The sequence below is a fragment of the Anabrus simplex genome, chromosome X (genome assembly GCF_040414725.1).
Source record: "Anabrus simplex isolate iqAnaSimp1 chromosome X, ASM4041472v1, whole genome shotgun sequence".
NCBI lineage: Eukaryota > Metazoa > Arthropoda > Insecta > Orthoptera > Tettigoniidae > Anabrus > Anabrus simplex.
In genome coordinates, this window is record NC_090279.1 from 150,251,565 (window position 1) to 150,373,383 (window position 121,819).

Below are 121,819 nucleotides of genomic sequence, written 5' to 3' on the forward strand. Positions count from 1 at the left end.
TTGCGGGTTAGTTCCTGTGCCAGGATGAACTATTTTACCCTACTTGACAGCTTCCGGTTCTAAACGCACGTCTGTGAGTAGATTTTATGTGCTTGCAACATAGGTAATTAATCTAATGACATCAGGTTGTTTGTATATGACAATGCCACACTGACCTTAGCATGATCATAGCACCATCACAAGTCCGAGCGCAGGTCTGGTAGTCGTACGACAGTGATCTATGATGAATTTCAAACACAAATGCTCATACTGGAATAGAGATTTATTAACGAATCACAGATGGACAGATGGAAGAAATAAGAATTCTGTTCAACTTATAAAAGCAAGAAAACACTTTGAAGAGCGTCTGTTCAGAAGGTGCTATATCCACTTCATTTTATTTTATACTAGCAATTACCCACAGCTTTCCTCGCGCGGATTTCGTAATTTAATCAAAGTAATCATTCCTCGGCATTGTACTAAGACATTAACTGAAAATTCATAAAGTATAAAAACTCACCCAAATATTGAGTTCCATTAACCCCAGAAATTCTTTGTAAACCATGTTTGTGGTATTATCTTTTGGAACTAAGACGACCATGAGACATAGAACTGTACATGTGAGAAACAGTCTTCCCTCAAGCCGAAATGTAAATACATGTTTCTTTATTTTTAAAGGAGATTAAAAATACCAATTCCCACGTCTGTAACATCTTCAGTGTTTGAGATATACGTAAGTATCCCCATAAAAACACTTCAAACCCTTCATCGGTCCTTCCCCACCCCTACCCCCATTTATGTGTATTTCCCGAAAACAAAAATACATGTTTCTTTATTTTTAAAGGAGATTACAAATACCAGTTTTTAAGTCTGTAACATCTTCATTTTTTAAAGATAAGAGTATCCTCATAAAAAGTAATTCAACTACTTTTCACTTCTTTTCAGGTACATGTTCCTGTTTTTTTAAAGGACTTTTCAAATACTAAGTTTCTTGTCTCTAACATGTTAAGTTCTCGACATATAATGTAGATATACCGGTACTCATTTTAAAAAATTCACCCGGTTTTCCAATTCCTTTCAGTCCCTTAACTGTATTTCCCGAAAATAAAAAAATACGTGTTTAATTATTTTTAAAAGAGATTCCAAATACCAGTTTTTATGTCTGTAATTCTGTAACACCTTCAGTTTTGAGATAAATGTACACTCATAAAAATAATTCAACTTTTTCTTCTTCACTTCTTTCCACCCCTCTCCCGCCTTAAGCGGACTTTCCAAAAACAAAAACATACAGTTTTCTTTATTTTGAAAGGAAATTCAAAATGTCAACTTTCACGTCTGTAACAGCTTCAGTCTTTATCTTTATCTAAAGTATCCTCGTAAACATACTTCAACTCCCTATTTACTTATTTTCAACCCCATACCCCTGAAGTCGATTTTCCGAAAAAGGAAATGCGTGTTTCTTTCTTTTTAAAGGAGATTCCAAATACTAATTTTCATGTCTGTAACATCTTCAGTTTTCGAGATGCAAGTATCCTCGTAAAAGTAACTGAACCCTTTTTTCACCCCGTCTTCCTACCCGTTAAGTTGATCCCCGTCCTCAAAAGTGCGTGTTTCTTTATTTCTCAAGGAGAATCCAAATACCAATTTTCACGTCTATAAACTTCAGTTTTGAGATATAAGTTTCTCCAGAAAAAAAGAATTCACTTTTTTTCTACTTCCTTTCACACTCCCCACTTAAGTAAATTTTCCAAAAATGAACAGTATCCGTTTCATTAAAGAGCTTCCAAACATGAATTATCACGAATGTAACATCCTCAGTTTTTGAGATATATGTGTCCTCGTAAAAGGAATTCATCTCCGTTTTCTTCCCGCCCTACCAATTTCACTCCTCCATCCAAAATGCGTGTTTACTTTTATATATATATATTGTCATACAAATAATTCAACCAAGTTTTCAATTCCCTCACCCCTCGCCCCCCCCGGTTAACGGTTTTTACCGAAAACCAACGATTATGCTTTCCTTATTTTTAAAGGTGATTCCAAATACCAATTTTTCACGTGTGCAGCATGTTAAGTTTTTTAGATATACTGTCGATACGCCCATTTTAAAAATTCACCCCTTTTTCAGTTCCCCTTGAGTCCATTTTCCGAAAAATATATTTCTTTATATTTACAGGAAATTCCAAATACCAGTTTTTGAATCTGTAATATGTTACGTGTCTGAGATAATTTGTAGATATGGTCGTTTTAAAAATTCACCCCTTTTGTCACTCCTGTTCGCTCCCTATTCATCGGGTTATTCAAAAACACAAAAATACGTGTTTCTTTATTTTGAAAAGAGATTCCAAATTTCAATTTTTATGTCCGTAACATCTTCAGTTTTTTAGATATAAGTCTCCTCATAAAAGGTGTTCAACTACTTTTCCCCCTTTTTCACCCCCTTAATGGGATTTTCCAAAAACAAAAAATACGTGTTTCTTTGTTTTTAAGGGAGATTTTAAATACCAATTTTTACGTCTGTAAACTTTTAAGTTTTTGAGATATAGATATCCTTATTTTGAAAATTCACCACCTTAGTGACGGAATATCCAAAAATCCTCCCTTAGCAAGCACCTACATGTTAATATGAATGTATCTCCAAAATTTCATTTCTTTATGTCCTGTAGTTTTGACCCTGTGATGATGAATCAGTCAGTCAGTCAGTCAGTCAGTCAGTCAGTCAGTCAGTCAGTCAGTCAGTCAGTCAGTCAGTCAGTCAGTCAGTCCAGTCAGTCAGTTAGTCAGTCAGTTAGTCTGTCAGTTAGTCAGTCAGTCAGTCAGTCAGTTAGTCAGTCAGTCAGTCAGTCAGTCAGTCAATCAGGACAAATTATTTTCTTTTATTTTATATTAGTAAATGTACCCGTGCTTCGCTACGGTATTCTACATTGTATACGGATTTCTCCGTAAGCTACTGTAAAGGTAGTGTGTAAAATTACATAAAATTGCAGATGTCTTAGCACTATCCGAGAAACAAAACCGGGAGGACACCATACGTTGTTTCCGATGTAAGGTATGCATTGGGGAAGTTTTGTTGATAATAGGAGGCCTCATTTCCTACTGCCAATCACAATCGAGTTCGGGAGTTTCTACTATAACAGCAGACTCACTTGGCAAGCGCCATTCAGAGTAGAGATAGGGAGTTTTCATTAAAAAGACAGGCTCATTTTCCTAATGCCAGTCACAATCGAGTTGGAGATATTTGATTGTAATAGAGAAAGGCAGTGCTATCTAACGTAAAAACAATCGAAACCGGACAATAAGTCATACGACTTACCGTTTAGCCACCAATTAATCCCAAACGAAGGTCTGCACTTTCATTAAAATTGCATCCATATTTCGATACATTCTGGGGCTAAAAAGTTTAAGAGCGTGGAGTTTTTTTCTCAAAAAGAGTGTCCAGGTTTCTGGATTATCACTCGCTTTCATACGGAGTAATTAAGCAGAAAAGCAATACACTTTAGAAAATTGAAACTAATAGAAAATAAGATTATAACTGAGGACAGTCGGATAGGAAGAATATCTACATACCGAGTGGATGTATTGGAAAATAAAATGTCCCTCAATAAATTGTGATGGTATGAGTTACGGATTTGAGTAGGCGGTAATAGAGGAGAAATTTAGGTGCAGGGTTTCTTAGGTAAACAGATAACAAGATGACTTACGGTGGTATTACTTAAACCTAAAGAGGCAAGGCAGAGGTAAGAAATTAAAGCGGAAAACAGAAATAGAATAGAAATACAGTAAAAATTATAGCAAATGCCAGAAATCATATTACGGTGTGAAATAATGGGCTACACACCGCGGTACTGTTCATATATTTCAACCTCCAACGGTATTCTGCCAATATCCCGCAGAATGGCCAATTGACGTTTCTCTTGACTTCTACCCAAGGAACCACGAGTTTACAGGAATGATGAAGAAAATGGCAATACGTCACTTCCCTGGCACCGGGCGAGTTGGCCGTGCGTGTAGAGGCGCGCGGCTGTGAGCTTGCATCCGGGAGATAGTAGGTTCGAATCCCACTATCGGCAGCCCTGAAAATGGTTTTCCGTGGTTTCCCATTTTCACACCAGGCAAATGCTGGGGCTGGGGCTGTACCTTAATTAAGGCCACGGCCGCTTCCTTCCAACTCCTAGGCCTTTCCTATCCCTTCGTCGCCATAAGACCTATCTGTGTCGGTGCGACGTAAAGCCCCTAGCAAAAAAAAAAAAAAAAAAAAAAAAAAAAAACTTCCCTGGCAAGCAGTCAGAGACGTTGCCATGGTAACCTGTAGGTTCGTTGTCGGTCTATCGGGCACTCAAAGCAGAGCATGAGACCCGCAGAAAATAGTACTTTTCTCCGTCATTTGAAGAGTAAGCGAAATTATGTACATAAAACAAGTTATTAATGAAGGACGCCTCTGTGGTGTAGTGGTTAGCGTGATTAGCTGCCACCCCCGGAGGTCCGGGTTCGATTCCCGGCTCTGCCACGAAATTTGAAAAGTGGTACGAGGGCTGGAACGGGGTCCACTCAGCCTCGGGAGGTCAACTGAGTAGAGGCGATTTCGATTCCCACCTCAGCCATCCTCGAAGTGGTTTTCCGTGGTTTCCCACTTCACCTCCAGGCAAATGCCGGGATGGTACCTATCTTAAGGCCACGGCCGCTTCCTTCCCTCATCCTTGCCTATCCCTTCCAATCTTCCCATCCCCCTACTAGGCCCCTGTTCACTATAGCAGGTGAGGCCGCCTGGGCGAGGTACTGGTCATACTCCCCAGTTGTATCCCCCGACCAAGAGTCTGAAGCTCCAGGACACTGCCCTTGAGGCGGTAGAGGTGGGATCCCTCGCTCAGTCCGAGGGAAAAGCCGAACCTGGAGGATAAACAGATGATGATGATGATGATTAATGAAGGAACTTTTCACATGTAATCAAATAATTTTACAGAAAATGAATGATAGAAGTCCGCCTCTGTGGTGTAGTGGTTAGCGTGATTAGCTGCCACCCCCGGAGGTCCGGGTTCGATTCCCGGCTCTGCCACGAAATTTGAAAAGTGGTACCAGGGCTGGAACGGGGTCCACTCAGCCTCGGGAGGTCAACTGAGTAGAGGCGGGTTCGATTCCCACCTCAGCCATCCTGGAAGTGGTTTTCCGTGGTTTCCCACTTTTCCTTCAGGCGAATGCCGGGATGGTACCTAACTTACGGCCACGGCCGCTTCCTTCCCTCTTCCTTGTCTATCCCTTCCAATCTTTCCATCCCTCCACAAGGCCCCTGTTCAGCATAGCAGGTGAGGCCGCCTGGGCGAGGTACTGGTCATACTCCCCAGTTGTATCCCCGACAAAGAGTCTGAATCTCCAGGACACTGCCCTTGAGGCGGTAGAGGTGGATCCCCCGCTAAGTCCGAGGGAAAAACCGAACCTGGAGGGTAAACAGATGATGATGATGATGATGATCAATGATAGAAGAGAAAATTAAAGAAAACTGTTCTGGTTTTCCTATATTTTCTATTCAGAGCTGTTGAAGTTATATGCATATCAAAACCTTTCCCTTGATGAAACTTGGTCGAGATCTATATAGCCGATTCGCCGTGATGGTAGAACAAGCAGATAAACAGACACGAAAAATGAAACCACTGATACGGTCTTGAATTGACCTAAAACGGATAAATATCTGAAAAATTGTAAAAAGAAACGAAATTACAGACAGCAGACTCCTTCAACGTTATACAGGGTGAAGCGTAATTCGCGCACTCGGGCGTCGCAGCGCGACTCCTCACATACCAGCAATAAAAAAATGTCTGTCACAAAACTTCGTCCTGCGAGTATATCTGGCAGAAAAAAGACGTTGAAGTGTGGCAATCTGGCAACACTGTAACCACATGTAGAGCAACTACCTCTGTCAGCACATATTAGTCGTGCTGTACAGTTAGTGCAGTGGGTAGAGTTTTTGGTTGGCATGCAGGAGGTCGATGGTTCGATCCTGGGTTGAGGCGCATTTTTTATTTGCTAATTTCCGTCTGACATTACCTACTGTAATACAGTAAGACACCGTTTCTGAGGTCATATGTATCCTACATTTACAACAACATAATAATAGTAACAATAATAATAATAATAATAATAATAATAATAATAATAATAATAATAATAATAATGCATTGAGATACGTACTAAACAGCATGCGGTTACCAGACGCAATGTTGAAAGGCAGAATTATCGGGACCGTGGTGATAACACATACAAACTGTAACCGAGTTTGGACATTATTCGCAGAGCACGTTGCTAGGCCTACTGGTTATGTAAGGCCCTAACGAAATGTAATGGACCTGAACGAGGCAAGAATATTTTTTTTGCCAGGGGCTTTACGTCGCACCGACACAGATAGGTCTTATGGCGACGATGAGACAGGAAAGGCCTAGGAGTTGGAAGGAAGCGGCCGTGGTGTGAAAATGGGAAACCACGGAAAACCATTTTCAGGGCTGCCGATAGTAGGATTCGAACCTACTATCTCCCGGATGCAATCTCACAGCCGCGCGCCTCTACGCGCACGGCCAACTCGAGGCAAGAATAATAGTTGGTACTAATCTATGGGATCATTGGAGGAGGGTACAAAGAAAACAGGTTTCACATCTAGTAGATGAAGTGGTGCGAATAAATTCACGCCCACGACGTGGAAAGGGCGCCTTTCAAAGCTGACCAATGAAAACGATTGTTCATCCATTTCTAGGATCGTAGTATGTAAGTGCAAATGGTTTCTAGAGGACCCACTGCAATCGCTGTTGACGATTAGGATGCCAGGTATCATACCACCTGGACTACATTTACGAAATAAAAAACATACGTAGCGTGATTAGCTGCCACCCCCGGAGGCCCGGGTTCGATTCCCGGCTCTGCCACGAAATTTGAAAAGTGGTACGAGGGCTGGAACGGGGTCCACTCAGCCTCGGGAGGTCAACTGAGTAGAGGTGGGTTCGATTCCCACCTCAGCCATCCTGGAAGTGGTTTTCCGTGGTTTCCCACTTCTTCTCCAGGCGAATGCCGGGATGGTCCCTAACTTAAGGCCACGGCCGCTTCCTTCCCTCTTCCTTGCCTATCCCTTCCAATCTTCCCATCCCTCCACAAGGCCCCTGTTCAGCATAGCAGGTGAGGCCGCCTGGGCGAGGTACTGGTCATACTCCCCAGTTGTATCCCCAGACCAAGAGTCTGAAGCTCCAGGACACTGCCCTTGAGGCGGTAGAGGTGGGATCCCTCGCTAAGTCCGAGGGAAAAACCGAACCTGGAGGGTAAACAGATGATGATGATGATGATGAAAAACATACGCCTCAAACCAGGATCGAACACTCGACCTCCTGCATGCTAACACAAAACTCTATCCACTGCACCAACTGTACAGTACGACTAACTTTTGCTGACAGAGGTAGTTACCCTAGATGTGGTTACAGTGTTGCCAGATTGTTACTTTTCAACGTCGTTTTTCTGCCGGATATACTCGCAAGACGAAAATTTGTAAGAGACATTTTTATTTATTGCTGTCATGTGAGGAGTCGCGCTGCGACGCCCGAGTACGCGAATTACGCTTTACCCTGTATATACACTAATGTCCAAAAGTTAAGCATAAGTTACGAGTAAGCAGGACAACAGGAAATAGACCGCAAATCGCACGACATATGCACCTACCAACCTTATGTGTTCGCTCTGTATAGGAAAGGAGTGTTCCCTGCTTTGACTAGCGGCGTAACCGCAGCTAAACACAGCCAGTGCCTGCGCCGCATATACCCTCAGTCGTGTTTGCCCTGTTATAGTGTGCGGAGTGTAGCCTCGTGGTGAACGTGACAACATAATTGCACAACGACGCCATTCGTACCCCGTTTTGCAGGGTAGAATACTCGGCCGCCTGGAAGCAGGCCAAACACAGACCGAAGTCGCCGTATCCTTGAATGTCCCACAAAGTGTCATTTCCAGGCTTTGGAGACGATTTCGTGACACAGGAGATGTTAGTCGTAGGCCAGTACCGGATCGATCAAGGGTAACCACCCTACAGCAGGACCAATCTGGGCATGACAGCCCGACGAAGTCGGAGGGCACCTGCAAGACAATTGTCGCAGAGCTTGCAGCCGTCTCAGGGGTTGCCGTTTCCCGGCAAACTGTGTACCGGAGGCTCAAAAGAGCAGGGCTGTTTGCCCGACGTCCAGCGATGTGCGTCCCGCTTACTGCAGCACAGAGATGGATCCGTTTACTATAGAGCCGTCAACATCGAAACTGGACCATGAATGAATGGAGGCATGTGCTCTTCACAAATGAATCCCGCTTCTGTTTTCAGAACGATTACCGTCGCACATTAATCTGGAGAGAACCGGGTAGCCGATACAAAGATGCGAACATAGGGGAACGGGACCAGTATGGTGGTGGTGGCGTCAGTGTGTGGTGCGGCATCATGTTGAATGGCCGTACGAACCTGCACATCTTCATCGGTGATTCGAGGAACACTGTTAACGCTCGGAGATACAGGGATGAGGTACTGAGACTACATGTTCGACTCTACAGATGTGCGCTTGGTCCAGACTTCCTCTTAATGGACGATAATGACCAACCGCACGCGGTGCACTGGTGGATGAATTTCTGGCTGGGGGAGACATTCAACGCATGGACTGGCCAGCGAGATCTGAGGATCTGAATTCTATAGAACATGCCTGGGATGCATTGGGGAGGCAAATTGCACCTCGCCAGCCTCCACCAAGGACCCTCCAAGACCTTTGCATTGCAAATTCGGAGAAATGGGATCGACTGCCACAAGAACTCTGCGAAGCATGTGTGGCCATTAGGGGTAACCATACGCCCTATTAACAGCATACCGGTGTTTTTTTTTCTAGAAGACATTGCCAAGTTTTGTTAGTTGTTGTCAAAGTTGTACCTTAGCTATCAGAACGGTTCTGACACTCTTTTTTGGACAAGTTGTGTGACACATGGTGTGTGATTCAACTTCCGTTTGTTCAGCAATCCGTCTGACATTCCTATGAGGCGGTATGGCCTCGTTTAGTGATTATGCTTAACTTTTGGACACTAATGTATATTTGTCTTAATAAATAAACGATCTCCAGTGACTGAACATCCTCATTGTCTAGTTTAATGTTGAAAGCTCCTTTTGCGTGTAACTTGGTATGTTTGGACTTGAAGTTTTCACACGAGTGTATTTTTTACCGTTTTGAAGTTTACTGTGGAATATGAAACATGTCCAAGTCGGATGATGCAACACTCTGGGGATGTGGTAAAACATTCTATACTATCTCGAGCAGTTTTCTGCAGATTAGCACAGAAACAAATTTCTCTGTTGTTTTCTTTTTGCTAGTGGTTTTATGACGACCGACACATTTACGTCTTATGGCGACAATGGGATAGGAAAGGGCTAGGAGTTGGAAAGAAGCGGCCGTGGCCTTAATCAAGGTACAGCCCCAGCATCTGCCTGGTGTGAAAATGGGAAACCACGGAAAACCAACTTCAGGGCTGCCGACAGTGGGATTAGAACCCACTATCTCCCGGACGCAAGCTCACAGCTGCGCGCTCCTAACCGCACGGTCAACTCGCCCTATAACAAATTTCCTATCTCTAAAGAAAATCTTAAATCTCACCAAACGCATAGCACCTTAAAACCTTGGCTCATCAACAAAAATTTCCGCACACACTTCACAAATATTTTGAGACGTCACTGTAGCCAGTTTTGTGCAAGTCTTTTATAGATCACTGTCATGCGACTATCAGTACCTGTGCTGGGGCATGCGATGGTGCTATGATCATGCTGATGTATTAACAACTATACACACGACCTGATCTTGAGGTATATTCCTCTAATATGGGAACATTACTCCTTTAAAAATAACTACCACCACTGTCACCAGTATCGAATATGAGAAATTTTACGCTTAATACCCTTGTTACAGGCTGGATATCCCTGCAGACCACAAGCATTGAACTTCATCAACACACCGTCATTTTTCGAAAGTCTGCTTTCTTTGATGCGATCTCTTCTGAAGGAGAAGTTAAAGGAAAGGGTAAGTAACGTATAAAAAAAGAGGAAGTTATACAACTGCTGTACATAGCTCGAATAATCTGTTTTCTATTGCTTCATTTAAAGCAGCAAGTAAGTTTGCATCGTCTTACCAAAAAACAAGGGTTTCTTGTCGAGTCAGAGGGCTTCTGGTAACACTCGCCAGGCGTACAATGAATGTTAGGGTGATAGTCATACGGGTTTGATTTTTCATCGTGCGCAAGAATTAAACCGCCAGTGCTTGAAAATGAGTACTGTATACTTTTCTGTGACATAAGTATTATCACGGAGAACACCGGACATTGTAGTAATAATAATAAGTAGGGACATGTTCATCACCAGAAACTTTCTGTAAAATGTGGGTTTCTTCAGTCATCAGCTGCTTATTGGACATACACACCGCCATCCCTTCTCGAAAACTCTTCATACAAGCTTCTATGGGACCGAAATGTCATAGGCGACGTCACGCTAAGCAACAATAAGCCACATATTCTTCTCATGGATACATGAAAAAGATCTGCATCATCTATAGAAATTTCTCGTCCAAACAACTCCAGTCTGCAAACAATAGTCACGAAGATATTAAAATACACAGAATTGGCAACAGAAATACAACGCCTGCGGAAGCTAGATTCAGTCATCACAGTTCCAATAGTGATATCATGCACTGGTGATGTTCCGAAGAGCTTGCACAGCTCTCTGGTCGCATTAAACCTGCATCAGCACACGCACGTTCAACTGTAGAAAGACATCCTCCTGAGAACCTGCCACATTATGAGAAAGTTTCAAGAAACGACTTTTCCTCTGAGTTTCACTAAACTGCATGAAGATCCAGGTCGCAGTTTCGGTGATCTGAAGGACAGATTCCCAAAAAGGGTAGGAAAAAAGGTGTTTAGGGACATAATTTGATGAATGAATGAATGAATGAATGAATGACTTTCTTTTCCTCCGATCTACAGCATTGAAGCCTTATTGATCTACTAAGGAGAAAAATAATAATGTGTGTGTATGTTGTAATTATTTATGTTGTAAACATTTGTAGATATCTGTATAGTTTCATAATCAAGAGGGTGACTCCTTGCGTAGACCGAATCAGCCCATTGTGTTATAATACACACAAGCCGAGCCTTCCTAAATGAATATAATAATAATAATAATAATAATAATAATAATAATAATAATAATAATAATAATAATAATCGCATGGCCTAATCTATCGTGTACAGACATTTGAATTTGAAGCCATCTGGCTGTCCGTTCGTCAATGCATTGATCAAACATGGACATTTCGCGCGGCGCCGAATCAAAATTATTTATAAATAAATTCAATAACTTTAGATTACGTAAATTCACTATCATATGAAATAGAATATTGTACGCAACAGCTACTGAAGTGATAAGTTTACGTCACTCGTTTTAAAATTCCGTAAACATCTGACTTAGAGACCTGTTAATGTCTCATGATTCACCGGCAGCTAATTCCGGAGAGAATTGAACAGATATGAAACAAAGCGGTACAGTAGAAAGGACGGATGGATTTGCCAAAGCTGTTTTTAGTCAAATATTTTAATATAAAGAAGATTACAAAGCCGCACCAAGATGTAGATCGTCCTTGATGGACAGATTGTTGCTAGGAGGCAACGACGTACTCTGTATCATGATAGTTCGGTAAGAAATGGAGTTTATAGGAGGATGGGAACACGCCGCCATGTTTTATGACGTACCTTCCTTGCTAGGAGGTGCATGACCGCGGCTGTATTAAAGGAGGATTGGAACACGCCGCCATGTTTCATGAAGTACCTTTCCGTCGAATCCATACTTTTCGGGGTCGCTAAGATGAAATGTGACACTCTAGATGCCCTGTAAGTCAAGCTCAGCTCCAATTGAAATGGTGATTAGAAGGGGTGAAAGAGAAAATATCCAGAATGACCGAAATTACGGATGAATGTGTCTATTTTCCAGCACAGATCTCAACCAAACTTGGTACACACATAACTTACTATCTGATAACAAATACTGTGGGGTAAGACACGACTAGCACTCCTAGAGGACGGGTTGATATGTAACAATAAACGAAATCGACCGATATTAGTGTATAATCCGTGGCTTTCGGAGTCGCTGGGATGAAATATGACACTCTGAATGCCGTTTATTTAAATTCAAGTTCAACCTCTTTGGCACTGGGTTTAAGAAGAGATGAACAAAAATATGTCCAAAATGACAGATAATTGTGCTGAGTCCAGTCTCTAGCCTGATTGGTGGCAATCCCAGTGACAAGTGAAGTGCTCTCCGTCATGTCTATTGCGCGAGGCGTAAATATTATTTTACATTATAAGTTACTTCATTCACTTTCGCCCACCTTTCAGAAATATTCTACCACCGCCAGGACCGAACCTGGAACCACGGGATCCTGAGTCACACGTTCTGCCTGCGATTCATTGAAAAAATCGGAATGTTGGTGAAACACAACATAAAGCCTAGTTGAAAATTATTGTAATGTTCTTAGTATTCTTCAATGTACTGTAAGCCCCCTTCAGGCCATATAATTTACTGACTGTTTTAGATATTTTCCGTCACTTTCTCCCTACATCCTGGAGGGTTCGTAGGTGTGAATTACGGTGCAATTTGAATATTGTTCAGTTTTACAGCCGGATACCCTTCCTGACGCCAATCCTACGCAGAGGGACGTATTCAGTGCGGGGTCCTTCTAGGTGGTTAGTAATGTGATGTGTATAAATGAAGGATTTTGGGATGAAGACAAACACCCAGTCCCCGAGCTAAGGGAATTAACGAGACGCCGCTAAAATTCATCATCCACCCATGAATCGAAGACGGGTCATACTGATAAATAATTATTGAAAAAATCCATATCCCTCGCCATTATCATTTATGAGCTACTGAAGTTAGTCATTGAGATCGCTTTGCGAGGTTGTTATGCCAAATCTGCACGTGGCTTGGTCGGCTAGAGAGGAGACTCAAAGTGAAAATTTTGCCAGGGAAGGGATTCGAACATGGCCCTCCGAGCTGACTGAATCCCGTCATGACAAGTGCGCTGTGGGGACACCGTCTGAATCCCACGGTGTTTTTGTGTTTTATGCTGTTTTCCTTGCATCGGCATCCGTCGTTAAGCAGCCATTTGGCATGGGTACAGTGGATTTGATTCGCATTGTAACGCAAGCCTTCTTCGAATAGTTTTCTCAAGCCGGTATTAAGCCTCGTACAGATTTAGCAACATCGCGTCGTAAAACCCACCTGAATACTCCCGCTAAGCGATCTGATTGGCTAACATCAGCAGTTGTTAAAATGACAAAGCTGCGAGATCTTTTTTAAATCCGTTTAGCCACGAGGGTTGGTCTCCCCTCCCCCCCCCCCCCGAACTCGGCGAGGGATCCCACCTGAAATCAGTCTGACATTTTGAGTCGGGATGATACAACTGGGGAGGAGGACCAGTACCTCACTCAGGTGGCCTCACCTGCTAAGCTTAAAAGGGGCCTTGTGGGGGATAGGAAGATTGGAAGGGATTGACAAGGAAGAGGGAAGGAAACGGCCGTGGCCTTAAGTTAGGTACCATCCCCGCATTTGACTAGAGGAGAAGTGGGAAACAACGAAAATCCACCTCCAGGATGGCTGAGGTGGGAATCGAACTCCCCTCTACTCAGTTGACCTCCATAGGCTGAGTAGACTCCGTTCCAGCCCTCGTACCACATTTCAAATTTTGTGGTAGAACCGGGAATCGAACCCGGGTCCCTGGGGTGGCAGCTAATCACACTAACCACTACACCATAGAGGTGGCCCCTCAATTGTTTACCTAGCCTTTTCTTAAATATTTTCAAAGACCATACAAATGTACGAAATATTTCCCTTGATGAATTATTCCAATCTCTTACCCCTCGTCCTATAAATTAAGCTCTGCTCAAGCTTATTCGTCTACCAACGCCATTCCACACCATCTCTCCACTGACAGTTCGAAACATACCGCTTATTCGAGTAGCTCGTTTCCTTACTCTCAAGTTTGCTTCCTATGGATCAGTGGTAGATCACAAGCAGACAGAGGTTTTCAGAAGTGTGGAAGACAGTCCATTCAACACACCATGTCGTATGTCCGGCTCGATGGCTAAATGGTTAGCGTGCTGACTTTTGGTCGCAGGGGTCCTAGGATCGATTTTAAGCATAATTTGTTAATTGTGCTGGCACAGGGGCTGGGTGTATGTTTCGTCTTCATCACGACGCGCACATCGCGTACGGGCGTCGATTCAAAAGACCTGTACCTGGCAGGCACTAGAAGCCATAGGCAATTTAATTTTTTCGCAATGTAGTAGAGGCTATAATACATCTCCCTGCCTTACACCAGTATTGATTTTTCTTCTTATTATTCTTCTTTTTTCTTCTTTTTCTTCTTCTTCTATAAACAGAACTCTTGAAACAGGTTCATAGGGTCTCAGTAATATTTTGAAGCTTTTGTAGTTTAATTCCGAGGCATTTATGAAAGAGTTAGTGAGAGATTTTAAGTAACAACTCATTATTCTGTTACAGTTCTTCCTGCACCCTAACATCGAAGCTCTACAAACTGATAAACTGAAGAGTATACTTCCCACCGAGTATGGAGGAGATGCTGGCTCAATGAAGTCTATCGGAGGTACGATCATTTCTTCCTTATCCAATCACTAGATATCACCTGGTGATCTGCAGTACCACATGCACGTCAGTGGCAAGACTGGCGCTTCACCTGACTGTGTGGCACTGCATTTGCTTCCCAACACTGTCCATCTTCTGAATCAACAGAGAAATGCTACATTTAAATAAAAAAATTAGCACAGCGTTGTTTTAAGGTGTTAGCTCTATCATATTTATTTGCAATGCCCATTTTACATCATTTCAGCGGCGTGGAAAGCGAAGATCGAGAGTTACAGGGATTACTTCCTACAGGACGAGAAATACGGTGTGGACGAATCGAAAAGGCCCGGGAAACCCAAGACGGTGGAGGAAATGTTCGGCGCTGAAGGCTCCTTCAGATCCTTGCAAGTAGACTGAAACTTGTACCATGCAATTTGTAACGGATTACACAATGACTGAAATTTGTACCATGCAATTTGTAACGGATTACGCAACGACTGAAATTTGTACCATGCAATTTGTAACGGATTACGCAATGACTGAAATTTGTACCATGCAATTTGTAACGGATTACACAATGACTGAAATTTGTACCATGCAATTTGTAACGGATTACGCAATGACTGAAATTTGTACCATGTAATTTGTAGCGGATTACACAATAACTGAAATTTATACCATGTAATTTGTAACGGATTACACAATGACTGAAATTTGTATCATGTAATTTCTAACAGATTACACAATGACTGAAATTTGTACCATGTAATTTGTGATGAATTACACAATGACTAATATTTGTACCATGTAATTTCTAACGGATTACACATTGACTGAAATTTGTACCATGTTATTTCTAACGGATTACACAATGACTGAAATTTGTACCATGTAATTTGTAACGGATTGCACAATGACTGAAATTTGTACCATGTAATTTGTAACAGATTGCACAATGACTGAAATTTGTACTATGTAATTTGTAACGGATTGCACAATGACTGAAATTTGTACCATGTAATTTGTGATGAATTACGCAATGACTAATATTTGTACCATGTAATTTGTAACGGATTACACAATGACTGAAATTTGTACCATGTAATTTGTAACGGATTGCACAATGACTGAAATTTGTACCATGTAATTTGTAACGGATTGCACAATGACTGAAATTTGTAGCATATAATTTGTGATGAATTGCACAATGACTAATATTTGTACCATGTAATTTGTAACGGATTGCACAATGACTAATATTTGTATCATGTAATTGTAACCGATTGCACAATGACTGAAATTTGTACCATGTAATTTGTAACGGATTGCACAATGACTGAAATTTGTACCATGTAATTTGTGATGAATTGCACAATGACAAATATTTGTACCATGTAATTTGTAACGGATTGCACAATGACTAATATTTGTACCATGTAATTTGTAACGGATTACACAATGACTGAAATTTGTCCCATGTAATTTGTGATGAATTACACAATGACTAATATTTGTTCCATGTAATTTGTGATGAATTACACAACGTCTAATATTTGTACCCTGTAATTTGTGATGAATTACACAATGGCTAATATTTGTACCATGGGGCGATGAATTGCACAATGACAAATATTTGTACCATGTAATTTGTAACGGATTGCACAATGACTAATATTTGTACAATGTAATTTGTAACGGATTACACAATGACTGAAATTTGTACCATGTAATTTGTGATGAATTACACAATGACTAATATTTGTAGCATGTAATTTGTGATGAATTACACAATGTCTAATATTTGTACCATGTAATTTGTGATGAATTACACAATGGCTAATATATGTACCATGTAATTTCTAACGGATTACACAATGACTGAAATTTGTACCATGTAATTTGTAACGGATTACACAATGACTGAAATTTGTACCATGCTTTTTTTAACGGATTACACAATGGCTGAAATTTGTACCATGTAATTTGTAACGGATTGCACAATGACTGAAATTTGTACCATGTAATTTGTAACAGATTGCACAATGACTGAAATTTGTACTATGAAATTTGTAACGGATTGCACAATGACTGAAATTTGTACCATGTAATTTGTAACGGATTGCATAATGACTGAAATTTGTACCATGTAATTTGTAACGGAGTGCACAATGACTGAATGCCGTGTAATTTGTAACGGATTGCACAATGACTGAAATTTGTAGCATGTAATTTGTAACGGATAGCACAATGACTGAAATTTGTACCATGTAATTTGTAACGGATTGCACAATGACTGAAATTTGTACCATGTAATTTGTAACGGATTGCACAATGACTGAAATTTGCACCATCTAATTTGTAACGGATTGCACAATGACTGAAATTTGTACCATGTTATTTCTAACGGATTACACAATGACTGAAATTTATACCATGTAATTTGTAACAGATTGCACAATGACTGAATTTTGTACCATGTAATTTGTAACGGATTGCACAATGACTGAAATTTGTACCATGTAATTTGTAACGGATTGCACAATGACTGAAATTTGTACCATGTAATTTGTAACGGATTGCACAATGACTGAAATTTGCACCATGTAATTTGTAACGGATTGCACAATGACTGAAATTTGTACCGTGTAATTTGTAACGGATTACACAATGACTGAATGCCATGTAATTTGTAACGGATTGCACAATGACTGAAATTTGCACCATGTAATTTGTAACGGATTGCACAATGACTGAAATTTGTACCACGGAATGCACAATGACTGAAATTTGCACCATGTAATTTGTAACGGATTGCACAATGACTGTAATTTGTACCATGTAATTTCTAACGGATTACACAATGACTGAAATTGTACCACGTAATTTGTAACGGATTGCACAATGACTGAATTTTTTACCATGTAATTTGTAACGGATTGCACAATGACTGATATTTGTACCATGTAATTTGTAACGGATTGCACAATGACTGAAATTTGTTACACGGATTGCACAATGACTGAAATTTATACCATGTAATTTGTAACGGATTGCACAATGACTGAATTTTGCACCATGTAATTTGTAACGGATTGCACAATGACTGAAATTTGTACCATGTAATTTGTAACGGATTGCACAATGACTGAAATTTGTACCATGAAATTTATAAGGGATCACACAATGACTGATATTTGTACCATGCAGTTTGTGATGAATTACACAATGACTAACATTTGTACCATGTAATTTGTAACGGATTACACAATGCACGTGTCTTGATTATATCATGAGTTAAGTAATCTGAATGTGTGAATAATATGTACTGATGAATCCCGATCTTTCCTGACTTACATATCTCCGGAATTACACCTTTGGGGACACGTAAACTCTGTGAAGACGACGGAAGAACTGTACTTAGGCAGGAGAAGGTCTAAGGTATTTGAACACTTCATTTGATGTAATTTTAATCCATAACTGGAATATATATTATGTAACACTTGCGGAACATGTTGGTCGTCGGAACCCATACTAGGAGACCTCCGTGTAATTTGGACCTGCGTGTAATTTGAACCTATAATATTTTTGGTATTTGTAAATTTGGTCACCTCCTGTCTGAGGCAAGGTCAGCAAGACAGCCGAGTGTAACTTTCTTCTTGGAAGTTAGAGATTTCACGTTGAAGGGTGAAAAGGAAAACAGTCTTAATACTCGCATTCCCTGTAAGTGTACTGTAAAGTAGGTATTTCAGCCAAGAAGATGTTTAGCTTTTTCAAGTACTGGTGAAATATCTAGGTAATTTTAACGTATTTCAATTAATAAATTTTAAATACTTTGCATTTTTTTAAATTAAGTCTTTGTATGTCGTGTAATTTGTTCTGTCCGAGAGTGTATATTTTGAACCATTGAAACAATTGTGATAATTATGTTTCTTCGTAGCGATTCTAAAATAAGATGTTTTGTCATTTGAGTGCAGCCCCGTGGTGTATAAGTAGCGTGACTGCCTCTTACCCGGAGGTCTCAGGTTCTATTCCCGTACTGGTCAGGGATTTTAACCAGGATTTGAGGGCTGGTTCGAGGTCCACTCGGACTATAAGATTACAATTTAGGAGCTACCAGATGGTGAGATAGCGGCCCCGGTCTAGAAAGCCAAGTGTAACGCCTCGTGACGTGCGCCCCTTTGGTCTGACCAGCGGCCGCTTGTTAGACCATGGCCGAGCGACCGACACAGACGTGAACATCACCCAAGAGATGTTCACTACAGATAAAAGAAAAATCAAAAAAACAGTTTGCAATGTATTCGACAATCATTATGACGATGATTGGATCCAGCGCGATAGTAATTAAAAATTGGGGTTCATGAAAACCGCTTCAAAATTCAGGATGAATTGGTTTAACATTGTGCTACATGCCATAAGTGGCGACCTCACTTCATAGTGTCGTATTTCATTGCCTAGTGTTTCATATTAAATTGATTAAATAACTTCTTCTTCTTCTTCTTTATCTCATTACTCTCCAAGGTCGGTTTTCCTCTCGGACTCAGTGAGGGATCCCACCTCTATCGCCTCGAGAGCAGTGTCCTGGAGCTTCAGGCGCTGGGTCAGGGGATACAACTGGGGAGGTTACCAGTACCTCGCCCAAGCAGCCTCATGTGGTACGGTAAACAGGGGCCTTGCGGGGGTTGGAATATTGGAAGGGATAGACAAGGAAGAGGAAGGAAGCGGCCGTGGCCGTAAGTTAGGTACCATTCCGGCATTTGCCTGGAGAAGAAGTGGAAAACCACGGAAAACCACTTCCAGGATGGCTGTGCTGGGAATCGAATCCACCTCTATTCAGTTGACCACCCGAGGCTGAGTGGACCCCGTTCCAGCCCTCATACCACTTTTCAAATTTTGTGCAGTGCCTGGAATCGAACCCGGGCCTCCGGGGGTGGCAGCTAATCACACTAAACACTACACCACAGAGGCGGACTTTCTCAGGCTCACTGGAATTTTCTATTGAAAACGTGTCATGATAACTTATTTCAAGGTTACTAGTATCACTAATGGCATCACAATCACGGACAGGTAGGTCCAGCAGTGCACAAATAGTGTCCTCGTCATCTGTGATTCTGGAAGTAGCCATCGATAATAACTCAATCTGTGACACTAATTGAACCTGCCATGTGTGTTTATACACTAAGGGTACAATCTTACTTTTTCTCCCCAGTTAATACTGAAAATAGCGATTTTTATAGTCATTTTCTAGCTGTTGTGTTCGATTCAGTGTAGCAAACCATATAGTTTAGGGACCCTTCTTGACGATACGACGTCTTACAGTTACTGTTGATCCTGCACGTTGGCACTATGTAGTCATGGTTTATTTTGTGACTTGCGCGATTTACGCACTGTCACTGCCGTATTGTGAAAATCACTTGTGTTACATTTGCGGGTATAAGTAAAACATATTTTACTTTCTGTAGGATTGTAAATCTATTTGGATAATACCAGGTACTGTAAGCAGAATTGTAACATCTTCGAATAATGCATTTAATAATGCAGTTTTGACGCTAAATGACGAAGGGGGCATTTCATTAATTTAGTCTTATTTCGTCCAGTTCGTATGTATAGAATTCAACCCGGTTGTATGAGAAGCAAGAAGAATCTGCAAGAACGCCGAAAAGGAACGCAACATTACCTACTCTATAAAGAACAGTTCAGTTGAAATAGGAGGACATTTCGTTATCAACCTAACCTAACCTAACCTAAACTAACCTAACCTAAACTAACCTAACCTAAGCTAACCTAACCTAAACTAAACTAACCTAACCTAAACTAACCTAACCTAAGCTAACCTAACCTAAACTAAACTAACCTAACCTAAACTAACTTAACCTTACCTAAACTAACCTAACCTAACCTAACCTAAAATAAACTAACCTAACCTTACCTCAACCAACCTAACCTAACCTACCCTAACCTAACCTAACCTAAACTAAACTAACCTAACCTAACTTCACCTAAACTAACCTAACCTAACCTAAAATAAACTAACCTAACCTTACATAAACCAACCTAACCTAACCTAACCTAACCTTAATTTAACTAACCTAACCTAACCTTACCTAAACTAACCTAACATAACCTTACCTAAACTAACCTAACCTAACCTAACGTAACCTAAAATAAACTAACCTTACCTAAACTAAACTAACCTAACCTAACCTAACCGAACCTAACCTAAAATAAACTAACCTTACCTAAACTAACCTAACCTAACCTAACGTAACCTAATATAAACTAACCTTACCTAAACTAACCTAACCTAACCTAACGTAACCTAAAATAAACTAACCTTACCTAACCTAACCTAACCTAACCTAACGTAACCTAAAATAAACTAACCTTACCTAAACTAACCTAACCTAACCTAACGTAACCTAAAATAAACTAACCTTACCTAAACTAACCTAACCTAACCTAACGTAACCTCAAATAAACTAACCTTACCTAAACTAACCTAACCTAACCTAACGTAACCTAAAATAAACTAACCTTACCTAAACTAACCTAACCTAACCTAACCTAACCTAACGTAACCTAAAATAAACTAACCTAACCTTACCTAAACCAACCTAACCTAACCTAAACTAACGTAACCTAACCTTACCTTTAACTAACCTAACCTAACCTAACCTTACCTAAACTAACCTAACCTAAACTAACCTAACCTAACCTAAATTTACCTAAACTAACCTAACCTAACCTAACCTAACCTAACCTAAAATAAACTAAACCTTACATAAACCAACCTAACCTAACCTAACCTAAACTAACCTAACCTAACCTAACCTTACCTTTAACTAACCTAACCTAACCTAAACTAACCTAACCTAACCTTACCGTTAACTAACCTAACCTAAACTAACCTAACATAACCTAACCTAACCTAACGTTATCTTGTCACCACCTTGGTACGGTATGCAGAATTAATCTTTTTGCATTCTTATTGTCTCACGGCTTATAAACATGCAATATATTTGCTTGTGTGTGTCCGACTTTTTGGCTGCATGGTCGGCGTTGAGGCCTTCAGTTCAGAGTGTTCCGGGTTCGTTTCGCGGCCGGGTCGGGGATTTTAATCGCGTCTAATTAATTCTTCTGGTTCGGGGACTGGGTGTTTGTGTTTGTCTCAACACTTTCCTCTTCATATTCATACAACATACCACACACTACAAACCACCACGGAAACACGCAACAGTGATTACATCCCTCCATATCGGGTTGACGTCATCAAGGGCATCCGGCCGTAAACAGGGCCAAACCCTCATGTGCGACACAGTTTGCACCCGTGACCCCACAAGTGTGGGAAAAGTGGCAGAAAAAGAAGTTATTTGTTTGTGTGTGTTATTACAGCGTGGCTTCACTTCAGTCCCACAAATAACAATTTTCAAGAAAAGAGCTGAATCATTTACACAAGGCAAACACTAAATAATACTATCATAGTAATGCGTATATGAAAATAGAGGCAGAAAGTAGAAGGAGGAAAGACCATAATATGGAAGATAAAGTAAAGGAATTAAAGAGGAAAAATTGGGGCAGATATTCATTTATAGGAAGGCGAGAGTGGGAGGGAGTGACCGTGTTTAGCTGAGTGGCCTAGCTGCTGGCCTCCCACCCAGAAGGCCGAGGATCGAATCCCTATCGATCCTGGGTCGAGATTTTCATCTCGAGAAACACGTTGCGACAGGAAGGGCATCCGGTCCCAAACCTCCGGTCGAAATCAAAATGAGCCTGGAAGGTTCCAGCGATCCCAGAAATAATTGGGATAAGCTGAAGAATTTTTTATTAACTTATAAGTCAAGGATTAAGGGATTAAAAAAGTAGAAAACATTACATTTTAATTCCATTTTAGCCGGCTTAAACTAGGAATTATAGGAGTTATTAAACAAAGCAATTTGTACTAATCTTGTTCTCTTATCAGCTAGTTCTTTCCATATTCTTTCCTTTATTTTTTTCTAGTGGCTTTACATCGCACCGACACAGATACGTCTTATGGCGACGATGGGTAGGAAAAGCCTAGGAGGTGGAAGGAAGTGGCCGCGGCCTTAATTAAGGTACAGCCCCAGTATTTGTCTGGTGTGAAAATGGGAAACCACGGGAAACCATATTCAGGCCTGCCAACAGTGGGGTTAGAACCCACTATCTCCCGGATGCAAGCTCACAGCTGGTCGCCCCAGACCGCATGGCCAACTCACCCGGGTTTATTTAATTTAATTTGTTAACAATATTATTAGCGGAAATACCCAAAAAGTGTCGTTCGTTACGCCTAACTTATTTGTATAGCGCCACAGCAAGTAGTGGAGACTTTGTATGTGCTATGAGAAAGGGGTCGGAGGTATATATATACTTTTTTTGCGAAGGTTATGGGCACTGGGGTATGATTAACCCGCTTGGCCCGCGCCTTGCCGAGGAGGTAGGAGAAGAAAAAGAGTTGACCGAGAGAGGTCAGATAGGAAAATTGAAACCGAGGAGCCTGTCACAAGTATGTGAAAGCAACGCCAGACTAAGGTCGCCAACCCACGCTGCCAAGTTGAAGGTCCGTGGTCTCACTTATAGTCCCCTCATACTACAGGCAGGGAAAACCACCCCCAGCCGCAGGGCTTACGTGTTCGAGAATCGAGCCGGAATAAACACGTGATGGTGAACAGGTTAAGGCATTTCCACTCCCCTATTTGAATAAGTTACTCTGAAAACTCGAAAGTGACATTCTAATTTCGCTCGGGAACTATCATTTTGAATATCTGTTCAGTCTCAAGTAACGATGACAACCACTTAATGTCTCTATGCTGAAAAAGCACAAATTGGAGTATTGTATTCCCCTTGAAATCTTTGGTTTCATTCCAGCTCCATCTCGAAACTCGTTTTCTGTGAAGTAATTGTAATTTTACTGATGTCCGCCTCGGTTGTGTAGTGATTAGTGTGATTAGCTACTATCCCTGGAGGCCCACGTTCGATTCCCACCTGAGCCATCCTCGAAGTGGTTTTCCTTGGTTTCCCACTTCTCCTCCAGGCAAATAGTGTGATGGTACCTGACTTACCGCCACGGCCTTGCATCTCTATCATTTTTTTTTTTTTTTTTTTTTTTACCCAAGCCTTCTTCTTATCTTATAGTCAGAGGGCATACAAGGCAAGTTTTAGATTGAAAGAAATCACTGATCTCTATACATGGATGGCTGGTAGCTTGGGTAGCAGTAAGCCGAATTGAAGGTGACTGGCAGCGAGCACACGGTGCAGTAGACCAAGGACCAAGGACCAAGGGGGATGTTTTCATTCCCCTTCCCGAAGGGAAGGGGCGGGCCACCTAGAAGGTAACGCCTTCTCTCTAGCCAGGAGATTTGGCAGGGTTTGGGGATTTAATGGGTTTGATGAAAAGAGGGGGTGCTTTCTAATTTAGTGATGTGGGGGATTGGCCTCTTGGCTAAGAGTGCAGTATCTGCTCTTGTGTTTTTTATTGGTTCTTGTTACATAGGTTGGTTATTACAATTGGTTTACAAGTTTTAGTTGATTACAATACAGTTTTAATTACAAGATACAAAGATTTTAATAACTAGTGGGGTTGTTGGATAGGAGAAGGTGGATGGTTTGTTGATAGAAGGAGGTGATATTGACGAGGGAGGTGAATAGTAGGAGGAGAAGGTTGGAGTTATTAGGTGGGGCGGGTTGATGGGGGAGGCGGGGAGGGTTCCGTGATGGGTTAGGGTTAGGGCGGATGGGTGGTTGAGGATTGGAGCGAGATGGTTCCACCCGGTGTTGTTTTCCGAAGAGCTGGATCCCCTGCTGTATGAGCCATTGTGCTTCTTCGGGTTGGTGGAGAAGGAGCCGCACCATGTAGGTGGGCCCGGCTGCGTTGTGGATCCTAGCTGCTTTCTTTAGGTTGAGTCCTGATCGTCGTAATTCCTGGGTGATGATTTCCGAGGGGATGGCCGGGTTGATTCCTCTGATTACGCAGCTGGCGTTGGGCTGAGGCGCTGCTGCTGGTGGTGGCGGTGGAGTTGCTTCGTTGGACTCGGGAACTGGTGGTGGTGTCTCTCTTCTTGTTTCCATGGTAATGCTGGTGGCGTCTTCTTCTTCGGTCTGAGGGTTTACTGGACTAGGCTGTGTGGAGTGTTGAGGGGACATCATTATTGGTGAGGAGTGTGTCATTACTGTGGTGGTTATGGGAATGTTGATGGAGGGGTGAGTGGGGGTGGTGATGGTGGTAGTGGTAGTAGTGTGTGGATAGGTCAGCGGATGACGCGGGGGGGTATATGGAGGTGGGGGTCGTGGTGATGGCGGCTGGATTTGTTGGGGTGGATTGACTCCCGGGTTCAGTTCGAAGTAATTTTCCATGGAAGATGGGCATGGCTCTGCGTAGTGAGGTTTTCCGTTGATGTAGATGCCCCATCTTATGGCTTTCTGGACGGCTTCTTCTGTGGCGAGTTGGATCAGGACTCGGTCGGTGGGTGCGAAATCCACCAGTATTCTACTTAGGTTTGTTACTGGAACGCCTTTGTTTTTGAGATATCCGAATACGGCAGCGTCAGTGAAGGAGCGATCTACGCCTGGAAGTACACAGTTGGGCATGGTGGAGGGAGTTTGGTGTCTGGCCTGATTGTGTTTTATTGGCACGGCTATGTTCCCTAGCCGTAGTAAAAACAGCGTAGATAGACCAAGAGGAGCGCGCTTGCTTCGTTTATGCTTAGTTCAGTGACGCCAGACCTCCTGATTGTAGTTCCATGGGTGTTCTGTGCTGTGTTATTGCAATACCTCACACATTTACAAAGGAATTAAGATGAAATACATCAATGAAAAATCACTAGTTTAGATATTTCACTCGCTGAATTGAAACCATATGTTACTTCTGCATGTTAGTAAAATATAAACAAACAAGGGAGCCATGCTTGTACTACTACGATTAACACAAATACGAATTTCTAGGGGCCGATTTCTAAATGTAAATAATACAAATACATAATGTATTTCAACTATCACAGTATACATGTGTGGCAGATATAAATTGAGTACTATTTGGAAGAGGTACTACATTCTCTCCGTCAGTTCAAATTACAATATTTCCTAACATAACGTAATTGTATTGATTACGTAGTAAACAAGTGACTGTCAGCATGCCGAGGTGTGCTTCTACGAAAAATACGCCGCGAAATACTTGAATATCCAGCAAAAAACACACAGTAAACTATCATTATGCCGTTACAGGAGAAGTGGGTGTGGTTCTGGGCTTTTTAATGTCCTGCGGGCTCATCTTAAATGGCTTCTACAAACTTTAAACAAGCCGGAATTACTACAATAAAACATTTCCTGAAAGAGGTAGAATAGGGCTGTTTTTGTATGAATAAAAAGAAAAACCGAGTTTTTGGCCCAAAATACGAAACATTCAGTCATACCTCCCCATAAGAATGCATAATTACGTGGCATACATGTATAAAATTTACAGCAATGTTTCCAGAAACTGTTTTTCACTTGTATTTTATTACCGAACGCTAACTGCAAGTATTCGGCACGTAAGTTAATATTTGTCGGCCGTTATTATACACTCATTTTTATTGCTATCCCGGAGATTTACTGACCTCGGAATGACCATGTCTGTGTTCCCAATGTCATTATGCTTTGAGTGAACATGCCCCTATATTTTTAATTATTCCAATACGCCATTAATTGCGATTTAAAATTGATTATATAATCATTGCTTTCCCATAAGGAGAGCTCGGGTCGGTACACCAACATGGATATCTTGGATTCTGGAGGTCAAATGGACTGTATCGCGATTGACCTGTCTAAATCATTTGATAGGGTGGATCATGGGAGACTACTGGCAAAAATGAGTGCAATTGGACTAGACAAAAGAGTGACTGAATGGGTTGCTATATTTCTAGAAAAGAGATCTCAGAGAATTAGAGTAGGTGAAGCTTTATCTGACCCTATAATAATAAAGAGGGGAATTCCTCAAGGCAATATTATCGGACCTTTATGTTTTCTTATATATATAAACGATATGAGTAAAGGAGTGGAATCGGAGGTAAGGCTTTTTGCGGATGATGTTATTCTCTATAGAGTGATAAATAAGTTACAAGATTGTGAGCAACTGCAACGTGACCTCGAAAATGTTGTGAGGTGGACAGCAGGCAATGGTATGTTGATAAACGGGGATAAAAGTCAGGTTGTGAGTTTCACAAATAGGAAAAGTCCTCTGAGTTTTAATTACTGCGTTGATGGGGTGAAAGTTCCTTTTGGGGATCATTGTAAGTATAAGGAAAAATCTTCATTGGGGTAATCACATAAATATGGTTGTAAATAAAGGGTACAGATCTCTGCACATGGTTATGAGGGTGTTTCGGGGTTGTAGTAAGGATGTAAAGGACAAACCATATAAGTCTCTGGTAAAACCCCAACTAGAGTATGGTTCCAGTGTATGGGACCCTCGCCAGGATAACGTGATTCAAGAACTGGACAAAATCCAAAGAAAAGCAGCTCGATTTGTTCTGAGTGATTTCCGACAAAAGAGTAGCGTTACAAAAATGTTGCAAAGTTTGGGCTGGGAAGACTTGAGAGAAAGGAGACGAGCTGCTCGACTAAGTGGTATGCTCCGAGCTGTCAGCGGAGAGATGGCGTGGAATGACATTTATAGACGAATAAGTTTGAATGGAGTTTATAAAAGTAGGAAAGATCACAATATGAAGATAAAGTTGGAATTCAAGAGGTAGCAAATCACAATTACACGTGGTGCCATCTGTCTCATCGGGAATAATAAGAAGAAGACGTCAAGTTAGAGAACATTTGCCATTTTCAATTAACTGACTTATGACATCAATATCAGAGAATAAAATATGAAGACAGGTGTGGGTGTGGCACAGACAGGATCCTTTTCCGACCAGAATTCCGACGTCTTGTTTCGTGCTTGTAGACACGTTGAACAGTCCGCTGCTGAACACCCAAGATAGGTACGAAACTCCGACAAACCTAGCACCTTCATGCACCGTATGACCATGGGCGCGACCGAACATGATTGCACCTTCTTGTCACTCTGTCACATGCTTACATCTACCCACGCTGACTGTACACTTTCCGCTTGGAACATCAATGTCTGACTGACCGCTACTGCCTGATGCTAACGTAGAGGCAATGCTCGTGCGGTTGAGCACGGGACTCATTCGCTGCGCCATCTATATAAGTAGTATAATTGGATGGTTCTGCCGCCGCCTCCACCTCCGGGCTCCCAGGGGCCCCTCCACCTCCCGCGGATAATTTGTATTTTGGCGAGAAATTTGAATTTTGGCGCGAGCTTTGAATTTGTAAACAAAGCGACGTGCTTTTTGACAGTTGTCATCGATAACAACGCATCGCTAACCTCACTGCTGCCATCTTGACGGGCCTAAACCTCAGTGGTACCAACTTAACCTCACAAGCGCGAGATTTGAATCGGTAAACAAAGCCACGTGTTTTTTTGACGGCCACGTGCTTTTTGACAGACAACAACGCATCGCTAACCTCAGTACTGCCATCTTGACGGGCCTAAACCTCAGTGGTACCAACTTAACCTCACAAGCGCGAGATTTGAATCTATAAACAAAGCCACGTGTTTTTTGACAGCCACGTGCTTTTTGACACACAACAACGCATCGCTAACCTCAGTACTGCCATCTTGACGGGCCTAAACCTCAGTAGTACCAACTTAACCTAACTAGCGCGAGATAAACAAATCCACGTGTTTTTTTGACAGCCACGTGCTTTTTGACAGCTGTCATCCGCCATCTTTAAATTACAGAGCACCGTGCTGCCCTTTTTATCGCAGTAGTTGCAAATTCGTCACCTGTCATCGGCAGTGCTGCCATCTTGGTGGGCCTAAACCTTAGTGCTACCAACTTAACCTCACTAGCGCGAGGTTTGAATCGGTAAACAAATCCACGTGCTTTTTTGACAGCTGCCATCCGCCATCTTTAATCCATAGATCACAGTGCTGCCCTCTTTAGCTACTTACCTTTGAAATGTGGTGGCGGATAATTTGAAAAATGCTTTTTTTTGACAGCAGCCATCTTTAATCCAGAGAGCACCGTGCTGCCCTCTTCAGCTAGATACCTGTGGTGGCAGGCAATTCCACGTGACAGCAGCCATCTTTAATCAAGAGAGCACCGTGCTACCCTCTTTGTGGTGGTGGCAAATTCCACGTGCTCTTGTTTGGAAACAAACTCACGTGCTTTTTTCTGACCGCTGTCATCCGCCATCTTGCATCACAAACCTCAGTGCTGCACTCTTTAGCTAGTTACCTTTGAAATGTGGTGGCGGCAATTTGAAAAATTCTATGTGCTCTTGTTTGGAAACAAAGCCACGTGCTTTTTGACTGCTGTCATCCACCATCTTTAATCAATAGAGCACTGTGCTGCTATCATGCAAGGTAGCAGCGACAAGACGGTGACTATACACAGCTCCTTATGATACGGCCTAGAGGTGCTCACACAAGATAGTGGCTACTCTGATGAAGAAAGCTAGCTTTGCATCGTGCAGGTATCTTTACAGCACTAAACCTCATACCTTTGAAATGTGGTGGCGGGTAATTTGAAAAATTCTACGTGCTTTTCTCTTAACAGCAGCTATCTTTAAATAATAGCGGATATACATAAGCTGTTAAGGCCTCCTCTTATGTCAAGGCATAGCTCTATCGAACAAGTTTAAACCTGCATCGGGATAGCTAGAGTAAGCACGTGCTGCAGTGATGACGTCATTATGCATGTTTAGACTTGCAAATCACTAAACAAACATAACAAGACTAGAATCGAACACAGCACTCTATGCCGTTAACTTTATCATGTGATCGGAACATTGATTGAAGTGTTTAGAACACTAAATAAGTAGAACCGAACACTGTACTCGATACAACATGTGTTTAGAACATGTCAGGGGATACCTTTGTTCTAAGAAGATTAGGTTACCGCACATTCCTTGTAGAGGTAATAGGCTAAAGGGCTAATGGGCAAAAGGGCAAAAGGGCTAATGGGCTAAAGGGCTAATGGGCTAAAGGGCTAAAGGGCTAGGGTGCCTCTCCTGTCTTTATCCGGACTTGAGACCGGCTCTACAACTAGAGGCGGAGTTAACACCCTAAGGAAGGAAGAATGTTGGGAAATAATCTGTACGAATATAGCTACTCGATCGACTATATACTACAGATGGATGACTTAGGTGAGGGTAAGCGCTTACTTAATAATTCCTATACGACGTTATTCATGTTCTATTTCAAAAATATCTTCTTTGTACTGTGTGTAACCAGCATTCAAATTGCAGCACACAACAAAATCGTGCATTAAAACACAGAACAAGAATAACAGGATCAAGACAGAGAGTTTTGGGCGAATGGTATGTTCAGAATATAATCCAAATTACAACTTTCAAGTCTTCTTAGAAAATAAATCGAAGAGATCTGTCGGCTTTACAATTATGTCTCTGTGAATGTTCAAAATGGCCAACACATTGAGTAGACTTTCATTAGTTTATGGTCAATTTCTATCAATTTTCCTTTGTAAAATTTCCATGGGGTGGGGGTAAGGGAGAATTCTAATCTCCAGTAATCCCGTCCCTTGGCTACGTTCCTGTGTTGATGGTTGCTGTTTTAAGAGGAAGGTCAAATGTAACCTTAGGCTTCCGTAACACTAATCTTAGGCCGAAACATTGAGGAAGAAAAGAAGCTTCGATCAAAATAGGTCAGATTGGAATAATAATCATAACAACATACATACATTCATCATCTCTGTAGACCACTATGCCTTTCAGCGTTCAGTCTGCAAGGTTCTGTGAATTTACTAAACGTCGCCACAATCCTCTATTTGCAACTAGTGCTGTGGCTTCATTTAGTTCTATACCTCTTATCTTTAAATCGTTAGAAACTGAATCTAACCATCGTCGTCTTGGTCTCCCTCTACTTCTCTTACCCTCCATAACAGAGTCTATTATTCTCCTAGGTAACCTATCCACCTCCATTCGTCCCACATGACCCCACCACCGAAACCGGTTTATGCGTACAGCTTCATCCATCGTGTTCATTTGTAACTTAGCCTTTATTTCCTCATTCCGAGCATCTTTCTGCAATTGTTTCCATCTGTTTGCACCAGCAATCATTCTCCCGACTTTCATGTCTGTTACATCTAGCTTATGAATAAGATAACCTGAGTCCACCCAGATTTCACTCCCGTAAAGCAAAGTTGGTCTGAAAACAGGCCGGTGTAATGATAGTTCCGACCGGGAGCTGACTTTCTTCTTACAGAGTACTGTTGATCGCAACTGCGAGCTCACTGCGCTAGCTTTACTGCAACATGAATCAATCTAATAATAATAATCATAATTATAATAATGCTATTGGCCTTACTTTTACGTTTTCGGAGACGCCGAGGTAACGGATTTCAGTCCCGCAGGAGTTCTTTTACGTGCCAGTAAATTCAACGACTAGACGCTGACGTATTTGAGCACCTCCATTTGAAAAAATATAAATGGCATTAGGCCAGACTGAGCGTACAGTTATGGTACCATACATGCTTGTACATTCCGTGGTTGAAAAGAAAAAGTTATGAATTAATATTAGTCCGAAAAATATTGGCAAATTACAGTGCATAATTGTTGAATAAGGTTTGATAATAGGATGGAAACTGAAGTTGGCAGTGGCGTATTTACGAATAACTTCACCAAAGAAGAGTGCAGATGGTTCTGTTGTTGGGAAAACTTCTTACAGGACACTATGATGTGGTTCGAGTAGTATAATGGGATGGTTCTGCGGCCTCCTCCTCCTCCCGCGGCGCGGGAAATTTGAATTCTGGCTGGAAATTTGAATTTTGGCGGGAGATTTGAATTTTAGCGGGAGATTTGAATTTGTAAACAAAGCCACGTGCTTTCTGACAGCTGTCATCGACAACAACGCATCGCTAACCTCACTGCTGCCATCTTGACGGGCCTAAACCTCACTAGTGCCAACTTAACCTAACTAGCATGAGGTAAACAAAGCCACGTGTTTTTTGACAGCCACGTGCTTTTTGACAGACAACAACGCATCGCTAACCTCAGTACTGCCATCTTGACGGGCCTAAACCTCAGTAGTGCCAACTTAACCTCACTAGCATGAGGTAAACAAAGCCACGTGTTTTTTGACAGCCACGTGCTTTTTGACAGATTTGTAAACAAAGCCACGTGCTTTTTGACAGCTGTCATCGACAACAACGCATCGCTAACCTCAGTACTGCCATCTTGACGGGCCTAAACCTTAGTGGTACCAACTTAACCTAACCAGCGCGTGGTAAACAAAGCCACGTGCTTTTTTGACAGCTGTCATCCGCCATCTTTAAACCACAGAGCACTGTGCTGCCCTCTTTCATCGCCTGTCATCGGTAGTGCTGCCATCTTGGCGGGCCTAAACCTTATTGCTACCAACTTAACCTCACTAGCTCGAGATAAACAAATCCACGTGCTTTTTGACAGCCACGTGCAGCTGTCATCCGCCATCTTTGAGCATCGTGCTGCCCTCTTTAGCTACTTACCTTTGAAATGTGGTACATCATCCGCCATCTTGCATCCGAAACCTCAGTGCTGCACTCTATGTAGTGACGGCAAATTCCACGTGCTCTTGTTTGGAAACAAAGAAACGTGCAGCTGTCATCCGCCATCTTTGAGCACCATGCTGCCCTCTTTAGCTACTTACCTTTGAAATGTGGTACGTCATCCGCCATCTTGCGTCGCAAACCTCAGTGCTGCACTCTATGTAGTGGCGATAAATTCCACGTGCTCTTGTTTGGAAACAAAGCCACGTGCAGCTGTCATCCACCATCTTGCATCACAAACCTCAGTGCTACACTCTATGTGGTGACGGCAAATTCTAAATGCTTTACAAACCTATGCGCTTTTTTGACAGCTATCATCCACCATCTTTAATCACCGTGCTGCCCGGTGGCGGTAAATTCCACGTGCTTTACAAACCCATGTGCAGCTGTCATCCGCCATCTTTAATCACCGCGCTGCCCGGTGGCGGTAAATTCCACGTGCTTTACAAACTTATATGCTTTTCTGACAGCTGTCATCCGCCCAGCAATTCTCTTTCTATATAATAATTTCGTGTGGCTATTTCTAGCCAAGTGCAGTCCTAGTCTTGTTACATCAGGAAGGCTAACTGGCTAAATCCTGGTCTTTCAGCGTTAGGAAGGGCAACCGGTCGAAAACCATAGTGTATGATGTAAGAGGCTAGATACTACCAGTTTTGCATCAGGAAGGACAACTCAACAAATTCTTGTGATTTAAAAATCTTAGCCGGGAAGGGTATCCGGCTGTAAAACAATAGTTCGCGATACAGCGATTTAAAATCTAAGAAGAGCATCTGGCTGTAAATCCCACGATTCTCGACAGATTCTTAATCCGAGTTCTTTGACGTCAGGAAGGGCAGCCGGTCGAAAACCATAGCGTATGATGTGAGAGGCTAGATACTGCCAGTTTTGCATCAGGAAGGGCGACTCAACAAATTCTTGCGATTTAAAATCTTAGTCAGGAAGGGCATCCAGCTGTAAAACAATAGTTCGTGATTTAAAATCTAAGAAGAGCATCTAGCTGTAAATCCCCGATTCTCGACAGATTCTTAATCCGAGTTGTCAGGAAGGGCAACCGGTCGAAAACAATAGTGTATGATGTAAGAGGCTAGATACTACCAGTTTTGCGTCAGGAAGGGCAACTCAACAAATTCTTGCGATTTAAACTCTGTAAAACATATTTTTAACCCCAAGAGAATCGAACCCGAGACTACCGGGTGAGAGGCAGGTACACTAAACCAAACTGTAGGAGCTAGCAATTCTCTTTCTATATAATAATTTCATGTAGCTATTTTTAGCCAAGTGCAGTCTAAAAAATAAATCCTAGTCTTGTTACATCAGGAAGGGTAACAGACTCTAGAACGAGGAGAAAATATTCTGGGATGTGTTTTTGAAGCATGCCTACACACACACGCGCACGCAAGCTGCATCCGGCTCGCTGGAATGTGTTTGCCTCAGCAGGGAACGAAGTCTGCCACACGCGTACAGTTCGCATTAAAATTATTAGCAGCTTCTCGAGCTGAACTCAAACCCCTCACGACAATGTCCGACCTCAGTAGGCTGAAACTTGGTTTCATCCGAACATTGCAACATAGCCTACTCCTACCGAAGAAGCCTGCACAAGGCTTATTGCCTCCATCCGACAGATGCATCACCATCAACGTCTTGTACTCAAAATCATTTTCGAAGGAGTCTGCACAAGGTTTAACACCCCCTATCAACAGCCCTTACTTAATGCTGGCTTTTTTTGCACACCCCGCCTCTTAGATCATACACCATAGTTTTATACGACCGGTTGCCCTTCCTGACTAGGATTTTAAATCGATAACTAGATGTCCCGACATAGCCTACTCCTACCGAAGAAGCCTGCACACAGCATAACGCCTCCATCCAACAAATGAATCACCCTCAAACACTCTTCAATCATTCTCGCTACTTCGGATGATAGCGGGTTCGAACTGGAAGCTGTAAAAAATAGCAAATGCTAGGCGAGGGACCTGCGCGATCGTCATTACATGATCTAGCCGGATGCCCTTCCCGACGGCATAAGTTGCCAGGATTTGAATCGCGTACCCTTCCTGACTAGGATTTTAAATCGATAACTAGATGTCCCGACATAGCCTACTCCTACCGAAGAAGCCTGCACATAGCTTAACGCCTCCATCCGACAAATGAATCACCCTCAACACTCTTCAATCATTCTCGCTACTTCGGAAGATAGCGGGTTCGAACTAGAAGCCGTAAAAAAAATAGCAAATGCTAGGCGAGGGGCCTGCGCGATCGTCATTACATGATCTAGCTAAATGTAGTTTTAGCTCAATACCTACAGGTAAGGAATACCGCGTATGTAGCTTAGTACCCTCGAGAAGTCGAGGATCGCGCGCTAACTTTCCAAGGCTCGATCCGCTGCAGAACTCTTAAATTCTGACACCTCGGCATCAACAGGAGGTTCAATTCCTTCTTAAATACATCAGCCTGCGGGACTACAGGAAAGCTCTTGTTGCATAAACACTTCGTTCCGACTGTACTGCAGTTGTCAGCGATTTTTCACATCCGCTTGGTAACAAGCAGCATATTTACTCGCTGCAGTCTGCGCGAAGTGCTCCTCACAGTTCTCAGTGTGCGTTTATTACGTACACACACATCTCCCGTCTGCTGTGAATATTATTCTTCAGCCTTTATCTTAAGGTAAGGTAGAACTGTTAGTTACTTTTTTTTGCAAAGCAACTTCTACACTAGACATCTACATTCATATATGTTTGTTCTTTTTAGGTACCGTTCGAAAGTACGCATTTTATTCATCCGAGTAACAGTCTGCAGCACGTGCATTTTTTTAAAGGTATGTTTTCGAACTTTGAGTTGTAAAGATAACTAGGTTAGATGATGTACCCTACACTACATTCATATATGTTTCTTCTTTTTAGGTACGACCAGAATATTATCATTCGAGTCTCAGGCTTGAACGCACGCATTTTATTCATCCGAGTAACAGTTTGCAGCGCGAAGATTTTAAGGTATGTCTGACCTCTATTCGTTGAAACTTGGTTTCTTCTAAAACATCGTAACTTTAGTCTTCGTTGAAACTTGGTTTCTTCCGAACATCGTAACTTTAAGCTAATCATAAATAGTTGTTCTCTTCAATCCTCATACTATAGACGTGGTTAATTTCAAACACGCGCACATAGCTATGTCTGTCCTCAACAGGCTGAAACTTGGTTTCTTCTAAAATATCGTAACTTTAAGCTATTGATAAATAGTTGTTCTCTTCAACCCGCATACTATAGACGAGGTATAATTTCAAACACGTGCACATAGCTATGTCTGTCCTCAACAGGCTGAAACTTGGTTTCTTCTAAAACATCGTAACTTTAAGCTATTGATAAATAGTTGTTCTCTTCAATCCTCATACTATAGACGAGGTGCGCACATAGCTATGTCTGCCCTCAACAGGCTGAAACTTGGTTTCTTCTAAAACATCGTAACTTTAAGCTATTGATAAATAGTTGTTCTCTTTAATCCTCACGCTATAGACGAGGTGCACACATAGCTATGTCTGCCCTCAACAGGCTGAAACTTGGTTTCTTCTAAAACATCGTAACTTTAAGCTATTGATAAATAGTTGTTCTCTTCAACCCGCATACTATAGACGAGGTATAATTTCAAACACGCGCACATAGCTATGTCTGTCCTCAACAGGCTGAAAATTGGTTTCTTCTAAAACATTGTAACTTTAAGCTAATCATAAATAGTTGTTCTCTTCAATCCTCATACTATAGACGAGGTGCGCACATAGCTATGTCTGCCCTCAACAGGCTGAAACTTGGTTTCTTCTAAACATCGTAACTTTAAGCTATTGATAAATAGTTGTTCTCTTTAATCCTCACGCTATAGACGAGGTGCGCACATAGCTATGTCTGCCCTCAACAGGCTGAAACTTGGTTTCTTCTAAAACATCGTAACTTTAAGCTATTGATAAATAGTTGTTCTCTTCAACCCGCATACTATAGACGAGGTATAATTTCAAACACGTGCACATAGCTATGTCTGTCCTCAACAGGCTAAAAATTGGTTTCTTCTAAAACATCGTAACCTTAGTCTATTGATAAATAGTTGTTCTCTTTAATCCTCACGCTATAGACGAGGTATAATTTCCAACACGCGCACATAGCTATGTCTGCCCTCAACAGGCTGAAACTTGGTTTCTTCTAAAACATCGTAACTTTGAGCTATTGATAAATAGTTGTTCTCTTCAATCCTCATACTATAGACGAGGTGCGCACATAGCTATGTCTGTCCTCAACAGGCTGAAACTTGGTTTCTTCTAAAACATCGTAACTTTAAGCTATTGATAAATAGTTGTCCTCTTTAATCCTCACGCTATAGACGAGGTGCGCACATAGCTATGTCTGCCCTCAACAGGCTGAAACTTGGTTTCTTCTAAAACATCGTAACTTTAAGCTATTGATAAATAGTTGTTCTCTTCAACCCGCATACTATAGATGAGGTATAATTTCAAACACGCGCACATAGATATGTCTGTCCTCAACAGGCTGAAAATTGGTTTCTTCTAAAACATTGTAACTTTAAGCTAATCATAAATAGTTGTTCTCTTCAATCCTCATACTATAGACGAGGTGCGCAAATAGCTATGTCTGCCCTCAACAGGCTGAAACTTGGTTTCTTCTAAAACATCGTAACTTTAAGCTATTGATAAATAGTTGTTCTCTTTAATCCTCACGCTATAGACGAGGTGCGCACATAGCTATATCTGCCCTCAACAGGCTGAAACTTGGTTTCTTCTAAAACATCGTAACTTTAAGCTATTGATAAATAGTTGTTCTCTTCAACCCGCATACTATAGACGAGGTGCGCACATAGCTATGTCTGTCCTCAACAGGCTGAAAATTGGTTTCTTCTAAAACGTCGTAACTTTAAGCTAATCATAAATAGTTGTTCTCTTCAATCCTCATACTAGAGACGTGGTATAATTTCAAACTCACAGCAATGTCTGACCTCTATACATTGAAACTAGGTTTCTTCCGAACATCGTAACTTTAGTCTATTGATAAATAGTCGTTCTGTTCAATCCTCATGCTATAGGCCTAACTCACAGCCATGTCCAACCTCTATACGTTGAAACATGGTTTCTTCCGTAACTTTTACCTAATCTCTATCGGTCGTTCTCTTTTCAGATGTTCCCCTGCTGCGAGGAATGTAATGTAACGTTTACAAGGCGTGATAACTTCATGCGCCATATGAAATCAAAACACCCTAGCATAACATCTGCTTTATGTAAAGTTTGTAGTGTGTATTTCGCTAACGTAGTGCGATACGAGGCTCACTTACAGAGGTACATCAAATATCTACTTGCCCTCAGGTAGTAGTAGGGAAAAAGCGTGCAGCTACTGATGTAGCTGTAGAAAGTACTAGTAGTAAAAAACCTAGAAAAAATCATGAACTTCAAACTATTCACTGCGAGCACTGTAACACTGATGTACCATCTTCGCATTTTCAGGGACACTTACGGAGTAATGCACATAAAAATAATGCATGTAGAAGGGATAGTAACGCAAACATCGAGGAAATTAATACAGCATTTAAATGTAGGATTGCTAGTTACAGAATTCGCACCAGTCAAAAGTTTCAGAGCACTTCAAACTTTTTAAATTGCGTTCAACCGGATGTACAACAGCTTCTTGCTAAATCTTTGTCCAATCATAATTTATTTAAAGTTAATTTTGAACTTTTCGCCTTGTACATTAAAAGCACGGATGAATCCGAAATAACGGACATTAAATCATTTAATACGAAGAATTTTGTCATAAGTCAGTCGACTAATTTTGGTGATGTACTTAGGGATGTCTCTAACATTATTTCAACTAAGAGCGAGGAATTTCAGGAAAAGGAATCAGGGTGGGCTTTAGTTGAAATAATGTATCTAGAAGTTAACATCAATAAGTACAATCCCATGCGTGGATCTTCGCACATCGAGCTGCCGACATGGATTCAGCAAAGAAAAGCTGTTGTAAACATCCAAAACAATGACGAAGCATGTTTTGCATGGGCGGTGATGTCGGCTTTAAATCCTGCGAAATCAGACGTAGCTAAGAGAACATCATCGTATCCACACTATTCAACGCAGCTAAATTTCGATAGTATAGAATTTCCTGTGCAGATAAAGGATATTAAGCGCTTTGAGGAACTAAATAACATTAGTATTAATGTGTATGGTGTAGAGAAAAAGTCTGTAGTAGGTCCTCTGTATTATACATGTCTTTAGAAGAGTACTCATGTTAATTTACTCTATATTGAAAACAGTGAAAATAGCCACTTTTGCTGGATTAAAAATCTGAGTAGACTTGTTGGCAGTCAGTTGTCAAACAGGTGTAACAAAAAGTGGCTATGTGATGGATGCTTGCAGTATTTTAAAACTGAAGATCAGTTAACGGAGCATTCCAAGAATGACTGCAATCATGTACGTACAGAGATACCTACTACAGGCAATAATGTTTTAAAATTTACAAATTTTCACAAGCAGATGTGGGTACCGTTCGTGATTTATGCAGACTTTGAAGCCATCCTCACGCCATGCAACACATGCTCACCTAATCCTGACAACTCTTTCACTAATACTACGCACATGCATGTCCCGTATAGCTTCGCGTATTACATCAAGTGTAGTTACGATAGTACGCTTAACAAGATAGAGCTGTATCGAGGACATGATGCTGCTAAAGTATTTTTAGAAAGACTTGAAAGTGATGCAGTTCATCTTGGTCGTATTCTAAATAGTAATATTCCTATGAAGCCACTCACCGAAATTCAGTTAAATGATCATGAACGTGCTACAAAGTGTAGCATTTGTGATGGGGAATTTTCCGAAAATGACCCTAAAGTTTTTGATCATGATCATTTAACTGGTTTCTACAGATGTGCCGCTCATTATAGCTGTAATCTTAAGTATAGAGTTCCTAAATTTATCCCTGTAATTTTTCATAACTTATCTGGTTACGACTCTCATTTCATCATTTCACAATTTGGAGTTTCAGATGAAAAAGTAGATATAATCCCTCAGAATAAAGAGCGGTACATTGCGTTTGCAAAGTCTGTAAAAGTAGATGCTGAGCATTCTATAAAACTGAGATTCCTTGACTCGTTTCGCTTTATGGCGAGTAGCCTCGATAAACTTTCTAGTCATTTACAGTCTGAACAATTTACGGAAATTCGACGCGTTTTTCCCGAAGAAGCGCAGTTTAATTTACTTCGGCGTAAGGGTGTTTTTTGTTATGAATATCTCGACTGCTTAGACCGCCTCGAAGAACGTGCCTTACCATCGAAATAATCCTTTTACAGCTCGCTGAATTCAGCAGATATTAGTGATGATGACTATTTACATGCACAACATATCTGGAAGCAGTTCCACATTCAAACGCTGGGTGAATACTCCGATTTATATTTAAAGACAGATGTACTTTTGTTAGCTGATGTTTTTGAAAATTTTCGCTGTGTTTGCATGAACACCTACAGCCTTGACCCATGTCAGTATTTTACTGCACCTGGGTTAAGTTGGGATGCCATGTTGAAACACACGCATGTGAATTTGGAACTGCTGACCGATATCGATATGGTACACTTCATAAAATCATCAATTCGAGGCGGTCTGAGTCAGTGAAGCGGGCGGTATTCGAGGGCTAATAATAAGTACATGCCGAGTTTCGATTCCAGTCAGGAATCTCGGTATATCGTTTACCTCGATGCTAATAATCAGTATGGGTGGGCGATGAGTCAGCATCTACCGGTGAGTGGTTTCCGCTGGCTGACGCAGTGCGAAATTGATGCTTTACAGCTACACGCCCTAGGTGATGAAGCTGATAAAGGCTATTTCCTCGAACTTGACTTACAGTATCCTAAAGAGTTACACACTTCTCATAATGACCTACCGTTCTGCCCTGAAAATATGAAGCCCCCGTACATCGCATCAACGACGAAAATGCTCATTGCTAATTTGTGCGATAAATCTAAGTATATCATTCATTACCGAAATTTAAAACAGTGTTTGCAGCATGGTTTGAAGTAATCCAAAATTCACCGCGTACTAGAATTTAATCAGTCACCGTGGCTAAAGCCATATATCGATCTGAACAATAATTTAAGAACGAATGCGGTTAACGAGTTTGAAAAAGATTTCTACAAGCTCATGAATAACAGTGTGTTTGGTAAGACTATGGAAAATGTTGACAAACGCGTTGATGTAAAATTGATTACAAACTGGGATAATATTAAGAAAAGGTATGGTGCTAACTATTTAATAAGTAAACCAAATTTCCACAGCTGCACCATCATACATGAGAATTTAGTTATTATACAGATGAATCGTGTCAAGGTTAAGTATGACAAACCTATCTACGTCGCTTTGCAGTACTTGAATTGGCTAAAACACTCATGTATGAATTCCATTACGATTATATGATGAAGAAGTACGCGCATAATGCGCAATTGCTCTACACAGATACCGATTCGTTTATTTATCAAATCAAAACTGATGACTATTACAATGATATAAAGCCGGACTTGGGTAGGTTTGATACAAGTAACTATCCTGCAGATAATCAATATCATCTACCGCTAGTGAACAAAAAGGTTCTAGGTAAAATGAAAGATGAATGTGCTGGGAATATTATCGATTCATTTGTAGGTACTAAATCCAAGTCATATTGCATAAAACTCTTAAATGAATTACAAATAAAGAGATTGAAGGGGGTTAAAAAGAATGTCGTTCAGAATCAGCTAAGTTTTGAAAACTATAACAATTGCATTAAAAGTAATCCGCCTGTTTTGCATAAGCAAATGTCTGTCATTAGAAGCAAGAAGCACCAGTTGTACACTCATTTAATTAGTAAGGTAGCCCTTAATAGCGATGATTGTAAACGGTTTGTCATTCCAAATTCTACCAACACGCTAGCCTGGGGGCATAGTAGTATTGATAGGTACTACTTTACATAAACATTATGCTAGAGGTGTGTACTTACGTTACGCTGCCTTACATCACAATTCACTGTAGGGGAGAGGTACGCTGAGAGAGTAGTACGGCAAGTTTAAACTTATACATTCAAGAATTGCATCGAGAAGTACGCAAACATCACTAGGGTAAAATGATTCAAGATAAAACTTGTACATGCAAGATGTAAATAAATAATGTAGAATTGGCATATTCTTTTATTTTAGGTTATGTATTACCTTCCTCCCGCTCCTTATTTGCAAGATAGAGTGTTTATTTATTACTCATAGAAGAAAGAAGGGTGATGAGCAGGTTCGTAAGTATAGTATCGTCTAGTTCGGTAAGTATCTCGAGAGCAGAATTTTTTGTCAAAAAAGCACGTGGCTTTGTAGAGCACGTGGAATTTGCCGCTACCGTGCAGCACTGTTCTCTCTGGTGGCGAGTGACAGCTGTCAGAAAAGCATATAGGTTTGTAAAGCACGTGGAATTTACCGCCACCGGGCAGCACTGTTCTCTCTGGATTAAAAGCTTTGTTTTCAAACAAGAGCGCGTGGAATTTGCCGCCACCGGGCAGCACTGTTCTCTCTAGATTAAAGATGGCGGATGACAACTGTCAAAGGTAAGTAGCTAAAGAGGGCAGCACGGTGAATAAAGATGGCGGTTGACAGCTGTCAAAAAAGCATGTTGATTTGTTTCCAAACAAGAGCACGTGGAATTTGCCGCCACCGGGCAGCACTGTTCTCTCTGGATTAAAGATGGCGGATGACAGCTGTCAGAAAAGCATATAGGTTTGTAAAGCACGTGGAATTTACCGCCACCACATAGAGGGCAGCACGGTGCTCAAAGATGGCTGCTGTCAAAAAGCATTTTTCAAATTATCCGCCACCACATTTCAAAGGTAAGTAGCTAAAGAGGGCAGCACTGTGCTCTATGGATTAAAGATGGCGGATGACAGCTATCAAAAAAGCACGTGGCTGTCAAAAAGCACGTGGATTTGTTTACCTCGCGCTAGTGAGGTTAAGTTGGTACCACTAAGGTTTAGGCCCGTCAAGATGGCAGCACTGCCGATGACAGGTGACGAATTTACATCTAAAGAGGGCAGCACTGTGCTCTATAGATTAAAGATGGCGGATGACAGCTGTCAAAAAAGCATGTGGCTTTGTTTACCTCGCGCTAGTTAGGTTAAGTTGGTACCACTAAGGTTTAGGCCTGTCAAGATGGCAGCACTGCCGATGACAGGTGACGCAAGAGGGCAGCACAGTGTTTAAACATGGCGCATGACAGCTGTCAAAAAGCACGTGGCTTTGTTTATCTCGCGCTAGTTAGGTTAAGTTGGTACCACTAAGGTTTAGGCCCGTCAAGATGGCAGTACTGAGGTTAGCGATGCGTTGTTGTCTGTCAAAAAGCACGTGGCTGTCAAAAAACACGTGGCTGTGTTTACCTCATGCTAGTTAGGTTAAGTTGGCACTACTGAGGTTTAGGCCCGTCAAGATGGCAGTACTGAAGTTAGCGATGCGTTGTTGTCTGTCAAAAAGCACGTGGCTGTCAAAAAACACGTGGCTTTGTTTACCTCATGCTAGTTAGGTTAAGTTGGCACTAGTGAGGTTTAGGCCCGTCAAGATGGCAGCAGTGAGGTTAGCGATGCGTTGTTGTCGATGACAGCTGTCAAAAAGCACGTGGCTTTGTTTACAAATTCAAATCTCCCGCCAAAATTCAAATCTCCCGCCAAAATTCAAATTTCCCGCCAGAATTCAAATTTCCCGCGCCGCGGGAGGAGGAGGAGGCCGCAGAACCATCCCATTATACTACTGGTTCGAGTCGGCTATTTCTCCAGGATATTCTGGGCAGTGAGGGCTGTCGAAGACCTTGATCCTGTGTAGATGACTCGGATAGCATCGATGGCCCATTATAGATGAAAGGAGTCTGCGAGTTAGTTTCAATATTTCTTGAGCCACATTTGCGTTGGTATGGTGGGCTGAATTTTAGCATAGTGCTTTCCTCTTGTAATCTGTGACATTTTCCAGTACTCAGACCATTCTCTGTAGACCATTCCCTGTTGTTTGGTTATGGGCAGGAAATCAGAATATGGTAATTGTTTGTAACGGCGGAATTCATAAGTTGTGGCTTCTTTCGCTGGCTGAGCATGTCCAAATACCACCGGACTGAACCAGAATCGATGCTGACAAGTTGGGGTCAGAAGGCCAGCGCTTCAACCGTGTGACCCACTCAGCCCGACAGGTCAGATTAGAAAGGTGAAAGGTAAGTGGTGGTGGTGATTAAGAGGAAGTACATCTGGGCAACCATCGTCTATTAACACTAACCAGAGGCAAAAATGGAAGGGAACCCACACCTCGAAAAATGAAGGTATCGGCCAAAGAAAGAAAAGGGCCATAAAGCACCTGGAAGCCCCCATACGTAAGACCGTCGGGGTCGGAAAAGTTCAAGAATTGACCGATGGAGTTAAGATAAGATAGATAAAAGCCAGGAGCCCGGCACAACTAAGTGAAAGCAATGTCAGATTCGAGTAATTTGGTTTCGATTCCTGTAGCAGTCGGCTGGCATTTCTTAAAGAAGGGGAAAATGTAGAAAGATTCATGGCGCGGAAAATAAAACCCGATAAGATTATAAATGAAATCAACGTGCATAACATCTTAAATAAATAAATAAATAAATAAATAAATAAATAAATAAATAAATGACTAAATAAATAAATAAATAAATAAATCTTACTATATATAAAAATGGATGTATGTGTGTATGTGTGTAATTAACACATCTCCTCCTAAACCACTGGAGCAATTTCAACCAAACTTGGTACACTTATGACTTACTATCCGGAGACGAGCACTGTGGGGGTAAACCATCCGTAGCTCCCTTAGGAGTGGGGGTCAGGGGGGAAATGTACAAAAATAATTGAAAAAAGTGTCGAATCCACAGTTTTCGGGCTCGCTGAAATGAATAGTGATACTCCGGAATTTTTTAAGTCTCACTTCAGCCCCCTCCTTGGTGGGGGGCTGATGGGAGAGTGATACATAAAAATAATCTAAAATAATATTGAATCCACAATTGTCGGCGACGCTGAGATGAATATTGAGAAGCCGGATATTTTATAAATCCAAGTTCATCCCCCTTTGCGGTGGGGGTGGGGGTGTGATATATAAAATTAATCGAAGACATAGTATTCGGAGTCGCCGGGGTGAATTGTGCCCTTCAAATTTTTAGCATCAGGAGACAAACCACGTGGAGGTAGGACACCGCAGGAAGCCTTAGGGGCGGGGGAAGAAGGGGCTGAGATATAAAAATAATCGAAAGTAGGTCGAATCCATACTTTTCGGGCTCGCTGAGATGAATAATGACACTCCGGAATGTTTTCAAGTTCAGCCCTCTTCGTGGTGAGGGGCGATGGGAGAGTGATATATAAAAATAATCACAAATAGTGTCGAATCCATAGTTGTCGGGGTCGCTGATAAGAATAGTGAGACTCCGGATATTTTATAACTGGTGGGGGCGAGGTGTATTGAACATAAAAATAATCGAAAATAGTGTCGAATCCATAGTTATCGGGGTCGCTGAGATGAATACTAACACACCCGATTTTAAAAAAATCAATGTTTAGCCCCTTTAGGGTGGGGGAGTGGGAGTGATATATAAAAATAATCGAATATACTGCCGAATCCACAGTTTTTCTGGTCGCTGAGATGAATAGTAATATTCCGGATTTTTAAAGTCCAACTTCAGCCCCCTTCGGAATAGGGGGTGAGAAGGTGAGAAAATAAATTGTCAAAAATGACCGAGATAGTGGACGTGTGTATGTTCCAGTATGACTTTCAAGTATGACTTACTACCTGGAAAACATACTTTGGGAGTAAGACGCCCCTAGAACCACTAGGGAAGCGGGTGAAATATAATCTGTATTAATGAATGGAAGTCAGTTTGGAGCGATCTAGATATACTGTACTACATATATATTAAGGCATTTAAATGAAAACAGACGTGATTTAATGAGACCATTCTAGGCATCTTAGAAACTTAAAACTTGGTACCAGACAAGCTGATGACTTTAGGATCCCTAGACAAATCTAAAATTCTCAAAATTCTCTGCGGGGGACACGCTGGGAGTTTCAAATCTTCATAAGAACACAGTCGGTGAAATTTATCCAGAACGATAACTTATAGGTTTCATGGGCTTAAAAGGTTCCTGAAAGTCCTAATTTTTAACCCCCTCCCCCATACGAAGATGGCGGCACAATCTCCCAGACAAGTTAGAAAATTGAAATTTGGCAAAATTATAGCTTTTTTGTATGTTAAATTTGGCTGTATTTACCTAAATTTTCCACTTTGTACACGTATAATTGATGGTTTGATTCACTTATAGGAAAGATTGGATCATAAAATTCTACACCCAGTAGCCATATGTGAGCCAAATTCTATGTTTGAAGCTGTCGCATAAGTATCTGAAAAGTAATTCACTGTGTGAAAATCTTACACAAATTTCACCCTATCCAACGTTTCTGCTCAATCATACCTTTAAATAGATGAGGTACGAGGAAATATGAGGCCAGAGGTGTCTTACCGTACAATCCGCTTTTCGATATCGTGCACCGTTTAGCAGCAGATATTCCTTAAATGTAGGTGAACATCCATACACTTCCGTATGTCGATCTACGTTTATTCATTGAAGTCGATTTTTAGCGATCTAGACGGGGGTGTGTCTGACATTGTAATTAATACTTTACAAATCAATAGTGACTGTCAGCTGGAGGACGTCTGCTGTTGTAATCAGTACTCCCCACATCGACTTTAAGTGGCAGTAGGAATGGGGACCTCCTCCAACGCCTGTGTACAATTGTAATGAATAATTCCCTTCTCGATTTGACTAGCAGAGAGCAGGGGAGCGTGCATTTTTCAAAACACTTTTAGCTGATTCTCTCTATCGCCACCGATTATTTTAAAAAATTTACCCATGAAAATGTGACTGACGTTACGCATTGTGAATTGCGGTAGACAAGTGGACCTGTCATTATCATCACAACTCCTCAACTCGCACTTTACATTGGAAACAACGTCTGCGGACCTTCCTATGCTGTTTCTCGGATAACGTCAAGAGACATGCAATTTAAAAAAATCTTATCCACTTCATGTACAGTAATTTACTTCGATATCCGTATACAATGTAGAATACCGTAGCGAAGCACGCGTACATTTGCTAGTAAATGAATAAATGAACCAGTCATCACTGATCTGCATTTAGAGCTGTCGCCTGGACGATAGATTCCCTGTCAGCTCTTTAGCTAGTCTTTTCTTAAATATTTTCAAGGAAAGATGTATAAGGATGCCATACGAGTAACACGCGTGAGTTTAAGCTCGTGGAATTTAAGTGTTTTGGCAGGTGTAAACAATTGCGACAGTGCTGTAATTTGCCACAGTGCATCTATTTGTATCGTGGAATCAAGTACTATCAACAATTAGTTCGTTCTTTGTTCGAGTGCCGTGCAATTAGTGTAATAGTGAAATGGCGCCAGGAACGAAGAAGAATCAACAGCAGGCCGAGTGCAGGAGTGCCAACCCAACAGAAGACACCGTGAGGAAAATAATAGAAGAGACACTTCAGTCTAAGGTATTCGTGGAATTAATTGTGAGTACCATAGTGGACAAAATTACGGAGTGTGTGTTAAAGAGACTAGAGGAATCTGTTCAGTTCAATATAAATGCATGTGAGGACCTAAAGAATCAGATTGCCAAGAGAGACAAGGAACTCGCAGAACTTAAAGCGGAAGTGAAGTCAAATTATGATAATTTGGAACAATATCAGCGTAGAAATAACCTCCGCATATTTGGCATTCCGGAAGAGTCGAATGAGGACACGGACAATTTAGTATTAAATGTTGCACGTGACATTGGTGCCGACACAAAATTGACTGATATCGACAGGAGCCACAGAGTCGGGCTTAAAATCGGTAATAAACCCCGGCCTATTATCGTGAAGATGACAAGTTATCGCAGCAGGAAGGAGATATTCGCAAAGAAAAGGCATTTAAAAGGATCTCGTGTCACGATCCGGGAGGACCTTACGTTTGCCAGACTGACGGTTCTGAAGGCGGCTATCTCCAAGTTCGGCGTCAGAAATGTCTGGACCAGTGATGGAGTTATCCTGTTTAAGACCGCTGATGGCAGCATGCACCGCGCTACGCAGATGAGTGACATTCCATGAGCTTACTCATATCTAACCTGTGTTTAGTTTACTAACCCATAAGTTGGTAACCCTTTGTATTAAGTTTTGTTTCCTCTTCTAGGACACATCTTCCTCTCGCTATCTCTCTCTCTCTCTCTCTCTCTCTCTCCCCTTCACTGCTCTTGCATTCCACCCTGCTTGGCTGAACGGCTATAGTCTACCTGCTTGACCTTCACTAGCTCGTTAATTACGGTTCTCCACTGGACACTGACCTTGTCCCAACCCTCTGTACAAACTCCGTACTTAGAGTAACTTCCTTCTTAGTAATAACTAACAGCTGACTTTAACCTTTTCCTGTAAATAGTCAGAATAGATCTAGAAGATGATTATGTAACATACCAACCTCTTTCAGAGACGAGAAGGGGCATCAAAGATTGCACGAGTAGATTGCAGAAGCATGCGGAAGGGAAAAGTACATTACAAATTTTTCATACTAATATTAGGAGCATAAGGAAAAATAAGAACATTTTAGACGTTGTTTTGAAAGCATATGATCATAGGTTTGATGTCGTAATTTTAACAGAAAGTTGGTCACTGAGTAATGTAAATATAAGCAACCATGCCTTGTATAAATCTTATTACAATGAGGGTTCAGTTAACAAATGTGATGGTGTTGTATTAATGGTAAAAAATGGTTTGGAGCACGAAATGGAAATTATTGAGTACGATGACTTTAAATTTCTCAGAGTAGTAATTAACTATGACAACAAGAAAGTAGCTATTACAGGAGTATATCGGTCACATGAATATCACAAACAGCGGTTTCTCAGTGCGTTAGATCATTATATCCAAGATAGATGCCATGTTGAAACCGAACTGATAATAGGGGACACAAATATAGACCTTTTAAATGAACACGACTGTGACGAATATCTCAACATGGTACAAGAAAGAAATTTTCAGTCCTTAATAAACAATCCTACTAGAGTATCTGGTACAAGTAAATCCTGTATTGATCATGCTTTGATTAAAAGTAGGTTGAGAAATGACGACATTCTGTCTATCATCTCTCAAAGTAAAATTTCAGATCATTATCCTATAATAGTAAGTCTCAACATTCAAAATGCCTCGGTCCCTAGTAATATACCAAATTTTCGACGTAACTGTTTTAAAATAGATCATTTTGAGCTTAAAAATCATTTAAGTAAAATAAATTGGGGAGACATCTTAAACAGCAGTGATTTAGATATCAAACTTGATAAATTCGTGAATACAATTAAAAGCTGCATGAGCCTGTCCACTGTTAAATTGAAATCAAAGGAAGTCAAAAGAACAGAATGGATTTCTTACGGTTTGGTAAAATCTATTCACACAAGAGACCGACTTTATCAACAATATTTAAAAAATAAGGATAACTTGGAAATTAAAGAACAGTACAGGAAATATAGGAACAAACTAAATGATCTAATTATGAAAACGAAAACTGAGTACTATAGGAATCTGATCAATCGCAATTCAAATAACCGGGGTAAGGTCTGGGGCATAGTCAATGAAATAACACAAAGGTCAGTTAGAAAAGAAGAGATCAAGGAAATCAGATATAAAGGTGAAATCTGGAAAGATGACATAAATATTTCTAATAAATTTAACAATTATTTCATTAACGAAACCACTGAGAAAGCAAAGCATCACAGACAGATTTCCGACTCCACATTAAATATCGCTCGCAACCCTCATACTTGCTTCCTTGTACCGGTAACAGAATACGATCTGAAGAGATGTTTGAGTGAAGTACATGAAAACAAAGCTGTAGGAATAGACAATATTTCGGCTCGAATTATTAAAGAAAATATAGAGTCATTAAAGGAACCGTTGCTGAATATTATCAATGATTCCTTCACCTTAGGTTACTTTCCAAAACAGCTTAAAACAACAATAGTAAAACCTCTTCACAAGTCTGGAAATATTTGTGACATTAGAAATTACAGACCCATTTCGATAACTACAACAATATCAAAAATATTCGAGAAATGCTTAAAGAACAATATTTACCAATTTTTAGAAAAACACCAAATACTTTCGCCCAGACAGTTTGGATTCATTAAAAATCTCGGAACGACTGATGCTATATCCGCCTTAACAAAGAGAATATACGAAAATCTTAATTCTTCTCTGCTCTCCACAGGGATATTTCTCGACCTTGAAAAGGCATTCGATAGTGTGTCACACCGCTTGCTCCTCCAGAAATTGGAAAAATACGGCTTTAGGGGTAATGTGCTGGATTTGCTTGAGAGTTACTTGACAGATCGAGTACAGTATGTCAAAATTAATCAACATCTAAGCACACCAATGAGGATAATAAAGGGTGTCCCACAAGGCACAGTATTAGGTCCTTTATTGTTTATTATATTTATTAATGATCTAGAGAAAACAATAGCAAATGCCGAACATACGCACGTCGTAACATATGCAGATGATACAGTCATTTATGTTGAGGGTGATAGCTGGAATCTCGTCAGACAGAGAGCCTCGAGCACTGCTTAAAGTTCAAGCATGGTTAGATAATAATGAATTATTTCTAAACATTAAAAAGACAAAATTTATGAATTTTTCTGTAACAGATACACGAAACGATTTTAATGAATTAATTGTACACAACATCAACTGTAAATTTAATTGTAACTGCTACAAAATTTATAAAGTAAATAATGTTAAGTATTTGGGATTATTAATTGATTCGAACATGAAATGGAAAAGTCACATTACCGATTTAAGAAAGAAAATCAGAAGAACTGTTTATATATTTCATAACTTAAAATACATATCCAGTATAAAATTGTTAAGAGAGGTTTATTACGCTTTAGTTCAGTCTATTCTTAGCTACGGAATTTTGGCATGGGGAGGAGCCTACAAAAATGTAATCAATAAAATACAGGTTGTTCAAAACCTTATATTACGAATAATGTACCAGAAAGGAAGATTATACCCAAGTAGTCAATTATATGCTGAAGCAAATATATTTAATGTAAAACAGCTCTATGCCCTTGAAATATACAAATATATTAACAAAAACAAAAATATAATTGAGAACATTAAACATGAATATTCAACACGCAGTAAGATGAACCACCGTTGTATGTTATACAAACCCAAACTTAGCATAACAAAGCGCAATTTCTTGTACTTCATTCCAAAATTCTTTAATGTCCTTCCCGGTTCTTTACAAACTACTTTATTAGGTCAGAAAATGAGTCTGAAGTGTCTTAAATCCTTTGTCATGGATAATAAAACTGTTATGGAAGAAATAACTAAATGAGAATATCACGTCACCATATCCAATTTCTATTCAATGCTCCACCATGTGCTGTTGATCATATCCGTCATTCACTCATACCCATACTCGTATTTCAGGCATCATTTAAAATATATTTCTCACTATGTAATTAATATTCTAAATTACCACACACAAGGTTTCACCTTACGTGGTATTTTACTGATATCTACTCGACTCTGTTGAGGTTGGTGTGATTTTGTATAATAATAATAATAATAATAATAATAATAATAATAATAATAATAATAATAATAATAATAATAATAATAATATATTTAATGTGTGCAAGAGATAGTTAGAAGTTCAATTTATTTTAAGTATTAATATGTTGATAATAATACTACTACTTCTGTAATATATGTGGTTTAGTTATAAGATTAATATTTCTCTGGTAATAATGTTATTAGAAGAGTTATGTATATATAAAACAGAGTCCTGTAAATATGTAAACGACATGATGAATGAATAAATACTACTACTACTACTACTACTACTTGGAATCTTATAGAACATTTCTCTCGATAAATTATTCCATCCGCTAGCTCCCCTTCCTATTAATGAATATTTCCCACAATTTGTTCGCTCGAATTCTAATTTTACCCTCATATTACGATCTTTACTACTTTTGAAAACACCAATCAAATTTATTCGCTTCTTTATGTGACTCCACGACATCTCTCCACTGACCGCTCGGAACATACCACTTAGTCGAGCATCTCGTCTCCTTACTCCCAAGTCTTACCAGCCTGAAGTATGCAACATTTTCGAATACCATTGTCCACTGTCCATCTCACTACATCGTCGAGGTCTTTTTGCAGTTGCTCACAATCCTGTTAACTTATTTATTAATCCATACAGCATAATATCATCCGCCAGAAATCTTATCTGTGATTCCAGTCATTTAGTCATATTGGTATATAAGAAAATATAAGGGTCCAATTATAGTGCCATGGGGAACCCTCATCTTAAACATTACAGTATCAGATAATGGTTCACCTACTCTAACTCTTTAAGTTCTAATTTTCTAGAAATTCAGACAACCATTCAATCCCTATTTTGTCTAGTCCAGTCGGCCCTCACTTTCATCAGTAGTCTTCCATGACCTACCATATCCAAAGCGATACCGTCCATTACTGAATTTAAAATATCTGATATCATCTTGGTGGAAGACTACAAGTTGAGCCTCTCTGCGATAACCTCTCGTAACTCCAACTGCACTGTATCAAACCAACCTCGCAAACATGTATGGTATAATGAGAATATTCTGCCCCAGAGGTTACGAACAAGGCAGGTTAAACTATTATTTTATTATTTACTTTACGTCGCATCAAAACAGATAGGTCTTGTGGCGATAATAGGTTAGGAAACCCCTAGGAGATGGAAGGAATTGGCCGCGGCCTTCATTAAGGTACAGCCCCAGCGTTTGCCCTGTGTGAAAATGGGAAACCATGGAAAAACATTTTAGGGCTAACGACAGTGGGATTCGAACCCACTATTTCCCTGATGAAAGCTCACAGCTGCAATCCCCTAACCGCACGGGCAACTCGCCCAGCGCATGTCAAAACTGGCCTGATTCACAACCTTGAGCTGACGTAACATCTAGTGGCGTTCTCATGCTAGTTGCAAGATATTCAACTCCGTTTAGTACCAGTTCAACACCTGAGACGGTGAAAACAGCCGGTCCCTTCAGAGGTATGTCATAATACAATCTTTTGAATTTTTTCAACGTAAACTCTAGGTTCGTGCAATCTCTTCCATTCGGTCTATTTGTTTGTTTTGTAGTGCATTTCTGTCTAGCCATCATTTTGAATTGACACGTGCTAATGTCCATTTTAACATGTTCTAAATAGTTTGTGTCGAACATGTTGTACATGATCGAATTGTTGTCAAAAGCAAAGACTTCACAATAATTGTCAATACCTCATAAATTTACTTGTGAAATCACTTTCAATACTTGACAAGTCTTCAAAAGTCTTGAAAGTGAATTAGCATGTGTTCTGATCGATCAAACAATTGCGAAGTCTTTGACAGGATTCACCAATGAAATTCGAGTATTAATGGTGCGCGCTATGCCAGCAGGCGTGCTCGGATTGGCGGGATGGGAATCAAAACAACAAGAAATGGCTGTCTTTATGACCGAGGGATGTTGTGTGTGTATTAATTGCTAAGTTTGAGGTACATCGCTGCCTATATTCAACAGATTCCGTAGAGTACCATTATAAAATGAAAAAAAAAACCGGCAGCGTACGAGGAAATTGCAAGAGAAATATGTCAAGGAAGTAGACATCTTTTATGTTTAAATACTGTACCGTATCATATAAGTAAACAGTGTCAGCACTGATCGATTTATGACGTATTTGCATATTATTATTATTATTATTATTATTATTATTATTATTATTATTATTATTATTATTATTATTATTATTATTATTATTATTTCTTTCTTTCTTTCTTTCTTTCTTTCTTTCTTTCTTAATCTGTTTACCCTCCAGGGTTGGTTTTTACCTCGGGCTCAGTGAGGGATCCCACCTCTACCGCCTCAAGGGCAGTGTCCTGGAGCATCAGGCTTTTGATTCGGGGTGATAGATCTGGGGAGGAGGACCAGTTCCTCGCCCAGGGTGCCTCACAAGCTATGCAGAACACAGGCCTTGTGGAAGGATGGGAAGATTGGAGGGGATAGACAGGGAAGAGGGAAGAAAGCAGCCGTGGACTTAACTTAGGTAACATCCCAGTATTTGCCAGGAGGAGAAGTGGGAAACCACGGAAAACCACTTCAAGGATGGCTGAGGAGGGAATCGAGCTCCCCTCTACTCAGTTGACCTCCCGAGGCTGAGTCCCAGCCGTCGTACCATTTTACAAATTTCGTTGCACAGTCGGGAATCGAAGCCGGGTCTCCGGGGGTAACAGCTCATCACGCCAACCACTACACCACAGAGATGGACGTTATTATTATTATTATTATTATTATTATTATTATTATTATTATTATTATTATTTTACATCGTTATGCCCTACTCAGGAGCACGGTTGAACTTGCTTAGCTGATGTGTTGGCCTTCTTTTCCTCCCAAAATCTCTTCATCCTCCCGCTGAGCTTCTTCCTTCGTTCTTCTGTCTAAGTAATAGTAGCTCTGGTGTTAGGTTTGTCTTCAAAGTGGTGATTGTCGATTTTGGTTCTGAATTTACATCTGACCTGTACAATGTCTTCTGATATGTTGATTTCCTGGAGATCTGTTTCAATTTCACGAAGCCAGCTGTTCTTGGTTTTTAATGAAAGGGCCAGGTTGAGAATTTTTTAGTTAGCCTGTTAGTTTTCATTCTGATTATGTATCCATAAAATTTCAATCGTCTTTTCCGAAAAGTGTGAGAATTTTTTTTCAAAATGACAATATATCTCCTGGGATGATTTTTTCCTCCATATTCCATTTATACAAACTGGGCCAAAATAATTTCGTAAAATTTTCCTTTCTTGTTTCCAATGTCTTTGGTTAAAGATCCTTCACCAATAATTAAGGTTTCTGAGGCTATTATTATTATTATTATTATTATTATTATTATTATTATTATTATTATTATTATTATGGAATTCCTAAAACGTGTTCATGTAATACGATATGAAATTCCGTTACATTGTTTTATTTTTATTCAGTTAATGTTACGTTGAAGATTAAATTTCCCCATAGCTGCCTCTGTGGAACAGTGGTAGAGTGTCGGCCCCAAGGTAGCGGAAAAAGTCCATTCGACACTCCATGTCATACGATGTCGGCATGTAAAAGATCTCTTGTGACAGATTTGGTGTTTACCCGACAAAGTTCATTAAATCTCAGCCATAGACGCCCAAGAGAGTTTCGGTTTACTCTGTCTGCCATCTAGTAGGCCCAGAGTAAAACGGAACGTCGAAAATTGACGAGCAGACAGCCAAATGCCTTCAAATTGATATGTCTGCACACGGTCGCTGAGGCCATACTTCTACTATTATTATTATTATTATTATTATTATTATTATTATTATTATTATTATTATTATTATTATTATTATTATTATTATTATTATTATTAGTATTATTATTATTTACAAGCGAAAGGACAACTAAGGATCAACTTCATTTTTTTCTCTCCGTGCGGAGTTTTCTCTGTGTCCAATTCTCCTTCATGCGTTCGCTGGCCTGCTTCCGTTGTTCATCTGTCCAAGTTCTTCCGGTCTTCCTAGTTCTTCCTGCTGCTTGAACACCTTCCAATTTCTTCATTGTGTTCCTAAACGTATTCCTTACTAACAGCTGGACTTTCAAGATGCTTAACCTTTCCATATCCTTCTTCCTTTCCTTAATCCATGCTGTAGTGGTCTTTTTTCTCCAGAAGTAATCAAATATCTGTTTGGTAAATCTGTTTGCGTTCATTCTGTATAGATGTCCAAGAAACACCAGCCTCCTTTTCTTCATGGTCTCTGAGATTCTTTCCACCTTCTGGTAAACTTCTTTGTTGCTCCGAAGTTTCCATCCGCTTTCCGTTTGAACAGCTCCCATAATTTTTCTGAGGATTCTTCTTTCCAGGACCTCTAGCTTCTCCAGCTTGTAGTTCATGGACAGGCATTCACTGGCATACAGGCATTCTGTTTTGACCACGGTGTTGTAATGCTTTAATTTGAAATTCCAGGATAAGCACTTCTTATTGTAGATGTTTTTTGTCAAGCCGTATGCTCTCTCCATTTTTGAGATCCGGTCTTCAATTGCAGATTTTTCTAGTCCATTCTCCTGTATCGTCTCACCAAGGTACTTGAACTTCTTGATCCTTTCTATCCGTCCTATCTCTGTTTCCAGGAATTTTGGCACATCTTTCATGTTCGTCATAAATTTGGTCTTTTCTGCTGAGATCCTCAGTCCTGTTTGGCTGGCGATTCTTTCCAAGAGGTTAATCTGGATGGTTGCGACCTCTGGACTTTTTGATAGTATAGCAAAATCGTCAGCAAAAGCCAAGCAGTTGACTTTAATCCCACCTGATTTTCTCCCTAGACAGATCGGGATTATCCCTTGATGTTCAAGTTCTGAGTTCCATATTCTCACTATCTTTTCTAGGACACAGTTGAATAGGAGAGGGGATAGTCCATCCCCTTGCATCACGCCTTTCTTGATTTCAAATGATTGTGAAAGATGCCCGAAGAATTTTACCTTGGAGGTAGTGTCTGTTAGGGTCTCTTTGATTATACTTGCCGGTTTGGTTTTGACTCCAAATTCCCTACCAAAGTCTCTCTGTCCACCGAACCAAAGGCTTTCTTGAACTCTATAAATGACACCACAGTTTTCTTATTAATATTTCTTTCTTTCTTTTTCGATACAGCCAACTTTGGGCTACGCATAAACCGGCTACCTGCCACGTTTCCTCCTAAAGGTAATAACCTTCTCTTTACATTCTCTCCAAATTTCTTTAACCTTTGGCTCCTCCTTTGCCGTTCTTCCACCGAGATGTTCCGTGATTTACCAGGTCGTTTCTCTGGATTATCCCTCAGTTCCGCAGCTTTCTGTCTGAAGATATTTCTATTTCGAATTTCTGTGGGCGTGATACCTCCTCCGTTGAAATCTTTATGCACTTCGTTCAACCAGCGGGGATGAGGTTTCCATTTTTCATGAAGAATAATTAATTTATATGCTAGTCTGTCTGGGCTCGTTCTCTTCAAATGTCCACAAAATATCAATCTCCTTCTCCTCATTTTGGTGGTTATCTTCTCAATCCTCTCATGCACTTCCTAGTTGGACCTCAGACGGAAGGAAAATTCTCCAGCGACTTTCTTTGGTCCTAAGATCTTCCTAAGAAATTTTCTTTCTTTCTTCTCAATTAAGGGGTATTCTGTTTTAGAAAGTGTTTCCGCTGATGGAACTACTGTGCTGTAGTGTCTCAGTTTTGCCCCAAAAGAGAGGGATTTGGATTTGTAAGTATCTTGACTCAGTTTAAAAGTCAATTCTATCTTCCTAGCTCTTTCCTTCAGTGCTTCATTCTCATTACAATAGGGGGGTTAGAAGTTCACCAAGGTACTTGAATTTCGTAGTTCTCTCGACCTCTCCATAGGGTGTCACTATCTTACGGGTAGGATAAATTTTCTCGGAGTCCATGCTGATCTTTAGATCAGTCTTAGCAGTTACTTCTTGCAGTACTTCAATCTGCTTTGCTGCTGTTTGGAGATGTGCAAAGAGCACAACATCATCAGAAAAGGCCAGGCAATCAACTGTAATACTGGTAGCTTTACAACCAATTCTCACTCCGTTTTGATAGTGTCTCTTAGCCAATTCCTTCCTTCATTCCCGGACGAGTTTTTCCAGCACGCAGTTGAAAATTAGTGGGGAGAGCCTATCCCCCTGTCTGAATCATGTTTTGATCTCAAACTTTTCTGAGAGCTCCCGCATCAATTTTACTCGGGAGCATGTGTTCGTGATAGTCTGTTTTATCAGAGGTACGGATTTATCATCTAATCCGAATTCCTTGATAATATTGATAAGTGTTGTACGTTCTACAGAATCGTATGCTTTCTTGAAATCTACAAAGGTCATGACCAACCACTTTCGTCTCATCAGTGATTTCAAGATGAAAATTGGTTCTGCACACGAGCGTCCTTTTCAAAATCCTGCTTGGTATTCACTTAACTGCTTGTCCAGCTGGGCTCCACTCTATGCTGGAGTGCTTTTAAAAATATCTTATATGCGACAGAGAGAAATGAGATTCCTCTGTAGTTATTATGGTTATTTTTGTCCCCTTCCTTGTGTAGAGGGCGAATAAGCGCATTCTTCCACTCTTTAGGAAGCTGTCCTGTTTACCAAATATGCCTAAAGGGCCTTTTCAACTGTTTCACCCTGTTTTCACCAGCATATTTAAATAATTCTGACGTGATGAATTCTTCCCCGGGTGCTTTGTTGCGTTTCAGTCCCTTAATTATAGTTTTTATTTCCTTTCTATTATTATTTTGCCCATGTAAATTGTGGTACATTGCGCGTTTCCCTTATTTTGAAGACAGTATCCCACTGCTGGTCCAAGTACCACAATTGTTGTTTGCCTTTCCTCCACGTTAAATCAAAATGCTATCAAACCTTGCCAAATCTTTTTATCTTGTACTTGTAAAACTTTCAGCAATGCTGAACAATGTTTGACATCTTTTCTTGTGAAATATTGAATTGATGGAAAGACTTGATGGTGTTCAACTGGCATTATTCCCGCTGATGATGGAATGTAGGCGACCTGTTAGCCATGATCGTTAACGCGACAAGTCTACACCGTGGTTAGACGGTCCGAGTGCCGTTGGTCGAAAACAAATTCACCATCAGAAGTTTGGCCGGCTAAGGATGTTGTGATGTTAACAACGTCAGTAAATATCGATACCTATGCATTGATTTCTTTTTTGGTAATATCTGAAGCAATTGACTTTTAGTTTTGACTCAGTTAACTTCTATAATTGTTAACTCCTTCAGTCTGTCAAAACTAATTTTGAGTAATAAATTTAAAAATAACTACCTGCAAGAAAACAACTTAATTAAAATAGAATGGCGTACTTCATTCTTATAAGAGCATCATCACATTCAGAAATATACTAGTTGTATCATAATTACTAGCGCAAATTGAAACAGCTATAAGTACACGATACTAGAAGCAAAAAAGTCTTAGTAAACATGGATCCACAAACGAGCTGTTTGCGAGATAATTTAGAATTTGTAGTTACCAGCCGTCACTGACTTGTGTGTAAACATCATCCTAGTTAGTAAAAGATACCAATACAGCATTAAAGGTGATCGGTCAGCTACAGCATAATACCTTCAAATATTTCATTTTTCAAAATACTGTCACGTATAAAACTCTGTTTCATTACTTCAATTTATTTCAGGATGCCGCAATAAATGTACACACACATTTACCCGCACAATTCTGTTTAACCATGAGCCGTCACACTCACTAATTGCTGTCTATTTACAAGTCTCTCTCTTTTCCTTATGGCACAGTAGGCGGTCCAGCCCGTTGCTATACCTGCGGACGCTTAATCCTTACTTCCACTTTCCCCAAGTCCCCCCACCTCATAAAGCAGCTGTGTTTAGACAGATAGATCTGAACACAGGAGTACGGGCCACTCGACACACGATGACTATTCGTTGATTCGACTCCACAGGTAGTCCAGTAACTCACAAACTAAACAGTTCAACGGTATCCAACAGCGGGACGATACTCACAACAGCGAACATTAACACAGGTCCATTTACCTTCACACTCGGGATAGCGGCTTCCCTCGCTGACGCACGCTCAGCCTCAGTCCACAGAAATACACGAACGCACAGTACAGTCTTCTGTTCCGCCGTCTACAGGCCATCCACTGGTCTTACCGGCACCACAGCGACAGCTCCTCTTTCAGGCCTCGGTGGGACAGCCAACACCCCTGTCGCCCTCAGCCCAGCCATCGAACTCCAACACACTGAGTCTCACACTGACTCCGCCACAGAGCCCAACACTGACTCCACCACGGAGCCCAACTTTGATTGACCGTCCGCGGCTAGCTGTCCTTTTTATAGCTCAGGTGACTTGAGCCAGAACGTTTGCGAGGTGACTAGAGGCAGAGCATTCCTGTTGAATCTCCAAGAAACTCACAGGTACGAGAACAATACATAGAAAGGCTGGCCCCACATCACAAACCGGCTGGGGGATCCCAGGTCGTGTGAGTAATTAGCCCCTTCCTGGAAGTACCGAGAGGGTCTACCACTGGGCTGGCACGTAACAACACTTTTTATTTATAACCCCACTCTTCTAGTTCTTTTTGGTGAAATAATTATTTAAATATCTCCACTAGTTTAGGATTTATGATTTTAAAAGCCAGACATTCGTAGGCTATTTGAAGATCTCCGCGGCACGCTTGTGTCATTATGTCAAAGTTGTACTTTTCAAAAACTTTCCCTTGAAACTCCTAAATTATAGGGTGTATTACTATGATTCTTTTATCTCATATCCTTAGTGATGAAGTCTACGAAACTGACCAAAATCGTGCGTCTAGAGTTGATAATTTTTTTTAAAACTTGATCAAAATATGCAATAACACAAAATTGCAAATGTAATTCATAAAGTGGTCAGTTTTGTAGTTATAACTTTAAATAGTAGATGTGCAAAAAAAGCAGACACTAATATATTCATAAATGGCCCAGCTGTGAAGGAAACAGTAAGCACCGACACGCAAAGTGCCACCAGTTTGAATACTTTACTAGTGAGTTTGATAATGTCGAAATAAATTCTGAGGTATGTGCTTGCATAGCAAACATGTAGTATGCTTCATTTAGAAAGTTTCATTGCTGTACATATAGCAGGAGATGAGATATAGAATATTTAAAATGCACAAATTTTGAAATCTGATTTTTGTACCGATCCATTTAAGAAAATATATTAGGTACTTTTTTAGAAGTGTACCTTTTTTAAAAAACAAAAAAATACTCTTACTTAGTATGTTACAGTTACTTATTAAAAATCTATATGTAATATAAAAGGCATTGTCTTGACTGACTGACTGACTCATATAGTGGCGGCGATTAGGGTGAGGGGTGCCCCCCCCCCCTTGGTGGAAAAGAAATTAAATTTTCATTCCGTTTTAGCCGCCTGATACCAGGAATTATTTATAAAAACAACATTTTGTACAAACCGTGTTGTCTTTCCAGCTAATCCTTTCCTTTAACTTCCTTAAGACCGAGCTCGATAGCTGCAGTCGCTTAAGTGTGGCCAGTATCCAGTATTCGGAAGATAGTGGGTTCGAATCCCACTGCCGGCAGCCCTGAAGATGGTTTTCCGTGGTTTCCCATTTTCACACCAGGCAAATTCTGGGGTTGTACTTCAATTAAGTCTACTACTGCTTCCTTCCCACTCCTAGCCCTTACCTGTCCTATCCTCGCCATAAGACCTAATTGTGTCGGTGCGACGTAAAGCAAATTGTCAAAAAAATTAATTAAATTTAAGTTAATTAAGTAACTGCAGACAGAATAATAGGGCCTATAGTTTTTAAAACCACAATCACTGGGCAGAGTTATAGGAATAACATTCTCGTGCCATGTTTTAACAATTGACAGACAATGAATGCCAATCTGGATATTTCCAGATTTTTTTTTTTTTGCTAGGGGCTTTACGTCGCACGGACACAGGTAGGTCTTATGGCGACGATGGGATAGGAAAGGCCTAAGAGTTGGAAGGAAGCGGCCATGGCCTTAATTAAGGTACAGCTCCAACATTTGCCTGGTGTGAAAATGGGAAACCACGGAAAACCATTTCCAGAAAGACTCGGCAACCGCGCACACGGCTAACGAGTTATTAAGTTTAATTGAGGAAATTTTTTACAACAGGGTAATTAGTAAACCACTGTAGTTCGCAAGATCTCCAAATCTTACGGTCTGCGATTTTTTTAGGGGGAAAAGTTGAGAAATAAGTTTTATGCAACAAATCCTCACACTCTAGATGAACTCAAACGAAATATCACCAGAGAAATTGAGGCCATCTCGGTAGATGAACTAATGCGTATGAATGAACATTTCTTTAGGTGGAGCCAGGAATGTGTAATGCAGGTGGAGGACATTTTGAACATCTTCTGCGACAAGGTGAGAAATTATTTTACTTTGATTACGCTCTATTATGTGTGCTTGTTATTTACATGCGATTCATACGGGCGCTCTACCGGCCCCAAGATCAGCAAGTTGCCATGAGCTCGTCTGACCTTCAGCTCACCCACCTATCCGCTGCGCTGCGCCGGCCGACCAGACGACCAAAATTTGATTGAAAGACCCTGTATTTTTGCCAAGGTCACCCGCTTGCCGCGCGCATTCGTCATCCTGCCTGGCTGTCTAGTGTCTGTTAGTTTCTTACAGTGTACCCAAATACTATGTGATTTTTAATAGAATTATCACACCATACTTCTACTTAAAAGTAATGCAAGTGTAATATTGGTGAAAGTTCTTTTGTTTCGTATTGAATAAAAATCTCGAAAATCTTTTTTTTTTTTTGCTAGTTGCTTTACGTCGCACCGACACAAATAGGTCTTATGGCGACGATGGGGCAGGGAAGGGCTAGGAGTGGGAACGAAGCGGCCGTGGCCTTAATTAAGGTACAGCCCCAGCATTTGCCTGGTGTGAAAATGGGGAAACCACGGAAAACCATTTTCAGGGCTGTCGACAGTGGGGTTCGAACCTACTATCTCCCGAATACTGGATACTGGCCGCACTTTAGCGACTGCAGCTATCGAGCTCGGTCTCTCTCTCAAAAATCTATTCTTACTGCACTTCAGTTGGTGGACTGTCAACGCCTTTAAGTCTCTGTAGAAATTCGCTCAGAGAGCATCGAAAATTACCATTTTATAGCTCATTGTCAATTTTGATTTATATCCCCCCCCCCAGACCCCGGTACATTTTGTTGTCTATACATTCCCAATCGCCACTACTGGTCTTATAAACGCCTAGCAGAGACCAGTATATATATAGAGGAATCAAATTTTAAGGATCTGTCTGTTAGGTCATCAGCCCAGAGGCTGGTTGGATCCTCAAATAGCACCACCAAAGGTTATGCGGTTATGAGGAAACCGCAAAAACCAATGGCAGCACCAAAATGAGGCGTACTAGGCAAGACGAGGAGTGAGGTAGTTTGCCATTGCTTTCCTCACTGGGTCAGAAAGTGCTATTGCAGCACGACTGACCCTATGAGCAACACCTTTCACAACACTCAGATGCAGTAGTCGTGCTCTGAATGCCATTACTCAGCACCACCCATACCCCAGCAGCTTCCATATTGTCACAGCCACGGATGAGACTGGGACTTCGGTGGAAGCTACACTTACTCTGTACTGTGCCAAGAGATGGATGCAAAAGAACTGTATCCATCAAGAAATGGCAGCAGGCAAATTTTAAGTACATGTTCGTATAATTGTGTAAGAGAGTGCTAAGAGAGGGTTCTAAGAAATTTTTATTTTTGAGCATTAAAAATGAGGATATATTGGATATTTCACATTTTGGATTTTTCGGCCACGATATAAATTACAATCCTTTGCACTTAAAACTTTCATCATACAAATTCCTAAAATACAATTTCTGCTTAAAAAGAAAAAATGCCGGGCTGAGTGGCTCCGACGGTTAAGGCGCTGGCCTTCTAACCCCAACTTGGCAGGTTCGATCCTGGCTCAGTCCGGTGGTATTTGAAGGTGCTCAAATACGACAGCCTCGTGTCGGTAGATTTGCTGGAACGTAAAAGAACTCCTGCGGGACTAAATTCCGGCACCTCAGCGTCTCCGAAGACTGTAAAAGTAGTTAGTGGGACGTAAAGCAAATAGCATTTTGATTATTATTATTATTATTAAAAAGAAAAATTACTTACAAGAGGTACAAAGGGTTGAACAGTTTTTCCATGTTACACCACATGACGTCAGGATCGTAATATCTGAAATAAAATCAGACGCAATTGGTTGTGACGGAATAAACTTGCCGCAGTTAAAAAAACTTACGGAAATTTTTCTCGCTATAATCACACACATTATAAACACTTCTCTCATGATTAGGATTTTTCCTTCTGAATGAAAGTGTGCCATAATACAACCTTTAGAAAAACAAGAGAACCCAAGCAACCCAGAAGACTTTCGACCAATTTGTGTATTACCCCGCCTAGGTAAAATACTCGAAAAAATCGTACACAAACAATTCTCTATTTATCTTCAAAAACGTAACCTGCTACTATTTGCTTTACGTCGCACCGACACAGATATGTCTTACGGCGACGATGGGATAGGAAAGGCCTAGGAATTGGAAGGAAGCGGCCGCGGCCTTAATTAATGTACAGCCCCGGCATTTGCCTTTGCCTGGTGTGAAAATGGGAAACCACGGAAAACCATCTTCAGCGCTGCCGACAGTGGGGCTCGAACCCACTATCTCCCGATTACTGGATACTGGCCGCACTTAAGCCACTGCAGCTATCGAGCTCGGTACGCAACCTAGTGGACAGATACCGATAAGGACTCCGACTTAACCACAGCACTACCAAAGCATTACTGAAAGTTACCAATATCATTCAATTAATAATGGACAAAGGACGATTGACCGTTCTCACACTATTAGACTTAAGTTAAGTCTGCGTAGACAGAGACATATTATTGGCAAAATTCAAAGCTATTAATTTTTCCCCTACACCTTTATATTGGCTGCATTCATATCTTACAGGACGTCAACAATGTGTATCTAAGAATAACACCAGTAAATTGGAGAAGAAAAACCAAGGAACAGAAATCGGTTTGAAAGAATCTTGGCCTAATCATTGACAAAACACTAACCCGGTCTGAACACGCAAGAAAAATCTGCCAGGGAACTTTCTACACACTACACTCATTTAACAGGCTAAGAGATCGTGTCCCATTTAACACAAAGAAATTATTTATACAAAGTTTAATTCCACCCATTTTCGACTACGGAGACGTTATATACAACAATTCAAACAGCACACTCAGTACCAAATTACAATGCATGTATCCGCTTTATCTATACTAATAATATAAAGAGGAAAAAAATTTGTTTGTTTGTAACGAATAGGCTCAAAAACTACTGGACCGATTTTAAAAATTACTTCACCTATAGAAAGCTACATTGCCAGTGAGTAACATGGGCTGTATTTTATTTTCAAAAATATTCGTGGTGGGGGGCACGGTGGGGGGGGGGATATAAAATGATTGGCTAATATAGGCAAAATATCAAATTTGTCGTATAAGGACGAGACAAAGCTCCAAAGAACGCAAAGAACAAAACTCGGTAAGCCCTACGGGCCCGAAAACCATGTTTTAAGGCCCTAAAACCAACCGGTACGGAGATATTGGCACCACACTACCCCTGCTCTAGGAATCGGATAAAGTAATGAACTGCCGTAACCATGGCAACGTCAACTCCAGGATTCTACAGCAGCGAAATTATCTACAATAAATCACAAAAACCTAACATGTTACAGACATGAAAATTGATATTTGGAATCCCCTTTAAAAATAAAAGACCGAGCTCGATAGCTGCAGTCGCTTAAGTGCGGCCAGTATCCAGTATTCGGGAGATAGTAGGTTCGAACCCCACTGTCGGCAGCCCTGAAAATGGTTTTCCGTGGTTTCTCATTTTCACACCAGACAAATGCTGAGGCTGTACCTTAATTAAGGCCACGGCCGCTTCCTTCCCACTCCTAGCCATTTCCTGTCCCATCGTCGCCATAAGACCTATCTGTGTCGGTGCGACATAAAGCAACTAGCGAAAATAAATAAATAAATAAAAGAACACAAATATTCATTTTTAGAAAATCCACTTAAGGGGTGAGGGGTGAAAAAAGTGAGGAAGGAGTTGAATTATTTATATGAGGGTAGATGTTGTTGTTTGAGTCATCAGTCCATAGACTGGTTTGATGGAGCTCTATATGCCACCCTATCCTGTGCTAACCTTTTCATTTCTACGTAACTATTGCATCCTACATCTGCTCTAATCTGCTTGTCTTCAATAAACCGAAACATTGCCATACCTCAATCAGTTATTTTGGCTATATTTGGAGGAGAGACGAAAGCTGCACTCTGTGTCACAGTGTTCTACGGAGCAAAAGACCGGTTTACTTGAGAGATGACCTTCAGTACCTGGGGTAGTCTGTAAACAAGGTCATAACTGGTGTCGTCGAACAGTCGCAATTGCGGACACAAAATATTTGGGAAGAGTGCCAACTCGTTCCCTTTCATTTGCGTCTTTATTGTGGACAGTCTCGATTGTCGATAGGCTCGATGTGCCTATTTCCTACAGACACGCCTTCGTGAAATAAACTATCTATATTGTACTTTTCTTACTTGTGCAAGTGCATAAAGATTCGTTGTTAGCGCTAACCGGGACTGCCTGCCCTTTATTTAGAGCACCTTGCTTATTTTCGAGGTAGGCCTGCCGTGTAGCTCCGCACATGAAGTTAACGGCAAGTGGTCGGAAGACCCACGGACGCCATGAACCCGCACGGTTAACCGTACTCGGCCTTCAAAATAAAGAAGACCTAGTCCCATAATTAGGTGCTATTTTGCTTTGTCAGAATAACTGTTTGCACTTTTTAAGAAGTTTGTCGTTTTTACTACTAATTATTTACGTATTAATTTTACATACATACATACATACCGTTAATAATACACTCATATTTACAACATACGTTTTTTGAAGGAACGACACTTACGCTTTTGGCGACGATTGGATAGGGAAAGCCTAGGAATGGGAAGGAAGCGTCCGTGGCTTTAAGGTACAGCCCCAGCATTTACATACACACATACATTATCATTATAGACTGTTATGACTTTCAGCGTTCAGTCTGCAAGCCTCTGTGAATTTACTAAACGTCGCCATAATCCTCGATTTGCAACTAGTGTTGTGGCCTCATTTAGTTCCATACCTCTTATCTTTAACTCGTTAGAAACCGAGTCTAACCATCGTCGTCTTGGTCTACCTGTACTTCTCTTACCCTCCATAGCAGAGTCCATTATTCTCCTAGATAACCTATCCTCCTCCATTCGCCTCACATGACCCCACCACCGAAGCCAGTTTATGTGTCCATCGAGTTCATTCCTAAATTAGCCTTTATCTCCTCATTCCGAGTACCCTCCTGCCATTGTTCCCACCTGTTTGTACCAGCAATCATTCTTGCTACTTTCATGTCTGTTACTTCTAACTTATGAATAAGGTATCCTGAGTCCACCCAGCTTTCGCTCCCGTAAAGGAAAGTTGGTCTGAAAACAGACCGATGTAAAGATGGTTTCGTCTGGGAGCTCACTTCCTTCTTATAGAATACTGTAGATCGCAACTGCAAGCTCACTGCATTCGCTTTACCAGCATTTACCTGGTGTGAAAATGGGAAACCACGGAAAACCATATTCAGGTCTGCCGACAGTGGGGTATACTTACGCTTACTCCATTTGAGCCGACTGACACTACGTCCAAAAACATTTCCCATTTGCCATCCCCATTGTACTTCCTCGTACTTCGAGCAATTCTTTTGTCCAGTTTACAGTACTTTCTTTTTTAGTTGCTTCCAAATTTAAATCCATCCGCATAATTGAATGATCTGAATTCTCTGCTTCCAGGTTTAGACAGGTGATGAGATCTCTTATTCTTGGGCGAGGCCTTCCAATGTTACTATTGATTTTGTAATTCCACCCTTCAATGGTATTGTTTTTTCTATGTCTAACGTTAAAACAGTTCTACATCTCCAGCGGAATAGACTCACTTAGCACCCATTGCTCAACAAAATAGTCGAAAAATTCTGTTAATTTCACACCCGGCGGAGCTTGACTGTGAATTAGAATCCATCCTATCTCTACATCTTCAGGCTTCAGGAAATCAAGTGCATCACATTTTCTTACATTTCAACTGATTTTTTGTAAGAAGTCGTCATTTCCCTTTCCTGAACCTTCCTCCACGGACAATGCGTGAAATGGAAAAAACAGCTGTGAGTCTCAGAGTGAGGAAATGTTTCTCTTAGCACCAGTCTCAAAGTCTACCGTGAATTTCTCTGGTTTCCAGTCTGGGACAGCTTCGAGCATCCGAATATATGTTCCCTCTTTTCTTGTCAGGAAGAAGTCCAAATACAATAGAAGTGATGTTAGCTTCACTTTCACTACTTCTCAGATCCACATGTATCGTGTATATTTGGGCGAACTCGTTGCTTACACTCTTAATTTAAGATAAAACAACGCTTTTTTCTCGCAACATTTCCCTAGCTAAAGAACTGGCAAAAATTAACATTCTGTCATCTGTGCCGTCACCTGAAAGGAGAAAGCTCTTTCCGTCAAATATTTTCAACAATTCTTCACTGAGGATGATTTCTGACGCTAACTTCGGTTCTTTCTGCACTCCGTGATCCTTATTCCTTCCATAGTACATTGAATGTTTAATATTTGTAAATTGAGGAATGTATGCTACAAGTTCATATCCTTTATTAGGCAAATTTTGAAATTCTTCAGAATGAATCTGAGGTATAGAAGAACTAGGCTTTTCTCTATCCCGTTTCTTTGCACGAAATATTGCTCGTTTTACATCCAGTTGAGCCTCATCAGGTATGCTATCACGATTTACAATTTTCACGACTTCATTACCTAAAATATGTAAGGAAATAAATAATAATTAGTAATTAAATATTAATAATGAAATAAGAATAACATATAATTTAATAATGAAAACAATTAGGTACTTTGGTTGTTAATAAATACAACCAAATTAAATTAAAAAACAACACGTGCAATGAGATTTCGTGTTTATCAATATGGAAAAAATGAAACTGGATCACAAATAGTAAATATAATGTACTTTTATATATTTGCAACTAAAGTTTAAATGAATCAGCGTTGAAACCTAATAGAGAGGTATACACATTAAAATTACTAAAATCTGTTAAGTTATGTTACATAAAGCAAAGAAAATTCATCTCCGTACAGGCCATGAAGGCCCTTGGAGGGGTGGAAGGTAAAGGCTTCCACTATCCGTAACCTCGGCACTTGATGGGGTAGAGTGGTTAGCTCTACGCCCGGCCGCCTTTGCCCCCAGGAATTAACAAGGTACCCATTTTTGTTGTAGGCTGAGTGAACCTCAGGGCCATGTGCACATCCGGAAGTGGAAATCTCGTTTCTTACATTTTACGACTTGCTGACGGGGATTCGAACCCACGTACTTATGTTACGTACCTTTAGTAAATAATTTTCCTTTGCACTCGTTCGTTTTCTTCTTCAAACAAACCCATGTGGTAACACCATTTTTACCTACTTACTTAATCCGTTTACCCTCCAGGGTTGGTTTTCCCTCGGACTCAGCGAGGAATCCCAACTCTACCGACTCAAGGGTAGTGTCCTGGAGCGTGAGACACTGAGTCGGGGATACAACTGGGGAGGATGACCAGTTCCCCGTCCAGGCAATGCTGAACAGGGACCTTGTGAGGGGATGGGAAGATTGGAATGGATAGACAGGGAGCAGGGAAGGAAGTTGTCGTGGCCTTAAGTTATGTACCATGCCGGCATTTGCCTGGAGGAGAAATGGGAAACCACAGAAAACCACTTCCAGGATGATTGACATGGGCATCGAACCCACTTCTACTCATTTGACCTTCCGAGGCTGAGTGGATCCCGTTCCAGCACTCGTACCCGGGCCTCCGGGTGTGGCAGCTAACCATACTAACCACTACACCACAGAAACGCTATTTTTACTACCTCTAAACTGTCTGTAACTATAACCATCCAATAAGGCACATGGGTTACCTTTCTCCGTCTCGAAAAATTCCGTAATAGCACAACGATTAAATAGCAGAAACAAGCAAACGAACTAAAAACTAAACACGGTGGTAGAGCTAACTTTCAGTATGGCAACTAGAGCAGAACTGGATTGGTAAGACGGGTTGAAAAGGAGTGGAAAACCCTGGAACCCCAATATTTTGTGTCCGCAATCGACACAGCACCTCATAACTAACTCCCTGCTAATTTTCCCTACTCATCACACTACCAGTTACAGTGATTCATTCGTTCCCGCTACTATCCGCCTATGGAATTCCCTGCCGGTTGAAATTAGAGACATTCCTAGTACTCAGCTGTTCAAAAGAAGGTGTTACAAACATTACTTACATATAGGAACATAATTTATATCACAAATCCAAGATAATTTAAGTTACTTTGTTTCTTTCTTTCTTAATCGGTTTATCCTCCAGGGTTGGTTTTTCCCTCGGACTCAGCGAGGGATCCCACCTCTACCGCCTCAAGGGCAGTGTCCTGGATCTTCAGACTGTAGGTCTGGGATACAACTGGGGAGAATGACCAGTACCTCGCCCAGGCGGCCTCACCTGCTATGCTGAACAGGGGCCTTGCGGGGGGGGGAACATTGGAAGGGATAGACCAGGAAGAGGGAAGGAAGCGGCCGTGGCCTTAAGTTAGGTACCATCCCGGCATTTTGCCTGGAGGAGAAGTGGGAAACCACGGAAAACCACTTCCAGGATTGCTGAGGTGGGAATCGAACCCATCTCTACTCAGTTGACCTCCCGAGGCTGAGTGGACCCCGTTCCAGCCCTCGTACCACTTTTCAAATTTCGAGGCAGAGACGGGAATTGAACCCGGGCCTCCGGGGGTGGCAGCTAATCACACTAACCACTACACCACAGAGGCGGACTAAGTTACCTTCTTCAGGTAAATATTAACCGTACGAACTAGATGATAAGCTGACAGGTCAAGGGAACGGAAACATGCAGAATAATGCTCCTTGTGACATTTTCATGTATGCTGAGTGGCAAAACAGCTCTAAATTTAGTATAACCGTCATAACATGTAGCCAGTGTAGCATCTTAGCTAGCAGCCCGCAGCGCGCTGTGACGTCACTCACCGGTTCAGGCCTCGTCCAGGCGGCCAGCCGTACCGGGTGCCACCGAACTGTCCAAGAGTACCTATTAACGATGGGTACGACCGCTGGCAATGCTGGAAAATTCAAATTTTTAATTTAATAATATTAAAAATAATAATTGTGCGTGTCATCCGTATAAGCTTGGTGGTGACCTAATGAGGATGAAATGAATGGTGAAGACGTCATCAACATCCATTTCCCAAACGAGGGGAACTAAGATTACGAGGGAGTTGATTCTGATAATTGAACCAGGGCCATCGGACCAAAGGCAAGCATTCTATCCATTTACCCACAAAGCCGGACTTTAATTTGCTAAACCTTAGGGTACCATCTCCACTGATCAGGTGTTGAGCATTGACGGTAGCTTCTGAAACAGCCTACTCCTATTGGCTGCAGCTCAGAACGCTTAAGGCTTGGCGTTCTTTAAACCAACTGTCGAAAAGGGGTAACCTAAGACTAGTGGTAGCTCACATCTTGATCCCAGCAGACTCGACTTATTGTTGCTTAAACTCCGGTGAATTAAAGCTTCTTGGTGACTTGAGGACGCAGGTTTACTCAGGACACATAAACGGACATGAGCAATTTAAAATGGAAAAAGAATGGTGAGGAAATAAGGTGCAAAGCAAACAGAGTCTTGGGAGGTATAAAGAAAGCAGTTCCGACAGACTATTTGGCACTAATGCGGCCAATACTGTTCCTTCCTGGCACTCCTCTACAGTTGAGAACATGGCGAAGCTAGAGGGAATTCAATGGCGAGGAGAACGACTCAATACGCGTAAAAAACTTTCTATAAAAATAAAATTTGGAAGGTAGGAAATGTCCTTTGACCTTAGTTGAGGTTTTTACATTGAGGAAAATAATTGAAATGGCCATATCTTAAGAGAGTGTCTCTGTAGTCATGCTTCTGCAGGGTGTATGCATGATGATAACAAACTTTCAAGGATGATGTAGGACGGCAAATGGATCCATTTGAGATAAGGAACCAAATTCCGGAAACGATCGAGTCAAACGTTAAGCAAGTTTCACAAGCTGCTTCATTTCCAAAAAAAAATTCGAAATGGCATCCCCCTGTGTCAACGTAGGCATGACAACATCGTAAAAATTTCTGTCGTGCCCGTTTGAATATCCCCGGTGTCGTTTGAACAGCGTCGCAGGTAGCGAGAATTCTTGCCAAAAGATCCTCTTCAGACTCGACAAATGTTTCACGCACAAGGCTTTTCATATACCGCCACAACAAGAAATCAAGTCGGGGTGAGATCAGGTGAACGACGGGGCCATGAAACAGGACCTCCTCATCCTATGCATTTTGCAGGGAATGTCTGATCCAGGATTATTCATAACTAGGGCCTGGATGTTTATGCAGTAATAGGATAGAATGCTAACTTACTGAAGCGAGTAATAAGTAGAGTCTACCCGCACGACGGTATTGCTATGAGGTTTGCATATACATTAGGGGTTCGGCCCATTAGAAGCCCTAGATTTTATGTTACTCCCACTACATTAGAGCGGGCTAATAGATATTTCCTACTAAGTAAATTTGTTTCTAAATAATGGGCCGAACCCCTAATGTTTATGCAAACCTCATAGCATTACCGTCGTGCGGGTAGAGTCTACTTATTACTCGCTTCAGTAAGTTTGCATTCTGACCTATTACTGCATAAACATCCGGGCCCTATCATAACTTTTGACTGGAACGTTTCCGGTCTACAGTTCCTTATTTCAAATTGATCCATTTGCCGTTCTCCATCATGCCCGAACCTTTGTAACATAATCACGAATACACCCTGTAAAATCCTAAGCATTCGCCATGCCTCTCATAGAAAACTCAACAATTGTGAGACTCTGGGGATTGCATTTAAGGAACATGATGGTCATAATAAAATGGTACTTGTCCACAGTTTTCATACTCTCTTTTCCTCATTCTGTTTCACATATATTCTGCCTCTGTTGAAGGACGTGGAAGATGAAGCGGTGCATATCTGGAATACGTCCATTGAGCCCGAAGTTGGAAGCTGCAGCCAGAAACAATGTTAACGAGGTGCCCGAGAGAAGACAAGAGGATCTGGCTCACATTCGGGAGTGGATTCTGACACAGCCTCATCTTAGAGCGAGAACAGGTAGAGTGGAAACGTGTTAAAGAGATTTACGAAAAAAGTTATGAGTGTTTTATTGAACATATCCATACTTAATCTTTTTATTGATATAGTTCATTTTAATGGAATTTATTTGGAGTAACAGTGCCTCTAGAATTAATATCGTACCTTCGTTACCGGCAGGGGAGAAAACTGCAGCGTCTTGGCCCTATGAAAGAAAATATAGAAAAATTCATAGAAGTAATCATTTAGCAAGATCAAGGATTCAGGGAGTAAAAATAAAAGAAGAACGATAAATATAAACATGAGAGCACGCATGTATATTCTTTAATAAATATGTTTGTGTATTTAATAATAGTTATATTTAATTATAAATACATTAAAAAATCAAAAGTGCATCAACTACACTACATTCAGATGAAAAGCAATCATATATATATATATATATATTGTACCCGTAAAAATGTGTTCATATCTTTAAGGCGCTTGATATTAACTCAACGAGCACGATTCTTAATCTAGGGAGTGGCTTTATCATTGGAGCTGGTACAGAGAGAGGTATAGTTATCAATTTGAGACATTATTTTGATAAATTGAGTTTATTGATCATCAAAAGCAAGTTCATATCACCTTCGTACAGCAGCGTGGAAGTGTCGTGGCTGGTTGGTACCTCCAAGTCCTGGGATGGTGCTGGACATCGACTGGGCAGGGACCACACCTGCTCGGATGAGGAGTTCTGGAATGTCTGGAGGTTCTGGAAATGTCTCGACGTTCTGGAAGTCTCGACGTTCTAGAATGTCCCGACGTTCTGGAATGTCTCGAAGATTGGCACAAGTTCCGGGGTTCGATTCGAGACGTAATTCAACCTGAATTTCCTGCACGGCACTCCACACATTCAGGGCACTGTCTGAACAGATATGACCCTTTAATTATGGTTACTGCACTCTAGATATTAAATCAAAACGTTCTGGAATAATCACTCGAAGAACAAGTACTGGTAGAAATGCAAGTTCATAATGCAAGCCCACTGTAAGTCAGAATGTTCTAGAGGATTACTGTCACTGCAGTCCTAAATGCATAGTTCTGAAGATTTAAAACATATTGGCAATGAACTGAATAAGTAGCACTCGGAAACTGTCCTGTTGCATCAATAAGCGAAGTGAATAGCCATTAAAGAAAATAATATTCGTAAGAAAAAGTCTGACTTCATAAAATATGGATCACTCAAAATACTGGAAAGTTCTAGGCTTTCGGGAAATGCGATATGCGTATTCCGAATTGTCACAGTCTTTAAGAATCAAAACATAAGTCCCTGTGCAGCACTTGGAAAGCATTGCATATTTCACAATTAAACGTAATGTTTAATGTCCCCTAAGTTCAATGTTGCAGAAATTGATTCAAAAATATAAGTTCGAATAAGTTCGAAACGTAAGTTCAATGCGATACACAACACACGTGAAATTCAATCGTCGTCGAATAAGTAAGTCCTTATGTGGCACTTCAAAAAAAACAAAGTTCCAATGTGTAGAAATGTTAAAGTCACAACATGACACTCGAAGAAAATAAAGTTCCGATGACAATGTTCCAGTACGTCACCTTAAGAAAATAATAAAGTCTTATCGCGACACATGGCGAAAATAACTAAGTTCCAATGAGACGCTTCAGAAAAAAAAACAAAGTTCTTATATGGCACTTTAAGAAAATATCAAAGTCCAATCACGACACACGAAAAAAAACAAAGTCCCAATGTGTCAATATGACTAAGTTCCAATACGATGCTCTCAAAAGTAAAGTCCCATTCAGGCACTTCAAGAATATGATAAAGTCTTGATACAACACTTAGAGAAAATACCGAACTTGGATTTCGCAGACTGTCGACTAGAAGTTCGACACGCACAACACTTCTCTTGTCACCCGTGTCACAGAGACGGCGGAGTGACAGACACTGAATTCGTTGGTCGGGTGGGCTTCCTTTTATACACGTTCGCATGGAAGTGTCTAGAACTCGGGTACTATCTACCCTTATAACTTCTATAATACTCGGTGGATTTTCTTGAAATCTGAAGAGATGATGTCCATTGTAGAGGCTTTTAAGTTGGCAATGTCAAAATAGCGATAAATTAGCTCAAAATGTACTTTTGAGGACGAGCTGGATCATTACCATATATGGTAGCGGATAGCTGGCTTACGGCGGCCACGTCACTCGCTGGGCACGTCACTGCGTTCGGCGGGCTGCCTACCTTCCATCTCGCGCGAAGTTCAACAAACATACTTCGGACTTCTGTCGTAGCGGTGTTCCCGGTGCATGTCCCCCCCTCTTAGGGCAAAGAAAATTCGACAAGTATTTTCTTTAGGCTTCTCTCTCGAAGTATGTTTTTAGGCAAGAAACATTATATATCCCTCGGCGTTTCCATGATGTGTGTTCTTGCTTATGCTCTGCATCTCCATACTATGGAATAGGGACGTCTTTTATAAGTGGAAGTATCCTTGACATCTAAATGATATTTAAAATCTCGGATCTCTCCGGGTTTATCATTGAACACGTCTGGATAAGTTTCGAAGGTTTCCTTGACTGAATCCGAAACGTCTTTGTTGGCCACTGGGTCTTCAATCACACTGGTGCATCGCTATTCTTCTTGCGGGGTATCTATCCCTTGTATCCGACCGTCGTCTCCTTCGATCAGCTGTAATTCTACAGGGTCAACGTTATAAAATGTAATGACATTTGCTGTGTAATCAATCACTCCTCCATATTTGATGAGAAAATCCGATCCAAGGATAACATTGAATTTCATCTGAGAGATTACTAGAAAAACATGCTCAAATTGAACATGTCCCACGACGAATTCCATAAAAGTCTGTATTTTACATTTAATGCACTTATCTGGAACAATCCCTTTGATCCTAAGTTGGGAAACAGGCATCACAAGTACATCACGTCTCTCCTTTATGGCTTCTAATAGTCTGGCTGAAATAAGTGAGGCTTGAGCTCCTGAATCTACCAATGACATAACTTTAATATTGCCAACCCTAATGGTGATTACTGGCAGGCTACGTTGGATTCTTGGCCTAGACGGTGTCATGTTTTCATGGAGTAGTTCCGAGTCCTCTACGTGCCAATAATGTACCTGAGTTACGCAGAGCGGCTCTTCCCTCCCTCAATTTTCAGGCAATCTTCTTAAGAAAACATTGGAGTTTTTTTTTTTTTTGCACCCGTTGTGTTAGGGTTCGGGGCAGGTGTTTCGTTTTTCTTACCAGCGGCTTGCTGATACTCTAGCGAGGCTGCTCCTTCTTGATTCTCGCCCTTTCGCTGTTCTTTCAAGTACTCTTGAGTATCTCGCCATCGTCTATTCAATTCATCTCGATAAGAAACCCTATCCTTTACTTGTTGGGCCTCTGTTGGCTTTTTCCATGTTAATCTATTTTGGTATGGCACTTTCCCTCGGTCCGGCCGTCCTTTATACCCTCGATATCGGGTAGGTGTGTTTCGTGACGTAGGCCGTTCCTCTGGTACTTCCGGATCTGGACGTCCTTGTGTCACAATGGCGACAGGACTGGTAGTCATTTCTTTAGTCTTACTCCCTTTCGGTAAACATTGAGCGTGGGCTGTGTCCAATCTACGAAGTATCCCATCCATTTGTTCTAAAGATTGTATGTTAGCAGCTACCAAAATCTCCTGAACTTGGGCTGGGAATTGCAACGTGATCGCCTGGATCAGCTCTTGCTCAGGCAATGGTGGATCCAAAAATTGCATCTTCTTAAGTTGCCCGATGAAATAATCTGAGTAACGGGATGTGTTTATAGAAGTATTGTACTTCTTAGCATACAACTGCAACTTAATTAAATGTTGCGTCTCTGAATTCCAAAAACGCTTCAATAGAGCTTCCTTGAATTCAGAATAAGTGTTAAAGCAAGATTTAAAAGCGGAATACCATGATAGAGCGCGTCCCTCTAGTAACTTGGAAACGACACGAAGCTGTCGATCAGGACTGATTTTATTTTCTTGAAAATATTCTTCAGTGTTGAGTAAAAATTCCCTAGCGGTGTATTCCTCCTTCCCAGAGAATTTAGCAGGTTTTTCATCGGTCATGCGGATGATAGTGGTAATGTTTGCGTTTTCATTAGTTTTTATTAGACTAGAAGAAAATAAGGGAGTATCCTTCAGTTCTAAATTAGAGACTTTACTACCAAGGGTTTCTATCTGTCCTTGTAGTTCTGTTTTAACATCCTTCACCTGTTGTTTAATAGTATCTTCTACTACCTTAACTTCATCTTGGAGATATTTTTTTAATTCGGATACGTCTCGACATATACGCGTAACCTGAGTGTGTGTAGTATCTAATTGAGATGTAAATTTTTTATCAAACTCTCCCTGTTTACTCTTTATAAGACTGACTTCATTGTTTACTCTTTGAATGTCATTTCTAAGCGTATCTCTAAGTTTCTCCTGAATAGAGGCTATTTTAAATTGGGCTAAAGATAATTGTGAATGTGATTCCTGTAACTGAGTTTTTAAGCCTTCCATCTCTTTAGCAATTGCCTGAGAAGTGGGGAGAATGGCTTTGAAGTCATCTTTAAGAAGAGCTACAACTTGGGTTTTAATTTCTTCTTTCATGACCTCCATGTTACTTTTCAATTGGTCATTGATTTCGGAAAATTTTTCATCTACCCTAGCGTTGGACTCTTTAAATTTTTGTTCAATGCGAGCACCAGCCTGAGTAAGTCTTTGTTCTAGGTTGGCATTCGCTTCTACAAACTTTTTATCTACTTCAGCATTAATTTGAACTACGGATTTCCTAAATTGACGTTCAAGGTTGGAACTGGATTCATTAAGTTGACGTTCAAGATTAGAACTAGACTCATTTAATTGTTCTCTCTGTTCTCTCAAAGACTGTTCAAGATTGGAACTAGACTCATTAAGCCGATGTTCGAGATTAGAACTAGACTCATTAAGCCTACGTTCGAGGTTAGAACTAGATTCGTTAAGTTGACGTTCAAGATTAGAGCTGGACTCAGTAAGTCGGTGTTCTAAGTTTTCAGTTGCTACTTTCATACTGAGCCTAAGGGCTTCAATCGCTGCCATAATCTCCTCCATTTTATTAAAATATATAACGCTAGTACCAAGTACAGAAATAATGATTGACACACTTCAAAAAAAATGAAAGATTTTCTAAACTTGCATTCAGTCAAAAGTTCAAAGTCTTAAGTCCTAGTGCCAATGTTTCAACACACATTAATTAAATCAAGTCTTTGCAAATCACCTCTACCAAATCACTTAAATTATGCACTTATATTTCAGTTAAGTTAGTGTCCACTGAAATTTGAAAACCCTCCTATTCTGATTAAATTTAGTCACCATAGTTTGAGCTGTATGTAATCTGGCCCCTAAAGGTGGGCGCCACGTATACTACCTCCTCTCTGTACCCGTAAAAACGTGTTCATATCTTTAAGGCGCTTGATATTAACTCAACGAGCACGATTCTTAATCTAGGGAGTGGCTTTATCATTGGAGCTGGTACAGAGAGAGGTATAGTTATCAATTTGAGAGATTATTTTGATAAATTGAGTTTATTGATCATCAAAAGCAAGTTCATGTCACCTTCGTACAGCAGCGTGGAAGTGTCGTGGCTGGTTGGTACCTCCAAGTCCTGGGATGGTGCTGGACATCGACTGGGCAGGGACCACACCTGCTCGGATGAGGAGTTCTGGAATGTCTGGAGGTTCTGGAAATGTCTCGACGTTCTGGAAGTCTCGACGTTCTGGAATGTCCCGACGTTCTGGAATGTCTCGAAGATTGGCACAAGTTCCGGGGTTCGATTCGAGACGTAATTCACACCTGAATTTCCTGCACGGCACTCCACACATTCAGGGCACTGTCTTAACAGATATGACCCTTTAATTATGGTTACTGCACTGTAGATATTAAATCAAAACGTTCTGGAATAATCACTCGAAGAACAAGTACTGGTAGAAATGCAAGTTCATAATGCAAGCCCACTGTAAGTCAGAATGTTCTAGAGGATTACTGTCACTGCAGTCCTAAATGCATAGTTCTGAAGATTTAAAACATATTGGCAATGAACTGAATAAGTAGCACTCGGAAACTGTCCTGTTGCATCAATAAGCGAAGTGAATAGCCATTAAAGAAAATAATATTCGTAAGAAAAAGTCTGACTTCATAAATTATGGATCACTCAAAATACTGGAAAGTTCTAGGCTTTCGGGAAATGCGATATGCGTATTCCGAATTGTCACAGTCTTTAAGAATCAAAACATAAGTCCCTGTGCAGCACTTGGAAAGCATTGCATATTTCACAATTAAACGTAATGTTTAATGTCCCCTAAGTTCAATGTTCCAGAAATTGATTCAAAAATATAAGTTCGAATAAGTTCGAAACGTAAGTTCAATGCGATACACAACACACGTGAAATTCAATCGTCGTCGAATAAGTAAGTCCTTATGTGGCACTTAAAAAAAAAACAAAGTTCCAATGTGTAGAAATAACAAAGTTCCAATGTGCCGAAATGTTAAAGTCCCAACACGACACTCGTAGAAAATAAAGTTCCGATGACAATGTTCCAGTACGTCACCTTAAGAAAATAATAAAGTCTTATCGCGACACTTGGCGAAAATAACTAAGTTCCAATGAGACGCTTCAGAAAAAAAAACAAAGTTCTTATATGGCACTTTAAGAAAATATCAAAGTCCAATCACGACACACGAAAAAAAACAAAGTCCCAATGTGTTCCAATACGATGCTCTCAAAAGTAAAGTCCCATTCAGGCACTTCAAGAATATGATAAAGTCTTGATACAACACTTAGAGAAAATACCGAACTTGGATTTCGCAGACTGTCGACTAGAAGTTCGACACGCACAACACTTCTCTTGTCACCCGTGTCACAGAGACGGCGGAGTGACAGACACTGAATTCGTAGGTCGGGTGGGCTTCCTTTTATACACGTTCTCATGGAAGTGTCTAGAACTCGGGTACTATCTACCCTTATAACTTCTATAATACTCGGTGGATTTTCTTGAAATCTGAAGAGATGATGTCCATTGTAGAGGCTTTTAAGTTGGCAATGTCAAAATAGCGATAAATTAGCTCAAAATGTACTTCTGAGGACGAGCTGGATCATTACCATATATGGTAGCGGATAGCTGGCTTACGGCGGCCACGTCACTCGCTGGGTACGTCACTGCGTTCGGCGGGCTGCCTACCTTCCATCTCGCGCGAAGTTCAACAAACATACTTCGGACTTGTGTCGTAGCGGTGTTCCCGGTACAATATATACTAGCAAATGTACCCGTGCTTCGCTACGGTATTCTATATTGTATTCGGATATCTAAGTAAATCACTGTACATGCAGTGAATAAGATCTTTTTTAATTCCATGTCTCACAGCGTTATCCGAGAAACAGCATAGGTATGTCCACATACGTTGCTTCTAATGTAAAGAGCGAGTTGCAGAGTTGTGACGATAATGGCATGTCAACTTATCTACTGCCATTCGCAACCAATCTGGGCCCCATTGCCAGCTGCGCGGTCACAATATATTTGGGGAGTTTTCGTAACAATGACGGGCACCATTTCCTATTTCAAGACAGATAACAATCGAGGAATTTTTATTATAATGGCTGGCACTTTCCCTACAGCCAGTCAAAATTGAGTTTTGCTGTTATCAATATAATGATAGGCCCTTTTTCCTAATGCCAGTTAGCTTACTGCCACTCACACCGAGTTTTTGAGTTTCCGTTATAATAGCAGGTCACTATGCCTAACGTCAAGCGCATTTTAGAGGGCAAATTTGATTATAATGGCGAGCACCCTAGCCTACTACCAAACACAATAGGGTGAAGGAGTTTTGAAAAAATGCATGTTCCCTAGGCTTCTGCCAGTCAAATCGACAAGGAAAATAATTATAATGGTACAAAGGAGTTGGAGAAAGACCACATTCATATTGCCAGTTAAAGTCGATGTGGAGAACACTGATTATAATAGCAGACGCTCTCCTGCTGAGAGTCATTACCGATTTGTAAAGTATTAATTACAAAGGCATGCACACCCTTTCTGGATCGTTAAATATCGACTTCAATGAGTAAATATAGATCGAATTACGAAAATATGTGCATTTTTACTTTCATTTGAAGATTAACTGCTCTAAAAGGTACATCATATCGACAAACGGATTATAGGTATACGATAAGATGCCATACATGACAGTCTAAATGGCTGGTACCTCATCTATTTTGGGTAAGATTAAGTTAGAAAGGTTGAATACGGTGAAATTGAACTTTAAAAAGTTCCGGAATGTCACTATTCACCTCATGTCAGCGAACCCGGAAACTGTGTATTCGACACTATTTTCGATTAATTTTATATATAACCCCCTGTCCCCCTTCCCCTAAGGGTGCCAGGGATGGCTTACCCCCACAGTGCTCTTCTCCAGATAGTAAGTTATGAGTGTACCAAATTTCTTTGATTTTGCTCGAGTGGTTTAGGAGGAAATGTGTCATTTATATACATACGAACATACAAACATTCATTTTTATATATAGAGATATAATATATATATATTGACAATTGGGCTGCAGTGAGAATTGATGGTAGAATGTTCTTCGATTGAGGTACTTACAGGAGTCGAACAACGCTGTAATATTTCACCTTTGTTTTTTTCCGCCTAGGTAAAGTAACGGTTAGTGATATTAGCTGCCGTTCTCGGCGGCCTGGGTTCGATTCCCGGTACTGCAAGAAATTTAAGAATGGCAGGAGGGCTGGTATGTGGTTGAAATGGTACATGCAGCTCACCTCCATTGGGGGTGTGCCTGTAAAGAGCTGCACCGCCTAGGTATGAGGACAGGAGTTTACTTACCTTTGTTTTTCATAGTTTACATGGATTATCTACTGAAAGGTATTAAGTGGCAGGAACGGATTCACTTAGGTGGAAGCACTTTGGCCTGTGCTGACTACTTGGCCTTAATGGCAGATTGTGTCGAAAGTTTACAGTCTGACATCGCGGAACTTGAAAATAAATGCAATGAGTATGGTATTGTCCGCCTCTGTGGAGTAGTGGTTAGTGTCATTAGCTGCCACCCCCGCAGGCCCGGGTTCGGTTCCCGGCTCTGGCACAAAATTTTGAAAGTGACACAAGGGCTGAAACGGGGTCCGCTCAGTCTCGGGGGTTCAACTGAGTAGAAGTGGGTTCGATTCTCACCTCAGCCATCCTGGAAATGGTTTTCCGTGGTTTCCCACTTCACCTCCAGCAAATGCCGGGATCGTACCTAACTTAAGGCCACGGCCGCTTCCTTCCCTCTTCCTGGTCTATCCCTTCCAATTTTACCCGCCCCCCCCCCCGCTAGGCCCCTGTTCAGCATAGCAGGTGAGGCAGCCTGGGTGAGGTACTGGTCATCCTTCCCTTTTGTATACCCCGACCCAATGTCTCACGCTCCAAGACACTGCCCTTGAGGCGGTAGAGGTGGAATCCCTCGCTGAGTCCGAGGGAAAAACCCACCCTGGAGGGTAAAGAGATGAAGGAGAAGAAGAAGAAGCAAATAATATGTACTCGCTCTCCCCTCTTCTAACCCCAAAAACATATCCATGATTCTGTTTTACCCCGGAAGCGGAGACATTTACATAAAGTATATCTTTTTTCAGGGTTCCTGTAGGGACTTCAGAGCTACCGTAGTGGTGTCGGAGTAATAGAGACAGTCCCTTACCTCATCCCGTTGGGGGGCCTGCATGGCGTGGACAAGCGGTTGTATTTAAGGGCGACCCAACAGGACATCGTGAAAATAAATGTTTCTCTTTTATGTTCGCAGATGACGCGTTCTTGCTGATATTCCTCCGCGGGTGTAAGTTCAATCTGGAGAAGACGAAAGAGAAGATAGATGACTACTATACCTACAGGACGGCGTTACCGGAGTTCTTCAGCAACAGGGATCCCATGTTACCAGAGCTGCAGACACTCTTGAACACAGCGTACGTGTACCAGTCAGGGGCGAGGACTGTGACAACCTGTCTAAGAACTCGCTTCCCAAATTTAACGAGATTACCTCTCAGAACAGATAAGAGTAGTGTTCTTTAAATAATCTGATGAAGTTAAATAAGGAAAGGGGCCAAAATTTCCTCTCATTAGCATATTTGGACTTGTGGACATTCAGGACTATCATGGACAAGGCAGGAAATTGGTGTATCCTATACATACAACCTGTGACAATAAAGTTCGGTGAATGAAGCCAGAACGATCTATCCGACAACATTGGCGACACGCAATGCTGGACAGGTTTTGACCACCTGCTCCCCGCGTCGTTCAGTTGAGCATCGTGTGTGTGCCGTGTAAGACCTGTCTTAAACAGTGCGTGTTTAGTGCGTTGGTTCTGAACTGCGAACAGGAACATGAACGACCAAAAGATCAATGTACAGTTTTGTTTTAAGCTTGGCAAGACACCGAAAGGAACGCATGCGATGCTGGTACGTGTTTATGAAGATCAAGCACTGTCCTTGAAGTGTGTGTACCAGTGGTTCGCCCGTTTTCGAAAAGGCCGGGAAAGTTTTTCTGACAACCTTCGTAGCGGAAGACGAAAACATTGAGACGGTGAGGACATTAATCACGAACGATCGGCGATTCACTGTGCGCATGGTAGCGGATGAACTGCACGAAAGAGATTTGACGATATTCCTGACATCCAACGAAAAGTGACGAGGCTTTTGAACATCATTACAAAGGACGCCTTCTTGCAAAGTTTCCAGGACATATATCGCCGATCTGAGCAGTGCATAGTTATGGGAGGGGATTATTTCGAAGGACAGTAAGGTCACTGTCGTGCATTGTTCATCTATGTTAATAGTACAAGACTATTCACCCAACTTTATTGTCACAGGTTCTAAAACTGAATATATTCTCCTCATACAGCAAGATACGAAGATGGAGTAAATATAAACGGGAATTTGTATGTACCGCTGCTATTATTTTAATAACTCTGAGTTTACTAGGAAGTTGTTGGAGGTGTCTGGGGAAAGGCATCTTCGAGTGGCTTTGCTAGTCCATATTCAGGCTGAACGTAGAGGAGACTTCGAGCATATCCTGTGACGTGGCCAATGTGCGCCTCGTAACTCCGCAGTATGCAACTCAGTAACAACATATTATAGGAGATAATATTCATAGGGGTGGTTTCATTTTAATTCTCAGTAATCCCCATTCCGTAACTTATACATTGCCTGACAAAAAAAAATTGAAGCGCCCACAATGGGAAGTGGAAAATAAATGAAAATTCATGTATTCAGGTGTGTGATGTTATTTCTGTGATTACAAGATCGAGTCAACTTTACAAAGAACTTATCAATACGAGTCAATTCAGCACTATGACGTTGCATCCAATGTGGGCCTGATTCGGTTGGAAAGGGTGTCATAAAGCCGTTGTTTCCTCTCCTGAGGCAAGCTGGCCCACAAATACTGAAACTGTCCTTGATAATCTGGATGCTGACAGTGGGAAGGAGTTGACATCCGAGATGGTCTCAGACATGTTCTATCGGGGACTGATATGAGAGTACCTCAGCATTGCGCAGTCAGTTCGTACAGGCACGTACCATTATTTGGACGAGCATTGTCCTATTCAAAATTGGCACCACTATACTGTCGCATGAGAAGTAACACATGAGGACGCAGGTTCCCTTAAGCCGTCAGATTACCCTCAATCTCTATCAACCATGACCGGAAGTCATATCCGATGGTTCCGCACCCCATGACACCAGGCATAACACCGCTTGCCTCTCAAAAATATTGCAAGCATGGGACCTCTCCCCCTGTCACCGCCAAACTCTCAGACGATGGACATCCAGGGTGGTGGAGAACCTCGATTCATCGCTGAACACAATGCGATGTCATTCGTCAGCAGTCCATGCTTCCCAGTCACGGCACGACTCCAGACGAGGCCGTTTGTGTTGTGTTGTTAAAGGCAACAGGGAGTTCACTACTTGTTGTAAGATGTGTAGGGGTTACAATGTGCTTGGTGCACAATACGGCGATCCTCCCTTGTGGTGGTCACACGTGGTCGACCAGAAAGTTTGGAGACGAGTATATCTGCCCTCAAGTTCCTATAAAGTCCAACATTGAACCACTGTCACATTCGGATGTCCCACAAACGGGGAATATTGCACGATTCGAAGCCCCACGGTAAGGCAACTTTCAAACTCTGTCAGGTGCTAATAACGCTGTCTCAGACAAGAACGAGGCATCTCCGTGCCTTTTACAGGGATCGCTCAACATCTGACGCTGCTCACACCCCTTATATACCCTACCAGGCCTGGTAACAACACTAATGCACTCTGGTGGCCCTTTAACTTGTCACAGAGAATGTCATTTGTTATCATCCGACTAATTCTGCTGGGTGCTTCATTTTATTTTCTCAGGCAGGGTACATTGGCATTTTACCAAATTACAGTATTCAAATTCCTCATGTACCTCTGCCTGCAGGATGATGTTGACGCTAGACTGTGAGCCGGACTGCGGTCCACTATGGGTCTTTCGGCCATCGAACTACGACCCCAAGGTGAGCAACGTCAACGATATGGTGAAGGTGATGTTCATGATGAAGGAGATCGTGCTCATGGAGAGTGATGAGTCAGTCATCTACGGCCAGAACCTGCTCATAGACTTGGAAAATGTGACCATGTCACACCTGCTACAGTATTCGCCTCTCGTCATCAAGAAGATCTTCCAGGTTTGGCAGGTTCGTTACGTAAAAATATTCCCAAAAACTACGCTATCCTCGAATTGGTAAATGTGATGTTTTAACTGGTCTGTATAAGCAATTCAGTGAATTACCATTCAACTCGTTGGCTGCATGGTCAGCGTACTGGCCTTCGGTTCAGACGGACCTGGGCTTGATTCCCGGCCGGGTTGGAGAATTAAACCTTCATTGGTTAATTCCATTGTCTCGTGGGCTGGGAGTTTGTGCTGTCCCCAAAATCCCTGCAACTCACACACCATACATAACACTATCCTCCACCACAATAACAAGCAGTTACCTACAAATGGCAGGTGCCGCCCAGCCTCATTGGACGGTCTGCCTCACAAGGTTAGTTGCTTTGGTTATACTTTAGGTTGTAAAGATTTCATGTTTAAATTTTATGTAAAATATACATTGTATATACATGAAGAGGTTAAGTGTAAGAAAGGGCCGGGAGCCCTAACTTCGCCACAATAAAGACGCTTTAATAATAATAATAATAATAATAATAATAATAATAATAATAATAATAATAATAATAATAATAATGCTAACTTACTTAAGCCAGTAACAAGTGTACCCGACACTGTACAACGGTTATGCTATGAGATTTGCATAAATATTAGGGGCACAGCCTATAGAACTCCTTGAATTTACGGGTTGCATGACACTTACTAGCAACCATATTACTTTGCAATCTAACCTATTACCACCTACAAATCCGAGGTATATTTAGTAGTAACAAATTGCACATAAGCCTTGTATAAAGTTGCTACAAAATGTATGCACCGTTTATTAGTAAGACTGGGAATCTCGGTTGATCTTCGCGAGTAATTTCGGATATCCAAGGATGATGGTTTATTTTCTTTCTGCGTTTAACGTAAGATGACACGCTTCATGTCGAAAACTACCGTGATCATTGGTGATATAAGCAATGTGGTACGGGAATTTCAAATGGAAATTAATATTAATCATCTTTTAATCTAAAATAACATTAAGTATCTCTACTGTTTCTGGAGACGACGAGATACCAGTTCTAATACGTGCCAGTGAATCTGCCCACACGAGGCTGGCGTATTTCAGGGCCTTCAAATACCATCAGACTGAACCAGGATTGAACCCAAACTCTTCAGCTCAGGGGGAAATGCGCCCACACTGCGGGCTCTACAATCTGCAGTGATTAGTAGTCACTTCTTATAAAGTTAAGTGGTCAGCACGAAAGCGGATTGGATCCTTAAACTTATTATCATTATTCGAACCAGTTTTCTTCCTCAGATGCAAAGCTTAGTTCAGTATGCAAGTATAAATAATGCCGGACTCACTCCACCGCGAAGAGACTAGGAAGGGCAACCGGTTAGGAAAATTACGCCGAGTAAGGACTACTTCAAACTCAATGTTACGAGAAAATACCATGTGTAAAGGTAAACGAAACGGATTATTTCATCCTTTTGGCTCAGTTTATCAGAGGTACTTGCGCGTGACCGCCATCTTGCGGGTTAGTTCCTGTGCCAGGATGAACTATTTTACCCTACTTGACAGCTTCCGATTCTAAACGCACGTCTGTGAGTAGATTTTATGTGCTTGCAACATAGGTAATTAATCTAATGACATCAGGTTGTTTGTATATGACAATGCCACACTGACCTTAGCATGATCATAGCGCCATCACATGTGCGAGCGCAGGTCTGGTAGTCGTACGACAGTGATCTATGATGAATTTCAAACACAAATGCTCATACTGAAATAGAGTTTTATTAACGAATCACAGATGGACAGATGGAAGAAATAAGAAATCTGTTCAACTTATAAAAGCAAAAATACAATTTGAAGAGCGTCTGTTCAGAAGGTGCTATATCAAGTTCATTTTATTTTATACTAGCAATTACCCACAGAGTAGTATAATAGGGGGATTCGGGCGCCTCCTCCTCCTCCCGCGGCGCGGGAAATTTGAATTCTGGCGGGAAATTTGAATTTTGGCGGGAGATTTGAATTTTGGCGCGAGATTTGAATTTGTAAACAAAGCTACGTGCTTTTTGACAGCTGTCATCGACAACAACGCATCGCTAACCTCACTGCTGCCATCTTGACGGGCCTAAACCTCAGTGGTACCAACTTAACCTAACTAGCGCGAGATTTGAATTTGTGAACAAAGCGACGTGTTTTTTGACAGCAACGTGCTTTTTGACAGACAACAACGCATCGCTAGCCTCAGTACTGCCATCTTGACGGGCCTAAACCTCAGTGCTACCAACTTAACCTCACAAGCGCGAGATAAACAAAGCCACGTGCTTTTTGACAGCCACGTGCTTTTTTGACAGCTGTCATCCGCCATCTTTAAACTACAGAGCACCGTGCTGCCCTCTTTATCGCAGTAGCTGCAAATTCGTCACCTGTCATCGGCAGTGCTGCCATCTTGGCGGGCCTAAACCTTAGTGCTACCAACCTAACCTCACTAGCGCGAGATAAACAAAGCCACGTGCTTTTTGGACCGCTGCCATCCGCCATCTTTAATCCAAAGAGCACAGTGCTGCCCGCTTTAGCTACTTACCTTTGAAATGTGGTACGTCACAGCTGTCATCCGCCATCTTGCATCGCAAACCTCAGTGCTGCACTCTTTAGCTAGATACCTTTGAAATGTAGCGGCGGCAATTTGAAAAATTCTTTATACTCTTGTTTGGAAACAAACATATGCGCTTTTTTTTGACAGCTATCATCCGCCATCTTTAATCCAGAGAGCACCGTGCGGCCCTCTTTAGCTACTTACCTTTGAAATGTGGTACGTCACAGCTGTCATCCGCCATCTTTAATCCAGAGAGCACCGTGGTGCCCTCTTTAGCTACTTACCTTTGAAATGTGGTGGTGGTAAATTCTTCGAGCTCTTGTTTGCAAATAAACCCATGTGCTTTTCTGACAGCTGTCACCGCCATCTTTAATCCAGAGAGCACCGTGCTGCCCTCTTTGTGCCGGTGGCAAATTCCACGTGCTCTTGTTTGGAAACAAACTCACGTGCTTTTTGACAGCTGTCATCCGCCATCTTGCATCACAAACCTCAGTGCTGTACTCTTTAGCTAGATACCTTTGAAATGAGGTGGCGGCAAATTGAAAAATTCCACGTGATCTTGTTTAGTAAACAAACTCACGCGCTATTTGTCAGCTGTCATCCGCCATCTTACATCGCAAACCTCAGTGCTACACTCTTTAGTTGAAATATGGTGGCGGATAATTTAAAAAGAATAATTCTACAGCCGCCATCTCTCGACGCTAATTGCACAAGATGGTGGCTATACATGACTCCTTAAAGGTGCTTATGCAAGATGGTCGCTATACATAGGTTCTTATGAGACTCCCTTGGGATGCTTGCGCAAGATGGTGATTGCCCTTATGAGGCGGCTTAAGGGTCCTTGCACAAGATGGCTAGAGACTCCCCTAAGGATGCCTGCGCAAGATGGCGGACGCAAGATGGCGGCTATACATAGCTCCTTATGAGACAGCCTAGGGGGTGCTCGCACAAGATGGCGGCTTCTCTTATGAACAAAGCTAGCTTAGAGGCTACTGCGCAAGATAACGGTTGCTGTTATGCATGCGGTGGAGAGCAAATTGAAATTCTATGTGCTTAATCAACAGAGCACCCTGCTGCCCTCTTTAGCTGAAATGTAGTGGTGGATAATTTGAAAAATTCTTTTGACAGGTGTCATCTTTAAACAATGGCGACTAAACATAGGCTGTTAAGACCTTATCATTCTCCTCCTCCTCCTCCTTCTCTACCTCATCCTCCTCCTCACCCGCCTCTTATGTCAAGGCATAGCTTTATATCGAACAGGATTAAACCTGCATCGCGAAGGCAAGCGTGTGCAGCGATAACATTATTGTACATGTTTACACTTGCGAAACATAAGAAGAGTAGAATCAAACGCTGTACTCGATACAACATGTGATCAGAACATTGATTGATGTGTTCAGAACACAAAATAAGTGATCAAGACAAGAATCGAACACTGTACTCGATACAACATGTCAGGGGATACCCTTGTTCTAAGAAGATCAGATTGAAACAGAACTAGACTTGAATCGAACACTGTACTCGATGTCGTTAACTTCAACATGTGATTAAAACTTTGTTTGGTGTGTTCAGAACACTACAAGACTTATCACCTCCATCCGACAGATGAATCACCCTCAACACTCTTGTACCCGCAATCATTCTCGCTACTTCGGAAGATAGCGGGTTCGAACTCCTACTGTCGGAAGCCTTAAAAAATAGCAAATGCTAGGCGAGGGACCTGCGCGATCGTCATAATGTGTAATTACATGATCTAGCCGGATGCCCTTCCTGACGGCAAAAGTTGCCAGGATTTGAATCGCGGTATCCATCATTGTGTCTGACTTGCGTGTATGCAAGCTCACGCGTATATTTTTGCTGAGATATCATGCTTCTTCCGTTCGCCAGCTATAGCGGAAACTCGCAGCACTGCGTCTATTTCGTCTTACAACTTGGAGGAGACAACATGTGTACATATAATTTATGATCTTTCATCTCGCGACATTCTTATCCGTGTGTGTGTGTGTGTGTGTGTGTGTGTGTGTGTGTGTGTGTGTGTGTGTGTGTGTGTGTGTGTGTGTGTGTTTCGAGAAAAAAGAGTAACGTGTATCAGTGTTCTAGTCGTGTTGCAATTACCAAGCGAGTGACCGAGCGAGTTGGCTACGCAGTGTGCTTTCTTGATTTTCGCATGACATATATCAGTGTATTTGCAATTACTAAGCGTCTTAGCAGTGCGGTGAACGAGTTAGCTACGCGGTATAGATTTTTTATTTTCGCACTAAGCAAATGATTTGAAGTGTTGCCGAGTTAGCTATGCGATATGTGCACAGTGTGTTTTTGATTTTCATACTAGGCAAGAGATAGGCGAGATAGCTACGCGATATGTGCACAGTGTGTTTTTGATTTTTACACTAGGTAAATCATTGAAGTTGTACTTTTGCTCTGAACACATCCAACAATGTTCTAATCACATGTTGTATCGAGTACAGTGTTCGATTCTAGTCTTGCTATGTTTCAATCTAATGTTCTCTGAACAAAGGTATCCATTAACATGTTGTATCGGATCACATGTTAAGGTTAACGACATCGAGTGTAGTGTTCGATTCTAGCCTTGTTATGTTTCAATCTAATTTTCTTAGAACAAAGGTATCCCTGACATGTTGTATCGAGTACAGTGTTCGGTTCTACTTGTTTAGTGATCTGAACACATCAATCAATGTTCTGATCACATGTTGTATCGAGTGCAGTGTTCGATTCTAGTCTTGTTATGCTACAATTTGATCTTCTTAGAACTAAGTTATCCCCTGACGTGTGGTATTGAGTACAGTGCTCAATTCTAGTTGTTTAGTGTTCTGAACACATAGGACAATGTTCTAATAACATGTTGAAGTTAACAACATCGAGAACAGTGTTCGATTCTAGTTGTTCAGTGATCTGAACACATCAATCAATGTTCTGAATCACATGTTAAGGTTAACGACATCGAGTGCAGTGTTCGATTCTAGTCTTGTTATGTTTCAATTTGATCTTCTTAGAACAAAGTTACCTCCTGACGTGTTGTATTGAGTACAGTGTTCAATTCTAGTCTTGTTATGTTTCAATCTAATTTTCTTAGAACAAAGGTATCCCCTGACATGTTGTATTAAGTACAGCGTTCGAGTCTACATATGTAGTGTTCTGAACACACCAAACAATGTTTTAATCACATGTTGAAGTTAACGACATCGAGTACAGTGTTAGATTCAAGTCTAGTTCTGTTTCAATCTGATCTTCTTAGAACAAGGGTATCCCCTGACATGTTGTATCGAGTACAGTGTTCGATTCTTGTCTTGATCACTTATTTTGTGTTCTGAACACATCAATCAATGTTCTGATCACATGTTGTATCGAGTACAGCGTTTAATTCTACTCTTCTTAAGTTTCGCAAGTCTGAACATGTACAATAATGTTATCGCTGCACACGCTTGCCTTCGCGATGCAGGATTAATCTTGTTCGATATAAAGCTATGCCTTGACATAAGAGGCGGGGGAGGAGGAGGATGAGGTAGAGAAGGAGGAGGAGGAGGAGAATGATAAGGTCTTAACAGCCTATGTATAGTCGCCATTGTTTAAAGATGACACCTGTCAAAAGAAATTTCAATTTATCCACCACCACATTTCAGCTAAGGAGGGCAGCAGGGTGCTCTGTTGATTAAGCACATAGAATTTCAATTTGCTCTCCACCGCATGCATAACAGCAACCGTTATCTTGCGCAGTAGCCTCTAAGCTAGCTTTCTTCATAAGAGTAGCCACCATCTTGTGCGAGCACCCCCTAGGCTGTCTCATATTGAGCTATGTATAGCCGCCATCTTGCGTCCGCCATCTTGCGCAGGCATCCTTAGGGGAGTCTCTAGCCATCTTGTGCAAGGACCCTTAAGCCGCCTCATAAGGGCAATCACCATCTTGCGCAAGCATCCCTAGGGTGTCTCATAAGGAGCCTTGTATAACCGCCATCTTGCGCAAGCATCCCAAGGGCGTCTCATAAAAACCTATGTATAGCGACCATCTTGCATAAGCACCTTTAAGGAGTCATGTATAGCCGCCATCTTGTGCAATTAGCGTCGAGAGATGGCTGCTGTAGAATTATTCTTTTTAAATTATCCGCCACCATATTTCAACTAAAGAGTGTAGCACTGAGGTTTGCGATGTAAGATGGCGGATGACAGCTGACAAATAGCGCGTGAGTTTGTTTACTAAACAAGATCACGTGGAATTTTTCAATTTGCCGCCACCACATTTCAAAGGTATCTAGCTAAAGAGTACAGCACTGAGGTTTGTGATGCAAGATGGCGGATGACAGCTGTCAAAAAGCCGGTGGCTTTGTTTATCTCGCGGTAGTGAGGTTAAGTCGGTAGCATTGATGTTTAGGCCCGTCAAGATGGCAGTACTGAGGTTAGCGATGCGTTGTTGTCTGTCAAAAAGCACGTGGCTGTCAAAATACACGTGGATTTGTTTACCTCGCGCTAGTTAGTGTAAGTTGGTACCACTGAAGTTTAGGCCCGTCAAGATGGCAGTACTGAGGTTAGCGATGCGTTGTTGTCTGTCAAAAAGCACGTGGATTTGTTTACCGATTCAAATCTCGCGCTAGTTATGTTAAGTTGGTACCACTAAGATTTAGGCCCGTCAAGATGGTAGTACTGAGGTTAGCGATACGTTGTTGTCTGTCAAAAAGCACGTGGCTGTCAAAAAACACGTGGCTTTGTTTTCCGATTCAAATCTCGCGCTAGTGAGTTTAAGTTGGTAGCACTGAGGTTTAGGCCCGTCAAGATGGCTGTACTGAGGTTAGCGATGCGTTGTTGTCTGTCAAAAAGCACGTGGCTGTCAGAAAACACGTGGCTTTGTTTACAAATTCAAATCTCGCGCTAGTTAGGTTAAGTTGGTACCATTGAGGTTTAGGCCCGTCAAGATGGCAGCAGTGAGGTTAGTGATGCGTTGTTGTCGATGACAGCTGTCAAAAAGCACGTGGCTTTGTTTACAAATTCAAATCTCGCGCCAAAATTCAAATTTCCCGCCAAAATTCAAATTTCCCGCGGTAGGCGGAGGGGCCTCCCGAGAGCCGGAGGAGGTGGTGGCCGCCGAACCAACCAATTATACTACTTACATGTTTCTTTATTTTTAAAGGAGATGACAAATACCTATTCCCACATCTGTAACATCGTCAGTGTTTGAGATATACGTAAGTATCCCCATAAAAACACTTCAAACCCTTCATCAGTCCTTCCCCACCCCTACTCCCATTTATGTGTATTTCCAGAAAACAAAAATACATATTTCTTTATTTTTAAAGGAGATTACAAATACCAGTTTTTAAGTCTGTAACATCTTCATTTTTTAAAAGAGAAGAGTATCCTCATAAAAAATAATTCAACTACTTTTCACTTTTTTTCAGGTGCATGTTCCTGTTTTTTTAAAGGACTTTTCAAATACTAAGTTTCTTGTCTCTAACATGTTAAGTTCTCGACATATAATGTAGATATACCGGTACTCATTTTAAAAAATTCACCCGCTTTTCCAATTCCTTTCAGTCCCTTAACTGGATTTCCCGAAAACAAAAAAATACGTGTTTAATTATTTTTAAAAGAGATTCCAAATACCAGTTTTTATGTCTGTAATTCTGTAACACCTTCAGTTTTGAGATAAATGTACACTCATAAAAATAATTCAACTTTTTCTTCTTCACTTCTTTCCACCCCTCTCCCGCCTTAAGCGGACTTTCCAAAAACAAAAAAAAACAGTTTTCTTTATTTTGAAAGGAAATTCAAAATGTCAACTTTCACGTCTGTAACAGCTTCAGTCTTTAAGATAAAGTATCCTCGTAAACATATTTCAACTCCCTATTTACTTATTTTCAACCCCATACCCCTGAAGTCGATTTTCCGAAAAAGGAAATGCGTGTTTCTTTATTTTCAAAGGAGATTCCAAATACTAATTGTTATGTCTGTAACATCTTCAGTTTTCGAGATGCAAGTATCCTCGTAAAAGTAACTGAACCCTTTTTTCACCCCGTCTTCCTACCCGTTAAGTTGATCCCCGTCCTCAAAAGTGCGTGTTTCTTTATTTTCAAAGGAGATTCCAAATACTAATTGTTATGTCTGTAACATTTTCAGTTTTCGAGATATAAGTATCCTCGTAAAAGTAATTCAACCCTTTTTTCACCCCCTCTTCCTACCCGTTAAGTTGATTCCCCGTCCTCAAAAGTGCGTGTTTCTTTATTTTTAAAGGAGATTCCAAATACCAATTTTCACTTCTTTAACATCTTTAGTTTTTGAGATATATGAATCGTCATACAAGGAATTCAACTAATTTTTCAATTCATTCACCACCCTTAAGTGGATTTTCCGAAGGCAAAAGAACGCGTGTTTCTTTACTTTGAAAGAAGATTCCAAATACAAATGGTCATGCCTCTAACATCTCCAGTTTTTGAGATATAAGTATCCTCACAAAAAGAATTCAAATCCTTTTTCACCCCAGCCCGTTAAGTTGATTCCCCCCTCTCCTAAAAATGCGCGTTTCTTTATTTTTAAAGGAGATTCCAAATACAAATTTTCACGTGTGTAACATCTTTAGTTTTTGATATATAAGTATCCTCATACAAAGAATTCAAAAATCGAAATACTAATTTTCATGTCTGTAACATTCAACTCCTTTTTCACTCCACCCCCACCTTTTAATTTGGTTTCACCCCACCCAAGAAATGTGTGCTTCTTTATTTCTCAAGGAGATTCCAAATACCAATTTTCACGTCTATAAACTTCAGTTTTGAGATATAAGTTTCTCCAGAAAAATGAATTCACTTTTTTTCTACTTCCTTTCACACTCCCCACTTAAGTAAATTTTCCAAAAATGAACAGTATCCGTTTCATTAAAGAGCTTCCAAACATGAATTATCACGAATGTAACATCCTCAGTTTTTGAGATATATGTATCCTCGTAAAAGGATTTCATCTCCGTTTTCTTCCCCCCCCCCCCTACCAATTTCATTCCCCAATCCAAAATGCGTGTTTACTTTACGCTTAATACTTTTGTTACAGGCTGGATATCCCTCCAGACCACAAGCAATGAACTTCATCCACACACCATCATTTTTCGAAAGTCTGCTTTCTTTGATACGATCTCTTCTGAAGGAAAAGTTAAAGGAAAGGGTAAGTAACGTATAAAAAAAAGAGGAAGTTATACAACTGCTGTACATAGCTCGAATAATCTGTTTTCTATTGCTTCATTTAAAGCAGCAAGTAAGTTTGCATCGTCTTACCAAAAACAAGGGTTTCTTGTCGAGTCAGAGGGCTTCTGGTAACACTCGCCAGGCGTACAATGAATGTTAGGGAGATAGTCATACGGGTTTGATTTTTCATCGTGCGCAAGAATTAAACCGCCAGTGCTTGAAAATGAGTACTGTATACTTTTCTGTGACATAAGTATTATCACGGAGAACACCGGACAATGTAGTAATAATAATAAGTAGGGACATGTTCATCACCAGAAACTTTCTGTAAAATGTGGGTTTCTTCTGTCATCAGCTGCTTATTGGAAATACACACCTCCATCACTTCTCGAAAAGTCTTCATACAAGCTTCTATGGGACCGAAATGTCATAGGCGACGTCACGCTAAGCAACAATAAGGCAGATATTCTTCTCATGGATAAATCAAAAAGATCTGCATCCTCTATAGAAATTGCTTGTCCAAACAACTCCAATCTGTAAACAATAGTCACAAAGATATTAAAATACACAGAAATACAACGCCTGCGGAAGCTAGAATCAGTCATCACAGTTCCAATAGTGATATCATGTATTGGTGATGTTCCGAAGAGCTTGCACAGCTCTTTGGCCACTTTAAACCTGCATCAGCACACGCACGTTGAATTGTAGAAAGCCATCCTCCTGAGAACCTGCCACATTATGAGAAAGTTCCTAGAAACTACTTTTCCTCTGAGTTTCACTAAACTGCATGAAGATCCAGGTCGCAGTTCCGGTGATCTGAAGGACAGATTCCCAAAAAGGGTAGATGAAAAGGTTTTCAGGGACATCATTTGTGCGCATTTGATGTGTGTATGTATGTTGTAATTATTTCTGTTGTAAACATTTGTGGATATCTGTATAGTTTCATAATCAAAAGGGTGACTCCTTGCGTAGACCGAATCAGCTCATTGTGTTATAATACCGCCACAAGCCAAGCTTTCCTAAATGAATAATATAATAATAATAATAATTACAGAAAGCATACAGGATCACTTGGAACAGGTATAATAAAAAATCAATATCTCGGAATGCAAAACTTAGACACTATAATACAGTGATCAAACCTGAAGCGTTATATGCCTCAGAAACCTTCATCATTGGTGAAGACATTGAGAAACAAGAAAGGAAAATTTTACGAAAAATTTTTGGCCCAGTTTGTATAGATGGAATAGCCTATGGAGAAAAAACTCATCCCAAGAGATATATTGTCATTTTGAAAGAAATTCTCACACTTTTCGGAAAAGACGATTGAAATTTTATGGACACATTATCAGAATGAACACTAACAGGCTAACTAAAAGAATTTTAAACCTGGTCCTTTCGTCTAAAACCAAGAACAGCTGGCTTCGTGAAATTGAAACAGATATCCAGGAAATCAACATCTCAGAAGACATTGTACAGGACAGGTGTAAATTCAGAACCAAAAACGACAATCACCACTTTGAAGACAAACCCAACACCAGAGCTACTATAACTTGGACAGAAGAACGAAGGAAGAAGCTCAGCGAGAGGATGAAGAGATTTTGGGAGGAAAAGAAGGCCAACACATCAGCTAAGCAAGTTCAACCGTGCTCCTGAGTAGGGCATAACGATGTAAAAAAAATACGAATAATAATAAATGCATGGCCTCAGCTATCGTGTACAGACATTTGAATTTGACGCCATCTGGCTGTCCGTTCGTCACTGCATGGATCAAACATGGACGATTCGCGCGGCGCCGAATCAAAATTATTTATAAATAAATTCAATAACTTTAGATTAAGTAAATTCACTATCATATGAAATAGAATATTGTACGCAACAGCTACTGAAGTGATAAGTTTACGTCACTCGTTTTAAAATTCCGTTAACATCTGACTTAGAGACCCCATGGCTTTGCTCAATTCAAAATATTCCGGAGTTTCAAGTTCCCCAGTCGGATCTCCGGGGGGAACTACGTTGAGAGAAGCCTCAAGAAATGTGCGATGCTGCAAGGAACAGTACTGTTTAGGAACTTGGAATGTAAGATCCATGTATCAAGGAAAGCTGGATATAGTCAAACGAGAAATGAAGAGACTGGGCATCGATATACTGGGAATAAGCGAAGTGAGATGGATTGGTATTGGTGAATTTGCTACAGATGAGTACATGGTATACTATTCTGGACATGAAAACCAAAAGAAAAATGGAGTTGCCCTCATAGTTAGCAACAGGGTGCGTAAAACTATAATGGGGTGCAATTTTAAAACTGATAGAATGATGTCTGTACGTTTTCAAGGCCAACCTTTTAACATCACAGTCATACAAATTTACGCACCAACCACTGAAGCTGAAGAGGAAGATATTGACCAGTTTTATGAAGACTTACGAGAATTGCTACAGTTAACACCAAAGAAGGATGTCGTCTTCATTATTGGCGACTGGAATGCCAAAGTAGGAAATCAAACTGTAGATGGAGTAACGGGAAAATTTGGCCTTGGCACAACAAATGAAGCTGGACAGAGACTCCTAGAATTTTGTCAAGACAACTCACTGGTCATTACCAACACACTGTTTCAATTGCCCAAACGACGCCTATACACCTGGACCTCGCCAGATGGTAAATGTCGGAATCAGATCGACTACATACTCTGTAGTCAAAGGTGGAGGAGTGCTGTACAGTCATCCAAAACAAGGCCTGGGGCTGATTGTGGATCAGATCACGAGCTCTTAATTTCCAAATTCCGGCTCAAATTAAAGAGGATTGACAGAGCTAAACCATCAAGCAGATATGACCTAAATAGCATACCTCTTGAATATACAGTAGAGGTTAGAAACAGATTTAATGGATTAGATTTAAGAGATAGAGTCCTAGAAGAGCTATGGTCAGAAGTACGTTGTGTTGTTAAGGAGACAGCGGAAAAGCATATTCCCAAGAAAAAGAACAAGAAGAAGGCCACATGGTTATCGGGTGAAGCACTACAAATAGCAGAAGAAAGAAGGAATGCAAAAATCAAAGGGGAAAGATCGAAAATGTCTAAATTAAATGCAGAGTTTCAGAAACTAGCTAGAAGAGATAAGAATGCCTTTTTGAATGAACAGTGCAAGGAAGTTGAGGAAAATAACAGACTGGGTAAGACAAGAGATCTTTACATAAGAATTGGAGACATCAGAGGGAAATTCCAGGCTAAGATTGGAATGATAAAAGATAAAAATGGAAAAGATCTTACTGAAGCAGAGGAGATTAAAGAAAGGTGGAGGGAATATGTAGGCAATTTGTATAGGAAAGATGGGAATACTCCTGATGATGAAGTTACTCTGTTGTCAGAGCCAGAACCAGATATCTTAGAAAGTGAGGTCAAGTGGGCCCTAGAGAGTATTGCAAACAATAAGGCAAGTGGTTATGATGGAATCCCTGCAGAACTGTTCAAAATCCTAGGAGAGGATGCTGTGAAAGTGCTACATTCAATATGTCAGCAAATATGGAAAACCCAGCAGTGGCCAAAAGATTGGAAAAACTCAGTGTTCATCCCAATTCCAAAGAAGGGCAGCGCTAAAGAATGTTCAAACTACCGAACAATCGCACTTATATCGCATGCTAGTAAGGTTATGCTCAAGATCCTGCAAAATAGGCTTCGGCAGTATGTAGATCGAGAACTACCTGAAGAACAAGCCGGTTTCCGCAAAGGCAGAGGAACCAGAGATCAAATTGCTAATATTCGCTGGATTATGGAGAAAGCAAGAGAATTCCAGAAAGACCTATACTTATGCTTTATTGACTATGCTCAAGCCTTTGACTGTGTCGACCACAATAAATTGTGGCAAGTACTCAAGACTATGGGAGTACCAGATCATCTTATTTGCCTTATGAGAAATCTCTACTCTGATCAGGAAGCTACGGTGAGAACCCTATATGGAACAACTGAATGGGTCAAGATTGAGAAAGGTGTACGTCAAGGCTGCATATTGTCACCTTACTTATTCAACTTATATGCAGAGTATGTGATGAGGAATGCCAAATTAGATGAAACAGAAACTGGAGCTAAAATTGGTGGGATACATATAAATAACCTTAGATATGCTGATGACACCACCCTGTTGGCAGAAAGTGAAGAACAACTTAAGTATCTACTAATGAAGGTGAAAGAAGAAAGTGCAAAAGCTGGACTAAGGTTGAATGTCAAGAAAACAAAGATCATGGCAACTAAACCTATCACCTCCTGGCATATAAATGGTGAAACAATGGAGGTTGTTCCTAGTTTCATCTACTTGGGCTCCAAAATAACTGCTGATGGCGATTGCAGCCATGAAATTAAGAGACGCTTGCTCCTTGGGAGGAAGGCAATGGCCAACCTTGATAACGTTTTCAAGAGTAGAGACGTAACTTTAAGAACGAAGATTCGTATAGTGAAGGCTATGGTCTTCCCAGTAGCAATGTACGGAAGCGAAACCTGGACAGTAAGAAAGGCTGAGCGCCGAAGAATAGATTCATTTGAACTATGGTGTTGGAGAAAACTCCTTAGAGTTCCGTGGTCTGCGAAGAGATCTAATAAGTCCATATTACAGGAAATCAACCCAGGCTGTTCACTGGAAGGTCAAATACTCAGGCAAAAACTAAAGTACTTCGGTCATATCATGAGAAAACATGATTCACTGGAAAAGACCTTAATGCTGGGGAAGACTGATGGTAACAGGAGAAGAGGGCGACAACGGATGAGGTGGATTGATGACATCAAGGAAGCCACGGCTCTCAATTTAGAAAGACTTCGGAAAATTGTATACGACAGGAAGAAATGGCGCACTTTGGTCTATGGGGTCACGGAGAGTCGAAAGCGACTAAACGACTAACAACAACAACAATAACAACAATGTCTCATGATTCACCGGCAGCTAATTCCGGAGAGAATTAAGCAGAAATGAAACAAAGCGGTACAGTAGAATGTACGGATAGATTTTCCAAAGCTGTTTTTAGTCAAATATTTTAATATAAAGAAGATTACAAAGCCGCACCAAGATGTAGATCGTCCTTGATGGACAGATTGTCGCTAGGAGACAACGACGTACTCTGTATCATGATAGTTCGGTAAGAAATGCTGTATATAGGAGGATGGGAACATTCCGCCATGTTTTTATGAAGTACTTTCCTTGCTAGGAGGTGCATGACCTTGGCTATATGTAGGAGGATAGAACACTCCGCCATGTTTTATGAAGAACCTTTCTTGCTAAGAGGTTCGTGTCCGTGGCTGTATATAGGAGGATAGAACACTCCGCCATGTTTTATGAAGAACCTTTCTTGCTAAGAGGTTCGTGTCCGTGGCTGTATATAGGAGGATGGGAACACGCAGCCATGTTTTATGAAGTACCTCTCTTGCTAAGAGGTTCGTTTGCGTGGCTGTATATAGGAGGATAGAACACTCCGCCATGTTTTATGAAGAAACTTTCTTGCTAAGAGTTTCGTGTCCGTGGCTGTATATAGGAGGATGGGAACACGCAGCCATGTTCTATGAAGTACCTCTCTTGCTAAGAGGTTCGTTTGCGTGGCTGTATTAAAGAGGGTAGTACTCGCCGCCATGTTTTATGACGTACCTTTATTGCCAGGAGGTGCATGACCGTGGCTGTATTATAGCAGGATGGAACATGCCGCCATGTTTTATGAAGTACCTTTCTTGCTAAAAGATTCATGTCCGTGGCTGTATTAAAGAGGGTAGAACACGCCGCCATGTTTAATGAAGTACCTTTATTGCCAGGAGGTGCATGACCGTGGCTGAAATAAAGGAGGATGGAACATGCCGCCATGTTTCATGAAGTACAGTTCTTGCTAAGAGGTTCATGTCCGTGGCTGTATTAAAGAGGGTATAACACGCCGCCATGTTTAATGAAGTACCTGTATTGCCAGGAGGTGCAAGACCGTGGCTGTATTAAAGGAGGATGGGAACATGCCGCCATGTTTTATGAAGTACTTTTCCGTCGAATCCATACTTTTCGGGGTCGCTAAGATGAAATGTGACACTCTAGATGCCCTGTAAGTCAAGCTCAGCTCCAATTGAAATGGTGATTAGAAGGGGTGAAAGAGAAAATATCCAGAATGACCGAAATTACGGATGAATATGTGTATTTTCCAGCACAGCTCTCAACCAAACTTGGTACACACATGACTTACTATCTGATAACAAATACTGTGAGAGTGAGACACGACTAGCACTCCTAGAGGAGGGGTTGATATGTAACAATAAACGAAATCGACCGATATTAATGTAGAATCCGTGGCTTTCGGGGTCGCCGGGATGAAATGTGACACTCTGGATGCCGTTTATTTTCAATTCAAGTTCCACCTATTTGGCATGGGGTTTAAGAAGAGATGAACAAAAATATGTCCAAAATGACAGATAATTGGGCTGAGTCCAATTTTTCTGGGTCTCTAGCCTGATTGCTGGCAATCCCAGTGACAGTTGAAATGCTCTCCATCATGTCTATTGCGCGAGGCGTAAATATTATACAGTTATAACTTACTTAATTCACTTTCGCCCACCTTTCATAAATATTCTACCACCGCCAGGACCGAACCTGGAACCACGGGATCCTGAGTCACACGTTCTACCTGCGATTCATTGAAACAATCGGAATATTGGTGAAACACAACATAAAGCCTAGTTGAAAATTATTGTAATGTATTCTTCAATGTAAGCCCCCTTCAGGTCATATAATTTACTGACTGTTTTATATATCTTCCGTCACTTTCCCCCTACATCCTGGAGGGTTCGTAGGTGTGAATTACGGTGCATTTTGAATATTGTTCAGTTTTACAGCCGGATGCCCTTTCCGACGCCAATCCTATGCAGAGGGACGTACTCAGTGTGGCGTCCTTCTAGGTGGTTAGTAATGTGATGTGTATAAATGAATGGTTTTGGGATGAAGACAAACACCCAGTCCCCGAGCTATGGGGATTAACGAGACGCAGCTAAAATTCCTGATCCACCCGAGAATCGAATACGGGTCATACTGATAAATAATTATTGAAAAAATCCATATCCTTCGCCATTATCATTTATGAGCTGCTGAAGTTAGCCAATGAGATCGCTTTGCGAGGCTGTTATGGCAAATCTGCACGTGGCTTGGTCGGCTAGAGAGGAGGACTCAAAGAGGACATTTTGCCAGAGAAGGGATTCGAACATGGCCCTCCGAGCTGACAGGATCTCGTCATAACAAGTGCGCTATGGGGACACCGGCTGAATCCCACGATGTTTTTGTGTTTTATGCTGATTTCCTGGCATCGACAGCTGTCCTTAAGCAGCCATATGGCATGGATACAGTGGATTTGATTCGCATTGTAACGCAAGCCTTCTTCGAATAGTTTTCTCAAGCCGGTATTAAGCCTCGTACAGATTTAGCAACATCGCCTCGTAAAACCCACCTGAATACTCCCGTTAAGCGATCTGATTGGCTAACATCAGCAGTTGATAAGATGACAACTTTGCGAGATTTTCTTTCTTTAATTCCGTTTATCAACCAGGGTTGGTTTTACCCCCGAACTTGGCGAGGGATCCCACCTCTACCGCCTCAAGATCAGTGTCCTGGAGTCTGACATTTTGGGTCTGGAGGATAAAACTGGGGAGGAGGACCAGTACCTCACTCAGGTGGCCTCACCTGCTAAGCTTAAAAGGGGCCTTGTGGAGGATAGGAAGATTGGAAGGGATTGACAGGGAAGAGGGAAGGAAACGGCCGTGGCCTTAAGTTAGGTACCATCCCCGCATTTGCCTAGAGGAGAAGTGGGAAACAACGAAAATCCACCTCCAGGATGGCTGAGGTTGGAATCGAACTCCCCTCTACTCAGTTGACCTCCCGAGGCTGAGTGGACCCCGTTCCAGGCCTCGTACCACATTTCAAATTTTGTTGTAGAACCGGGAATCGAACCGGGGTCCCTGGGGTGGCAGTTAATCACACTAACCACTACACCATAGAGGTGGCCACTCAATTGTTTACCTAGCCTTTTCTTAAATATTTTCAAAGACCATGCAAATGTATGAAACATTTCCTTTGATGAATTATTCCAATCTCTTACCCCTCGTCCTATAAATGAAGCTCTGCTCAAGCTTATTCGTCTACTAATGCCATTCCACACCATCTCTCCACTGACAGCTCGAAACATACCGCTTAGTCTAACAGCTCGTTTCCTTACTGTCAAGTTTGCTTCCTATGGATCAGTGGTAGATCACAAGCAGACAGAGGTTTTCAGAAGTGTGGAAGACAGTCCATTCAACACACCATGTCGTATGTCCGGCTCGATGGCTAAATGGTTAGAGTGCTGACTTTTGGGCACGGGTGTCCCAGGATCGATTTTAACCATAATTTGTTAGTTGTGCTGCCACAGGGGCTGGGTGTATGTTTCGTCTTCATCACGACGCGCACATCGCGTACGGGCGTCGATTCAAAAGACCTGTACCTGGCAGGCACTAGAAGCCATACGCAATTTCATTGTTTCGCAATGTAGTAGAGGCTATAATCCATCTCCCTGCCTTACACCTGTATTGATTTCTTCTTCTTATGTAAGCAGAATTCATGAAACAGGTTCACCGGGTCTCACTAATATTTTGAAGCTTTTGTAGTTTAATTCCGAGGCATTAATGAAAGAGTTAGTGAGAGATTTTAAGTAACAACTCATTATTCTCTTACAGTTCTTCCTGCACCCTAACATCGAAGCTCTACAAACTGATAAACTGAAGAGTATACTTCCCACCGAGTATGGAGGAGATGCTGGCTCAATGAAGTCTATCGGAGGTACGATCATTTCTTCTTTATCCAATTACTTGTGATAGGTTCGATATAAAGATTAAGAACACTTTTTACGGCTGCATGTCTTTTCTGACACCAACCTCGTGTGAAAGGATGTATAGTCCAACGACTTTGTAAACGTCCTACGCAGGAATGACCGCGCGATGCGGAGGGACAACCTAAGTGGGCTGCCTCGTCTCCCACCACTCTCGCTGCCCAATATTATTCTGCACATCGTGCTAAGCACTGTGTAGAGTGGCTCAATACGTGTTAACAAGCGAGTTTAGAGATAGCGAACCAGGAAGTGAGAGAGCGCTCAAAGGAGACCTTAGACATGACCACGCCCCGCCGGTCACTCAGAAGGACGTTTACGAAGTGTTTGGACTATAGTCACGACTGTGTGTTTCTGAGATGGTTGGTAGTATGGTGTGCTGTGTGTTAATGAGAACGAATATTAAATGGAACGCAAATACCAAGTTCCCAAGCTGGAGGAACTAACCAAACTCGGCTAAAATTCCTTAGATGTAGAAACCAAAACAGTGTACTGTGTACTGACTCCTTGAACCCGATTATAATCTGTTGATGCGGCATCCTCTGCTGCAGCAGATCCTCGACCTGCTGGCCGAGGTTTGGAATGCTAGCAAAAAAATGACGTTTTCGTGAGTCGCAGGCACATGGGTGTAGAGGGAAACGAGGTAACTAATAGGGCTGCCAAGGAGGTCACACTGCCCTTACAGGGATCTAGCCACTTATATTCGTTCTCAGCTGAGACATTTGGTGATGTCCCATTAGGAGATGCAGTGGCAGACCTCTCCTCTTACGATTAAGCTGAGAGCGATTAAGGGAACTACGAATCTATGGAAGACTTCCCGCCGGTTATATCGGAGAGAAGCGGTGGTATTATGCCGCCTTCGAATCGGTCACGGTATAGCAACGCATTTCTACTTACTGAAAGGAGAACCCGTCCCCCTCTCCCGTTCCCGTTTGTTCTTGCGGTGGTCATTTGACAGCAGTACACATCCTTAAAAGTGCGTGGACCTTATCGACCTGCGTCGTAGTGTAAAACTTCCAAGTACGATCTCCCTCACTCTCCTAGATCACGAGCAGTCACTAGACTTCGTTATCTGTTTTATAAGGAATAGTGGCAGGGGCCTCTCCTCTTAAGGATCACACGAGCACGTGAATATCCTGGTAAACACAACACTCTTGAAATTTTAACGATATTGTATGATGAGAAAAAGATTTCTATGCGTTGAGAACGTATTTACGAAGTTGTAAGTGCCGATTCACTTTTCATTTCCATTTGAATCACGCGCCACGCCAGCCGATCACAAACCCGTTTTGAACTACAAACTTCGGCGTATTGCATAGCTAGAGCTTGAAGGGGCAATGCCGTGATTATGGCGAATATGACCGCAGTTTATTCTGTGATCATGGCACTGCCTGCTGGATATGCATCCGATGGCTGCTTCACGTCGAGCAGGCAGTGGTTTACGGATGGCTGACCCACTTCCAGTGCCTTCTCTGAAAGTTCTTTTCAAATCCCAAAGATGGCAGCATTGTATCGCGTAGTCCGTGGCAGTGGGTATTGCACGGAGCTGTTACCCCAGGCTAACCGCATGACACAGTCGCACGTGTAACATAATATTGCTTACTGAACCAAAGAGGCGGCACAATATAGGCAGGCTACTGAACTCCTGTTAACATACTGATCGACTGTAAAGCAACTTAGGTCTACACATCTAATTTTTAATCTACTGTCAGCTCTGTGTGAACACCAAAGGATATTTATCACGTGATGCCTCTGAATAGTGGCCTGTTTTGTCGTGTTTAAAAGCGAATGTTATATTTGTTTTTAATGTCTATTTCATTATTAACAGCGTTTTCGGTCCTATTAAATCTGTCATGGTCTCCCTTGGAGTATTTTAGTGTGCTTGTTAAACTTTTAAAATGAATTAAATATATGATTTCCCGGTTGAACAGTGTTGTTGTTACCTGTACATTACGTAGAGTTTGCCGACGTTTCCTGTACATTGCAGTATTCTTTGTCAAGGCGACTGAAATACCCCTACTCGATGGGAGGTAATCAGTCTCCCAGGCAGCAGGAGTGGTTCCCGACGTTGGTCTATATATCCTGGTCCTTCTGGCTGACGTAAGCCCATGGCTGTCTCGTGAGAATTCTGGAAAGTATGTGTCACTGCCAAGTAGTGGGGCTTGCCCGCGCTGTTATGTATTTAGAGCTTCGTCCTGCATGTTTATGTTGTGGTCTGTATGTCTTAATCTATGTAAAATAGGCATCCAAGAATTGCTGATTTTTATATTCTTCTTAAAAATTAATATTGTTCTGGTGTTTACATCACTACTGATCTGCATTTAGGGCAGTCACCTAGGTGGCAGGTTCCCTATCTGTTGTTTTCCTAGCCTTTTCTTAAATGATTTCAAAGAAATTGGAAATTTATTGAACATCTCCCTTGGTAAGTTATTCCAGTCCCTAACTCCCCTTCCTATAAATGAATATTTGCCCCAATTTGTCCTCTTGAATTCCAACTTTATCTTCATATTGTGATCCTTCCTACTTTTAAAGACAACACTCAAACTTACTTGTCCGCTAATGTCATTCCACTCCTTCTCTCCGCTGACAGTTCGGAACATACCACTTAGTAGAGCAGCTCTTCTTCTTTCTCTCAATTCTTCCCAGCTTAAACCTTGCAACATGTTTGTAACGCTACTCTTTTGTCGGAAATCACCCAGAACAAATTGAGCTGCTTTTCTTTGTATTTTTTCCAGTTCTTGAATCAGGTAATCCTGGTGAGGGTCCCATACACTGGAACCATACTATAGTTGGGGTCTTACCAGAAACGTATATGCCCTCTCCTTTACATCCTTACTACAACCCCTAAACATCCTCATAAACATGTGCAGAGATCTGTATCCCTTATTTACAATCCTATTTATTTGATTACCCCAATGAAGATCTTTCCTTATATTAACACCTAGGTACATAGAGTGATCCCCATAAGAAACTTTCACCCCATCAACACAGTAATTAAAACTGAGAGGACTTTTCCTATTTGTAAAACTCACAATCTGAATTTTAACCCCGTTTATCAACATACCATTGCATGCTGCCCATCTCACAATATTATGTTTCTTAATTTCGATAGCCTCACGGATTTTCTTTTCCAGAATCCAAGGGATAGCTGCTAGGATCTTGGTCTTGTCAAATTATATTCTGTGTCTTGTTTCGTAGGAACGCTTGGCTACAGCTGAAATATCTTTATTTTGGTTCTTGTTGTGACGGATGTGTTCTTTTAGGCGGATAGAGATCAGACGTTTTGTTTCACCAACATAGCACATTCCGCAGCTAAATTCAATGTGTTATACTCCAGGAGCCTGTAGTTCTATTGTGTCTTTCACTATTGGTAGATAACGGGCTAGCTTCTGGTGTGGTTTATAGATGGTTTTTATGTCGTATTTATCCAGAATCTTCCCGATCCCGTCTGCAGCGTTTCTAATGTATGGAAGAATCGGTGTTTTCGGGTGGGTTAGTTCTTCTTTCCCGTTGTTTTCTTCTACGGCGGCCTTTCCTTTGTTTGATTCCCGAAAGACTAGGCGGATGTTGTTAAGCGAGTAGCCATTTATCCTCAGGGATCTCGTGAGGTGTTCTTTCTCATCTTCGAGGTGTTCTGTGTCTGATATCGCTATGGCCCTGTTCACCAGTGATGTTAGAACAGCCTGCTTTTGTGATGGGTTGTGATGAGAAGAGACGTGCAGGTACCTGTCTGTGTGTTTGGATTTCCTGTATACTGCGTGACTCAGAGTCCCGTTGATGTTGCGTTTTTCTAGGACATGCAGGAGCAGTAATTTTCCGTTTACTTCGAATTCCATGGTGAACTGCATATTTACGTGAATAGAGTTGAGATGTTCGGGAAACAGCTGCAGGTTATTGCTCCCGTGAGGCCAGATCACGAACGTGTCATCCACATAACGGAGAAAACATTTCGGTTTCAGGGTAAAAGTAGCTAAGGCTTTCTGTTCGAAGTGTTCCATATACATGTTTGCTATTTTTTGAGAGAGCGGTGACCCCAACGTCGCCCCTTCTGTCTGTTCATAGAACTCCCCGTTGAAGTAGAAATAAGTCGCGTTAAGGCATTGTTTAGCTGGTGTTGACAGATCTTCTGGAAGTTTCTGGTCTAATAGCGGAAATAATTCTGTTAGCAGCACCTTGGCGAAAAGTGAAGCATAGTAGAAAGTCCGTAATTTCGATTGATTGGTCCTTAAGGAGCTGGATGAAATATCGGGAGTCCTTCACGTAGATTTCAGTGTGTCCTGTATGTGGCTGAAGTAGTCCTGACAGGTAACGGGCGATATCGTGCGTCGGAGATCCTATAGCGCTCACGATAGGTCATAGAGGTATGTTTCATTTATGGATATTTGGGAGGCCATACAATACAGAAGAAACTGATTTTCTCTGTCCCGATACCTCCATGACCGGGAGACATATTTATGATGATAACTTCATTTTCGCAAAGGGAAAAGAGGTTTATTTAAATATGGAATACATTTCTTAGCAGATAAAGTAGGGGTCTCCATACGACGAAAAACGGAATATAAAGCTGTACCGGGTGGTACACCTCCACGCCGCTAATTTAAACTTTGCGCCAGTCGAAACTCCTCTACTGGAGGAAGTCTGAACTTTATCTACTGTGTTAATTTTCAAGTTTCTCAGAAGATGTCTCTACTTGTAAATTTTGAAGTTTCTGAACTGGGTCGTTTTCGATGTATTTTTGTTTTGCCTGTAGTAAGAAGTGTGGACATTCTCTTCTAGATGGCACTACTGAAGGACTACAATTATGCACCCTAGTGCGAAGTGAAAGAACTGTGCTTTTTGGAGAAATTTTGAATTCATAAGTTCGTTCTTTGTTAAATTTCTTTCAGTTATTGTTTAAGTTGGCTATATTAACCCTTTCCTTCTGCCAGTTTTGAAACTGTCCAATCATAATTTTCTGTAATTAATTTTCCACCAATAATGTGTTTCTTCTTCATCTTGTGTAGGGGTTTTCGTGGGTAGCCAATAAAATTCTTGTGGGAGGGTGTTCTCATTCCTGAAACGCCTCTAACGTTCCACGAGGGTATATAAACTGCTGATTTTCGGGTCTCCGCGCCACTTCAGTAACAACTATCAGTGTGTAAAGTACGTAGCAGGGGGCGGGAATCGCCTCTTTCTGAGGGCAGCAGTTCAACCATCAGGTAATGGCCGTTTAATAACTGATTTACTTGCTAGCTCAGCAGTTTAACTCTCGGGGCAGGTCCGAAGCCTTTCACCATGTAACTTTCCTCTAATATGTAAAGACACTTAGTTTCTATCCTATCTTTTTAAACTACAAATTGGGATAGAGAGTGCTTAACCCTCTCGAGCTCCCACTCATATTGCGTTGAGGTGAACTTATTTTCTCAACCGTTTCTTCCTTAATGTAATGTAAATTGTCTTCTTCTATAAGTCACCTCTCTAGTATGGGATTAGCCCTTGCAGTAACGGCCTAGTGCCAAGTAGGTTTTATATAAGGCGTATTTGGAGTGCAGTTTCGCCTCCTCTCAAGTTGGTATTGTGGAGGCCATGTAATCTTTCTGTTTCTTCACTGAATAGGCCTCAGTAGGTTGGGTATTTTTACCCCTGTGTATATGTCCTGGGAGGACAGCTTGAACGTGGAGTTTGGTGTGGCCTTTGAAAGGCTTGAACTTAAGAGAGGGTCGCTCTTTCTTAAAATTTGTTTCTGTATGCCTCGAGGAGGCTTTACTGTGTAATTGGGAGCAAGTGCTCCTAGGCTTGATTGGGGTTTTCTGCCCCTTTGTTGAACCCTGTATATAGTAAAGTTGTGCTCATTGCTCAAGAATTATGTGTCCGGCTCTCGGAACCCAAATCCTGTAATACTGTAATTGTACAATCCCGTTTTTTGCTTTGCTACTCTGTACCTGCCATTCTTGTTATTTCTTGATTTTGCAAAGAAAATATAACCTTGTTAAATTTTATCTTAACTTTAATTTCGTATTTTGAGACCTGTTCACCCCCGCACCTTCTTTCACCTCTGCTAATCCACCAAACCACGGTAACAAAAGCAATTTCCTAAATTCTGCCGAAAGTTCAAGGCCTAAAGGGCCCGGAGAGGTTTCAAATTTTAAGTCTTAGATATCTCTATCAAACTATAAAAACAAATTTGGAAAATCACTTCTGGCCTATGCACAGATCAGGAAAAACAGCCTAAAATCGCTTGTTTCCTTACTCGTTATCTTGTTGATTCAAATCTTATCCAAATTAAGTTATTTAGATAATTCTTTCTTTAATGTATTCCTTGTTTCAGTACCCTCAGGTGCTTTTTGATTTTTTGAAAAATTTCCAGGCTTAATATAGTTATAAGTGCTTAAGTGAAACTCGGCATTAATGCCTTCGTAATATACAGGCCGTACTGTAGAATGCGCGCCAAGCCCATCAGCTGATCAAATGAGGCGAGCTAAGTGAATGTTACAAATTGTACTTGTGGATGCAATTCATAAGGATTGGGAGAATTGTTTGGATGAAATGAAATGTCGTATGGCTTTTAGTGCCGGGATATCCCAGGACGGGTTCCGCTCGCCAGATGTAGGTCTTTGTATTTGACGTTCGTAGGCGACCTGCGCGTCGTGATGAGGATGAAATGATGATGAAGACACTACATACACCCAGCCCCCGTGCCATTGGAATTAACCAATTAAGGTTAAAATCCCCGACCCGGCCGGGAATCGAACCCGGGACCCTCTGAACCGAAGACCAGTCGCTGACCGTTCAGCTAACGAGTCGGACAATTGTTTGGATAATAGCGACTGTTGGAAGACAGAACTTTATATTTAAGTATATTGCATGTTTTAGCTTTGTCAGACTCGTTAGCTAAATGTTCAACGTTCAGAGGGCCCCGGATTCGATTTCAGGCCGGGTCAAGGATTTTAATCGCTTCTGATTAAATCTTCAGGCTCGGGGACTGGGTGTATTTGTCTGTTCGAACACTCTTCTCATCATATTCAAAGAACATACAACACTACCAACCACCACAATAGTGATTACATCCCTCCATGTAGAGTTGGCATCAGAAAGGGCATCCAGCCGTAAAACAGGGACATATCCACATGTGCGACACAGTTCGCACCCGCGACCCCACAGGTGTGGGGAAAAAGCGTTAGGAAAAGAAGATTGCATGTTTGTTCTTTAAATTTGTCACATTAGGATTTACGTAAACAGCTGTTATTATGATAATGAGACCTCATATTTTATGTTAGGTATGGTATCTTCACGTGGTGAGTAATGTAAATTCAGGAGACGTAATATTTCTCGTGGAATTTATTCAATTAATTGTTATCGTATAACACGTTTTTGTGGAAATATAATATATTGCACATTTAAATACAATGTGTGAAAGTTCGCAGTTGCCACAGTGCTAACAACTTGTGCGTACCACGGCAAAAATACAACTATACAAATAAATAATATACACAAAATTTTCATTCTCTTCATGTGAGGGCAGGTTATCTATAAAAATTAAAATCCCAACCGAAAATGTACCTGTAACGAAGAAAACACGAGTATGTTTCACTCATTTTCCCAACTTTCTTGTTGTACAGATTTACAGCAGGGCATTGGTCAGAATCTCTTCAGTCGTCTCCATTGCCTGATCTTGCACAGCTAGAGCCAAGTCGTCGTCTGGATGAAGTGTCAGGAAGGTCAGAGAGATATAAGTTGAACAGTAATGGTGAGAGAACTGATCCTTGGGGCAATCCGTTGTTTAGTTTCCTCTCCTTGCTTATCTTGCATCCAGTGATAACTTGGAACTTCCGATCACTTAACATGTTCGTCATATCGTCAGGGAATGTAGGTGATGAGGATGACTTCCTGCTGCTAACTCCGGATGCTGCACGCTGGATCGAAGAATTAGACATTCAATTGTGAAGCACAAGTTGCTTTGTTTCTCAGCTGTAAATATGTATATATGCATGTTACTGATTATGTCTGTATAAGCCATACGCTAAATAACAGCAGGGCATTTTTTGTTGATACAGAACAAGCATAAAAATGAATAGTAACCAATCGAACCTACTTATGGTTATTTTTTGGGTTAGTAATCTTGAGTACACACTGCCTTTTCTCCCGAAAATTAATGCGAGTAAAAACAAACCCAGTCTAAAAATCTAGAACTAAATGCAGTTTATAAAACATAACCTCCTGCCAAATGATTTTAGCATTACTATGCATACATTTTAAAATTTTAAGTTTAAACTATTTCTGGTAGCTAACATTTAGATGTTGGAATCAATATATCTTAATAATTAATTAATACTTAAGTAATAATAATTAAGAAATTATTCCTCGGCAATTTCCGTGAATGTGGGACATAACTAACGGATCTTGCTGGTCATTGCATTAATATTTTAGAAAACGTGGGCAAAATATGATTCAAATGTTTATGCTGAAGAAAGGGTCTCAAGAAAGTCTTCGTAGGGTTGTGCAGAAGTGTCAAGGAAAACAAACAATAAAGCCACTGCATTTATGACCATCTAGAGTTATGGAATGGTTCATGGTGTGGGTTGCTGTAGTTCGTGAGCCATGGGAAACGGCTGAGTGGCCTAGTAATTGGTCCTGAGAGACGGGATACCAGTTGCTATGGAATGTGAGTAGGCATCTCGGACATATTCTGATTCCTGGCCCTCCTTGTGCTCAGACGGTTAGGACTATACAATCCACAGGTGGTCCATAACCCGTTAGAGCAGAGATCCTCACTTGGACTATGTGTAAGTAGGGTAGCATCCTGCTTCACGAATTTACCCAGCTCAGAACATTTTAAGCAAGCGTCGGACCTATGGGAGTAACGGAGTCCCACTCCCATTTGACAGGCGAGGGACTCCTTGGAAACAACTTGGCGAACGAAATAGAATTCGACGGGAGCTATCAATATTAATGGGGCTTATGGAAGAAAGAAAATAGAACTGGCAGAGTCAGCTAAGAGGATGCATCTGGATGTGCTAGGAGTAAGTGATATTCCTGTAAGGGGAGATAACGAGGAAGAGATAGGAGATTATAAAGTGTACTTGACGGGTGTTAGAAAGGAAAGGGCAGAGTCTGGGGTAGGGCTCCTTATCAGGAATACCATTGCACGCAACATAGTTTCTGTTAGGCACGTAAATGAGCGAATGATGTGGGTAGATTTGGCAGTTGGAGGAATTACGACGAGAATTTTCTCAGTGTCTTCACCATGTGAGGGTGAAGATGAGGACGAGTTGACACATTTTATGAAGCATTGAGTGACATCGTACTCAGGGTCAACAGCAAAGATAGGATAGTGCTAACGGGCGATTTCAATGCGAGAGCTGGAAATAGAACTGAAGGATACGAAAGGGTGATTGGTAAATGTGGGGAAGATACGGAAGCTAAAGGGAATGGGAAGCGTTTGCTGGACGTCTGTGCTAGTATGGGTTTAGCAGTTACGAATACATTTTTCAAGTGATATTCACCGCTACACATGGGAGGGTAGGGATACCAGATACATAACAGACTATATCTTAACCGACTTCGAATTCAGGAAGTCTGTTAGGAATGTACGAGTTTCCCGGGGATTTCTCGATGATACAGACCACGATCTGATCCGTATTGAACTAAGTATCTCCAGGCCTAGGATAGAGAAAGTGAAATCTGTCTGCAAACGATTAAATAGAAAATCTCCAGAACGAGGAAATCAGACAGAAGTACATGGATATGATTTGTGAGAAGTTTCGAACAGTAGACAGCAGGTTCTGGATATAAAAAGACAATGGGTGGCTTACAGGAATGCTGTAGTAGTAACAGCAAGGGAATGCTTAAGAACAACTGTGTGTAAAGATGGGAAAAATCGAACATCTTGGTGGAATGATGAAGTGAGAGAAGCCTGTAAACGCAAAAAGAAGGCTTATCAGAAATTGCTTTAAACAAGGGCCGAGGCAGACATGGATTGGTACGTAGATGAAAGAAACATAGCGAAACAAATAGTTGTTGAATCCAAAAAGAAGTCATGGGAAGATTTTGGTAATGACCTGGAACGGCTAGGTCAAGCAACAAGGAAACCTTTCTGGACAGTTATAAAGAATGTTAGGAAGGGAGGGAAAAGAAGGAAATGAACAGTGTTTCGGGTAATTCAGGTGAACTCACAATAGAACTCTGGGAATCACTGGAGAGGTGGAGGAAATATTTTAAACATCTTCTCAACGTAAATGGAAATCTTCCTGGTGGTGTTGCGAACGTTCGTTGTCGCCATATTTTCATTAATGCACAATAATTATGATTTTTTGGGAATATAGACGAGAACATCATTCGTTATGTTTGATCACATTTTAAGCCTACTTCTCCTAAAATTACCTGGACCTAGCTTAGGAGATATCGAACGGTTACAGGTGTTAATGATGTTATCTGTTCTATTAATACATCATTTGAAAAAATTTCTTAACTGCAAGGCATAAACCTATCACGTGCTTCCATTGCGCGGGTCGGAGGAGGAATCAGTTCGCCTCTTTTCGTGACGTCATCGAAGGTACGGTATTGCCTGTACATCAAGAAGGCAGTGACAAGACCAACTATAATATCTCAGATCTTAACCTACCTATCGAAACTGTCCATAATAGCGGCAGCTGGAGTGCTAGTATGCGTTTGTTTTGATTTGTGTAAGCCGCGTTGTTACCAATAAATTTTCGGAAATTTGAATAGTATTAATCGTACATTATATTTGTTTATAGTCTTAAGAAGGTTATAGATCCTCTTTCAGTGGCGTAAGAAGCTGTTTCTGCTCAAAGAGCTTATTTATTCCAACAATATCGGTGGTGATTACGTTAATGTTGATTCTCGTGTTCTTCTCTGAAAGTATTTTCTTAATTTTTAGTTACCTATGCAATATGTTTATAGTTTAATGTTCTGTGTGCCTGGATGTAAGTAAGAGGTAGGACTCAAGCTTCAGTGTTCCCGTTTCCAAAAGCCTAGTATGAAAGCAAATTTGTATTAAGAACATTCGAAAGGAAAACTTAGAACCGAATGATAGGCCTAATAATGTTGAGTGCATTAATCATTTTATCATTTTTAAATCAAATGTATTGTTAGGGAAGATATTATATACCCATAGAAGGTAGTAATCTAATTCGAGTGCCGCGCACATTTCCGAAGTTAAAACTAATAATGCATATCCTAGCATTTACCCTACAAAGGAAATTAAATCAGTCCCGGAATGATCCGGAAAATCATGACCAAGATTTATGATTTAGAGACTAAATTAATCGTTAACGGTGGTGCAAGAATAGTGTAATTAATTTTCAAAATCTTACAATGAACGTGCGTAAACTAAACCTAACCCCAATTCCCGTGAGTGAGCATCAGGATTATGTTCTTTTTTATATAAAATAGAAATGTGCCATCAATGCTGGTGATTTTTAAGGTGACAGGTGCTTTATATGGTCAAGTGTATCATACAAATATCGCTTGTACCTACTCAACAATACAGGTGGATTTTGGAGGGTTGAAATTATTTTGGAGAAATTTGTTTGCGTGTTTTACATAATGGGCTGTGGTTAATGATGGTGTTGTATAGTATTAGTAATGTTCTTTGTTGACATCTATATATCTTATTTGCTGACCAGAGCTTCATATGTGAAATATTTTTATATTCTGTGTCTGTTTCAACCTGACGTTGATACAATAATTCTCCCTTCGTTATTTTCCCCTCTGAAATTACTTTTAGACTTACAATACGCGATAACGCTACTTTTGGTGTTTAATTATTAATATTTTGAGTTAGGGAGTTGAATTTCATGACGTTCAACTTGTGATTTTTCTTTAGGTAACTCGGAATAAACATGCATAACCTTCCCCTCAACCTCTCATACCGCTCATCGATGTCCGCCATGTCTTTTTCTGGATTAAGCTTGATGTAATTGTAGTATGTCTTGGCAGTGACCACGTCCACAGGATACCAGTGCATGAGCAACTGTTTCTGTCTCTCTCTCTTCAGCATATCTGTTATGTGCAAGTTGTATGCATATGTTCTGTAGTTTAGTTGGTATGCCATCTGCACAAGAGAGCCCATTGTCACGGACGTACCTGTACGTTGCCCTGTCGGACAGTAGATAGCCACCAAAATACACGAACGCTTCTTTCGTAACTACAGTAAATGCTAGTTTTACAGAATGTTCTCTAGAGAAGGGCATATTATGATACTAGCAGTGTACACGGCTACTTCACTGCAGATTTAGTCCCACTTCAGGACTGACATTTTAGCTAAGCTTAAAAATATGCTAATTAAGTAATGTTTATAATTTATATTAAACAATTATTTTATTGTATGTATACCTAAAATCTACGCATATTACGGTATACTGTAGACACTTGATTATCTGCATGCGAATTATTCGCGCAAGTTACAAATCTTAAACAAATTGCAAGTGCAGTAATATTGAGGTTCGTTTTCAAAGCCTACTCTACAAACTTATGCACAGCAAAATAAGAACATGGCATTTTCTAAATAGTAACAATACTGACGATAATGTAAAGTATATAAATATTAAAGTGCGTACTAAACTCTACAAATAGTTATATTGAATAGCTCTAGAAGTCTTCTTTGTTATAATGCCTCTCCCGCTACTTCCGGAGTTACTCCTGTTTTCATATATTTGAGTAATTACTCGATGAGTAATTGTAATGATCACTTTGTTCTTCCTTTAACTGCACTAGACTGGTGTTAAATTTAGGGCTGCTTCATTTGCTCTGTAGCGTACGTAAAAAACTAGATACCACCTGGTGATCTGCAGTACCACATGCACGTCAGTGGCAAGACTGGCGCTTCACCTGACTGTGTGTGGCACTGCATTAACTTCCCAACTCTGTCCATCTTCTGAATCAACACAGAAATGCTACATTTAAATAAAAATTAGTACTGAGTTGTTTTAAAATGTTAGTTTTCCTGCTCTATCATATTTATTTACAATGCCCATTTTATATCATTTCAGCTGCTTGGAAAGCAAAGTTCGAGAGTTACAGGGATTACTTCCTAGAGGACGAGAAATACTGTGTGGACGAATCGAAAAGGCCGGGGAAACCCAAGACGGTGGAGGAAATGTTCGGCGCTGAAGGCTCCTTCAGATCCTTGCAAGTAGACTAAAATTTGTACCATGCAATTTGTAACGGATTACACAATGACTAAAATTTGTACCATGGAGTTTGTAACGGATTACACAATGACTGAAATTTGTACCATGTAATTTGTAACGGATTACACAATGACTGAAATTTGTACCATGTAATTTGTACGGATTACACAATGACTGAAATTTTTACCATATAATTTGTGATGAATTACACAATGACTGACATTTGTACCATGTAATTTGTGATGAATTACACAATGACTGAAATTTGCACCATGTAATTTGTGATAGATTAACAATGACTGAAATTTGTACCATGTAATTTGTGATGGATTATACAATGACTGAAATTTTTACCATGCAATTTGTGATGATTTACACAATGACTGAAATTTGTACCATGTAATTTGTGACGAATTACATAATGACTGATATTTGTACCATGTAATTTGTAACGGATTACACAATGACTGAAATTTTGACCATGCAGTTTGTAACGGATTACACAATGGCTAAAATTTGTACTATGCAATTTGTAACGGATTACACAATGACTGAAATTTGTACCATGTAATTTCTGATGGATTACATAATGACTGAAATTTTTACCATGTAATTTGTGATGAATTACACAATGACTAATATTTTTACCATGGAATTTGTAACGGATCACACAATAACTGATATTTGTACCATGCAGTTTGTAACGGATTACACAATGACTGAAATTTGTACCATGCAGTTTGTAACGGAGTACACAATGCCTAAAATTTGCACCATGGAATTGTAACGGATTACACAATGACTGAAATTTGTACCATGTAATTCGTGATGAATTACACAATGACTGAATTTTTTACCATGTAATTTGTGATGAATTACACAATGACTGAACTTTCTACCATGTAATTTGTGATGAATTACACAATGACTGAAATTTTTACCATGTAATTTGTGATGAATTACACAATGACTGAAATATCTACTATATAATTTGTGATGAATTACACAATGACTAATATTTGTACCATGTAATTTGTAACGGATCACACAATAACTGATAATTGCACCATGCAATTTGTAACGGATTACACAATGACTGAAATTTTTCCATGCATTTTTGTAACGGATTACACAATGACTGAAATTTGTACCATGTAATTTGTGATGAATTACACAATGACTGAAATTTTTACCATGTAATTTGTGATGAACTACACAATGACTGAAATTTTTACCATGTAATTTGTGATGAATTACACAATGACTAATGTTCGTACCATGTAATTTTTTAACGGATTACACGACGACTGAAATTTGTGCCATGCAATTTGTAACGGATTACACGATGACTGAAATTTGTACCATGCAGTTTGTAACGGATTACACAATGACTGATATTTCTACCATGTAATTTGTAACGGATTACACGATGACTGAAATTTGTACCATGCAGTTTGTAACGGATTACACGATGACTGAAATTTGTACCATGTAATTTGTAACGGATTACACAATGACTGATATTTGTACCATGCAATTTGTATCGGATTACACAATGACTGAAATTTGTACCATGTAATTTGTAACGGATTACACAATGACTGAAATTTGTGCCATGTAATTTGTAACGGATTACACAATGACTGAAATTTGTACCATGTAATTGGTGATGGATTACACAATGACTAATATTTGTACCATGTAATTTGTGATGGATTACACAATGACTAATATTTGTACCATGTAATTTGTGATGGATTACACAATGACTAATATTTGTACCATGTAATTTGTGATGCATTACACAATGACTAATGTTTGTACCATGTAATTTGTGATGGATTACACAATGACTAATATTTGTACCATGTAATTTGTGATGGATTACACAATGACTAATGTTTGTACCATGTAATTTGTGATGCATTACACAATGACTAATATTTGTACCATGTAATTTGTAACGGATTACACAATAACTGAAATTAGTACCATGTAATTTGTAACGGATTACTCAATGACTAATATTTGTACCATGTAATTTGTAACGGATTACACAATGACTAATATTTGTGTCTTTTTCTCCCCAGTTAATACTGAAAGTAGCGATTTTTATAGTCATTTGCTAGCTGTTGTGTTCGATTCAGTGTCGCAAACCATACAGTTTAGAGACCCTTCTTGACGATACGACGTCTTACAGTTACTGTTGATCCTGCACGTTGCACTATGTAGTCATGGTTTATTTCGTGACTTGCGAGTTTTACACACTGTCACTGCCGTATTGTGAAAATCACTAGTGTTACATTTGCGGGTATAAGTAAAACACATTTTATATTTCTGTAGGATTGTAAATCTATTTGGATAATACCAGGTACTGTAAGCAGAATTGTAACATCTTCGAATAATGCATTTAATAACGCAGTTTTGACGCTAAATGACGAAGGGGGCATTTCATTAATTTAGTCTTATTTCGTCCAGTTCGTATGTATAGAATTCAACCAGGTTGTATGAGAAGCAAGAAGAATCTACAAGAACGCCGAAAAGGAAAGCAACATTACCTACTCTATAAAGAACAGTTTAGTTGAAATGGGAGGACATTTCGTTATCAACCCAACCTAACCTAAACTAGCCTAACCTAACCTAAACTAACCTAAAATAAACTAACCTAATCTTATCTAAACCAACCTAACCTAACCTAACGTAACCTAAACTAAGTTAACGTTACCTAAACTAACCTAACCTAAAATAAACTAACCTTACCTAAACTAACCTAACCTAACCTAAACTAACTTAACCTTACCTAAACTAACCTAACCTAAAATAAACTAACCTAACCTTACCTAAACCAACCTAACCTAACCTACCCTAACCTAACCTAACCTAACCTAAACTAAACTAACCTAACCTAACCTAAAATATACTAACCTAACCTAACCTAAAATAAACTAACCTAACCTTACATAAACCAACCTATTCTAACCAACCTATTCTAACCTAACCTAACCTAACCTTACATTTAACTAACCTAACCTTACCTTACCTAAACTAACCTAACCTAACCTTACCTATACTAACCTAACCGAACCTAACCTAAAATAAACTAACCTAACCTTACCTAACCTAACCTAACCTAATGTAACCTAAAATAAACTAACCTAACCTTACCTAAACCAACATAACCTAAACTAACCTAACCTAACCTTACCTTTAACTAACCTAACCTAACCTAACCTTACCTAAACTAACCTAACCTAACCTAACTTTACCAAAACTAACCTAAAATAAACTAACCTAACCTTACCTAAACCAACCTAACCTAACCTAACCTAAACTAACCTAACCAAACATAACCTTACATTTAACCAACCTAACCTAACCTAAACTAACCTAACCTAAACTTACCGTTAACAAACCTAACCTAACCTAAACTAACCTAACCTTACCGTTAACAAACCTAACCTAACCTAAACTAACCTAACCTAACCTAACGTTATCCTGTCACGACTTTGGTACGGTTTGCAGACTTAATCTTTTTGCATTCTTATTGTCTCACGGCTTATCTGCATGCAATATATTTGTTTGTGTGTGTCCGAATTTTTGGCTGCATGGTCAGCGTTGAGGCCTTCAGTTCAGAGTGTTCCGGGTTCGATTCCCGGCCGGGTCGGGGATTTTAAACGCGTCTAATTAATTCTTCTGGTTCGGGGACTGGGTGTTTGTGCTTGTCTCAACACTTTCCTCTCCATATTCATACAGCATACCACACACTACAAAGCACCACAGAAACACGCAATAGTGATTACATCCCTCCATATAGGGTTGACGTCAGGAAGGGCATCCGGCCGTAAACAGGGCCAAACCCTCATGTGCGACACAGTTCACACCCGTGACCCCACAAATGTGGGAAAAGTGGCAGAAAAAGAAGATATTTGTTTGTGTGTGTTATTACAGCGTGGTTTCACTTCAGTCCCACAAATAACAAATTTCAAGAAAAGAGCTGAATTATTTACACAAGGCAAACACTAAATAATACTGTCATAGTGATGCGTATATGAAAATAGAGGCAAAAAGTAGAAGGAGGAAAGACCATAATATGGAAGATAAAGTGAAGGAATTAAAGAGGCAAAATTGGGCAGATATTCATTTATAGGAAGACGAGAGGGGGAGGGAGTGACCGTGCTTAGCTGAGTGGCCTAGCTGCTGGCCTCCCACCCAGAAGGCCGAGGCTCGAATCCGTATCGATCCTGGGTCGAGATTTTCATCTCGACAAACACGTTGCGTCAGGAAGGGCATCCGGTCCCAAACCTCCGGCCGAAACCAAAATGAGCCTGGGAGGTTCCAGCGATCCCAGAAATAATTGGGATAAGCTGAAGAAAGTTTTATTAATTTATAAGTCAAGGCTTAAGGGATTAAAAAAGGAGAAAATATATTTTTTCCATTTTAGCCGGCTTAAACTAGGAATTATAGGAGTTATTAAACAAAGCAATTTGTACAAGTCTTGTTCTCTTATCAGCTAGTTCTTTCATTATTCTTTCCTTTATTTTTTCTAGTGGCTTTACATCGCACCGACACAGATACGTCTTATGGCGACGATGGGTAGGAAAAGCCTAGGAGTTGGAAGGAAGTGGCCGCGGCCTTAATTAAGGTACAGCCCCAGTATTTGTCTGGTGTGAAAATGGGAAACCACGGGAAACCATATTCAGGGCTGCCAACAGTGGGGTTAGAACCCACTATCTCCCTGATGCAAGCTCACAGCTGGTCGCCCCAGACCGCATGGCCAACTCACCCGGGTTTATTTAATTTAATTTGTTAACAATATTATTAGCGGAAATACCCAAAAAGTGTCGTTCGTTACGCCTAACTTATTTGTATAGCGCCACAGCAAGTAGTGGAGACTTTTGTATGTGCTATGAGAAAGGGGTCGGGGGTATATATATATACTTTTTTTGCGAAGGTTATGGACACTGGGGTATGATTAACCCGCTTGGCCCGTGCCTTGCCGAGGAGGTAGGAGAAGAAAAAGAGTTGACCGACAGAGGTCAGATAGGAAAATTGAAACCGAGGAGTCTGTCACAAGTATGTGAAAGCAACGCCAGACAAAGGTCGCCAACCCACGCTGCCAAGTTGAAAGTCCTTGGTCTCACTTATAGTCG

At 40.9% G+C, this 121,819-nt stretch overlaps 1 protein-coding gene across 1 annotated transcript; it reads left to right on the top strand.

Moving 5' to 3' along the window:
- The first annotated feature begins 52,400 nt into the window (after nt 1-52,400).
- On the top strand, nt 52,401-116,744 carry LOC136886724 (retinol-binding protein pinta). The gene is made up of 7 exons (XM_068230560.1): nt 52,401-52,425; nt 72,074-72,237; nt 82,032-82,191; nt 84,686-84,941; nt 94,552-94,662; nt 103,391-103,493; nt 116,529-116,744. The coding sequence occupies exons 2-7, from the start codon at nt 72,084-72,086 to the stop codon at nt 116,678-116,680; spliced, it is 936 nt and encodes a 311-aa protein (XP_068086661.1). The 5' UTR covers nt 52,401-52,425; nt 72,074-72,083; the 3' UTR covers nt 116,681-116,744.
- Nucleotides 116,745-121,819: the final 5,075 nt, after the last annotated feature.

Coding starts and splice junctions, on each gene's coding strand:
- LOC136886724 (XM_068230560.1), top strand. CDS start 72,084: ATGAAGCGGTGCATATCTGGAATACGTCCATTGAGCCCGAAGTTGGAA. Junction 72,238..82,031: donor TCATCTTAGAGCGAGAACAG/GTAGAGTGGAAA, acceptor TTATGTTCGCAG/ATGACGCGTTCTTGCTGATA. Junction 82,192..84,685: donor CAGACACTCTTGAACACAGC/GTACGTGTACCA, acceptor CTCTGCCTGCAG/GATGATGTTGACGCTAGACT.